At 37.8% G+C, this 139,803-nt stretch overlaps 1 protein-coding gene across 1 annotated transcript; it reads right to left on the bottom strand.

Moving 5' to 3' along the window:
• Window positions 1-49,459: 49,459 nt before the first annotated feature.
• Window positions 49,460-118,761, bottom strand: LOC127429220 (ephrin-A5-like). The gene is made up of 5 exons (XM_051678108.1): window positions 117,820-118,761; window positions 63,851-64,143; window positions 52,835-52,900; window positions 52,602-52,676; window positions 49,460-52,483 (listed from the first exon to the last, which is right to left on the bottom strand). Exons 1-5 carry the CDS (start codon window positions 117,942-117,944, stop codon window positions 52,359-52,361), a joined length of 684 nt encoding a protein of 227 aa, XP_051534068.1. The 5' UTR covers window positions 117,945-118,761; the 3' UTR covers window positions 49,460-52,358.
• Between the last annotated feature and the right edge of the window lie 21,042 nt (window positions 118,762-139,803).

Genomic DNA, 139,803 nt, shown 5'->3' with positions numbered 1-139,803 from the left:
CTCAGAAACTGGAGTCCTCCTGATTGGTCTGTCACAAGGACTGTTGGGTAGCAGACTGCCATGAGCCTGGAGCAGTGCGGGCTTCGATGAAGACCGCATCGAGGGTGCAAAGGGGGCGCTCGCGAGAACCCTCGCAAGCGCTGAAATCACAAATGGGACACACTGCGGACTTGTAGACTTCACAAGCACACGCAACTGAAGGCCACGAGACCGCAAGTCCACATGAAGTGTGCCATTTGGGACAGGGCCTAGGACAGTTCGAATGCAGCCTTCGAATGCGACCTTCTTTCACGGGAATTCAGAGGATGCATGAGGTGTATCCTTCGTAGGCACTCCAAAATGATGCCAATTTGCCCGTAAATATAATGTTCAAATGCAAGGAATGTTAATTCCCAAGCTGAAGTACCTCAGTATATGGGTGCAGAGTATATAATATGTATAATTATATTAATATATAATTAAAATAAAGTATTAGACTAAAATTACACCTGTAAAATCTATTTTCTTTTCTCTTTACATCATTTTAACTCTCCTAAAATTTACCTCATACATTCCCTTCTAAAGGGACTTTGTTACCTTCTCACTCAAAACACTTGCGCTTGTTAAAGAGTGGCGCGCTGTCATAGCAACAATGTTACGTTCCGTTTCTGTTTGTCCTATGAAGGCCATCTCGTTTAAACGAGATTTGTTTAAAGGAGGACACTTGGTGTACTGCAGCCTTCAAAGAACGCGTCCTACCTAGCACACAGCCTTCCAAACAAGACACAGCTGTTCGTGGTGTGTGCATCAGTAATAAATCCGGGCAGACACATCGCAAAGGTTCCGCCCTTCCAACCAGTGTTTATGCTGGTTTATGCTGTATTAATGGTAAATGTGTTAATTGCGATTAAGAAAAATTTACGTGTTAAACTTTCTTAATTAATCACATGCGTTAACGCTTTAATTTGGACAGCTCTAGTAAGTATATAACTAAAGTCAGCCCCTTGTTGCATTATTGCCAATGGTGTGAGTCCAAAAATAGGGGGAAAAAAACACTTTTATTGTGTTGTTTTTCAAAGGTGGAGTGTCTCTAAATCCAGACATATTGAAGACATCTTAATATTTGTTTAAATTCTACTTTAGAACAAACTTTGCTTTTGGTATTTTCATATATAAGGTACTATATGGTTAAATCCCAGAGATAAGGGGCTTCAGTGTGGCTCCATGCATAAATTGTTGTATTTACCAAATTTTCAGTGGTCGAAAACCAAATGTGGGTCAAATGGTATATTAAGCTATTTTTTTCTTGTCCAAATAATAAAAGTCTGAATGCATTTACAATGTAATCTGTTGTCCCAGCAGATACAAACTTTACAAAATGTACAAATACACAAGAAATGGAAAAAAAAAAAAAAAAACTTCTAAAAACAGATGAAGATATATGGAAAGCCATCCATTGGCCTGATGGGACTTGCTGCTAGCAATATGATGTTTGGTATCAAGGTTTTATGTTGAAGTACCTTTACTTCAGTAACTAAGGTTTGAACTCCTTCTTTGCAGACTTCCTCTTTTGCTCTGAGTTGGTGAGAACTCAAACTCAGAGAGAGGTGTATTGACTGAAATAAAAACAGTGTCAATCTCACGGTTGCACATATGGCTCCGTGAAGGCTGAAATAACAACAGCGATTTGTGTACACTAATAGATGAAGTGAGGCAGGCTCTCCCTTTAGGCAGCTTTTACTGGTTTGGCCTCTGTTTTTCTTTGCTCTCCCTTGGCTTTGTATGGCTCAGTACTGTAGGTGGAGAGCTGATGGACTGAGTGAAATAATTTATGTAAAGAGGGGGTGAGATCTATGAAACGTTCCACAATAAATAAAGGTGGAATTCTGGCATGTGTGGGTGAGAGGGTTAGTACAAAATACACGCATTAAAAGATTTAATCCAGGAGAGACGTGCGGTGTTCAGCTAACTGACAGACTGTTTGGAAGCTCCTAAAGCCTGCTAATCAGAGGGCTTTACCCTGTTACTACCTTACTGCATCAGAACCACACTGCCAAATGTACAAGAGCGAAAATGCAGAGTGCACATTCCACGGGTCAGTACTGAGAACCACATGCCTTCCAAAAAGCTTTGAATTGGGTTAACAGCAGGACCACATGGTATGTGGCCTGGTCTTCAGCCCTAAAATCCATCTATGTGTTTGGATAGGGTCTGATTCTGCTACATGTCAGTCAGTTTAGAAGGCAATAATACCTTCAGTCAAACTATGGCCAAAAACACTACCAGAGAGCTCAAGCTGTAATGCTGCCTGGCCTTTAGATTAATCCACAATATTCTCTAGTGGGTTTATTTAATTCTAGATGGACACATGTTTTTCTCATTCATACATTTGGTAATTTACATATACTGAATGCTGAGTACGATAGCTGTTATTCTATGCCATATGGTACAAAACAAATGAGGGCTAAGTCAGGCCAAGCATAAATCTCATAAACGTACAAAAACGTACCTCATTAAAGATGTTGTAGGTTCATAGTGCACACTGGATATAATACAAGCAGGTTACTGCAGCCTGACCAGTGTTTAGGGGAAAACCGATAGGATTTATGGGTAAGCCAATTTAGTTTTTCCAAACTACTACTGTGATATATGGTGTGTCAATAACAGTTTATTCAGACCTCTGATCTCCTGCACTGGGAGACATTAGCAGATGTTAATGGCTATATGGACTAAATTTTATCGCTTCAAAAGAGATTAATATATATATTTTTTTAATAAATCATCTTCTTACTATCTCTGGATTCGCAGATTCAAAGGAATAGTTCACCCCAAAATGAAAAATCTGTCATTATTTACTCACCCTCATATTGCCCCAATATCGCTGTATGACTTTCTTACTTTCAGGAAACACAAAAGGTACATTTAAATAAAGTCTTTACATGGTTTATTGCCATATTATCAGTGTTGGGTAAATTACTCAAATAAGTAATCCACTACAAATTACTAATTACTTCTCTAAAAATATTAATCAGATTACTGTACTGTATCTAAAAGGTAATCATATTACTAATTATTTTACATTTAAAGTTACTTTCTAAATCATTTGTACAGTATTTTTCAGCTCAAATTCAAAATGTCGATATTTTCTCCTCATTCATTGTCGCACTTCAGCTGTAACAGAAATGCTGACAGACTTACATATTTAATATGCAAATTCATATTTTAAATGTATTATACATATTTCTTTAGCACAGTAATGTACTTAAAAGCAATTACTTTAATTAAAAATAACTGTAATATGATTACAAGAATTTAAAATGTAATGTGTTTCACTACTTTTTGGACTAAAAAGTAATTCGATTACAGTAACTAATTAATTTGTAACCGGATACACCCAACACTGCATATAATGAAAGTGAATGGTGATTCCCGTCTGTCAAGCTTGAAAAAAGTAAAAACAAAGTACAAGTAATAGATACTAGTCAGAACAAAGGTTTGATGTAATCAATGTAGCCATCATATTTAAGCACGTTATTAATAATTTAATATAAGAGTGAATGGTCTGGAGCATTAGTAAATGATGGTATTTTCATTTTTGGGTGAACTATTCATTTAACTTTTGCTGTTTTTGTCATGAAATATAAACAAGAGTGTGGAAAAAATAACAATTGGAGACATTTTTCATTCTTGCAAAAGTCTGAAACAATTCTGTAACAATTCACATTTTGAACAGATTTCTGCATGTGAAAAATAAAATATTTGTTAGCATATTGCTCAGGGTTCACATCAGGTCATGAATAAATGTAGGCCCAAAATTAAAATCAAAACTCCATTATCCATTCAGAATTAGTGAGTGTGACTGAATCTAAAATACCCTCAAAGCTTTTCCAGCCTCCCCCTGGCTTTATCTTTTAAATAGCATTCTGGTAGTTCTCTCTCACATTCTCTGCAATTTAAAACCGCATGCTGAACAGTTTATCAGGTCTAGGCAATTGCTCCCAGCATAGTTATTGTGGAATGTAACATAAAAACATGGATAAGGTTCTGTCAAAGAAAAATATCAGATCAGACAAATAAACCGCAGTGATTCACCATCAAATGAGTGCCCACATACAAAATATGTATCATTGTTAGCAGCATACTGTTTGTTTAAAACAAGCAGATGAGAGGGACATTTTTGCCTTTGCTGTTACACCATTGCTGTTTTCTGTCCTTTGTGCTGCTTCACCGTGTTTAGAGAAAGGTAGCAGGGCTCATTAGTGTGTAAGTGGGCATCACTTGCAAGGGTTTTGCAGACAGATTTTTTTTACTTACTGTGGAAAGAGCAGACAGATCAAAGATAAAAAGAAATATTCTGAAATCAAATACTCAGAAAGATGTTAGACACAAGTCAGAGTAGGAAATATTTCTAAGTGGTACCATGAAAATATATAAGAGGTAACAAGCACACCAGAACAACAGGAATCAGATGTTACCTGTCATATGCATGGCAACAGTGTCTGAAAAGCTTCTGTGTTTCATTCTTTCAGTCTGATCTCCTGAAAATTATGTAACCACTTTGACATTTGTAAAATCACATTACATGGTTTATTACATGGTTTGTTACACCTATCGAGGCAGTTCCGAGGTGGAATGTCCACTGTGTGGCACTAAAAGCAAATTAAATGTTGCCCTAAACAGATGAGGTTTTTAAGGTTAATGCTCTATCAAATTTTAAATAAAAAAAACCTACCTACCTCCCTACCCTAAACCTTAAACCTAACTGGTAGTTTCATAAAAGCAGATAAAAAACAGATGAAGTTTTTAAGGTTAATGCTTTATCAAGTTATAATAAACAAAACTCTAAACCTATCGGTAGTGTTATAAAAGCAAATGTGAGATGAAAAAACAACAGCTGAAGCACCCACGTCATTTTGTGGTGCTTCTGTGACACTATTGGCTCACCTGTTGGCTTGCGTGCTCTTCAGGACTCATAACACGGTCCGTTGCATTGCAAGTGCAACGTTCTATCAGTTGAGCTACCATGCAATTTGATGGCAACTGAACAAGACTGCAAATGTAGTTGTTCATGTAATGCAAACGTTAAAATGCATCACCTTACAAATCAGTGTTTTGATGTCATAAGATAGCATTGTGTGAGAAACAGAGTGAAAAGTAAGTGTTTATGAACTGATAATCTGCCGTTTTACTTACAGTTTGTGTGAAATTGAATAGTCACTGTTGATGTAGTGCCTCCAGTCTAGTGTTTATTTCACCTGGAAACTGCCGCGATATGTACAACAAGCCACGTACAATTTAGCAAAAATTTTGGTGTGGTAACGTGATTCTATGAGACCAGTTTGGAACAAAGAAAGTAAACCACAATTTATTCACAGCGAGTAAGTACAAGCATTCACAGGAATTTCTGAAAGTCACCTTTAAAAACCAAAACAGACCCTCACAGTAGACTGTGAAACCCCAAACTTTTCTAAATTTAGTTAATAACCAATAGAAGGCCAATCCTCACTTAACAGTGATATTTAAGGGCCACTCATAAACAGGGATGCAGGATACATTATCTAAGTAGCCCTCAAGTAACTGTGAATGTATACACAACCTATTTATCCATCAACTCACGATTAGGCTGCTTTAGTAAGGTCTGCCGGAACCAGAAACATCCATCATGATCTATAACTCTGCATAAAATTGAATGGCATCTGCGCTAATATTATTCTATTTGTTTCATATCCCGAGGTTACCAGAGCCGGCCAGATCCAGCTCCATTCCTGCTTGGGGTCGGACTCCACTGCTATGTGTCTCTGAGTGATGAGAACTAAATGCAGCCGGTACTAGCCAGACGTCATTTCAGTCTTTTACAATGGACTTCAGAGGATGAACTGATGCCAACTCCAACTGTAAGACATCGGGTAATTTATATGCCAGTGCATGAACCTTGGATTTAGGATGGACCTCACTGAACCTCACAGAAATGACCTGCCGGTTGAACTGCGATGCACCTCATTGATCTCTGGTGGACTACACTCTTGAAATGGAATACAAAGACAATCATTTAATTGCCAACAAAAGCCTTCATCAGCCAACTAACAAAGGACAGTTGCATTTATGGGAACATCTGCTGTTAATCCAGAATGGACTTCAAAGACATTAGTCATTAATCTTACAGTTCATTAAAAATCTGTTTTTAAACACTGGACCTTAACACTTACTTAGTTTACTAATTTTAAACCATGACTTGCACTGCACATAAATAACTAATATTGGCATTATATTCATATTATTTAGCCAGAGGGGATCTGGCCCAACAGTGAGCCTGGTTTCTCCCAGGGTTATTTTTCTCCATTAACCAACATCTTATGGAGTTTTGTGTTCCTTGCCACAGTCACCTTCAGCTTGCTTACAGGGGTTCTAAATACAGTTGTTTAATTATTTAATTTTTATACACAATTTACAATCATATTTAATCAAACTACACAATGATCATTCTAAGACTTCATAGATATTACAGTTAAATTTTTTTTAAAGCAAGATTTTCTGTAAAGCTGCTTTGAAACGATGTGTGTTGTGAAAAGCGCTATACAAATAAAAATGACTTGACCTTCTTTTCACAGTGAAAATCTCCCATCAATGACTGCTCACGGCCCTCAACTGTGGCTTTAGTTTCATTCAGACTCGTTGTTTACAATATCCGGTAAAAGGGAAAAGAAAACCTCTCTCTCTTCATGTTAGGATTTGTCCAGAGAAGTCAGCAGCCTAGAGTGTACCAGGCATTCACATATCAAATTTCTTTCATTTTCCTCTTTACTAGCATCTGCTGGGCTGTTTATAAGCACAATATAATTCTTAACTCAAAATGGGTCTTTGAGGCAGCAGCTGTGTCGAACAAAATGCATTTCAGACAGTATTATTAATCTATTTCACACTTCTCCACTCTGTACCTGGCGTTTTTCAGATCTGCTGTGGCAAAAGGAAGCATTACTTTATCCATCTCCATATGGGCCATTATCTTTCTGGCCAAGAGAGAAATAGAGCCTTATTGAAATCCCACAGGCAGATCCGCCCGGTGCCATCACACAAAACATGTTTTGGGTTAATCCCCCTGTAGGAAGCCGGGGTTACAGATCCTGCGAGAGGAACATGATGAGGGCGAAAAAAGTGTTTTGAGGTCCGGCTTTAAAAAAAAAAATGATCCTGAGACAAAATTAATCATTTTAATAATACATTTCTTAACAATCAGTGGTGGTAGGGAAATTTATCTTGTGTGCAAATATTGAGATTCTAGCAAGGTAAGTACATGCAAAGGTTAAAAGGACTGAATGCATGAGGGCTTAAAAGAATAGTTCACCCAAAAATGAAATTTCTGTCATTATTTAATCACCCTCATGTTGTACCAAACCCGTATGAATTTTTTCTTCTGTGGAATACAAAAGGATACAATGAAAGTGAATAGTGATCGAGGCTGTAAGTCCCTTACATTCTGCTTTTTGTGTTCCACAAAAGAAAGTTAATCATAGAGGTTTGGAACAACATGATTTTTGGATGAACTATCCTTTTAAGCACAAAATTGAAACTGAAAATAGACAGCTAGCAGAAGCACAATATTATATTAGATTCACTACAAGATCACATACAGTATTTATGCTGTTACTGATATATTATCAGTGACCATCACTGCTTCTTCCTTCAAGCAGACCTCAGTTACTTAAAATAATAATTAAATGGCTCTCCCGTCAAAGTTATTCTATTTTTGTACTATTTTTTATGAAAAAAACAAAATTTGACATTTGGAGATATACATTTGAAATACATTTAATAAATTAAAGTTAATTCTTGCAAGAGACTGAAACAATTCCAGAAATTATGTTTTGAACAGATTTCTCCACATGAAAAGAACCAAAAAGGTAACATTGTTAGTAAGGGCTGAGTAAAAATATTCAGTTTTTTGATGCATTGCAATTTTTATTGGAACAATCTTAATATCGATTCTTAAATCCCAAGATTGATCTACGTGCAATACTGTGCAATGCAAGTAAATCACACATACACACTATGCGACTAAAAATATCTGTTCATTTCCACTTGCTGGCAAATGTTCAGATTTCACTCCCCTGTGATTTGAGTAGTATAGTGGCAAAGACGTTCAGCAACCTTTCACTGGGTCTTGAGAGTAAAAGTTTGGTTTTGACTGTATAGTGTGTGTCCAAATACAAGATCCACACAACCTATTTGGCATTGAATAATATCTATTTTAATATCCTTTTCTGTTCTTTACAGCCAGCTGTGGATAATCACACATAGCTTGGGTGCAGTAAAAACATTCATTTCAGGATGGATAATCTAACAAAATCAATGTAAATACTTGTCAATAGTACAGTTATGCATGCAAACAATAAACATATAACAATGTATATGTATGCAATATAATATATGCAATTTCAAGACATTATATTGATGGAATGCATTGATTTGTACATTTTTTAAAAGCTAAAATGTGACCAATATATATATATATATATATATATATATATATATATATATATATATATATATATATATATATATATATATACTAATGATAATATGCAATTTGCAAATATTTATGTTTTTGTAATGCACCTAGTTACAGGGTCCCTTTATAATTAACAGCAGTGGCCAAGAAAGAATTTCTTTCATATCTAAGCAAAATGAACATTATCCCTGAAATATAACCATATGAATTGTAATCTAATTGAATTGAGAGCTTGTGAATCAGAATCGAATAGAATCTTGAAATCTGAATCAATACAGCCCTATTGTCAGTCCTTTTGTGCAACAAAGAATGTTTATAGAATTTAAAGCAGCCATGCCTCCATGCAGCTTTCCAGTATTTGTTAGTATATTGCTCAAGGTTCATCTCAGCTCAAGTATCATTATGGGTCCAAAATGATAATCAAAACTCCATTATTCATTGAGAGTGTGTGTCGCTGAATAAAAATGGACTCAAAGCTTTTATGGTCTTCCTCTTCACCCTTCAAAACCTGAATGCATTGCTTAAAGGGGAAGCCAAAATGAAAATTCTGTCATAATATCATGCTGTTCCAAACTGTATGACTTTTTTTCAACGCCTTGGAACACAAAAGGCAGAATGTTAGCCTCAGTTCCCATTCATTTTCACTATGAAAAAAAAAAAAAATATGCAAAGGTGAATGGTGACTGAGACTGTAAATTCTGCTTAACATCTTTTGTGTTCCAAGGAAAGAAAGTAACCTATGATAATAATTCAATGACTCTTCTGTCGGACAAGTTGATGCAAAAATCAAATGTCTGGCATGAAATCTTGTACATCTAACAAGAATACCTCAATATCCATGTCTGAAATGTAATAGGTGATTTGGGAAATGGGGCCTGCAATGACATCTAAAGTAATCTACAGTAATACTTGCTGAGCCCTACAGTCTGGGGCTCTGGAGTTGTTCCTCTGGAGAAAGCTGTCATTCTGCTTAACATCTAAATCTTATCAAAGCAAACAGGCGCATCGGGAATACTTGTAGCGATTTTCTGTTTTCGTACATGCTTGAGGTCACTGGAAATGCTATAATCAAGCAACTGTGGCTCTATCTGGGACCGTTGTATTGTGGTTGGCATGGGAAACTCAGCTTCACCAGACCTAAGATTATACTTAGAGAACAGCACAGTGGCAATGGAATGAAAAATGGGCTGAGTGAAGTGTAATTTTATTGGTCTGAATATCACAGAGAGCAAGGCTAAAGCATACTCTATAATTATTCTTGAGGCAAGATCAATCACAAATCCAGCCAGATAGAGTAAATGAGATGTAAACATAGATCTTACCACTCCAACACCCTCCTACCCATATTTCACAGCCAATGTCATCAACAAAATGCACTCTGAACAAGAAAACCACAATTATCTTTTATGAAAACTCCTATTAGCTTTTTACATAAACATATTTAAACATACAGCCTCGACACATTTTCACATTGCTCACTTGCACTATTACGTTCCTATACTTTATAGATTTATTTATTTAATACATTGTCATTTGACAGGCAGGAATGTCTTTGGCCTAGTGCCTAACTTTTGTTTGTAATCAAGCTCTAAATCAAGTCTCCATTTATTGAAAAAAATCTTAATTGCTATTTAGTAGACAATTCCTATAGGCTTCCAAATGAAAAGGAGATAATTTCCAAGTAATGCTCATTTATGTGCTTAATGGGCAGCATACTAAGCACTTTGTGTGGCAGAATGAGAGCCACAGGCATGTTGTTCCATTTGTGAGCCACCAGAGGGGGCCACAATCAAAAAAGGCTGGTTTATTTTCTTTTCCTCCCACATTTGGTAAACAATAGAAAATTGTAAATTGTGGCAATTTGAAACTGAAAATAAACCAGCACTAATATGGAAACAAACCTCTAACTGGTAAATAAAAAAATAAAAATAAAAAAGATAATTTACTAAAGGTAATGAAGCTTAATGTATAGCTCCATTTTTGTGGTTAGCCAATCCTCTAGGGAAAGGAAAGAATTTATGAATTTACACAAGTTATTCAAACTTATTATTGTAATAGGATATATTGCATCTTCATAAATCAAAGCATGTACGTTAAGTTTGTTAACATTACTTTGTCAATAAATAAATAAATAAATAAATTAATACAAATAAATAAATACATGATTCCCTTCATTTAGAACTCAACCCTGAATTCTAGTCTGAACATCTCATAATATCTCCTAATATCACATATAGCTTAATATTCACATTTAACAGCCATTCTAAAATCTTGAGTCAGTAGCTACCTCACCCCCTCCATCTTCTTGACAAACCCATAAAACCGAGAGGACAGTCCCATAAATCCCAAATATGGCTTGTAATTTACAGAATTCTTCGCCGTTCTCTTGACCCATGATTCATTCTGTGCTTGTGTGAGATTCTGACTAATAATGGAATCCCAGCCCTGCGCTTTCAATCTGTTTCCCCACAGACATGATGAATACAAACAATATTCATTACAAGCCATTAATGTGTGTCTTTGGTACTAATAGAGGCCAATAACCTGTGCTTTTTCTCACCCCTGACATGCCCTGCATGTGCCAGTAGATGAAGTATGTTTCAATATGCCTATTAAACCAATCAAAAAGCAATCAGGGCTATTTTCTTTGTAATTATGATTGGTTTGTGTGGAACGGTAGTTCTGGGGGTGAGCCGGTATTTGGCCTTCACCACTCTGGAGTAAATATGAAAATAAACAACCTCTCAGGAAAGACCTAATTAGTCTGTCGCTCTTGGTATTCTATTCGTTTTGGGGCCCTGACAGTTACGGTCACGAGTGTCAGATTTAATCTGGAGTTGGGGTCGCGTGAGCCCTGGAGCGGTGGCGCGAGATCCATCACTCTGAGGGAGAGCAGCACATGAACATTCAATAACCATCCCTCTCTTGTTTGCTCCTATCTGCACTGATAGATGTTTTTTATATAGCTCATTACAATGTCTTCTTTGTTTATTGACATCACCAAGTGACAAAGATAGTTTCACAGGCATCTGCATTTATTTGGCTGGAATTTGCCATCGCTGGGTCTTGCCCTGACTTGAGAAATAATGTGGAATTGCAATCACTGATGTTTTGTTTGTGATGTGTGTGCATGCATTGATTCTGCATTATGACAGAGGACGAAAGATGAGTATTCATAGACCTACAGCTTAATTTGTGAACTCTCAAACAAGTTCATTGTTGATTGTGATCTCCATGACATTTTAGAGTAAAACTAAGCAAATGAAATTAAGGCTTGTTTTTAGATAAATCTTACAAAATGTAGTTAGTTTATACTAAAACAATATTTTGGCAAGTATTTGCCAATGGGGTAAGAATAATAACAGATTTCCTCTTCAAATTAGGTTTATTTTTCTTAGCCAACTGGCAAATATTTTTTTTCTTACTTTAAGCGTAAACCTCACTTAATTTTGTTAGATTTCTCTGAAAACAAGACTTGATATCTAATGCCATTTCCCTTTCTTGCTTTGCAAGTAAATGCATCTAGTTTTAACATCGTGCGACCTCACGTACACATTCATGAATGTTGTGTTTTGGCTTCCCTATATGCAACACATAATTTAAATTCATTTTATTTAAATGATTCAGTTCAGGAGACTCTGAGCTGTCAGTAAAGGGTTAAACTTTTGACACACTGAGTCATGTGACCAAACAAGTTTGTCTTTGGGGGAAATGCCAACAAAACTACATCTGGTAAGAAACCTAATTACGTTTTTACATTGAAACCTGTCTGAGTCAAAATATTAGAGTAGTTTCATCCGATAAGCCATTTTTTTCTTCCCTTTTTCTCCCCTATTTGGAATGCCCAATTCTCAATGCACTCTAAGTCCTCATGGTGGCGTAGTGACTCTCCTCAATCCGAGTGGCAGAGGACGAATCTCAGTTGCCTTCACGTCAATCCTTGCATCTTATCACATGGCTTGTTGAACATGTTACCACAGAGACATAGCGTGTGTGGAGGCCCATGCTATTCTCCACGGCATCCACGTACAGCTCACAACGCGCCCCACAAAGAGCGAGCCCGCAACCAGACCAATTTGGTTGCTTAGGAGACCTGGTTGGAGTCACTCATTCGTCTCGCAACTCCAGGTGTGGTAGTCAGCATCAATACTCGCTGAGCTACCCAGGCACCCCCTATATCCCATTTTTTTATTTTAGCGATTTATTGAGTACATGTACACAATGTACACTTATGTGTACAATAGCACAAGGTTTCATTAGAAATGTTATATTTACTGTGCATTATCACATTGAGAATCAATGGGTTCATCCAAAATCTGACAAATTTAGCTTTCAGAGGCATTTATATGGAGTTAGGATGAAATAAGGTTAATATTGAACTGTTCTGAGACCAGTGCAGACAGACAGCAAACTGGAGGTTTAGTCATTCACTAAATAGGGAGCAAGGGAGCATCCTATAGCTCTCTATGCAGCTAAGTGCATTCAATCCAAACTTCCTATCAAAAGCTCAGTTTCAGGCTGCAGATGATGTTTGGATCACTCAACATGTTTAGCAGACATGAGACAATGGTAATCAGCACATAGATTCAGAATTTATAATGTATAATTTTATTTTGTACATTGTTGGCAGTTATTGGATGATGCTGGCCATTACTTTGAATCAGAATTATTTCACATGAAATGTCTGTAACGTCTCAAAAACTTAACATAACAAACAATTTGACAAAAAAATAAAAAATAAAAAATAAATATATGACTTTCTATAGCTTTGTATTATTTAAAATTTCATAACTTAGTCCCACTGTCCACATACACCGATGAGCCACAACATTAAAACCAACATTAATTTCCGTCCACAGAACTGCCGTTGACTGGATGTTTTTTGTTTCTGGCACCATTCTGAGTAAATTCTAGAGACTTGTGTGTGAAACTCACAGGAGATCAGCAGTTACAGAAATACTCAAACCAGCCAATCTGGCACAATCATCGATGCAACGGAATGGAAATGGCTTGCTGATGAGCGAGATCAACAGAAAATGGCCAGACTGGTGCAAACTGACAAAGTGTATGATAACTCAGATAACCGCTCTGTACAATAGTAGTGAGAAGAATATCATCTCAGAATGCGATTTTGAGATGTGGGTTGGTGCTGTTTTGGCGGTACAAGGGGGACCTACACAGTATTAGGCAGGTGGTTTTAATGTTGCAGCTGATCGGTGTATGTTGCCATCAATTTTTAGGGAAACTACTTGTTCCAGATGTTTTTTTTTTTTTGGTTTTTTTTTTTTTTTTGCATGTTTATTAGGTGCTACTAGTTACAAATCAAAAAGGGAAATGGAAAATGCACACAGAAGTTACACTCGGGTCTCAGGAGGTTAAAGATGCTTAGATATTTTTACTGGAAAACAAGACAAAAATGCTTAAAACATTTAGTGAACTCATCCCACAGCAATAACTTCATTTGTGGCCCTGTTGAGAACTTCATATCTGATGACATCAGCATACGACCTCACCAGTGACCTCCTTGATTGACACATTGGTAAACAGTTTCTTCAACTGCATTTACCCACATAAACATGTATTATGCAGATGGTTGACTCAAGTTTTAACTGTTAAAAAGTTAGTCTTCTCTAAGTTTTTAGGTTACATGCACCTGTAAGAAGCATTATTGCCCACGTGTGCCAACACCTGTACAATCGTTGTGAAGGATTCTGAACAGTGGGTCTCCACACTCATTAGGTTTCATTAGTGAGGTCTGTGAGAAATCCCTGAAAGATGCACACAGATGTCTTGAGAGGAAACACATGTTAGTCCACCACTTATTAAGTTGTTGTGGGGTTTTGCCCTCATAAAAACGTACTAATGTATGTTTAATTGTCTTTTCATAAACTGGCAGAATAAAGGAGTGAATGTGCATGAATATGTTGACTTTAAAAACACTTTGCTGACAGATGGCCCTTAAAACGGCAAATTGATTTATTCCCTCTTTTCTTTGCCTTGCCAAATCTAGATATAATGGAGTGTATTCTACTCACAGCAGGTGAACATAATTATTTACTGCATGCAGCATTTATTATAAATTTTCAGATAATTATTGTACCTATTTGTTTATGAGTTTGAATATTTCGCTTCAAAAAAAGTATAATTTTGTCCAAACTGTGGACAAATTTTTTCAAAATGCGTGTTATAAGTTCTGACTAAATTTTGATCTGATAAGCCTTGTAGTCAGTGCAAAATGACTCTATATTATACGTCTGTGGCTGTGCCTTCTATATTAATGCGGCAAGTTGCTATGTTGCTTTGCAACCACAAACAGCCTACAGTTCGGATAATAAACTACACTGCGTAAAATGGTTGATTCCCGATAATTATAGATAGCCTACATCATCATCATAATTTTTTTTTTTTATTAAAATGTTATTATACATTTTTATAAAGAGAGGTGACCAGTTGCATGGGCAATACAAGTATTGCTAAACATTAAGGCCCATATGGTTAAAGCTGAGACACTGTAAGTCGGTCAGGATAAACTATAGTAAGTCAAAATCCCTTAAAGATTCCACTGGTTGGAATATGTTGGACCTGTTTTTTGGCAAATGGCCTTAAATAAAGCATATGTGAGTGACTGACTCATTATTTGAGGTTCAAATGGGTCTTGCTCCCTGCCCAATAGTGACAGGAGGTTAACCAGAGAGTGTGGGAGACTACTGCCTCCCTGCCCTCTTAGGGCGAATCAGTAGTTTAGTCTAGGGCATATGCAGGCATACGCCATATGCCCACCTATCTTTCTTAGGATTTTGCGTATGCCCACCTGAAATAAGTGATGATAGGTATGGCCACCAGAACAACGAGTAGGCTTTTGACCCGAAACTTTTTCAATCTACTAACACGATGCCGCAGCACCATTGAGTGAATTGTGTATATATGTATACACTGGCGGTCAAAAATTTGGAATAATGTACAGATTTTGCTCTTATGGAAAGAAATTAGTACTTTAATTCACCAAATTACAATTAGATTTTTTTTCTTTTTTTTTCAAGTTTTGAAATCTTTGAAGTGTACACCTTAGTATGAAATCTTCATTTTTTTGGAAATTTCAAGCATTGTATAGCCTTCATTCCTCAAAACAATGATTGTCTGATAAGTTTCTGTAGAAAGCTGTTTCTTTTTTTGCCGTTTTTGACCTAATATTGACCTTAAGACATGCCAGTCTATTGCATACTGTGGCAACTCAAAAACAAACACAAAGACAATGTTAAACTTCATTTAACAAACCACTCAGCTTTCAACTGTGTTTGATATAATAGCAAGTGATTTTCTAGTACCAAATTAGCAATTTAGCATGATTACTCAAGGATAAGGTGTTGAGGTGATGGCTGCTGGAAATGGGGCCTGTCTAGATTTGATCAAAAATTACTTTTTTCAAATAGTGATGGTGCTATTTTTACATCAGTAATGTTCTGACTATACTTTGTGATCAGTTGAATGCCACTTTGGTGAATTAAAGTACCAATTTCCTTCAGAAACAGCTAAATCTGTACATTATTCCAAACTTTTGGCCATCAGAGTATATATATATATATATATATATATATATATATATATATATATATATATATATATATATATATATATACATGTTTTTTAAAAGTGTACACGCACTGAGCTGTGGAAGGCAGGAGCACAACTGATGGCACTGGCAAGACAGACAGTCCGACTAAGCTGATCCACCAATCAGAACGTTCATTTTAGACACAATTTGATATTTTTAGGTCTTTCATAAATTCACAGTATGCCCACCTCTTAAGACACTACTACATCACATGTCAAACAGTGCCAAGAGATGTCTGCCCCCATACCCCACAGGTCACTTCCAGGTATTGGTATTCAAAAACCAGTCTGTCAGCCTATTTAATCATCATAAGCTACAGGAATTCCTCAGCGATTCTTTTTACACTTTCCTCTCTAATCAATTTACACATGCTGTGAGCACTTAAGCTATCTAAAGGGGTCTGCAATTTTCTGGAATACTTTAAATTAATGGACCAGATGGTTTTTTTCACAACAGCACCTGTGATGTTTTGGCATCTCATATCCCAAAATAAATTTGAACATTGTAAATAACACTGGCAGTGACAGAGAGGTCTTAAAAGGATCTAGAATGATCTAGAAGCCTCTGTCTAACCTCTAACCTGTTAATTGCTCTGTAACATCTCAACTGACTCTAATGGAAGTGATTTTTTATTAATTTTTTTTGGTTGCAGTTCAGTGTAATCTTTCAAAAATACACGTCTGTCTGGGATAAGTTCCAAAGGAGCAGAGGGGCAGAAAATGTAAAAGCCAATTTCCATGTGTCAGGTGCTTATAAGTTAATGTGCGGTGAGAGCTTTGCAAGGGGAAACCTACCATCAATGTCTCGCTGCTTGGGGTAAATTTATTAGATGGACAGATACGACTGCATGACACACTGGGTTAGGAACGCTGTAAGTGTCCGAATGAATAAGTGTACCATTTACATTTGTTTTCATTATTTTGTCTTCTGTAAAATAGCCAATTACTATTAATCTGTCTCAATTTATATACCCCCCAGCATGCGTTGTTCAGAATAAACATGGTATATTATGGTAAAGCATATGCATGTCAGGATATTTAAGCCACCTGGTTGGAGATTGAATACAGAGAGACCCTAAATGTGCCGTAATGCGTCTCCTGACTTTTCCTAGGCGTATGCCGATTACATCTACAGGCAGATTGAAATTAACGTCAGAGTTAAAGGAATATTTCACCTAAAAATGAAAATTCTGTCATTTGATCACCCTCATCTGTATAATTTTATTTCTTATTTAGAACTGGTAAATTATTTTTAAAGAATACCGGAACCAAATGATTTTCATGACATTCGGTTCTATTAATGGTTATGATACTTGTGAGCCGGTTTATTTGAATCTACAGCGTAAAACACACAGCCAGACCAGGGTAGTCCGATTCCCAAAAGAATGACTCATTATGAGTTAGTTCATTTAAATCTACAGTGCAAAACATACAACATGACCAGTGTGGTCCAATTCCCGAATGAACTGCTCTTATGCATAGCCGCAGGAAGCAGGGGTGCTGAGGGTGCTGCAGCACCCCCTGTTGGCGTTCCAGCCCACCCTGTGAAGTGCTGTAAAACAGATGACAGTTCATTAATGTTATTTGAAAACCCTTGTATTCTGTGGTAATCTCGTTAACGAAAGTAATGATGAAAATGTATAGGGCTGGGTGATATTGTAACAATATAATCGAGACAATTTTGCTGATGATGTAAAATTGACCGATATTGTGAATAACGCGATGACTAATTAGACTAATTTTACAATCCTTCAGGGCTGCACAATTAATAACATAAAAATGGCAAGTTGGTAATTTTTGATTATTTATCCACAAAAGGCTGTGATTTAAAGACAGATAAACATGGTCTGTGTGTGATTCAGAACAAACCGGTGACGTGCTGATCTGTGTGCACGTGCATGGCGGAGCTCTCAGATCAGTTCACTTGCATTGTGAAACCAAAGTCTTGCAGGTTCAAGCAATCGCGCAATTCCAAACATTAGTAACAGTTACAAGTTTTATACAAATCTATAAACGTGGCACAGAATAACAGAAAAGGAGGAGATTACAGCGTTTCAGGAAATGCAGAACTTTGTAAACTGTCAAATACACATTGCTTTTTCTGTTTCGAAATAAAAGCTCCTTGTGAAGTTGAAGTAAATACGACAGCACTTTCGGTGTCATAATAAAAGATTAAGAAAAAGAAGATTATGACAAAAATGTTATTATTTTAATTGAAACTTTTTACTCTTTACGAAAATGTGAGGAGAAAAAAATAATACTGTAAGACATTAACGGTGCACTAACAATGTTTTCAAAAAGAAAAATCAAGAAAGAATGCATTAAATAATCCAGGCATAGTGTTGAGCATGTCCCCGCTTGAGCTGATCACCAATCACCTGTCTAAAACACAAAAAATAACAGTCCCTAAAACGATTTACAACACCATAACTTCTAAAAAGTTAATACTAATACTAGCTAATACTTTATAATCTTTAAATGCTGTTATTTCAGGAGCGCAGGTTTTCACAAGGACAGTTTTCATAGCCTATGTTATATATTTTATGATCATTAATCTAAATATGTTTGTAGAAATATTTTAATAAATGTTTAGACATTTTTCGAAATGTATAAATAATTGGTTAAAGTTTTTTATATTTGACTGACACGTTTTTATAGCGGTTTTATAGCGTTATAGGGTATTATTGCGCAAGTTTGATTTTATGTTGTCTCCAACACAATATCAAACCCCCGACTCATCATGAGTCTGTTTTTTTTTTTTTTTTTTAGCTACAATGTGAAACATCGAGCGTGACCAGTGTAGTCCGATTCCTGAAAGACTGACTCATTATGACTCGGTTCATTTAAATCTGCAGCATGAAATTTAAAGTGCGACCAGTGTAGTCTGATTACTGAAAAAATTACTCATTATGATTTGGTTCATTTGAATCTCAGCGCAAAACATACAGTGTGACTACTGTAGTTTCTATTACCAGAAAATTGCTCATTATGAGTCGGTTAATTTGAATACAGCGCAAAACATACAGTGTGACCAGTGTAGTCCGATTACCGGAAAAAATTGCTCATTATGAGTCAGTTCATTTGATTCTACAGCGCGAAACATACAGTTCGTCCAGTGTAGTCTGATTACCGAAAGAATGACTCATTATGAGTTGGTTCATTTGAATCTACAGCACGAAACATACAACCAGACCAGTGTAGTTCGATTCCTGAATGAATTACTTTTATGAATCTGTTTATTGGAATCTACAAAATGAAACATACAGTACGGCCAGTGTAATCAGATTCCCAAATGAATGACTCATTATGAGTCTGTTCTTTTAAAGGAGTCATGAATTGGAAATCAAACTTACCATGATATCTTGACATATAAGTGTTCATAGCACTATAAAAATATACTGTAAATTTCAGATCCGAAAACTTCTTCGTTAGTCCAAAAAAAGGCTTTATTGTAACCAAGGTGCCAAAATGGCTTGTTCTCTACTTTCTCCTCACTATTACGTCATAGTGAGGTATTACATCAGCACAGGCCAGCCTCTGCGTAAACAGATCAACGCCTACTTTATCGTCAACAATGCTTAGGCCCGCCCACCAGTCTTACCATTAGAGGAGCAACAGGAGGTGTCAAAATGGCCACGAAGATGTCAAGACGTTGTGCAGTGCCAGGTTATGGGAAACTAGATTTCTTGCATTTGCTTCGCAAGGATCCCAACATTAAGAAAGAGTGGCTGTTTAGTTTTAATTAAGTCCCGGATCGTGTCGGTAAGAACGTGTTTGTTTGCTCGCTTCATTTTACCGATGATTCACACATACAAGACACAGCAGGCTTTGCAGAGAGACTTAAATTAAAAGTTGATGCAGTGCCAACTATACTGGACCCAACAGTGATGTCGCAACAAACAAGTGTGAGTATCCATGTTAATTGTTTTGCTTCGTATGTTACAGAATGTTAGATGTGTACTGAGTATTTGATTTGATCCTAGTGATTTTAGATGCTTGTGTATTAGTTTTAATGCACAGGGATCTCTAAGCAGCATATATTTTCTTGTTCTGTTGGCATGATGGCACAATTGCCACAGATGCACCTAAAGAGTATTGATATCAATATATTTAGACAATCTCTTTCCTTTTTAATGTAAACATGACTCATTGTAATGAACAAGGTATGCATTTGTCACTACACTGAATATATGATGAAAGATGATTATATGACAAACGACAGTGAGACAAACACCGGTGAATGTATCCTGTATACGTTTACATGTTGCACAGTAAGTATATCCTTTCACAGTTATAAATGTGATAGCACCATGTATTTACACTTTATTTGGTACTGTCATGCATTACTCAGCGTTTGTAAAACACAGAAATGTTTCACCGTTGGAAAATGCCCCATCTATGTAACAAGATACACACCGTTGTGTCGCGTCTTGGTTTAAACAACAATAAAAGTAATCCCTATTACACAAATAGACAAGTAAATTACAGCGATTACTTACCACGCTGTCACAGACTGTAGTATCCGTGGTGTTTGTGGAGGGGGTTAATTCGGGATCAGACTCTGGCTCAAACATGTATGAATTAATTCTTCCAGTTGTCATTTTTTAACTATCCGAAGATTTCAAAACAACCTCACATGCGCGTAATGGTGTGGGCGTTTACACTTATCCACATGCAAAGATGTTACCCAATCACAGCAGTGGGCATTTACACTGAAGTCTTCAAGAACACACGCCCCAAAAAAACGGAGCATTTGAAACAGAGGCACAAAAATATTCACTTTTAATGAAACAAATCACACTAACATTATAAGTGGACCTCAAGGAACATTATAAAATAAAATAAAAATCCAATTCATGACACATTTAAATCTACAATCTGAAACATCCAGCTTGACCAGTGTAGTCCGATTTTCAAATGAATGACTCATTTGAGAAAGTTAATTTGAATTTACAGCATGAAATATCCAGTGTGACCAGTGTAGTCCGATTCCTAAAAGAAAGGCTTATTATGAGTTGGTTCATTTTAATCTCAGCACGAAATATACAGTGCAACCGGTTAAGTCCGATTACCAAAAGAATAACTCATTATGAGTTGGTTCATTTGAACCTCAGTGTGAAATATACAGTGCAACCAGAGTAGTCCAATTACAAAAAGAATTCATCATTATGAGTCAGTTCATTTGAATCTACTGTGCTAAACATACACCGATGAGCTAAAACATTATGATCACTCACAGGTGAAGCGAAAAACGTTGATCGTCTCTTTACAAGACCACAAGTCAAGGTCTGGGTAGCAAACAATCAGTTCTCGTAGTCAACGTGTTGAATGCAGGAGAAATGGGCAGGAATAAAGACCTGAGCGACTTTGACAAGGGCCAAATTGTTATGGCCAGTGCATCTCTGAAACGGCAAGGCTTGTTGGGTGCTCCCGGTCAGCAGTGGTGAATACCTACTGACAGTGGTCCGAGGAGGGACAAACCACAAACTGGTAACAGGGTGTTAGGCGCCCAAGGCTCATCGATGTGCGAGGGCAATGAAGGCTATCCTGCCTGGTCCGAACCAATAAAAGGTCTACTGTGGCACAAGTCACAGAAAATTGTAATGTTGGTTATGGGAGGAATGTGTCACAACACACAGTGCATTGCACCCTGCTGCGTATGGGGCTGCGTAGCCGCAGACCAGTCAGAGTACCCATGATGACCCCTGTCCACCATCGAAAGTGCCTACAATGGGCACGCGACCACTGGAACTGGATCTTGGAGCAGTGGAAGATGGTTGTCTGGTCCGATGAGTCCCATTTTCTTTTACATCACGTGGACAGCTGTGTACGTGTGTGCTGTATTCCTGGGGAAATGATGGCACCAGGATGCACTGTGGGAAGACAACAAGCTGGTGGAGGGAGTGTGATTCTCTGGGCAATGTTCTGCTGGGAAACCCTAGGTCCGGCCATTCATGTGGATCTCAATTTGACATGTGCCACCTACCTAAACATCATTGCAGACCAGGTACACCCCTTCATGGCAATGGTATTCCTTGATGGCAGTGGACCCTTTCAGCAGGATAATGCACCCTGCCACACTGCACACATTGTTTGGGAATGGTTTGAGTTCAAGGTGTTACCCTGGCCTCCAAATTCCCCAGATCTCAATCCGATTGAGCATCTGTGAGGTGTGCTGGACCAACAAGTCCAATGTATGGCGGCTCCACCTCGCAACTTACAGGACTTGAAGGATCTACTGCTAATGTCTTGGTGTCATATACCACAGGACACCTTCTGGGTTCTTGTAGAGTCCATGCCTCGGCGGGTCAGCGCAGTTTTGGCAGCATGAGGAGGACCAACAGCATATTAGGCAGGTGGTCATAATGTTTTGGCTCACCAGTGTGCAATGTGACCAGTGTAATCAGATTCCCAATTGAATCACTCATTAGGAGTTGGTTCATTTTAATCTACAGCACAAATACAGCACCTCCTACTGAACAAATGACTTTTATCAGCTTGTTCTTTTTAGTAAATCAAAATCTTACTAAACCACAAGTCATTCATTTTGTCATGTCCGTCTTTAGATGAAACTAAATTTCAGAGTAATTACTGTATGATTGTGGATATGACAATGTAGTTAAAGATACAAATTATGAGTTTAGTTGTAAGTAGAAGTATTTTATAAAAATGTATTAATTATTTAAATTAAAAATCTGTGTAAACACACCATTTTCAAGAATCTGTTCTGTTAAAATATGAAATGATCTCATCATTTGGTAACAGACTGCTGAGGGCAGTAAATCCAATAAGAATTACATTTCTTATTTCCAAAAATTTCTTCTTCAAAAATACTTAAACAATTGATAATGGAACCTTTAAGGAACCCGAATCTTTAAGAGGAATCAAAATCGAGGCTAACATTCTGCCTAACATCTCCTCATGTGTTACACAGATGAAAGAAAGTAATACGGTTGGAACAACACAAAAGTGAGTAAATCATGACAGACTTAAAATTTTTGGGTGAACTATCCATTTTAAAGGTCTATATATTGAAATGCACTGACCATTCTTAAGCCATATACCTCTTAGGTTCTGGTGACAGTAATGAGAGATTACAAGTGATGGTATTGGATAATTCAACATGAAGGCACGAAGCCTCAGGGGTCACAGTGATGTTCCAATTAACTTTGTTGCCCTCTCCCCAGGTGGGTTAGCTCAAGACAAGAGTGCTAGTCTAACATCAGGTTAAAGGGTAAAAGGAGGAAGGAAACAAAATGATATGAGAAATTGCCTTAGCTTGCCAACTTTCCTTTTGATATAAATTCTGGCTTTTTTCAGTGTTTAACATTGCACATAAACTTTCAAGCTGGTGATAAAAAGCACTCGATGCACAGTAGGATGCAGGATGGATAAGTTATATGACGTTTTACAAATGAGGCAAAACTGGAAAGTCTTATAAACGGAAAAATATTAAAAGTCACTTTGAAAATTGGATTGTTTCCAGGTCTTCCTTTGAAACGAAAAACAACCTAATCAAATAAATCAAATTAATGTCTCAGGGTTTTAGTAATAAAGGCCACGGCAGCACTTACAGAGCAGTATTGTACAATGTCTAGTGATTTAATTAGAGCATAATGGATTTGGCTAATCAGTAATACAATGTGTTGTTTTACAGCTGTCCTTTGAGAATACTGCTCATTTCAGACTAGCAAAGAACAGGAGATTACACCACACCTCACTGGCAAATTGCATCCCAATTCATTAGCGGACCAGGATGTGTCTGTGTAAAGATCAAATAAATACTGGCAGTACTGGACTTAATTCTATAATTCATAGCTTTTGCTTTACATGAAATGTCGGGTTTCCCTCAGCTGAATCATCAGGATTAAGCAGTGTATGAGTCACTCCGATAGGACCACATGAGAAGCAGAACTGGCCTATTATGTCTCCATCAGCCTTGAGCTTTCTCCAGTAATCATGACTGTATGTAGCCCTCTCATAAATCTTGACTCTCCTCGGTCAGACTTCCATGACTGTGTTTTTAATCAAACAGATATCAACAGCTCTGTTTACCTAAGGGTCAAAACCATTTATCTTTGAGAATAACTCAAAAACACCTTGATACAAATAGAATGTTTATGCTTCTTAAACTATACCAGCATATGAGGATTTCTCGAGAATTTTAGTTCAGGTTTTTCCAAAATAGAAAAACACAAAAAGCTACATTGACACAGACAGTCCTTTTCTATCTACTAATCTTTCCACGGGTGCCAATATCCTGTCTGTGCTGGCACCATGCAGGGATTCACATGGAGAGCCTGAGGCATGGAGATGTGATTAATTAAACTGTGTCAAATAGTTTTACTACCGGGTTTCACTGTGTTTACTAGAAAGGAAGAAAATGGTACTTATACAGTTTTATCCGGCAGAAAGTGCACCCTCTGTGACCGACATGGATACAGTGTTTCTCCTCTCTGCAGTTCAGTATGCTGGTTTTCAATTAGAATGGCCATTCTGTAACTTACAAATTCTAATGTTTTTGGTACTATTTTTGTTCCATAAAATAAAAAAAAATTGGCTCATTGTAGATTGTGCTTCATTCACAAAAATTGCCATACACAACTTACATCGAATCGACCGCAAGATCAGAATTGCACATACAAATTGTGTTCAGCAGAGATTTTGTGGGCATGTTTGCACCATTGCCTGAACTGCATAATTCCTTTAGTGAAAAAACTGCACTTTTACTGCACTTTTAAACTGCACAATTCCTTCTTAGAGAATTCCCCTCAAAGTTTTTAAATTTAAACCAACATAGTCTCATGAGAATTCATCACAGTACTATGAGGTGGCGAATTCGTACGACTTGTTTATATGAAAACATATGACTTATACCTCAACCAATCACATACGCTTCACAAATACGTGCTTCAGAACCCGGAAGTGTCTCTTTCTTTCGTATTACACATCAGGGCTTTTAACATTAATATTATGGTTATGTTTATACTCTGGGTAGGGAAAGATGTTACACTTTATGGTTAGGTTTAGGGATAGAGTTTGGGTTAGGGATTAAAGTTACGAAAACACAGTTTTGGATTTACAAGGAACAAACGCCACTTCGGGAACCACAAGGACACGAGGGAAGCGTTTCTCATTGGTGGGTGTATAGCTCGTATGATTTCGTATGAATGACCTCTTACGAATTTGTAAGAATTCTTCACCTCGTACTATTGTGACAAATTCTCGTGAAATCAGGATTGATGTAAACATGTTGTGCTCTGGGTGCTGACCAGCTGCTACAAAAACTTCTTACATTATACAGAAGAAATATATTTTAGAAATATGGTTTATCAAGTGTTTTTTTTTTTTTATATATATATATATAAAAAAAGCATGTTTCTATTAATGGGAAATTTGAATATGGACTTGGATTTTGTTTGATTGCTCTGGCTTATACAACCTGTGTCAATGTGATACACATATTTAAGCAAACTATACAGTAGATACTGTCAGTGTATTGAGGCAGGGGTTGGTCAGGCGTTATCAGAGGTGTCTGCCACTGGCAGATGAATATATGTGGAGGTATATTGCTATTTACAGAGTTAATGTAGATCTTATGAATGACTGCTGGGAGAGCTGGCCTCAGTTTAAGGAGTCCAGGTTCAGCCCTAGACTCCTTAATTAGCAACATATGCTTTACAAAAAGAAACTCCAGATTTACACAGGCTTCTTGGATCAGACTGTTAAATTACATCCAGTTGGAGAGAGAAGCCTGGTACACAACCGAGTTAGACTGATGAATATTATGCAGAAAAGTCTTTTTTTATTAGTCTGCATGGGGTAACATTTGTATTAATTTTCTTTCTTAATCATATTTATATAATCTTGGATTTGATCTTTTACTTTAAACAAAATTTTCCATGTAGAAATTTTATTTAACTTGATATTGGAAAATATGTATATTGACTATGGATGGAAAACGTATGTAATAACGGAAAGTAGAGAACACATGATTCAGGTGTTTCCTCAATTTTATATCCAAGATTTACAGTTTATAAAGCTTCTCATCCTGCATTATGAGAAACATCTTGTTCAAGATCGATAGTAAAAATGTTATTTGTTGCTTAGCAACATGCCATTGTGACAGTATGCTGTTCCAAATGTCCTCCTCAAGAATAGTAAAACCTGAAATAACCTGCATAGTGGTGACCAGCCAACAGCTTAATTAAGGTAAGGAAAGGGGATGCACAATATCATTTGCCTTGTTTTCCCGGTAAAAGTATTTTAAAAAGCCTTAAAACAAGATACCTTGTCTTGAAAAAGCAGAATTGTGTAACATTTGTAACAAATTAATGTTTTAAATTTTGTTATGTTTATGCAATAATAATAATAATAATAATAATAATAATAATAATAATTTTGCCAACGAGGTAAGAAAAATAAACTTAATTTAAGATATATTTTCTAAAAACATGTCTTAAGTAATTCAACATGATCACTAGGTAAATTGACATCCAAAAGTTAATATTCCCTGAAATCAACCCCATTCAGCTGAATTACTGACAAGTGCCATCCACCATAATTTTTTCATCAATTCAAGTGTGAACACATTTCTCTGCAGTAAATCCTCTGAGACATGGGTTCTGGTCACAAGGAAGTAATCACATTCACATAAACAATGGTGAGCTGAATTAATCTGATGTTGCATTTTCCCTCTAAGATTACAAGTTAATTTAGGTTTAGGGTTGGGGTTTGGGTTAGGGAGTATTGTTTATAAAATATGCATTCCTGTTGACTGTTTTACATTGTGTACAACTAAAAATACAGCTCCCTTTTGGCGCCACTCTGTGGACATTTCCCTCCAAAGCAGGAGATCACACATGTCCATACGTTTTGCAACACTTCCAGCTTCGGCCACTGGAGGTCAGTTATTCGAATTTCAGTAGGCACAGATTTCAGCAGCAAAACTTTTGAACTACTGTTGCCGAATTCAAAGTGTGAGCAGTTCAAAGAAATTTGCACTGGAAAACAAGACAAAAATACTGATTATTATTTATTTTTTTTCAAAGTATAAAAAACAATAGAAAGTCAATGGAAAGTCCCCTTCATGATAGAAAAATCTAAATGTGTGTGTGTGTGTGTGTCTGTACGGAGGTGGGGCCAAACAAAGCCTTGTGCTATACCAAACTACATTTCACAATATACACAGGGGGTGCAGAAATCTTTCACCAACCCCTTCACGTGTCAACGCAATAACAGAGGCCATGTGTATTGACCGAAGAAATCAAAACACCATGCCTCATTTGCTGCACTAGGGGATGGACTTTGAATTCATTTTTGGCTGAAGAAGCATCAGACTACTCTTGATTAAGCTACTAACGATGTGTCAGTGACAACAAGCTGCCTCATGGCTCTAATTGATCTTCCAATCTTCCTCCGCATAGAGCTCTCCTACCTGCAGCGTGGGACAGACTATTTTAAGAGATGATATATTATTCCCCTAAAAGTCAGTGGCTGAGATGACGAAAAAAAAAAAAAAACGGAGAAATGACGGCTCCCCTTACAAGATGGCATAATGAGCTTTTCCTGCAACCGAGCTGTGAGATCCGCCCATTAAAAAGAAACCCCATGTTTGCCATCGTTAAAAAAGCAGCTGCATTCTCGCAGGTCATGACTGATAGAGCACTTTGTATGCACCGAGCACTCTGATATGGGCTAAGCTAATTGTTGAAATGCTCATTAAATCAGATAAAGTAGCACATAAATCAGACTGAAGGTTTGAACTATGGTCAGCCTGTGCCGTTTGGCTGGAGTAAATCTCTTAGGGACAGTTGTTCAGTGCCTTAGATCTCATTACATCTTTTTCTTGACAAAGTTCCAACATCTCTGATACTGTACAAAGCCTGGACTTAAACACAGCTGGTTTCTGTGGGCTTGGATGGAAGCGGAGCAAGATTCTGAGATAATGTTACAAATCTGAGCATGAAATTATAATTGTTTTATGTGTTGGGTTTGGGTTTAACAGCCTTGTTGGTAAACCCGAGACACGAACACAGCAATAATAAATTCTAGATTATGGGCTGTATTTCTTCACATTACCTGGCTCAAAATCCATCATAAATTCAACTGAACAAGCAATGATACTGACATAATACTGTATTTTATGTTCTTAAAAAAAAAAATAATAAAATAAATAAATAAATAAATAAATAAATATATATATATATATATATATATATATATATATATATATATATATATATATATATATACATTTCAACTCATAAATATTGAAGGGTTTGATCTAATATCTGGTTCCCAGAGTCCTGACATGTAGTAGGCACCCATGCGTCATAAATAAAGGTTAGCAATAATGAATGAAGCACAATGTTAGATATGAAGCATTGATTATATTTGCCCTCCTCTGACTCTTGTTCATGACCCATTGCCAATCTGAAGGCTGTACTCCATCAGAGCCTGCTGCTCTCATGGAATACAGGGAAACACATTAAAAGCCTCATTTGGAGCACATGTTTTGGGTGGGGGAATCCAAATGTTGACATGCAACACAATTTAAGCATGCCTCACAGAATCTGCAATGTGATTAATAACTCCCTCGCTTTTCCTAACCACATGCAAACGTATATGTCGTCTCTAATTACTGTGTTTTATTATTGACTAATACAGTGTTTCTTAACTGTTGGGTCGCAGGTCTGTTTGGATTGGGTCACATACAGCAGGGAAAGAACAATGACATTGTCATATCCTCTCGATCTGTTCCCACAAGATTTCCTTCCCCTGAGTACTAACCTCAACCCAGACTACACTTCCCAGAATCCTCCTTTTCCCACCATTGACACTCACACCTGATCTTCATTCACTAATCAACTCCATGTATATAAACTCTGCTCTCACCGCACTTCTCTGTGAAGTCTTGCCAATTCATCCTGTTGTCTTGCATTTCTGAGCGTTATCTACTGCCTGCCTGTCTGTTATTGATTACTGCCTGTCCCTTGGATTACCCCCTTGTTTACCATCTTTGTTTGGTTACTTTGCCTGGATTGCTTACCTGGTTTTGACCTCTGCCTGTTTGATTACGATCGTTATTATACTCTGAACATGGATCTTCACTCTGTGTCTGACTCTGACTCGTTACAGACATAGTTCTCCCTCCGAGGCAAATTTTATGATAAGCTTGCAATTGGCACTTTAAACGTGCTTAATATGCTGCTCATTTGCAATATTTTTGCGGTGCGATTAAAGCCTGGTTTTTGTGCTAGTGTGCGGCACAAACCATCACAGAACCACTCGCCCCAATGATCTGCCTGCTCTACTGTATCTCTGGAATGCTCCCATGTCTCGATATCGTGGCGCAGACCACAACACTTCAGGCCCGGGTATAATTTGTTGTTGCGCGTTCCGGATCACCTCACACCCGGTCAACCATGTTGCCTATCAGAGTATACTTTACTGATCACAAACAAATAGGAACGCGTTCGACGCAAGCACACTAAACTGCTTTGTGACACTCTTTTAGTACAGTCAGTGGCCAGTGCATGCGCAGACTACACGCACAGCCGAGGACCGCGTGCGCGAGTCAAGGAAAAAAAATCTAGGCACCGCGTAGTCTGTGGCTGTGCTGATGACGCAATTTGTGTCACACATACTGTGCACGGAGGGATCCGCAACGCACATACCCAAAGTATACTTTGACTTTAATGTGACCCAATTGAAATTCTAGAGAGAATTTTCTATTTGAAAGCACTATAGGGGAAGTCAAACCTCTCAAAAAGTGGATGGCCCCAACATGCTAAACAGCACTGAGCAGGAAAAGAGCAACATTGTGGATGTGCCAAAATAAAGGCTTTTCAAATTACACATCACCCTTACAAAAATGTTATATGACTTCATAGTAAAAGAAAATGTAATATATATATATAAAACATGTTATAGTTTCATATTATATAATCTTTTAATCTATTGGACCTCATTTTTATTACAACTGTGGCAGTTAAAGCTAAAACTTTTTAAATATGTTTAGGCTACTATTTTTCATAACAAATAATATAATTATTTTTAGAAAGACTCTCTACATTGACCTAATCACAGAAATGAGAAGGCTTCCATGGTCTTACCTGTGCTTATGGCATTGTACTGTTAATATAAGGGCAAGTACATAAAGGGGTTTAAAGTCTGGATCTCTAAGTATTGGCCTTGCCCTTACGATAATCGAGAGTTCATGGCAAATTTGCCACAAATTCGCCACTGATCATTTTCACATGCAAATGAGCTTTGCGGCAAACTTGAGGCAAATTGTGCATTGTTACCAACGTTTTGCCGGAGGTTCACCACTACCGGCGAAGAGCTGCAAACTTCTGGCAAACATTTGTGGCGAATCAAAAGCTCATTTGCATGTGAAAATAACAAGCAGCAAATTTGCAGCTAGTTTAGAGTTTTTGTAATGGTATTCTTGAAAACCATGAACAAAACTATGCAAGATAAAAGAAAATGTGACCCAAGCTACATTAAATATAGTTTACAGGTTTTACTTGGGTTGCAACTTGATGTTCAATGTAAAATCTGGGTCCCGAAGAAAAAACAGTTCAGAACCACTGGACTGACAGTGTTCAATTATACTATAAAAATAGTGACCGGGAGCATGCAAATTATGCATATTTAATAGCAGTCAACATCCACAAGTTATGTCTGATTGCTTTCATAATAATTGCGAAACATACCGGTGAACGCGTAAAAACCGCACCCCAGACCAGACGGAAGTTCACAAAAAAATCACTTCACGTCAACCAAATGAACTGAACTCTGACGTCAAACAAACTCGGTCCACACCAAAAGCTCTAGTGTGCAAGCACCCAAGGCTTACCAAATAGTATCATATATTCTTGAACAGGAATTCAGAAGGAACAGAGCTTGGGTATCTTGTTTGTGGATGTATGCAATGTTTCATCATGAGTGAGTGATCTACTTTCAGGGTTGGGCTTCTAAATGAAACACGGCAGGGTGACTCCCTCTTCTCACACCTCTTTCCTCTTGGCAGAAGGAAGATTCCCAAGACAATGTACAACTTTGACACCAGCTGTTATATTAGCCAATGCCTAATTTCATGCTGACAAGTCTGGAGCCAAGAGAAATATTCATTTCAGGCATCTCCAGAAGTTTAGATAATCTGGCACTCTGAGGCAGCATATGGAAAAACTGAAGCAGAGGAACTATGTGACCAGTTTGTTTAAATCGAGACCTCTGAGGAGGGGAGAAAATATCTCTAGCGGAATGTTTACATTCATAGTATTTCTTTACACTGTCTGCTTTTCAGAGGTTCACCTTCACTCAAAGTGGTAATAAGATTTATGTAAAATGACATGGTTTTAAAATTATTTGTGTGAAAAGCACCGACCACTTTGTATTTTCAGCAAATAGCTCCCCAAGCAGAGATGCACAGATCTCTTAAAATTGTACAAAGTGGAAGGCAAGAGGTCATTTCAGTTTATTTTTTCTGTATTTTTTAGTATATCCAAGAAGCAGTACTTACCAAACATATTCCTATGGGATGTAATTGGTCTCGCTACATCTGTAAGAAGGAAAATTTGGATGGCTGTAAATCAGGGTAGAAAAAGAGAAAACATTATGTTCTTTCCCATAATGATATGAAGTTCATATCCGAAAACCACATCCTTCACATTGCATCTGGCTGCTTGGTCAATGCTAAACCATAAACCACACCAGCGACTCAGCACTCATCAGTCCACCCATCTGCACATAATTACGTATGCATACAGTTTGGCAGAGAAAACTTGCTAACTACTTTAAATCATCATGAATTGGCAACAGTTACAAGCGTTGGTCTTGAGTAGATGCATGATCAGGTCATTATATGTCAAGCTCAAAATATATGATCAAATTCCTTCCTGTCATCATGTGTTACTATTTGGCAGAGCAAATACAATATGCAGAGCTCTGGCATTGCTATATTTTTAAACCGTCTCTTGTGCCAGTATAATCCCCAAGGTAACTCTAATAAAGATTTAGAATATTCATTAATCAGTTGCTAGTACAGGCAAAATGGGTTCAAAGGAACAAAACAAAATGTGTTTCTGCTCTTCAAAATGGCAATTTAACCTAAATTGATTCATCCCTTGCCTGTTTAAAAGAGAAGCTTAAGTCAATATGTTATATTTGTAATGCTGGGCAAGAGATTTAGTATTTTTGTTACAAACAAATTACCCTTGGTGAATTGGAAACTATGTATGCTAGCTAAATGATGCTGTGTTAAAGCACGACACCACATTAAAAATCTGGGATTGAAAATCTAATTTAAACCTGAAAATAAATAAAGTTTAAAACAGAAATGTAAAAAGAAAATTCTGAACTACTTGCAGGTCACTATTTAAATAAGCAAATTTGTGACATTGACCATGTGAACATCTTTGAACAAAAGGTCAGAGTTTGTTGCTTCCACTGAAGCACAAAATGCACTATGAAACATCCTCAAATCATTGACTGTCAGAACTTGGGCAGCTTGAGTGCATGCTGTCATTAAAGCAAAGAAGTGTATACCAAATAATACGAAATTTTGAAATGCATGAAAATTTTCCAATTCACTAAAACAATTATTCTGATGAGCCAAAACATTATGACCACCTGCCTAATATGCTGTTGGTCCTCTGCGTGCTGCAAAAAAAAAAAAAAAAAAAAAAACAGCACCGACCCGCCGAGGCATGGACTCTGGCACCAAGACATTAGCAGCAGATCCTTCAAGTCCTGTAAGTTGCGAGGTGGAGCCACCGTGGATCAGACTTGTTGGTCCAGCACATCCCACAGATTCTCAGTCGGACTGAGATCTGGGGAATATGGAGGCCAGGGCAATACCTTGAACTCTCATCACGTACCTCAAACCATTCCTGAACAATGTGTGCAGTGTGGCAGGGCGCATTATCCTGCTGAAAGAAGGCACTGCCATCAGGGAATACCATTACCATGAAGGGGTGTACCTGGTCTGCAACGATGTTTAGGTAGTTAGCACATGTCAAATTGACGTCCACATGAATGACCGGACCCAGGATTTCCCAGCAGAACATTGCTCAGAGAGCCTCCACTGGCTTGTGGTCTTCCCACAGTACATCCTGGTGCCATCACTTAAACGGCGCACACATACATGGCAATTCACGTGATGTAAAAGAAAATGGGACTCATCTATATTTATAAGTATAGAAACAATATATTAAAATTTTATTGCTAAATATTCATATATTTGCAAAAATAGAAGTAGTTTGAGAGTGTAGGGAGACCAACTCAAATGTGTTATTCACAGTGCGTTATGGGAGTGGATGGTAGCTGCAGAGCTTGTTTGGTGCTCTTTGTCAAAGTCTTTCTAGCAAGTCTGTCCACTGGTGGCCATCTTTGGAACGCTCTCAGGCAGCTATTTTACTATGTAAACAAGCGGCATTCAAATGCAACTTCTATGTACTTGAATGGGGAAAGACCGAAATCTCAAAATCGGTTGGTCAAGATTACGATCAATGAACATATTTCAAATTAGCAGTAAAATCTGACAACACTAGCATAATACATTTTGAAAATGTTTTTACCTAAAAAAATAATACAATAAAAAAATTCCAGGCTTGTCTAGCTAATGCACATGCGCATACTTGATTGGCTCTTTTACCTGTAAGGCGGGACCTCCTTTCTACATACCTTGACCGTTGGGCATTCCAATTTCTCCTATTCATTTAAATAAAATTGGCCCATCTCTGCTAAATAGTCTCTGGCTTTGTTTGCTACGATTCTCTGATTGGATTATGGGTAGTGTGGTTCTTCACCAGGAATTTCGCTATTAACATGATTTTGAAACAACAATGAAGTTGAAATTATGTGGACTGATTGGCTTCGACGAAGGCATATACTGCACCATCCATTAACAACCTCAGAGCTCATGGTAGGTCTGTCTTTAAAGGTTTCTGTTCCCTTATGGAGAAAATGAATGAGATTTTTACTTCTGGAACCCAACTGTTGCGCTCTTTTGGCTGCTGAAAAATGAAGTAACTTGATTCCATCCTATATACTGCAAAGGAAAGGGCACACCTGTAATCCTAACCTATGCAAAGCCTTTATAATGGAGATGTTAAGCAGACCCTTAGCTGACAACAATAGACCCATAAGTGCTTGAACCAGACATGATGATGTTCCTCTAAGGCTCTTGCAGCAATTAAAGTAATTAAACCGCCAATAGTGTTTGAAGAGATGGTCTGGTTCATTCAGTTTCAAACTAACATACCAGCACATGCATCTGTTCACAGGACCTCCCATAGCAGCTCTCTTCTGAGAGCAGCTACAAAATGAGAGTTTGACATCTTCCTAACCCCTGAACACACACAGGCACTCTCCTTCCTGTCCCACATATGACACAGTCCTGTTTATCAGCTATAATTTGCTAGAAAAAATGTTGTCTCTGCTTACCACTGTAATTGAGCTGTCCTGTTGGTGAACTGGCCCAGTGGGACCTGTATATAGTCAGTCAGGTGCTCCCATGGGCTGCTCTCTGTCTGTAGCAACTGTTAAAGATACCTGCGGCTCTTTCCCGCTCACCTGTTCCACGTGGCGCATTGTGTCCCACATCTAAAGGATTCATGTTTTGCAGTTAATAAAGTGTTTGTTTCAATTGTTAGTCAGGACTTTTAGTTGTTTATTGGGATTTTTAAAATGGCTTGGCATGCAATTTTTTCCCATGTATTGATATATTTCATTTTGAAAGTGGGAGCTGGGGCAGGACATATTGCTCCCCCTTTTTTAATAGCCAATAGGCTTTAGTTTATGTCGAATCTTGATTTGCTACTTGATCTAAAGTGCAACAGTCTTGCAGTAAAAGTCCCATTCATTTTCTCCATAGGTGAATTGAAATTTAATGTATAATTTATTTATAAATCTTTAAAGACAGACTTACCATGAGCTTCGAAGTTATTCATCAATGGCATATGCTTCTGATCAATGGTAAATTATTCTGATTGCATTCATTTAAAAAAAAAAAAAATTCTCCCCAATTTGGAATGCCCAATTCCCAATGCACTCCAAGTGCTTGTGGTGGCATAGTGACATGACTCAATCCGGGTGGCGGAAGATGAATCTCAGTTGCCTCTGCGTCTGAGACTGTCAACCTATGCATCTTATCATGTGGCTTGTTGAGTGCATTACTGCGGAGACATATCGAGTGTGGAGGCTTCACGCCATCAACCACAGCATCCACGCACAACTCACCAATTGCCCCACCGAGAACGAACCACATTATAGTGACCACGAGGAGGTTACCCCATGCGACTCTACCCTCCCTAGCAACCAGGCCAATTTGGCTGCTAAGGAGACTAAGGACTTGGAACCACATGACCTGAACAGGAACTAAACTTAAAAAAAAACAAAAAAAAAACATGAAAACAAGAACAAAACACATAAACGTGACACAGCCCTACTTCAAATCAAAGTTTGTAATGTTGTGATTCACCTCAGAGCTGGTTCTTTGCTTAACTCCTATATGAAGGATTTTATTAAATCCCTATAGAAAAAAAATAATGTGAAATATACTTCCGGAGCCAAGACAGCTGAAAAAGTGGGCGGACACTGTTGTGCTTTAATATCAGGTGGTCTTAGGTGGACGTTTTCCTTCTAGAGAGCATTTGATTGGACAAAATTTGTATATGCCCCTAAGTGCATGATGAGTCATCAATATTTTTGGTCCATTTTCCAAGAAGAGAAAGACAGTAAATGTATAAATGTGTATAGGCCTACCTTCTAAATGTTAATTCTGCCAACTTTTAAAGGTGTAATCAGTTATTTTTTCCTCATTATAAAGTCTAACTCCTAAAAATATGAATAGTAATTTTGCAATGTATGTAGGAAACCAAGAACACTCACATTAAAATGAAGACTCCAGTCATATCAGTAACATTATAAAAGCTGTTTTATTCTACATGGAGAGGGTCTGCACATGGGGGCTGCCATGTTAGAATCTCAAGATTTTTGTAAGGGAAAAGTACCTCAGTAGACAGGTGAAAAATATATAAAATTTAAAATTATTATAATATATAATGTAAAATAAATGATTAAAAAGTAAATATAAAAGTACAGCTTTTCTCACTACATTATTATAACTCATGATACAAAGTTTACCTAGAGATTCCCTTCTCACTCACAGTGATCATGCCGATTTAGAATGATGCATGCAGTTATAGCAACTATGATACTTTCTGTTTCCATCTGTCCGTTGAAGCCCATCTCGTTTAAACAAAGCTAATTCTAAGATGAATTCGCTTGGTATACTGCAGCCTGAAAAGGACGTGTCCTACCTAGCAACAGCCTTCGAAATGAAACACCTAATGACAGTTATCCTCTAAATTAACACTAAATCCAACAACCAACTTCAGAATGTTGTTGTTTGTTGTGGCAGTGTGAATTGGCCTTTGGGAGTACACTAGCATATCGATGACCTCAAAGCTAACAGACATGGATTAAAGCCACAAAGGTCCCATTTTGAATTCATTGAATCTTCAACTAATATCTTAATACTAAATATATATGATGGGGGAAAATGACACTTCAAGAACATTTTTATGTAAAATTTCAAGTAAAAGGAAATATTATAATATCTCAAACTGTTGTCTGAATATCTGCTGTTCAAGGAGGCCTGACTTCACATTAATACACTTGGAAGCAAACAGTCAGTCACTGGGCATTATTTTCTGCCTGGGAAATATAACATTGCCCCAGGCTTTTACTGTATGACAAGAGAAATGAATCCTCTCAGCTGTAGTGTGTGGTTATTTTTAGAATGTTGAATAGAGTTGCAGATAGACCATATAAAGCTGGATACTGTTTCATTTCAGAATTAAGTACTGAAAGTTGGTCACTAAAGCAATTTGCTGCCGTTTATCAGCACCTTGGGAAGACTGTTCACTAAGATTACACATGTGTATGTATTAAAACAGGATAATATTTCACACGGCCAAAAGAACATGGGTCAATCTGAAAATTAATATCTTTAATACATCAACTGGCCTCATTTCTCATAGCGAATTTCAGTTAGTTGAACAGAAAAGAGTTCAGAGATAAATCTCTTTTCTTTACAGTTTCCTTGGCAACCAGATAAAGAGCCTATTAGCATATAATTGTAAAAGGATGAATAAACATTATTTTATTTTTTTTTACAACAATCACTCACATAATGGCTAATGAGTGGGCACATGTTCCGTGAAGGTCAATGTAGTGCCAGCAAGCAGTGCCTGTGTGCTTTGCTTTTTTGTCACACACAATAACTTCTATACTTCCAAAATAAGCCTTTACAAATAATTATAATAAAATTAATTAATTACACTAGATAATAATCATTCAGTCAGTCTTGTTAGGCCACTTGTTAGGCCAAGCTGGATATTGCTATTAAGATGTATCATGTGACATTGACACTGAAAAATGGATTTTAATTGTTAATTTTTTACCACATTCTGTCTGGCTTTCCTAAGATCAAGGGACAGAAATAGAACATGCACAAGCAGATCAGCAAGAACACTAGACTTCATTCAGTACTATGTCACCAAGGAATCCCCCTCAAGCCTATTCTTGTTTTAACTGGGCAATGCCCAAGAGCTTGCACTTACTCTTCAGTATTAATTGAGCTTATTTTTGACCGCTGGGTGTGTATAATAACGATGGGCAAATGTTGTCATTTAAGAAAGTTCATCAATCCTCTCTGACACTTACAGAACAGCCCAGCAAACAGGGGACATCCCCCGGACTTTTGCTAACGTCTGCTTAGGTCGGCATTTGTTCATTTTTGTAATGTTCGCTGCAGGAGTTCCCAGGACATTTTGGACATTCGCAACAGGTCCCATTTTCATCCGGGCACAACGTTCTGAAAATGACGTTCAGGGGACTTCAGTGAACGTCCCCATTTCGTCCCAAAAACAACATCTTTGGGCCCACAATGGACGTTTTCACAACATTCAGTGATCTTGCAAGAATGGATTTAATTGTAAGAATACAATTTACAGATGGGTTACTTGCCTCCAAACATGTGCAAAACGCATCCATCCATCGTGTTGCCTTCTCCTATCAGACCTGCCTTGTTTCTTTTTTTTTTTTCTCCCCTTTTCTCCCCAATTTGGAATGCCCAATTCCCAATGCGCTCCAAGTCCTCGTGGTGGCGTAGTGACTCGCCTCAATCCAGGTGTCAGAGGACGAATCTCAGTTGCCTCCGTGTCTGAGACCGTCAGTCTGCGCATCTTATCACGTGGCTTATTGAGCGCGTTACCGTGGAGACATAGCGCATGTGGAGGCCCACGCTATTCTCTGTGGCATCCACGCACAACTCAACACGCACCCCACCGAGAGTGAGAACCACACATTATAGCGACCACGAGGAGGTTACCCCATGTGACTCTACCCTCCCTAGCAACCGGGCCATTTTGGTTGCTTAGGAGACCTGGCTGGAGTCACTCAGCACACCCTGGATTCGAATTCGCGACTCCAGGGGTGGTAATCAGCATCAGCGTCAATATTCGCTGAGCTACCCAGGCCCTCTCAGACCTGCCCTGTTAATTTTTCAGCAACTTGTTTTACAGATTACAGAAACAAAACTTAGTATTAGGTTTGAATTAAGCCTACGGGAGGAATCAGTGGTAAACAAGGAGCTTGAATCAGCTGGCAACTGGACACAAAGGGCATTTTCCAAACTGCATTTTTGCGCCCTAGACGGGCACTGCGGGAAGAAGACACCACTCATAAGGTCGTTCCCAACTAAAGTAAGATTTAAAAAAAATAATAAAATGCACTAATTCAGGGCCCTACCGCAAGACTGATAGCGAAGGGTACAATCACATACTCCATTCAAAGTCCCCACATCATGAGCTCTGTCCTTTGGAGTGCGTATAAGGCATAGGATGATCACTGTCTATTGGCATTCGCCCACAAACACAACCACTGCCAGACAGACATGCCTACACACCTGCGCGAGCAGCTTTAAAAATTGGAGTTCTGCGCATGCTCGACTTTTGAATCTCTGAGGCCAACTGAAAATATATTTTTATTCATCATTTTATACAGTGGTTTGTACATATATAATTGAGTATCATTTTATAGTTGACATCTTTTATAGTTCAGTGTTTTAAAAACTTTCCTGCATCATCATTTTGTAATTATAAATGGTCTTCTGTGAGGCAGCAGGTAACCAAGGTAAATTTATAATAGATGATTCACCATGTTGGACTCATTTCATATACTGGAAATTGGCAACATCAACATGATCAGTTTCACACTTAGAATTTTCATGTTTTCTAAACATTAACTTTAGTTCATAAATTTATCGGACTTCCGCTCGGGAATGTCCTATGATGCCATAGTGAGTCAAAAACACACAAGGTGAATAGATGTTAAAACTGTCATTACTTTCTCAAAAAGTCTGTGTTTTAATTTCAGGGACAAACCCTGTGGCATTTTCTGCACAAATGTTCACAGAGGTCAAAACGAGCATGGCAACGGTATAAGTCTAAAGTTATCTTTATTAAATAACAACTGTATATCACATAACAATATAACATACATTTAAATACATTGTTATCTGCTGTACCTATAAATTGTGCTGAGAAACAGTGTTTTGTGTTTTATTTAAAGGTGCACTAAAGGGTCGCCCCCTCATGGGCGCTGCCATGTTGTCAACACATGCCACTGTGTTATGCAATGGTCATCAGTGGTATCAATTATGGTACGGTATTGATAAACAGGAGTGTAATCCACCAGAGAGTCCAACCAGAATGAGAAAAAAATGGAAAGATAAAATGTCCAAACGAGAGGTCCCTGCTGGAGTGATTAAACGGCTGTGACCTGCAGCTCTCGCGGCGCGGATCACAGATAAGCAGCATCATATCAAATGCCAAGCGCGAGCACAAAGCGGTGTTCAGCCGGCCGAGATCTCGCAAGTCGCGGCTGTCCGGTCACAGTCCGGCGCGCAACAACGTGAAAATTCGTTTGGATTGGATAGAAGAATGTCCAATATGGGGATGCGTGTAATATGAGACAAATAAAAACACGGACTAAACGTAGATAAACACATTTGCTGTGAAGCGACAGCACTCCAACACGATAGGTGTCAGTATAGAGTCCAAAACCGCAAGTACTTCTAGGACCGATGGGACGAGTAAGAGCCAGCTTAATCATTGCTAAAATCTTACTTAGTGCACCTTTAAATGCTTAAATATTATCTTGATGATGATTAGTAATAGTAGTACCGTTTAATAATTCTGTTTAATAATGTAACTTTTATGTATTTCTTCATTTCAGAGAGTCATGCAGTGCCTTACTCCTGTTTCATTTGCTTCATGCTTCAGAAGGTAATAGTTTTTAGACAATAATTTATTTTGCATTAGAACTTTTCGGCTTCATTTTTGTTAGGGATTGTCTTTGTGGTAAATCCACCCCTAAGAGGCTCAAATACAGAACACAGTGGCATTCTTTTGAGTGTTGTATTGTGAAGGTAATTAAAGGAGATAATCTTTGATATATGGTGGAGTTAAATAGGATAACCTGTTATTTCTGTATAATTCTAGAGTTTACATTAATAAGACTTGACTTTATTATGAAATGACTCACTGTTGAAATACAGTTTCACTGTGATTAATGTCTTTTCTTTTTAGGGAGGAACTCCTCAACAGAGCACATCATCACTGAATGGTAAAGGCATTGATTTCAATTTTCCAACTTTGCAAGCTTTTGTATCTAACCAGAGAGGATTTGTAAATGCATGAATGAACCATACATGTTGCAGAATAAAACAACAGATGTCAATGGAAATAAATGTTGATTGTACACTTTCAATCATATAAATAACTTGAACATAAATTACTACTTTGTAGAAAAAATACTTATAAAATATTTTGTAAGCCTGCATATCATTAACCCTTAAAGGAATATTCTGGGTTCAATACAAGTTAAGCTGAATCAACAGCATTTGTGGCATAATGTTGATTACCACAAAAATTAATTTAGACTCGTTCCTCCTTTTCTTAAAAAAAAAAAAAAAAAAAAAAGCAAAAATTGAAGTTACAGTGTGGCACTTACAATGGAAGTCAATGGAGACAATGAAAGTGAACGTGGCCAATTTGTGGAGGGTTTAAACCTAAATGTGAAGCTAATAATTTTATAAAAGTAATTGCATTAATTCTTCTGTTAAAACTTGTGTATTATTCAAGCTGTTGAGTTGTTTAAATCATCACTTTTTCATTATAACGTTTTAGGGTTGGTTGACATTACTTCAACCAACTGTTGTAAAATTGGCTATAACTTTACACAGATTAATTAATTTTCTTTATTCATCACACATTTGCACATATACAGTGAAATTCTTCTTTTTCACATATCCCAGCTAGGCTGGGGTCAGAGTGCAGGGTCAGCCATGATAGAGCAGATAGGGTCAAGGGTCTTGCTCAAGGGCCCAACAGTGGCATCTTGGCAGTGCTGGGGCTTGAACCCCTGACCTTCTGATCAGTAACCCAGAGCCTTAACCGCTGAGCTACCACTGTCCCAGAGAAGGTTAGTAAGCGGTTTTATCAAACTAAAACCATGTTTACATGCTTATCCTTTCTGTCTTATGGCTATACTTTTGAAACAGTGAGTATTTTAATGTAAAGAAAATTGGCCCCCTTCACTTCCATTGTAAGTGCCTCATTGTAACTCAGATTTGTTTATTTTTTATTTATTTTTATTTTTATTTTTTTAAGAAAAGGAGGGACAAGTCAAAATAAATGTTTATGGTAATCAGTATTATGCCGCATATGCTGTCGATTGAGTTTAACTTGTAGTGAACCCGGAACATTTCTTTAAAAGGACAAGAACAAATTAATTTATAAAAACGCATGTTTTTTTCTTCAAATTACTGCTTTTATTGTCAATTTTACAGCATGTACCTTTCATGAAAAAACATATAAAAGGTAGAAACATTCACCACAATGTCAGTGGACTTCTAAAACCCAAAGTATACATCGATTTTGATGCAAATGATTATTATTAATTATTATTGTGGTTTCACTACAAACATGGTTACTATAGTAAAACCATGATAAATTTTTTGGTTACGGTTTCACTACAAATACCTTGGTTTAATAGTTGAAGAGGGAGCACAAAACTTATTGCAAGGGACTGCACATTTTTTATATAAAAATTCAGGGAAAGAAAAAAACCCTCCCTGTACACTCAGCAGGGTTCAGTATGTTCCAAACCTGTATGTCTTTAGTGGAATGTATTGAAATATTCAGTCTCCGTCACCATTCAGTTTTATGTAGAGAGAACAAATGATGCAATAAAATGTAATGTTGACTGAGATTCTCGGTCCCTTCTGCCTTTTGCATTCCACAGAATAACAAATATATATTTGATGACAATTTATGATTTTAACTTTTTAAATCTGTAACTTTGAGACTTGTTAAATTAGCCTGTAATTTGTTTATTATTATACATTCATCTGTGATTACACCAGTGTGATTTGGCTGTTTGCAGAAAAAAAGTTTACTCTAAATATTTTTATATATTTGTAAATGTATATTTTGCATAAATAAAATGAACTACACTTGCTGTGTGTTTGATAAATTATTACATAAATAGGCTGATTTATTCATTAAAGTATTTGGGATTTTAAAATGGAAAGTGAAAATGTGTTGATTGTATAGCATAGTTTTACCCAACTGAAATTAACATAGTTTCAACATAAGGTAAGCAAATCATTTGGATCGATTTTATGTGTTTTCAATGGTGTTAGCGACGTTGATTCAATGTGACGTTCAAAGAACGTCGTGAGGACGTACAAATGGTAGCGAACGTACCTTAAAGATCCCGAATGTCCGCTGGAATGCCTGCAAACGTCCCCCCGAACGTCCTAATGGACCCTACACAAAGACGTCCAGGGGACGTTTGCAGAGGCCATTCAGGGGATGTTCTGGGACCTTTTTTATTGGCTGAGAGTAGGGATGTGTCGATACAATCAGATATTGATATATCGTGATACTTTTTCTTATGATATTGTATCGATGGATCCATGTATGTATATTTAGTCAACTGTTTGTGTATTCATATCATGTAAACACACTACAAAGTTGACACACTGTCACTTCATAATCAATTTAATAAGCTAACCAAGAGACAAAAATGTCTCGGTTACTATCGTAACCTCCGTTCCCTGATGGAGGGAACGAGACGTTGTGTCGATGAAGTGACACTAGGGGTCGCTCCTGGGAGCCCCAGACATCTCTGATCTTTGAAAAAAGGCCAATGAGAATTGGCGAGTGGAATTTGCATGCCACTCCCCCGGACATACGGGTATAAAAGGAGCTGGAATGCAACCACTCATTCAGGTTTTGCACTGGGGAGCCGAGACGAGGTCCCCGGCCCGTTCCTTCATCAGGGAATGGAGGTTACAACAGTAACCAAGACGTTCCCCTTCTGTCACTCACTCGGCGGTGTCGATGAAGTGACACTAGGGGTCCCTATACAAAACGCCATGTCTACTGAACTGTGTTACGTGGACTAGTGGGGTGAGACGGGCAGACCTCTGTGTGCCTCGTAGCCAGTGCACCCGGCCATCACGTAACCTCCCCCAATGCTCTTGTGGGCATCAAACGGTCCCCTGCACCTCAGGGACAGTTCGACTGCACAAAAAAATGAGGACCGGCCGGCCCAGCCGTGGCCTTTTCTCTTTTTTTTCTCACCAAAAGGAACGAAATTGTTCAGCTGGGGGCCATATAAGGTCCATGTCGGAGGGTGTCCCTCCAAAGAGGAGGACACCATGGAGACCACACCCCACCCGGGGGGGGGGGGCTTTCAAGTGGAAATATGTCACATGGTCTTACCGAGTCTAGTCGGAAGCACGTCATGTGGAAGGGTCCTACAGACACGGTGACCCGGGGCAGAAGGGCGTCTGCCCAAGGAAGATGCGGTTTACCAACGGGGAAACCACTTTGCGGAAAATACATCACATGGGGTTACCAATGGAGTAACCAGCGCATGTGGAGCACCTACCCCAGTACAGGGCTTACTTAGCACACATACTGGGCCGGCGGCGAGTTTATCTGAAAACTTGGCAGCCACAGGGCTAAGGAGGAAGGACATCCAGGGTCCACACTTTTGTGAATGGGACTGGGAGAAAGAGCGCAAGTCTTCACCTCAAGGGAGGGGAAAAGTGCTATGCACAAGCGGTACACCCGGCCAGCTATCCCAAAACCAGCTCAACCCGGAGGTTGTAGAACCTCGCAAAGGTGTTAGGTGTTGCCCAGCCCGCTGCTCTACAAATGTCTGCTAGAGAGGCACCGTTGGTCAGAGCCCAGGAGGCCGCTACACCCCAGGTAGAGTGGGCGCGCAGACCCACGGGGGGGGGGGCACCTCCTGGGCGTGATATGCCATAGCGATGGCGTCAATGACCCAGTGGGAGATCTTCTGCTTGGAGACAGCACTTCCTTTCCGCTGTCCCCCAAAGCAGACAAAGGTCCGAGAACCAAGTCCAGGTGGGCCAATAAGGTGCCACTAGGATGACCTGCTCCTCGTCCTCCCTGACCTTGCACAACGTATGTGCAAGTAGGCTCACAGGGGGAAACGCATACTTGCGCAGCCCAGGGGCCAGCTGTGTGCCAACACGTCTGTGCCGAGGGGAGCCTCGGTCAGAGAATACCAGAGTGGGCTGTGGGAGGATTCCCGCAAAGCGAACAGGTCCACCTGTGCTTGACCGAATCGACTCCAGATCTTCCTCGGGTTCTTGGTGGCCGGCCGTGAGACGGGTGGCGTCTGTTTCCTGCGGGCGGCTCCACGCCGGGACCGAATTAGGCCGCAAACCCGCCCTGAGATGGGCCCGCGGTCTCATCCCAGAACCCGGCCGGGGCATATGAGCATGCAGGGGAATGGGAGGTCCGTGGGGGGTTACCCAGCGGAGAAGCTCCCATTGAAGTCCCCAAATCGCCCCCAGTGCTAACCGACTCAGCCTCATACCCATAGGTAGAAGGACCGAGATGGGGAGCCGCTGGGGTGGCTTTCTTTCTGATGAAAGAAAGCTGCGACCACATCATAGCCATGGTCATGTTCTCGCAATGAGGACATGAACCATCCACGAACGATATCTCTGCGTGGGAAGCACCCAAACACGAGATACAGCGCTCGTGGCTGTCAGAAGTGGAGAGATAGTGACCGCAACCAGGAAGGATACACAAACGAAAAGGCATCACTCATCAGCCTGCTCTGATAAAGTTTAGAACTAGTGAATCCACCTGTTACAGATAAAACAGTAACCATCTGTTCCAGGATGAGATGTACACAAAGTGCACCGCACAACAACACGAAGAGGGATGGCTCAGACAAAAACATGATTTACTCATGTTCATGTAATTCCAAACTCCTATAATGTTATCTTCCTTGGAACACAGAAGTAGTCTACATGACGTATGCGCTATATTCCAAGTTTTTAAAGTCAAAACTTTTTGTCAGAAACAGACTGAAATGGCAATCGTTCTCAGCCAAAACGTTTTTCCTATAAGACATAAAGTTTTATTCCTTAAGGGGGCGCTTAATGGCTAAATAAGCCGAATCATCCATGTAGTCCTTTTTTGTGTCTCTGGAGAAATACATGCACCTGAAAGTAATTTTAAAAATCTGATAATTAAAGGGATTCCTACCTGAGGCTGGAAATTTGCCCCAGCAATGGCTATAAAATTTTATATATATATATATATATATATATATTATCATCCAGTAATCTCAACTTTTTTTGACTGGTCATGATTTGAACATACGAAGGGAAATAATAATAATAATAATAATAATATATACACACACACACTTGCAATGTTGTAATCATCTGATCTGAAATTACTGTACATTTTCAAAAAACAATTCACAAGGAAAAACATTATATAATGTGTAGTTGTAGTGCTTTCAATATAGCAAAGGGTGAAAAGAATTTACAAATCACTCCTTTTTGTTTTTATTAGCATTTGTCGTACTGTCCCAACTTATTCAGAATTGGGGATATATATTTATTTATATATGTAACTACTCTATATGTCTGTGTGTGTATGTATATGTATTTATGTATAATATATATATATATATATATATATATATATATATATATATATATATATATATATATATAAACTGTGCAAATGCACCTGAAAGTAATTTAAAAAATCTCATAATTAAAGGGATTCATACATGAGGCTGGAAATTTGCCCCAGCAATAGCTATAAAATTATATATATATTATCATCCAGTAATCTAAAACAAATTTGATTGGTCATGATTTGAACATATGGAAGGAAATAATAATAAGAAGAATAATATACACACACAGCGTGTTGCAATCATCTGATCTGAAATTACTGTACATTTTCAAAAACAATTCACAAGGAAAAACATTATATAATGTGTAGATGTAGTGCTTTCAGTTTAGCAAAGGGTGAATAGAATTTACAAATCACTCCTTTTTGTTTTTATTAGCATTTGTTGTACTGTCCCAACTTATTCAGATTTGGGATATATATATATATATATATATGTACACTACCGATCAAAAGTTTCAAAACACTTGACTGAAATGTTTCTCATGATCTTAAAAATCTTTTGATCTAAAGGTGTATGCTTAAATGTTTGAAATTACTTTTGTAGACAAAAATATAATTGTGCCATCATATGAATTTATTTCATTATAAAAATAAAATTTAATTAAAAAATAAAAGTTTTTGAAATGGATGACTTGGACCAAATAATAAAGAAAAGCAGCCGATAAGTGCCCAACTTAGATGGGAACTCCTTCAAAAGCATCCCAGGGTGATACCTCAAGAAGTTGGTTGTGAAAATGTCAAGAGTACGTGTCTAGGCAAAGGGTGACTACTTTGAAGATGCTAAAATATAACACAGTTTTGATTTATTTTGGATTTTTGTAGTCACAACCTAATTCCCATAGTTCCATTTATGTTATTCCTTAGTTTTGATGACTTCACTATTATTTTAAAATATGAAAAAAAAAAAAAAAAAAGATTATAATAAAGAATGAGTGTTTCAAAACTTTTGACCAGTAGTGTGTGTGTGTGTGTGTGTGTATACAGGGTTGGGAGGGTTGGGAGGGTTACTTTTGAAATGTATTCCACTACAGATTACAGAATACATGCTGAAAAATGTAATTTGTAACGTATTCCGTTAGATTACTCAAGGTCAGTAACGCATTCTAAATACTTTGGATTACTTCTTCAGCACTGGTAGATTTTTTCACTTGTTTTGACTATAAAAACTCTGCCAGTACAGTAAGACAAAATACACATGTTAAAAATACATTCTCTGAAAAACCTAAATATCTTATGCAGTGTTGTTTCTAAAACAGGATAAATCAAATTGATCTTGTTTTAAGGATTTTTAGATATTTTTACAGGAAAACAATGAAAAAAATATTATCAGGAATATGGTTTTTGCCCTAATATCAAAGGTCTTACTAGAAAAAAAGAAATTATGATCCAATGTGAATTTTCTTGATAATAACATATGATCGTGCCTTGTAACATGTGAATGTAAAATGGCTAGAAATAGCATTTTAGCTTAGCATAAAGCTGACAATTTACACAAGGTTTATTTCTATTTCTTCTGCTCCAAACTTACTTCAAACTTACTTCTCTGTCTGCTCATATGAATGTAACACATCATAAGAAAGTGTTTCACTGCTGTTCAAATGCACTTTGGATCACATAATTTATATGTATAAATGTTTTCCATCTGAAAGGACTAAATATTAAATGAAACAAATGACAATAAAATGCAAATTAATTCTTTTTGAATGTAACTGTATTCTAAATACCAATGATTTAAACTGTAACTGTAGTGGAATACAGTTACTTATATTTTGTATTTTAAATACGTAATCCTGTTACATGTATTCCGTTACTCCCCAAGCCTGTATATATATATATATATATATATATATATATATATATATATATATATGTACACATTATATACATATATAAACAAATACCCACACACACACACATATATAAACAAATACCCACACACACACACACACACACATATATAAACAAATACCCACACACACACACACACACACACACACATATATATATATATATATATATATATATATATATATATATATATATATATATATATAATTGAGTAATGTGGTGCCCCTGGGCACGTGCCCAATTGATCGTATTGGAAATCTGGCATAATGCTGAGTTTTATAATGATTAAAGGAATAGTTCACCCAAAAATAAGCATTGGAAGGCCTTTTCAAATCATACAACTTTGAGATAAGATAAAGTGATAAAATTTGCAAGACTACTATATTTGCACACTGTCATGGGAAAACTGAGGAAATATCTATTTTAATCTAATATATCTTACGTTTATTTTCACTTAAAACACCTTTGAATTAATCAATTTTATCTTTTCACTAAAATTGTTAGGACAATTTTCATTAAAAAAAAAATCTACATTAAATTGAAAAATAAAGCTACCTTTTTTATCGACATAATTTTGAAATAATTTTAAAAATTAACAAGTACTGATAAAAAAACACATTCACTTAGCACTTTATTAGGAAGACCTGTACACCTACTTATTCATGAGATTATCTAATCAGCCAATCATGTGGCAGCAGTGTAATGCATAAAATCATGCAGATGTGGGCCAGGAGCTTCAGTTAATGTTCACATCAACCATCAGAATGGGGAAAAAAAATGTGATCTCAGTGATTTCGACCGTGGCATGATTGTTGGTGCCAGATGGGCTGGTTTGAGTATTTCTGTAACTGCTGATCTCCTGGGAATTTTACGCACAACAGTCTCTAGAGTTTACTCAGAATGGTGCCAAAAACAAAAAACATCCAGTGAGCGGCAGTTCTGCAGACAGAAACGCCTTGTTGATGAGAGAGTTCAATGGAGAATGGCCAGACTGGTTTGAGCTGACAGAAAGGCTACTGTAACTCTGTACAATTATGGTGAGAAGAATAGCATCTCAGAATGCTATTCTGAGATGCGGGTTGGCAATGTTTTGGTGACATGAGGGGGACCTACACAATATTAGGCAGGTGGTTTTAATGTTGTGGCTGATTGGTGTATATGTATGTGTGTGTGTGTGTGTGTATATGTGGTAACCACTCTGTACAATTGTAGTGAGCAGAATATCATCTCAGAATGCACAACACGTCGAACCTTGAGGTGGATGGGCTACAACAGCAGAAGACCACATTGGGCAAATTATTTGGACCATAGTGTTTGTAATAAAGTGCTCAGTGAGTGTCTGTTTGAAAAAAGAGAGAGAGAGAAAGTGCTTATAACAATGACAAATTTATTTACTCATTTTGTAATTTATTCAAGCTGCTCCAGCAAGTGTATTTACAAACAATGGTATTTGAAGATATAAAAATGTGTCATATTATAATGCAAGTCAGCACTGTACTGTCAGAGACGTCACAGCAAATATCTAATATTCAGGCAACACAGCCAATAAGCTAAAGAAAATTGTGATTTTGACATCACAGTCTTCACAACTGTATGACACAGCAGGTGTGCTATGAATTAACACTGATTCAATTTTTCTGGGACAAAAAGATTAGATGAGAAAATGTAGGAACACAATTGCCTTATGATGAAAAACCCAATAAGACAAGAGCTGAATGAAATATGTTGGCATTTCGTTGTCATTCCTTTGACTTAAAATTCTTCATACGAAAAAGAACCAATGGAAATTGTGGTACCACTTTGAAACGAACAGAATTTGGACAAGAAAATACATGGCAGTCATTTTACAAAAATACTGTTTCCTGAATGAAGTCGATTAATTTGTCCTCCAAGGTTTGTACCTGTGACAGTAAATGGACATCAACATTTCTTCTGGTTGCAACAACAGAGCATTTGGAGCTTTAAAATGCTTCATAGGAGGTAAAAACACACAAATGGGGTTTTAAAAATTGTATTTAAGTAATAATAGTACAGTGGTGCTTTTCAGGAAGTAACAGCACACCCTCCCTATAGTTTTAACAAACATTTAAACATTTGATTGTTACTCAAAAAAAAAAAAAAAAGAAAGAAAGAAAAAAAATGCTTGCAGAGTATTAACAGAGAAAAAACGTGTATTTGATTTCATGGTTCATTGACTACATTATTTCTTAATATCTCATTTATCTCTTCATTCTCTTAATCTCTACACAATATGGTTTGCTCGACAACTTATGGATACATAGCATCCTTAAGACCCATGTGCTCCTGTGTCACCGGTTTAAAAAGAATCCAAATAGCTAGTCTGTGTGAGCAAAATGCAGCCAAAGCCACATATTGTAACAAATGCTTTCGTTATGTGATTTATGACTTTTCCAGTGGAGACAGTTTTCATCAATATATAGATGTGAATGGAAAACCTACTGCAACCAATGACCCTTGCAGTGCATGAAAACCATTCAACCAAACAGTACAGTACAGGCAAATATTTACTGTTTTTGTGTCTGTAAAGCCCATTACTATTGATCCCAGCAGGAGATCTCATCTTTCCCCATCTCGAGCCAAGTTCAGGAGAGTAACGCTAGCCCGTGGCAGAATTGGACACCGCGCTCCTCCCGTGCTACAGTCGATTTTTTAATTCCAGAAATAACCTACATGAGGCCTCGCAGTATGTGGTCTGCGTGCCAAGCACTTTGGACAACATCAAAGAGCCTATTAAATCACATCAGGGTGTCAGCTGCCACCAGTGTGGATGCAACGTTCTGTCAGCGTTCTGCTACTGTTTTAGTAGTTCCCAGATCAGCTTTTAGTTTACACAATTCCGGATTAAAAAATAAATAAAAACAAAAACAAACAAAAAATGACATGGTTGAAATGCATTTTGCTCAAAGAAAGTCCACGTGAGAATTGTGTTTTCAGGATATGAGGAAATAATTTAATTACTTTTCATGCTTGCAAAAATTAAACATAATGTGTAAATTAACAATACTGCTGGCTCATTGTAGACACAATTAAAATGTTAATGCTAATTATTTTGATTACTCAAGGGTAAAAAGTCAGTAAACATTTACAATGCAAAACATTTCCCCCTCTTCCTCCCTACCCCCATGACAATGGACCCCTTTAGGGGGGCCCCTACCATCACTGTGAAGTGTGACAATGGCCCCTGATGGTAATGATATGGATAGCTAATGGTAACGGTCTAAGATTGTTTTTCCCTGATGTCATTTCAAAGATTGACTTGATTCACTAAAATATTAGCCCAAAATCAGAAGTTATACTGTAATGTTGCAATGTAAAATTAATCTTAAAGAGATAAGTTAACTGAAGTCCTGCTACAGGTAGGCATTTTGTGTTCCTTTTTTCATGAATCCCAGCAGATGACTAGCACAACAATGTGTCAAGAGCACAAAGACTGAACAATAAATAAGAAAAAGATGAGTCACCAAAAAAATTAGTATATTCACTCAAACGATTGATCAGTGAGACTCCATACTCTCAAACAAAACATCCATTTTGGCAGCTACACTTAAATTGAGCAGTTTACTTCAAGAACACAACATCCGCCTTTCAGTCCCATACCTGTACACAATGTACAAAACGAGTGCTTATCTTTTTTTTTTTTTTTTTTTTTTTTTTATCTACGAAAACTCTTCAAAAATTGTCACCGTTCACCTGAGCAAGAGTCCACACGGACCCCTCTGGTTTAGATATTAAAAAGCTCCCTGCTCCCCCGTTTTTAGTAGGGATGCTATCAGGCAACAATTGTAGTGTACTTGATTTCTAGAAGAGTCAGCAGTTGAGTCCATAGTGACAAAGTAGTTATATCCCTTAGATAAATTGAGTCCTCTTATTGACAAATCCCTTGGTTGCTCTGTTATAAGACTTCGCTTTTCTGGACGGTAACACTGAAAGCAGTCTTTGTGAAAAGTCATTTTTCTTTCTCTGCCCTCAATTTCAAGGCCCTCTCCGACATTACATAGGAGCATTCAGAGGACACAAACCTATTTTTGTGTGCGTGTGGGTTTTTTGTGTGTACAAGAGGGGGTTTTGGTGGGGTGGGGCCTCAAATTTTTCATTGAAATCCATCCAGTCGTATAGATGAGGAATGAGAAACATTTATAAAGACTTGTAGTGTCTTCTTGCGTGAGGAACTACTTTTCAGTCCAGAGAGAATCTCATATGTTTGTTAAAAGTGCTCGTTCATGAGTCCTTCTCTGTCATGCTTCATATGTGGTTACACATATAGGATGCTATAAAGATGAGAGGGAAGCCAAGAGAACCAGCGCTGAAGCCAACAAGGGCCCTACAGTCTCAACACGCCCAACAGAGTTGACATCACCTCGGGATGGCTCGGCAGATTCATGGCTCGTTCCATCTAAATGGAGGAGGAAAGAGGGATTAGTGAGGGATTATGGAGATGTGCGAAGGAATCTCATGAAACATCTAGACATTACTGATAGTTTTGAATAGGGATGAGCCCTTGACATACGAACCATTATTATTTTCTATCGAGTTAACGTCCCCATCATTGATCTTGATGACACGGTCGTGACTTTTTTCGCAGTTGTCTGTAGGAGAAACATAAAACAGGGTGTTGTCAGGGTGAGGGTTGTGACATCATCTTTAACTCATTGCACTTTCGCAGCAGTGATGTACGATGCAATTGCAGCCTACGTTTTGTCAGAAACCATGCCAGGAAAACTCCTGAGGGGCTTGTAAAACTTACTCGAAGGTCTGACGAAAACTTTCAGCCGCAGGCAGCTCCGTCTTCCATTTTCACTGACTGTAGATGCTGTGGAAACATTTTTAGATAGTCAGTAGTGGGCCCAACTGATCTGTGCAGCACATTGTTTAATAAATCAGAGTTATCTCATTTAGCCTTAGATTTATAAGGAACTAGGCGGTTCACCCCACCCAAAAAACACTCTCATGCTGTAAATTACAATTATAGCTTTCCAAAAAGGTGACAAAACAACATGAACAAAACGAGGCCCGAGGCCATCAGAATTAGAGATCGACACTATTGTTTTTATGAACAGTACAGATTATTATTTTTTGTCCGATTAATGATATGCAGATTTTTGACAATAACAATAATATTATACTACAATAATAAAAATTATAATACTTTTTGTAATAATTATATTCTAAATACTTATTACTAATTTGAATATATTACTATTATTATTATTATTATTATTAGCAATAATAATTGTTAGTATTATTATTAATAGTAATAATATCAATTCATAATTATTGTTATTTATTTGAATATTAATAATTATTATTATAATAATTATATTGTATTATAAATAATGATATTTAAATAATTTTATTATATTAATAATACTAACAATAACACCAATATTAATAATAATAATAGTTGTTATTATTATTCATGTAATTATATTACAAAATATGTATTATTTTCAACTGGGTTTTGGGCTCTCCCTATTATGCCTAAAATGTACACGTTTCTCAATTGAAAATGAATGTCTGTTATGTAGGTAGCTGAGTAATTTATGCAAACAATACATTCAATAATAAAATTCTGTAATAAGTAATTCTAAATTCTAAAATTCTGAATTCTAAACATCATTTCCTGTTGAACACACAGTAATGTAATGACATTGTTTGGTGCTGTTCTTTAGAATTTGTCGGTGTACTTGATATGAAAGAACCAATAACTGATAAGGTAGAAACCTATGAAAATCTGTAAAATAATAATATACAGTATATAATATATTATATATATATATATATATATATATATATATATATATATATATATATATATATATATATATATAACACATACATATACACCAATCAGCCACAACATTAAAAACACCTGCCTAATATTGTGTAGGTCCCCTTCATGCCACCAAAACATCACCAACCCGCATCTCAGAATAGCATTCTGAGATGCTATTCTTCTCACCATAATTGTACTGAGTTACCGTAAACTTTGTCAGTTCAAACCAGTTTGGCCATTCTCTGTTGACCTCTCTCATCAACAAGGTGTTTCCATCTGCAGAACTGCCGCTCCCTGGATGTTTTTTGTTTTTGGCATCATTCTGAGTAAATTCTAGAGACTGTTGTGTGTGAAATTCCCAGGAGATCAGCAGTTACACAAATTCTCAAACCAGCCCATCTGGCACCAACAATCATCCATGCGATTATCTAATCAGCAAATTGTGTGGCAGCAGTGCAGTGCATAAAATCACGCAGATGCGGGTCAGGAGCTTCAGTTAATGTTCACATCAACCATCAGAATGGGGGAAAATGTGATCTCAGTGACTTGGGCCATGGCATGATTGTTGGTGCCAGATGGGCTGGTTTGAGTATTTCTGTAACTGCTGATCTCCTGGGATTTTCACGCACAGCAATCTCTAGTGTATAAAGAATGGTGCCAACAACAAAAAACATCCAGTGAGCGGCAATTCTGTGGAGGAAAATGTCTTGTTGATGAAAGAGGTCAACGGAGAATGGCCAGACTGGTTTGAACTGACAAAGTTTATGGTAACTGCTATTCTGAGATGCGGGTTGGCGATGTTTTGGCAACACAGTATATCAATATATCCTCAAATGTTACCTGCTTTAGCAATTTGTGGCTGTCTACATACAGCACAAAAAGCCTAATTTAAATGATTCCAATGGCACACCAACCTTTTCGGGATGTACCATCAGCATTCATTTCGGTTCTCACTGAAAGGCGTGGGCAGCACTACACTGAATATGCTGTTTCCCCTGTCATCTTACCAATGAGCAATGTTTCTCAATTTGTCCTCTCCATAAAAAAAGCTTATTTTCTGATCGACAGCCTCTCTCTCCACTGTCCTGTCTTTGTGCAGTATGTAATGTAATCTGCCACTGTCAGGAGGCGATGCAAATGAGGACCGAGGGGTGAGGGGGAGGAAAAGGCTTGGTATTTTTCACACAGATCACTTTGGACGTAAAGGTGACTAAGTAATGTGCAATGCATTACACTTAAAAAAATCCCCTTCTTTAAAGCCTCGATGTAATGAGCACGGCTTGCACAAAATGCAATTTCCATATAGCCAATAAAATATGTTCTAAATAATTCAACTGATGAGGCGCCGCTTTCACTGATGTGCATATGTATTCTACAGTGAATTTTTTCCAAGTGGACAAAAAAAAAGAAAAAAAAAAAGGGGTAGGTTGGGAGGACAGTTGGAAAAAGGTAAAACTAATGTTTACATCAAATACTCGTGTCTTTAGCCATTAGTGGTAGGATGAGGAACTGGTCTTCGCCTTTAAATTTGTTTACTGGCAGCTAATATATATTGAACTCTCTGTTTTGGGCACAGAAACCATTAACAGGTTTTACATATTTTTCTGGACAGCAAATTTGTGCAAAATCATCCTGCTTTTCTAAGTCTACTGGTCGTGACCTTTCCATAAGCCTCTTAGACGTTGATTGGTCACTACACACATCAACACCTGCTACTTAAAGCTGTACTGGTGGCTAATAACATCAACAGCTGCAAATGACAGATCACAGGCCGAAAGCCACACCTGCCACTAAAAGCTCTGTAATCAGCTGTGATGATACAAATGACTTCTGTTCAGCCTATTGGCTATTTCACAATAGACCCTGAACTACTGAACTTTACAGTCTCCTCCACACACAAATCTGTGATACTGGCTTGCTGAAGGAATATACAGTGGCCCCAAAAAGTATTTGAACACTTACAAAACACAGACATTTTTTTTAAACATCTTTGCATTATATGATAAAATATTAAACCTAGTGGGGTTTGTTTTTAAAGAAAATAATTTTCAAAGAAATATAGCACAAGCACACTTTTCAAGCAAAACATTTAAAAGTGACATTTGATAGGTTTAAAATGATACAACAATAGATATATTGTTCAAACATATTTCAACACTTTCTGGTTGTCGAACTTGGTGGAAAATGTTCATAGATAATGTGATGAACTGCACCTGTGGTTATTCTGCTTGGACACCTGTGTGAACTAGATGGGAACTGACTTCATACATTTATTTAAAATGATGTACTGTATGAAGGGAGATGCTGACCACTTGGGTAAAAGTAATTGCTAAGTATAGTGAAGTTTTCTAAAAAAAAAAACTTCTAGCAGAAAAGATGACACTTGGTTTGATATTTAGAATTTAAGGCAATGACATTCACACATTTTTAAGTGTGACTTAAATGCCCAAAAGTCTCCAAATACTCTATGGTGCCACTGTATATCTATTGGCTTGAAGGAATATATATCTGTTTAAGACTTTAAACTGACATGCAAGTGTCAAGAAAAAGCTATAATAGGATTTTATCTGTTGCCAGTAAAAAAAATGAAAAAGAAACAAGAGACTTAAAGAATAATATAGGAAGAAAAGAATTATAACTCTTTTCCTCATTAACTGCTGGCTCATCCCTAAGCTAGCCGGCTTTATCATAATGCAGCATGGCCCTTCTAGCTTTGACCCCAATGATTCCTGCTGTGTGGGGTCTCCAGCTGCACTTAATCTGCCCACCGTCTCCCCTCTCATCCGTACAACCTCATGACTGCAAGAAGAGGTTGGGTTAAATCAATGTGCTTATACGCTGTCTACACTGACAAACATGGGGGTTTATGAACCCTTTTTCATGTCCTGCAAGCATATTTAATTTGATTTAGATGAAATTGCTTTTGTCTCATTTATCAAGTCTGGTCTAGTTTGGAGCAGAATCCCAGTGTTGACTGGAAACATCACTTCAGAAATCGGCTGCACATCAAAACCTTGCACTCGGCATTGAATACTAACAACAATATATAAAGGCTGAGAATGTGTTGGCAAAGGTTGCATTGTATGTACATTCACTGAGCACTTTACTAGAAACACTATGGTCCTAATAAAGTGCCAGATGTGGTCTTCTGCTGTTGTAGACCATCCGCCTCAAGGTTCGACGTGTTGTGCATTCTGAGATGCTATGCTGCTCACTACAATTGTACAGAGTGGTTATCTGAGTTACAGTAGCCTTTCTGTCAACTCAAACCAGTCTGGCCATTCTCCAGTGACCTCTGTCATCAACAAGGCATTTCCATCCACAGAACTGCCACTCACTGGATGTTTTTTGTTGTTGCCATCATTCTCTGTACACTCTAGAGACTGTTGTGCGTGAAAATCCCAGGAAATCAGCAGTTACAGAAATACTCAAACCAGCCTGTCTGGCACCAACAGTCAAAATCACTGAGATCAAATTTTTTCCCATTCTGATGGTTGCTGTGCACATTAACTGAAGCTCCTGACCCGTATCTGTGTGATTTTATGCACTGCACTGCTGCCACACGACTGGCTGATTAGATAACCGCATGAATAAGAAGGTGTACAGCTGTTCCTAATAAAGTGCTCAGTGAGTGTAAATGTATTAACTGTATACGGTATGTATGATGTCATGAAATCTTTCCAACAAGAAAAACTATGCTCTAATTTCAAATCTCTTAAAATAAAGATTTGTTAATATACATCACATAAATGTACTTTCTTCATCAGTATTTTTTGCCTTCATTTACAGTTATAATATCTAAACCTCCTTAAAACAAGATAAATTTACTTGAGAAGCAAAACTGCAAAAGATACTAAGACTTGTTTTAGGACAATATACTGTATCTTATGTGTACTTTTTTACTCTATGGAATATATACTGTATATAGGCAGAGGCCTGTATACCCTAACCCTAGCCTTACCTTACAAAATTAGCCATGGCTTTACTAGAGTAACCATAGTATTACCATGGTATTTTGTTGTAAAATCATAGTAACCACAAATTTAAACATGATTACTATATTACCATCATATTTATGTACCGATACCATGGTTAATTGCATTAAAACTATGGCTTCCATAAAAATACATGATTACTACAATATTACTATAGTTAAACCATGGCAAATTTAAAGGAAATATAGAGAGTGAAGACAGGAAACAGAATGGGAAAAAGTGGGACAAAGTGCAGAATTGAACCCAGGTCGTCCGCATGAAAAAAACACAACCATACTGTCCTTACACCCCACACCACTGCAGCGACACTGGGGACACAGTTTGTCTTCAATTTGTGTGTTTGTACTAGACTACTGTAGTGCAAATAGCCACACTGTGTGGCAGGTGCCATTTAAACGTAGTGCAAGTAGCCACTCCGACATATAAATACTGATATATATATATATATATATATATATATATATATATATATATACAGGTGCATCTCAATAAATTAGAATGTCGTGGAAAAGTTCATTTATTTCAGTAATTCAACTCAAATTGTGAAACTCGTGTATTAAATGAATTCAATGCACACAGACTGAAGTAGTTTAAGTCTTTGGTTCTTTTAATTGTGATGATTTTGGCTCACATTTAACAAAAACCCACCAATTCACTATCTCAAAAAATTAGAATACATCATAAGACCAATAAAAAAAACATTTTTAGTGAATTGTTGGCCTTCTGGAAAGTATGTTCATTTACTGTATATGTACTCAATACTTGGTAGGGGCTCCTTTTGCTTTAATTACTGCCTTAATTCAGCGTGGCATGGAGGTGATCAGTTTGTGGCACTGCTGAGGTGGTATGGAAGCCCAGGTTTCTTTGACAGTGGCCTTCAGCTCATCTGCATTTTTTGGTCTCTTGTTTCTCATTTTCCTCTTGACAATACCCCATAGATTCTCTATGGGGTTCAGGTCTGGTGAGTTTGCTGGCCAGTCAAGCACACCAACACCATGGTCATTTAACCAACTTTTGGTGCTTTTGGCAGTGTGGGCAGGTGCCAAATCCTGCTGGAAAATGAAATCAGCATCTTTAAAAAGCTGGTCAGCAGAAGGAAGCATGAAGTGCTCCAAAATTTCTTGGTAAACGGGTGCAGTGACTTTGGTTTTCAAAAAACACAATGGACCAACACCAGCAGATGACATTGCACCCCAAATCATCACAGACTGTGGAAACTTAACACTGGACTTCAAGCAACTTGGGCTATGAGCTTCTCCACCCTTCCTCCAGACTCTAGGACCTTGGTTTCCAAATGAAATACAAAACTTGCTCTCATCTGAAAAGAGGACTTTGGACCGCTGGTCAACAGTCCAGTTCTTCTTCTCCTTAGCCCAGGTAAGACGCCTCTGACGTTGTCTGTGGTTCAGGAGTGGCTTAACAAGAAGAATACGACAACTGTAGCCAAATTCCTTGACACGTCTGTGTGTGGTGGCTCTTGATGCCTTGACCCCAGCCTCAGTCCATTCCTTGTGAAGTTCACCCAAATTCTTGAATCGATTTTGCTTGACAATCATAAGGCTGCGGTTCTCATGGTTGGTTGTGCATCTTTTTCTTCCACACTTTTCCCTTCCACTCAACTTTCTGTTAACATGCTTGGATACAGCACTCTGTGAACAGCCAGCTTCTTTGGCAATGAATGTTTGTGGCTTACCCTCCTTGTGAAGGGTGTCAATGATTGTCTTCTGGACAACTGTCAGATCAGCAGATTGTGTAGCCTAGTGAACCAAACTGAGAGACCATTTTGAAGGCTCAGGAAACCTTTGCAGGTGTTTTGAGTTGATTAGCTGATTGGCATGTCACCATATTCTAATTTTTTGAGATAGTGAATTGGTGGGTTTTTGTTAAATGTGAGCCAAAATCATCACAATTAAAAGAACCAAAGACTTAAACTACTTCAGTCTGTGTGCATTGAATTTATTTAATACACGAGTTTCACAATTTGAGTTGAATTACTGAAATAAATGAACTTTTCCACGACATTCTAATTTATTGAGATGCACCTGTATATATATATATATATATATATATATATTAGTTAATCAAAAAATCAGTGAAAATTTAGTGAGTGTTATTCTTAAAACAAGAAAAATAATTTGCCAATGGGGTAAGAAAATAAACGTCAATCAAGAAATATTCTCTAAAAGCAATTCTTATTATCTCAAACAATTCTGAAGGACGTTTAGATGTTTTTACTTGAACATACTAATAAAGAAAATGATTTTCATTGTTAGAGACAATAATTAACAGTCTCAATCATATTATAATGATTTCATTGGCGACTTATGACAACTCTTGTTCTGTCAGTCATCACAATTCTATTGCTGTCAGCATGCGGTGCATAACTTACCTCTCATTGGCAGACATTAAGACTAGACTTCTACACCAACTATGCTCATTCAAAGACACTACACTGTCATGACCCGTGCTGCTCATCTATGTTTCCTTTCCCACACAGCTGACACCAGATCCCTGTGTAGCCATCCACCTGAGCTGCAGGCAGCCAGGGGCAATAAAGCTCCCAGACACCACTATTCCAGCTATGGGTCAAGAAATCAGATGTGTTGTAACTGAGAAGTCTAATAAATGAGGGAAATATAGATTGATGCTACCTCTTTGAGATAATACTCAAATCTATCTCTTTGCTCGCGCATTCTTGAATGCTTTGTGTGCGCTTTGTAATGCAGCGAATAATTTTGGCTAAGGTACCGACTAAGCCACTTATAAGAAAACTGCAAAGAATGGGATTCTTATCAAAGCAACACATTAGATCTGTGCTTTAAGCATAGTGGGAATGTTTTTGGTTTATCTTACAGTATTATGAAGATGGAGGGACTAGACTACAAATAGCAGTCCTGGTCTTTTGAAGTGGGCTCATATGAGACAGTCTGCACTGCCGTTAGCACCGCTCACACAGGAGGGAGAGGTGGACTAAAAACCCTCCCTTGAAATTGGATTTCTATCCTCTGAGATTAAGATCAGACTTCCACATCGGCCATATTGAAAAAACATGCTGCTTTGAGCCGTTCAGGATTCTGAATTCAACTACAGTCATCAGAACATGTTCACTTTTAACCTGTAGGGCCGGGCCCTCTGATCCCCCCGATCGCTTCCTGAGCGGGTCGACCTCGCTGACTGACAGCACTGGGACTGCGGGTGTCAAACCTCTGCTCTCTCTCAGTGCGACCCTTCACTCAAAATGATTAGCCACCGCACTAGTTAACAAAGACATTCTGTCTACCACATCCTGACTGCAAGACATCTTACTAATAAAGAGACTAATAAAGACTTGATTTAAAAAAAATACATAAAAATATATGTAGAGGCAATTATTTTTACATTTATAACATTTAAAATGCAATAATAAAATTTAAAATAAAATGTAATTGTACATAATATAATATGTATATATACATAATAAATGGAGAAACTTCCTCTTCTCTTGAAAGAGAGACCATAATGGATGAATCATGAAACTGATTCACACAGGAAAGAGACCTGTGTGCTATGTAAATCTCTCATAGTACCTGACAGCGCCATCACCTCAGTGAAGATTTTTCCCAACCTGTTATTCTTACTCACAGGACTTCGTAGAAAAAAGTCAATTTTACTATGTTGCAATGTCAATGATAGACACCCACATCATGCAAAACATTCTTATCACCCGCTGAGATCTAACCCCTAAATGCTATTTACTGTGCATTCCTATCTCTCTTTCGTTCTTTCTATGTACTTATATCTTCTTTTTACCACTTTCCCTCTTCCTCATTCTCCCCATCCCCCTTTTCACATCCCATTAAAAACATGCCCATTGTTTTATGCGCTCATGAGATCTGTCAGATCATCAGGTCAGATTCCGCTAAATCAAACGCTCCACATCTCCTTCGTGTGCCTGCATAAATGAACCCATCTCAGCCCTTAGCACTCCAAGCAGTTGGACCACTCCTGTGCCTTATTTTGTCTTCCAACTCCCACCCTGTAGGGATCTGACTCCAGTTGTAAAAACATGGGTTTAGATGCTTGTTTTTAAGAGCCCTCTCACGAGCAAACGAAAGCTGAGACTAGGAGTTTGTAACAAAGACTCTTTAGAGGAAGACCATGAGAGTCATGATGTTTTTCCCTGAGGTTCATGTTTTCCTTGTAGTCTGTTTGCCAAGACTCCTGAAAAACAAAGTTGTACTTGGCAATGACTTCCTTTCCTCCATGCTCGTAATCAGATATATGTCCTAAAAGTATACCGTTAAATTTAGTGTCTGGGTTGCATTACCCTCTGTGAGGACGCTAATACAACCTTTTCAAGGCAATGTGCATTTCTTTTCCACATACATACTAAAAACCAAACTTGCGTATCTATTTAACAAGCACAGTATTAGGTTTTAGATACAAAATGCAAAACATAATTACTGCTATCCAAATTACAGCTGGACAATTTTTTGTTTTTTTACCGATATTACCACTTTTCTCCTTTTATAGCAACTGGTTCCGTAATATCAGATCTAATGATAAATACAGTAGCTCCATTTGTTGGGTCTCTAAACAAATTGCATCCAGAAAAGCCATTACACCACTGTTCATTAATTTTCAATAATACGTGTAGCATTTAAATCACAACATTTACACACAGCAAAAAACTGATGAAAAATAAATAATTAAAATAAAGACCATTTAGATCGCAAAACAACTGCATTTACTGTCAATACTAATAGCTATATAATAATAGTTGACTCAACTTAAGCTTTATTTTTTACTATTCTTACTAGTTTGAATTAAGTTACCTTTACTCTCTAAACCCTAAAGTTGTCATTAATGAAAACAATCAAGTGTTCCTAATTAAACGGTTAACTCAAATATATACATTCTTTAAACTTCGAGATCTACTAACTCAAAATTATCAAGTACTAAATTGTGGCTGTGTGGAACACCTATAAGATATGGGTTTGTTTGGTCAAGACAAGTGAAATTATAGAGAAATGTAATAAATGACTATTGTTGTTGTTTTGTTGTAGCCGGTGGATATTTTTGATTTGTGTGAAGACATCATTAGGGTGATTAGCGTTTCCTTTGGTGAACTTGGAGCCTGTTAAATTTAAGTCATTCTTCTTTACTCAATTGTACTTTACAAAAGTGCAGATTTATGTGCAGTACTTAAGAACTGAGGAGAATCCAATGTGCCACATGGCTAACCAAGGGTCCATAATTTCCCTTATACTGTATAAAACGAGCTACAACTCAATTTTAAATAATTATATAAAAACAATACTTTAAATCACAGATTAGTTAAGTTTACTTGTAACTAGTAAACTGTACTTAAATAATTAAGTTCACTTTACTTGAGCCAAATAAGTATTTTTACTCATGCAAAACATGCAAACCGATAGCCTTAAAAAATCTAAGTTCAACTATTTTGATTTAACAGTGTAAATGTATTATCCAAAATACTAATATTAACTCTTGAAACATTTTCATAATGCAAATTATGTTTTTAATTATGTAGTTTAATGTTTATTTAATTTATGAGTCAAAATTAAGAAATAAAACAATAATTGCATTTACAGTATATGGTAATTGCAATAACTGCAACTGCATGCTAGTTATCAGACACTTAAAGGCATAATTCACCCAAAAATGAAAATTCTGTCATGATTTACTCACCTTTATGTTGTTCCAAACCATTTTTCACCCTTTATGAAACACAAAAGGAGATGTTAAGCAGAATAACAGCCTCAGTCACCATTCACTTCCATTGTATGGAAAAAAGATGCAATGGAAGTAAATGGTGACTGAGATCAACATTCTGCATAATATCTCCCCTTGTATTTCACAGAGGAAAGAAAGTCATATTAAGTTGAAACAAATGAGGGTGAGTTACAGAATATTCATTTTGGGGTGTACTACCCCTTATAAACAATAATATTTGTTGATCTCAAGTACAAATAGTCAACTTCATACTCACAGATATAGTAGTATTCCCTGCCTGGCCTAAATTCGAAACCCAATGAGAAAGGCGTGAAGAGTTGAAACTTCTCGGCGAACTTAAGGGGCCCGTTGGGCGAGTGGGGCCGGTTGCACTCCCAGCGTTTGAAACCCTTGGACGTGTGGTCGCAAGAGCTGTAACCATCATAGTTGACCATGTAGAGGACGTAGCGCTCTGTCCTCTCCTCAGGGACTGTGTCTATGTAGTGGGGACAGTATATGTCCAAATAATCATTAATGCATACGTCAATGTGGTAGTCTCCTCGGTAGAACCTACAATGAGATGGAAAGAGAGACAGAAAGAAAGAGGCTTTAGTGAATTCACCACAACAAACCACTAGAGCAATTAGAATATATATGATATGAAATATTAGCATGGCAGTTATTCTCATTCATATGTTTTACGAGCCATCGACAATCCTATTTCACAGTCAGGCCACTTCTGGAGGAAGCCACTTATTTAAGGATATTACCACAAATGTGAAAGAACTTAAATCATCCAATCTCGGCTCACTAAAGATCACAGGAGAAATTCATAATCATGTCGTTGACATCGATGCTTTAAATGCGACTGAAAGAATTAGTTTTCCATGAGCGAGATATGACAGCTTGAATTATGGCACACTGAGGAATTTTTTGGAGGGAAAAATGTGCATCTCTCATGCCAAACAGCCAACTATTCCAGACTTACATCTTGTTTATTGTGAATTGAGAGGACCTCAAGAGGATCTAACCAAACATGAATGTCAATGGAATGTGCACAAATTCATTTTGACAAGGAAGCAATTTAAAAACATATACTCCCATAGGCTCCATATAAGGTTGGATTTCTGAGGAGTTTAGCGGAGGTGGATACATTCAGGTCAGCCACTAACACACACACTCTTCCTGGCTGCTGAAAAGACCAGCATAGTTGCTCACCAGCATGTGTTGTGTTTTGGATGCTGGTCCCTTGCATGGCAGCCAGGTATGGAAGTGTCCCAACCAGGCTTCTAAACTAGCTGAACCAGCAGGATTTCCTTGGTCAACCAGCTTCATCAGAAAGATCATGCTTGTCTACCAGCTAGACCAGCCCAAAACCAGCATAAGTCAGTTAGGACCACCACAGAAGTTCATGCTGGTTTACTGTAAGCTGGTCTTTTCACCAGGTGAGCCACCATGAAAAAAATTTTCCACCAAGAATGTTCCAATGTCACTCCACAAGATTGAGTATGGTGACGCAAGTAAACGTGACTGCGGTCTAATTATTCGACTTGTAAACGTGAAGTATTTAATGGGAATTTTTGGGGTGTAGATCAGTAAGTGATGGAGAGGAGCTGGAGCCATTGGACACCCAGCAGGAACCCTGGGGAGAGCAAGATGAGCTTCCAGGGCTAATGTGAGGTTAGCGTTGCAATCCTGCTGTGGACAGAAGCACAGCTGGGCACGCTGACACAAAGATTTCCACTCATTATGGACAATAAAAGACTATTGAGAGCAGATGGAGCTCAAGACCTATCAGATTATCATTATGTGGATTTCAAATACACTGCTGGAATACGGAGCATCCCTGTAGGTTTGGAAGGCCTGACAGTGGTTTGGTGGCGTAAGTGTGTGGATGTGTATCTTCGCTGCTCAAAGTCTGCAAGCACTTTAGAGCTATTTTGAAATACTATTGTTTACTACTTTTGGGAGCTACATTCATCTGAATGGAATGCAAAATCTCAGCTGTGAAAAACAGATTTTTTTCCCAGTGTACTTCCTGAATGATTTGAATTTAATTGAAACACAGTTCAAAGTTTCCAGCTCAAAATTTGCCATTTGAAAGTTATTTGTGTAACATGCAAATCCGTCTTCTTAAAAGTGAGGTGTGTAATTTCTTCCCCACTTTCTGCCATTGGTTGAGTCAATGCTGTAATATTGTAAGTAGGGATGTGTTGATACAATCAAATATCTATATATCATAATACGTTTTCTCATGATATTCTATTGATACTTTAGATCCATGTATCGATATTTATATGAAACTATTTGTGTATTCATACCATGTACACACAAAGTTGGCACACTGTTACTTTCAATTCAATCGTATTGTGAGGTGCCAGGCGATACCAGCCCTAGTTGTAACAGGGTTGCTGCAGAGTTTTTAAAATCAAATTTAAGACTTTAAGACCTTTTTCAAGACCTGAACAAATCAAATAAATACTGTAACCCCATACCAAAACAAACCAACACAATCTCAAAATAAATCATGTATCACAGACTCTTACTTAAACAGGCAGGGGCACACATTCAACATGGCCTTAACATTGCTTATCAGTAAAACAGGGTAGGCTATATGCAAGTTTAAAATACTCAATACATGTTTTCCACATATACCACATTAAAACTGGTTTATGTGCCATTATATAAATAAATACAAATTAGAGGTCACCGATATTTGATTGTGCTGATTTGATAATGTGTTGAAAGCCAGTTAGTTTTTTTCTTTTTTTAATTGGTAGCTTATATTAAATGTTCTTAGTCTTTCTTTCCTGTGATGGGGAGGGCCAGACAGAGGCTACAAGAGTCCAAATTTAATTAAATTCCAGATGCAGTTTATGTATGGAACTTTGCATAAATTTGAACTTTAAAGGCACTTTAACTTTGAAATACACCGGGGACTCTTATTTTGAAATGTTTGCGCTTCACTGCTTCCAGTTGCTCATTCAAACAAATTAGGGATATAAAATGTGTACTCCTACAATAATCTACAACATATTAAAATATAAACAATTAAAAGTAAACATTGTCATATTTTATCAACACTATATCATCATCATCAACAGCTGATCTTTAGTGATCGCTTGTCATAAATTTCCGATATGGCTTAATGATTGTGAACTGCCCCGCAACAGCTAAAAACACTCACAAGCCCCCGCATGCTTGGAGAAAATATAACAATGCCACGTTTTCACTCTGAAGGACGCAGTGCATGCATTTATTTAATTAAATCATATTCTTTTGAAGTTTGATAATCACATTAGGTTATATCAGGATTCCTGTCTTTCTGCCCCCCAAAATTAAGACCTCTTTAAATAAAAATTAAGACTTTTGTTGTATCATTTAAGATATTTAAGACTTTTTATGAGCTTAAATTTCAGAAAACTGAATTTAAGACATTTTAAGGATCCACGGGAACCCTGTGTAAGGCTGGTTGGTATGCTCAAACAGAACAATGTTTTGAAAGAAAAATTACATAATTTTTAAATATTAATATCAGTGGGCACTGGCAAAAAAAAAAAAAAAAAAAAAAAAAATCAGATGAACATGATTTATTTTAGTTCACCTACATTTTTTCCATATGGTGTTCAGAACTTAGGATCAAGGGAAAATGGCTTTCATAATTCAATGTCTTAACCTAAGCTCTAAATTAGCCCCGTACTTGGTCCTATAGTCAAAGCAAATCAACTTTCACCTGTCCATCATGTTAAATATCTCGAGTATGCGCTACTAAATGGCTATTTTCCCAGGGCCACAGACAGAAAGTTTTAGGACCAAAATAACAACAATTTAGCCTGCTGTAGACAACAACACCTAAGGCAAATAGAGTGCAAATAGAGTCTATGTGTGTATCAGAAAAATCAATTAGTGTGAGGATTGAGTCCAGAGCAACATTGTGTCACATTATAATATTCTTACTCTGCACCTAAAATCAAATGTCACCTTAGCCATTCATTCCCAATGTCTATCTGATGAGCTTCAGTGAATTATAAAGAGATCTGACCCCATTAGAGCGAATAACAGACAAACAACTCATCAGTGTTGGTGTTCATTCACTCGTTCTTTCATGAGACTGAAGAGCGATGGGCCGGCTGGTCAATAAGCCACACAATGGTGTGCCAATTCATCATTAGGATTAAAAAAGAAGCTCATTAGCTGTATCTATCAGGGCTACTTACACAAACATAGCACATGGCTGCATCGGAACAAGTCCTGCAACAAAAAACTCCCAGAACGATTATCGTTATATTCAGTCTATTCTTTTTCCCTCTTTTTCTCTGTGTTTTTTCTCTCTGTATGTTCAAACAGAGGGTGATAGGTGATGACCGGGGCAGACCTGAGCCTAAAGAAAGGCAGGGCACCGTGAGGCAGTAGTCTCCTGGAGTTCATGATTAAAGTTGGTTCATCCCAAGGTCAGATTCCTCAGGCTCAACAATGGAATGAAAAATGAAGGAGGCTCTTCACTCAAGAATTTCCAGAGGAAGCCAATTAAATCAAAAGAACTCTCTGAAGTTGGCATTGATTTTCAAATGAAAGGAAGAAAATGGGCAACAATATTAAACAAGCAAAGTATAAAGGCCTCAGGACAAAGGAGCATTATTATCAGGGGTGTCAAGCACCTATTTTTTTGAGGGGGCACCAGAGGCAGGACTGGCTCACTTGGTGCCCTCAGCTTAGTTTTAAGTCTTAGAGGTTACCTAAATAAGAGTGAAAAGTGATAATCTAGTGATAATGCTTTTGTTAAGGCTGCAATGGGACCTGGGTTCAATTTCCAATCTAACATACTGTACATGTATACATATTTTTGCTCTTTGCATTTTGGTGCAAATCCTGTTGTGTTACATGCCCCCCATGAATCATGAGTTTCGAGCAACATGAGGATGACAGAATTTACAATTTAAAGGGATAGTTAACCCCAAAATTAAAATTTTCCTTATTTACTCATCCTCATGTTGTTCCAAACCTGCATGACTTTCTTTCCTCTGGTTTTAAAGAATGCTGGCCTCAGTCGCCATTCATTCTACTGTATGGAAGGAAAAAAAAAAGATGCGTTGAAAATAAATGGTGACTGAGGCTAACATCTGCCATCAAAGTAGTGATCTGTGAGAGGTGTGACTTAATTTGACTGACCAAATTTAAACATGTGAAAACTTGAAAAACTTTGCTTACCTACAATATTCGTTGTATTCAAAATCCACTTGTCTCAAAAACCTGAGAGGGCATGGCCCTTCATATTATTAATTACTGGTTAATGTGGCCACTCTGAGCGAAATCATCAGCACACCTGCTTACAACTTCCTGTAGGGGGTGCTCGAGGCAATGACTGACAAGGATCCCAAGGGAGTAGCTCAGCTAAGCCTCGAGTCCTCCAGGCCTTTCAGTGGCACAGATGGAGGATCTCCTCCTCATGTTACAACTCTCAGGGCAGCAGTGGAGCAGCCCTCGCACAGTTGTCCCATCATTCAGTGGGGAGGCAATGGTACATCATCCAGCACCTCAGATATCACTCATTCACCCCTTCCAAAGAATGTCTGCCCAGAAGCATTAACATCACACACACAAACAATGGCCTGCCAGGACTTCAAGCTGTGCTGGCTTGGCAAACGCCTCAAAAGACGGATGAAGGTAAAGAAGGGGGGAAAAGCATATAAGAGCCGCCTCTCTTTGTGAGATTCCCATGGAAAATGCTCCGTGTGAGATTTTCTTGAGGAGACTAGATATATGGCTTCTAACATTAAAAACATATTGGTATTGTGGGAGGCATATCTATATTTCAGAAACATTGGCAAAGCACTTTCAACAGTGGATTAAAGAAGAAAGGCTTCGGTTTAGGAAGATACAGTGGCCCCAAGAAGTATTTGGACACACTTAATGTATGAATGTATCTGTTTTATCTAACAAAATATCAAACCAATATGCATTTACACTCACTGAGCACTTTATTGGGAACATTATGGTCCTAATAAAGTGCCGACGTGGTTTTCTGCTGTTGTAGCCCATCTGTCTCAAGGTTCATCTCTCTGTTGATAACTCTCATCAACAAGCCATTTCCATTTGCAGAACTGCCGCTCACTGGATGTTTTTTGTTTTTGGCACCATTCTGAACAGAATCTTGTGCATGAAAATCCCAGGAGATCAGCAGCTACATAAATACTCAAACCAGCCCATCTGGTACCAACAATCATGCCACGGTCGAAATCACTGAGATCACATTTTGTCCCGATTCTGATGGTTGATGTGAATATTAACTGAAGCTCTTGACCCATATCTGCCTGATTTTATATATTGCACTGCTGCCACACGATTGGCCAATTACATAATCACATGAATACGGTGTACAGGTGTTCCTAATGAAGTGCTCAGTTAGTATATTTTAAAGAAATATAGCACAAACACACTTTTCAAGCAAACATTTCACAAAAAATGTTTTTTTGGTCTAAAGTTATAAAATAATAGATATATTGCTCAGAATTATGTTTTGAGAAAAGCTCTAGCATCATTTGTTTGCCGATGCCATTTGGTTTGGATTTTGTTATCTAATGCAATAAAATCCATAAATTGTGAAGTGTGACTTAAGTGTCCAATAGTGTCCAAATACATTTGAGGGCCAAAAGGGATAAAGAGAGAGAGAGAGCAAAAAAAAAAAAGGGAACATGAGTGAGTGAGAATGGGTCTATCAGTCTGGGTGAGATTGCTGCTTGTCTAACATGTTTGATATGTGGAATGTATTCACAGTGCCACAGGTTAATCTTCCTACTCTCATGTCGCTGTTATTAGTGGAGTGCAGTGTGGTATATGTCACTCATCAGGCAACAGGGCTATCCTATGGTTAACCCCATGGGCTGACACACACACAAACACACATTGATCAGACAGCTGACCTTTGTCTGTGCTTCCACTGTGTTGTCTTATGTGTTCTTTCTATAAAAACATAAATTCGTTCACAGTCCATATATTTTCCTCTCTGGTAGGCTGCTTTTATAATAACACACTTCTTTAGATTGAAAAACTCATTACCTTGAGTGTATTATTGAGGCAACTGAATACTGTTGAGTAGATGCGATCTCAAATAACTTGACTGACTAGAGCGCTTGGCACTAAATATACTCTAGTGGCCCTAATGCAACATTGAGACCATGTGAGGTCAGAACCGAAGGTCAGAGGTCATGGATTGCCCATTATTAATGAAGACCTTCATATTCAGAAGAGACTGAATAGAATGACAGCTCTGACCCCGGGGTCATCCATCTTGTTGGGAGTGGAAGTGTTTTTAACACAGCAAACAGATAAATCTACCAGCCCAGCGAAGAAGAACAAATTATTTGTTGAGCAAAACAAACAAGCAACAGCCCAACAGCACAAGCGAGAACAAGCAGGGTAAGAGTCGGTGTCAAACATAACCCTGCCTCCCACAGCAGGCTAGTGATCTGACCTTTCCCAGAGGGGCCATTCTGCATCTTGGTCAGCCCGTGTTGGTTTACAGCGCCTTGGGCGAAGCCGTTCTTCACCCAATCAAGAAAATGGTGAATCAATTAAAGCCGAGTAGTGGTAGTTAGCAAGCAATAAAGTCTGGCTTCAATCAACAACCCATGCTAATTGTCCACAATGCTCACTCGCTGATTTACGGGTGACTTAAAATAGTCTAGAGCACAACACGTTTTGTTTATGTCCTATTAAAAGTGCTGTGTGGGAATATTACTAGGGTGTTTTCAAGAAGTAACACCTTTAATCTATCATCTGGGTGGCATAATGCTGTGAGACCATATGAAATGAGAGTAAAGAGTGGGGGAAGAAGGCATTAGGGGTAAGGGGCAAAACAATATATTTTCAAAATCAACAAGTCTGTAGGTTGCCTGAACGACTAGTTGACTAATCGGTCTAAAAGAAGCACTGTAAAATTAGGCTGGTTTTGGGATCACCGAACCCTAATTAGATACGTTTTTTTTATGGGCCACATAAGGCACATTCTTGTGTTAAAAACCAGCTAGTGAGTGCAATGGAATGGAATTGAGATGCAAAAATCTGGGTCTTAAAATCCCAACACTCATGGCTGAGACTCTCAAAAAACAACATGAGTCGAGGCACAACGGCTGAAGACATCTGTCTGAATTTGTATGGCTGGCGATGGATTAAAGGGGATGAATTTAAAGACGCAACTCCTCTGAGAAGGTTTTATTGTGCAAACTGTCTAATATCTATAGCACAGCAGGCTAATTAAAGCACAACTTCTAAAAATGTCAAAGCTGCACAAAAATATACAACTAAAATTGGACCTTGCTTGGAGGAGCACTGAGAAAGAAAGAGAGGGTGGTCCAGAGGATGGCATGGCAGCATTTTTTAACTTCAACAAATGCAGCAGCTCCAAAAAATACAGCACATGTACAGTAATGTAACATCTAAACATAGAGCCCCTTCAGAGTGCCAAGCATGCCGTGCTCAGGCCCCCCACACCTGGTGCTCTCAATATCCCCCATCCAGCCCAGTTCATCAAGACCCTCAGCGGCCCTGTCAGAGCCTCCTCCATCAACCAGCCAACCAACACACCCTGCAGGGCCGAGAGCCAGCACACTGCCACACACACACACACACACATACACACACACACACACATACTGAAAACTCTGTTGAGTAAAGCTGGAAAGCAAGCCGTCATAATTTAAGAGAACATTTAAAATTCCTGCACTTGACTTCAAGAGAACAAGTAAATCTGAGTTAATGTAAGCATATAAAATTGATGTATTTACTACAGTATGACTAATGAACATTTAAAGGTAAAAATATTCAGTGTCATTTCTGAATTAATATGAAGTCATAAAAGTTGCATTCACAATAATTCTTAAAACAAATTGCAAAATACGGAGTATAAAACATCTCAGGATATGTCTTTCCAAAAGTGTTTCATGTCATCTGCCCTAATACACATTCTCTGAGCATACCTGAACTGTATGCTTGTTCTACAGTATATCTTGCACTAGGCAATTCCTTCATGATATAGTCTCATGGCTTTGGAGGAGCAACATCTCCAGACCTCATTTGAATTTACCTCACACTGGCTTAGATGGATAAGCTCACTGATGCACGACATATTGCGCTGTATGGACAGCGTAGCCAAATAGATTTCTAAAAGAGAGTCTGTCTGGAAAGCTCATTTTCCCTGCATGAAGCTGTTTAAGTCTGGGCATGCGCAGCCCCTACCCATATAATCACCAGGATTTATAATCTCCATCTGATGACAGGTGATTAAAGTAGTAAAGAACACCTTCCCATAAATCAGATCCCGGTATTCCGGCCTCTGTTCCAGATGCTTGTATCACAGTAAGCTAAACAGTACAGTGTCTATACAGGAAAGATGAAGGGACAGAACGTTGATACAGATGTTTCTTATTTCTCGGATCAGGCTAATAAACAGTGAGTTGAGTATAGTATATAATGCAGGGCATTCCATGTCTGAATGAGCTGTGTTTTTAGTGGGAGGAGATCTTTCCTCTTATTCCGGAACCTTCCACTGCTATCTACGTTCAAGAACTGAAGCCTCCAAGTTCAACAAGCTCTTGTGAGAAAAATATTTATTATGGGCTGTGGTTGTGTGATTGACATCATAGCATAACATCCTGGAATATGAAGTGGAATATGATGGAATATGGAACTGCGGTATTCTTTGAAGTCATCTCAAGAATTTGAAGCTACCAAGGTAATGAATCTGTGGCGGAGATATTTTTTGTTGAAAAAAGACAAGAGCTATTTGGCAAAGGTGATACTGTCATGTTAAATTCTGGAATGTTCATCTGAGGAGTTTGATTGAGTGTTAAGCTGGATTTTAGTCAGGGTGGATGCTATATTGAGGCCATGAGGGAAAGAAGTTCAGTTTCTATAATGGGTTGTACTTTTGTGTACTTGGTGTTAATCGTTAAGCAGAAAAAAAAAAAAAAAAAAACATTTCCAGTGGATAACAAACAATGGAAAACAGGGATTGTGAAAATTAGACATGAATTATAATTAAGGAGCCTGATCTCACAAAAATGTAAAATGTTCACTGAGTGACAATAAAAGAGATTTTAATTTTCTCCCAAACAGATAACGTTTTTAAGGTTAATTCTCTATCGAGTTTTAAATCAACAAAACTCTAAACCAAACTGGTATTGTCATAAAGCAAATGTGGCATGAAAAACGCTGAAGCAACCATGTAATTTTGTGGTCCTTTCATGACACTTTTGGCTCAAAAGTGATATATTCTTCTATCTTCCAACACATCGACGACACACATCCACAGCACCCCCAGTGGACTCAATTGTAACTTCATGATTTGGTGAGAGATTTAGAGGGAAAATACAGTGTAATTGTCATGCTTGAGGATGATGAACACAGAGGCTGCAGGTGAACCCAAATGCTATTTTTAATGATAAAAATAGACAATTATAAACTTAGAGACTCCACAGATAAATAAACAAAAGAGATTAGCAACATTAGCAATAATAATACACAGCACTTCGCTTGGAGAAACAAACATAGATAGATCAGTGCTGCTTTAGACGAGACTAGACATGACTAAAGGAAAGTGTTGAGTATAAATAGAGTCCTTGATTAGTGTGTGACAGGTGATACCAGTGATGGGATTAGTGCTGACGAATGAGAGCGGGTGATAGTGTAGGACTTGGAGACCGATGGGGGCATGACAGTAATTCAGTGCTGCTCACAGCAAGAAAATGTGGAAAGGAAAACGAATTTGCGATATTCAAGTAGTGATTTCAATACTTTAGTAGCTGGTGCAGAATGAATACCTGATTATTTGATTACTTGTGCACATTCCTAATGCAAACGTTAAAATGTATTGCCTTACAAGTTATGCATTATAGTAAAAGTGTTATGTTGTCATATGATAGGACTGTGTGAGGAACAGTGCAAAAAGTACCTGTTTATAAATTTGCCATTTTACCTGTGTTTTGTCTGAAAGGGAATAAATGCCACGGTTGTTTTAGTGCCTCTAGGGATAATTTCACCTGGAAAATGATGCAATACACCAAAATGTAAGTATAGTAAAATGTTTCTATGAGACCAGGTTGGAATTAAGACTAATCTGTACAACCTATTTAACGGACTATACAGCTATCCCTCACAGCCTCGTTTTCATACACATCAAATTGAATATGGGGTCTACCCCTGACTAAAGTCTTGTCTATATGCTCCATGCAATAGTTGTGTCTTCAGTGGCCTGTCTGGACTTGAAAAGTGATTAGTATCACACTCTGCATAGCACTGCCACCAGATTTAAATCACAGCCTCATGTTCATGTCCATGGTATGTGGTAGTTATCTTTCTATTGTTAGACTGCTAAGGCCTCCACTGTTGTCACTTTAGCAGATTGATAGAGTGCCCTTACCCCTGAGACAGCATAAGGTGAACACAGATGGAGACTGGGAGGGAAGGTGGCAAGGCTAACAGTCAGTGTGGTGTATTAATACACAAACTCTGTGAATAACAGGCATGTCCATCTCCTCTTCTACCATGTGGAAATGGAAAGATGAGTGTATTACGACTCTTTCCTGTTAGCTAGTCCCCCTTAACCCCACTTAAAAGAGATATTCCACCACAATGAATAATGCCTGAAACATACTAAATGCAAGTATGTGAATGTAGATGCCATTAGCATATAGCGCAATTTTAACCCAACGCAACTGCATTCTCAGCATTAGTGATAACAACCCTTAACATAAACTGTCTGCTTCTCTGCTACCATGGCCAGTTTTCTACTGTCATGGTAGAGCAACAGTGTGAAAAGAATCTTGTTAGATCTTAATAACATGTTTATAGTTAGCTACCTGCATAATAACACATCCTGTTTAATGGCAAAGACATTTGAAGTTAACTTTATAGCCCCCTTGAGAACTAAGGTTTGTTACTGCCACAGTAACGCAAAAACGCCTTGGCCTTGCTTTGCAAACTGCAGCATCCAGAGTGCCGTAGGAAGCATGAAAAGGGTGTGAACAGGCATCAGTCAACAAGCATTACAGAGTGTTTTTTGTGTGCACTTAAAACACATACAGCAGTTCTCAACACGCTGCTCAGAAAGCTTCGATCAACACAGCTACTTAACTCGCAGATCACTGACATGCACAGAATGGGGGCATCAAGGGCGCAAGCCTTTCCCCTGCCCCTTTCGTTCACAAATCTAAAGTTGCCCTTATGGTTGTCCAGAAAAAGAGGAGAAATTTTAATAATTAAATTAAAATAGTTCAACAAAACAAAATTAAAATCTTGTCATAATCTCACAATAACAGTAACATGTTATTATGACATTTCTTTGTAAATCGCAGGCGTATTAAAGAAAATTAAGCGGAGGTGCCTTTAAGTGCGCACGCTATAGCAGATCGGGGGCGGAATCCAATCGCAAGTGATCCTCCCTATGCCCTATACTCATTCCAGACTGCAGAGCCCTTGAAGTGGGTACTCTGAAGGAAACATGGCATTACTGTATGAATGTACCCTTCACTAACAGTCTTGTGGAAGGACCCTCCGAGAAAAGATTCATTTTCTCACTTGTTTGGAACGAGCTTTCGTGTGGCATCCCCTCCCGCAGGAGTGCTCTTCAAGGAAGCAAAAAATGCAGTTTTGTACTTGATAATACTCGATTGCTACCGCGTTTCTGACATCAGTACCACTAGTGTAGACAGATTTATTAATTATAATGGGAGCGGTCGCGTCACTTTCAGTGATATAAATTAAACTGGTCTTTTATAGAATATTGACATAAACTGAAGGAGCTGTCAGGTTCAGCCAAAGCCAGTTTGGTTTTGTTGAAACTAATAAGCCATTAGACTAATCACTTTAAGAAAAATACCATTAGGCTACCACAGTACCGCAGCTCCCTATACACATATTACGCAGTCTGTGTAGGGCACCAACTCCCTAGGGGGGCACCATCATACACTAGGGGGGACCAGGCATTCAAGGATCCTTTAGCATTCTAGGAACACAGTCGATCACCTCAATCTCGCACTTTCTCATCGCGCCTTCGCACCATGCACCACGTTACCAGGGTAATGCCATGGTACTGAATGATCATTTTCATATTTCATGATACTGTCATGGTACTCCAAGGTACTTTAAAAAAATACCATGGTTTTACTATGACAAGTCATAAACATAGGGTTATCACAGACCATGTCTGAAAATAAATAAATAAACAAGTGTATTACCATGGTGATTTTTGTGAGAAATATAACAGAATAGGATATTTTTTGTGATAAAGGAAAAATTGAAAAAATGATGTACAGTATATACTGTATGTACAAGAAAAATACCCAAAAAGCAAAAAAATAAAATAAAATGAATAAGTTAAGTATTTATTTATAATTTTTAAAAAATTTAAAAAATCAGTGCCCTTTTTTTTCTTTCCGCCACTTTCCCTGCTAAGGTCTGTGCACGTCACTGACGCAGATCCTTGTTTAGTTGTGGAAAGACTCACTGACCATGTGTTGGCATGATCATACGTTGATTTTAAGATTTTTCAACATAGCAACATTTGCACGACCAACAGAGCAAGTTTGGGCCAGGACAATCTGTTTATCCATGGCAGATGGGGGGAATGTTTGGGAAACCTGTTTGAAAACAATCATTATTTGAGCAATTACTTTTAGTGTTCGTTCAGGTACAGAAATTAAATGGTTCAGCTTGAAACTAGTGTGTTAAGGCCTATTGAGAAATAGTTGATGAATTCATCATCGTCCTCAAGAATTTGTGATGGAAACATCCTCATTTGTTCCGCAGGCTTCAGGTTTCTGCTAAATTAAGGGTGACTTTTTCTTTCAACAGGTTTAGAGAACAGCCTGGTGGGCAATATCTGTGTTTGCTGGAGACCTTGAGTTAACTAGACAAAGGCTCTCCCAGTTTATTTATCCTATAGAGGAATTACTTTCAGCCCCATAAGGAGAAGCGATCACTCATAGTCAGCTCACTGAAGGGCGGGTGAAGATTACAGATGGGTGGTAAGTGGGATTACTTGTGTATGTGTGTGTGTGTTTGACTTGGAACATGGTAGGCACAAAGACAGGTACACGTTGCATTCTGAGTGAGTGTGAATGGGCACCGGGGCTTATTTGAGAAACAGGTCTTGGCAAGCCGCCTTGTGCAGTATTGATGGACTCAGTGAAAGATCTTAAGCAGTGCTGTCACAGGCAGGCCAATGATGTTGCTTTTTCCTGCACAAGGTAAAACAGAGCTAATCCTCTTTTCTCTCGAAACTAATCGAAAGCAGGTCAGAATTAATAAGAGTTTTACACTACCACACCTTAGGCTGGATGACAGATGCTAGGATTTATTTAAAAAAAGGGAAAGGCAAGAAAGGTCACATAAGGAAATAAAGCATGGACAAATCAATCTATAGACCTGTGGTTCATAACTAGTTTTGCTTCAGGACCAGTGATTTTACATTGGATACCAAGTCGTGACCCAACACATTACCAAAATTGTTTATCATACAAAAGTAGACAAGAATGTCATTGAAATGTATTATTTGTAGGGCTGTCAATCGATTAAAAATTTTCATTGAATTAATTACATGGTATGCCGATTAATTCATCGAATAATCATGTTATTTTTTATATAATTAATCACACTGAATTAACGTGTTAAATCTACAGCCCTAATTATTTTTTTAAAACTTTACAAAACGGTATATTTGTTAACATTAGATAACTACATTAATAAACATTAACTAACAATGAACAATACTTTTACAACACGTATTAAAGCTGAAGTGTGTCTTTTTAAATGTAAAAATACTTCTATCCCAGCTTAATATACGGAGAAAACTGCAAGTAAGCCATTCGTAAGCTGATTTCCTTGTAAACTGTAAGCAATGTGCACTATAAAAATTGCTCTGTTTGTTTAAACAGCCCATCAACAACGATGACTCAACCAATAGAAAGAGTTTGAGGCAGGACTATCTATTTGGGTGACCAGTGTCAGACGGAGGGTTTATTTGGAAAGATATTTGAAAACAACTTTTATTTTTACAATTCTATTAGGTGGCACAGAAATTACACACTTTAGCTCTTGGGTAATGTTAATTTCAACTATTCAAATGGGCTAATATAGGGGGGCCTGGGTAGCTCAGTGCTAAAATATGCTGGCTACCACCCCTGGAGTTCGCTAGTTTGCTAGTTCAAATCCCAGGGCATGCTGAGTGACTCCAGCCAGGTCTTGTAAGCAACCAAATTGGCCCGGTTGCTAGGGAGGGTAGAGTCACATGGGGCAACCTCCTTGTGGTTGCTATAATGTGGTTTGTTCTCGGTGTTGGGCGCATGGTGAATTGAGCGTGGTTGCTGTGGTGGATGGCGTGAAGCCTCCACACGCGCTATGTCTCCGTGGCAACGCGCTCAACAAGCCACGTGATAAGATGTGCGGGTTGACTGTCTCAGACGCGGAGGCAACTGGGATTCGTCCTCCGCCACCCGGACTGAGGCGAATCACTATGCAACCACGAGGACTTAGAGCACATTGGGAATTGGGCATTCCAAATTGGGAGAAAAAGTTTAATTAAAATAAAAAAAATAAAAAATGGGCTAATATAACCCCAAAGAACTTTGGAATGAGTATGAATCATATGTTCTTTCACCTTGCATTGTTTTGTTCAGGATGCATTGTTTTTCAAGGATTAAGGCACACAATCAGCCCATATTGACATCTGCTGAATTTGGCTAGCATCTACCATCAACAGATGAATTTAAACCCAAAACACTGGAGAGTTTGATGGGACACACAGCTTTTGATGTTAACAACAAAAGACATTTGAAACATTTTGATAAGCCTATTAATTTTGTTATCTTATGCATGATTATATGGTTAGTTGTATTTCCTATTTCCTATTTGCATTTAGCATTGTGGAATTGTAGAACAGTTCTGCGACACATTTTTACGTCGTGACCAACTAATTGCGAACCACTGCCTTACACAATACAATAAGGGACATGGAAAACATTCCAAAGTCTGTAGGAAGAACGTGAGCTCTAGCAAATAAAGAATGATATGCTAACATTCATTGATCTTTCAAGCCCACACAAAGGCTCAGGAGAGAGTGCACAAAAAAACACACATTCACACACTCACACAGTTTCTCTTGCATCAAGCACAGAGTCCCAGCATTCCACTGCGCCTGCTGGCTCTTGTCCCTCTACACTAGTCACACTGAAATTCAGCCACTCAAATGTTTTAGAGGCTTCTGAAGAGACTCTTGCAGTGCCTGTTAACACGGGGGAAGTGTCAGGTGACAAAGCTGGGCTTAAGGACTAACAGGGGGCCCTCTGGCCCTCTCCACTTCATTCTGTCCTCCACACAATAGCTAATTGGAGAGATCTATGGGGATCAAAGATCTTGGGTTTAATCAGTATTTAGCACCATCTGGCTGCACTAAGCTTTTCCTCCTCCTCTGCATCCCTGTATTTAAGACTTCCTGGACTTTCAGGTCATGCTTTAAAATGGGGCTTGGCAACCAGATGAAGACAACGGTCAGCTGTGAAACCTGAATGTTTTATTTAGTTCTTGAGTTGTATTTGGAGAAAAGTTACCGCCTTAAGTATAAAGTTTTAAATGCCATGTGAGGCACGTTTCCAGTAAGGGACACCAAAAGTGGGAGTTCTTTTTCAATTTTACTCCTATTTTTTTACTTCCTGGTACAGTAAATTCTCATACTGAAAGACCTTGTTATATACAGTGGCCCCAAAAAGTATATGGACACTTTTGGACACTTAAGACATATAAAATAAATTCTGAATGACATTGCATTAAATACAAAATATAAAACCAAATGGCATTTGTAAATAAATTATTTTGACTTTATCTGATAGACTCAGTCACCATTCACTTTCAATGCATCACCCATTGAAAGTTAAAGCTGTCTTTCTACCTCAAATCTTGTGTTCTATGGAAAGTCAAAATGGTTTGGAAGATCATGAGTATGGGGGTGAGTAAATGATGACAGAATTTTCATTTATGGAGGAACTATCCCTTTAGGTGTCCAAAAACTTTTTGGGGCCACTGTATGCCAGAGACCAATCCCATTTCGTGCTCAGTTTCATTTCAAGTCCCTTTCTGTTTCTTTTCTTTGCGACTCTAAGATCTCGCTCACTTTCTCTTTATGTCTCTCTGAAGATGCTGTCGCATTAGAAGGGGGCTGCAATCCCTAATGAGCTTTGTTGTGCTGTTGGTAGCATATTTGTGGGTTGCCAAGTCCTTCTTTCAACAGTCACCCCTGAGGGATTTAACACCATTTAATCTGGGAGACAAACACACCTCTTACTGAGGACAAACACTGTATGTTTAGTTATTTTCTCAACAAATCTTTGACATCTGTGGTGTCTCTGGGTTGCCAGGTCCTTTTTTGTAAGTCACTCCTGCTGAGGTATTTAAAACCATTTCAACCAAGCTTGTCAACTGGGAAACAAACATACATCTTACTGAGGACAAAGCTGTACTATTAGCTATTTTCTCACCAAGTCCGAACGTAAACAAAGCCAGAATGAAAAGAGGTTTAGTGAATTCCAGAGGCAAAGGAAAGTGCCAACTCTAGTATGCACAGACAGTGTTCTTTTATGCTGAATCTATACATGTCATTCAACAGGTAGAGCTAAATGTCTCCTTTTCAATGAAGAGCTAATGGCCTCAAAGATTGTTTATACTGTAAGTCGACCGAAAATGTAAAAGGGATAGTTCACCCAAAAATGAAAATTTGGTCATTATTTACTCACCCTCATATTACTCTAAATACTTCCTTTCTTCCGAGGAAAATAAAAGGAGATATTAGGCAGTTTCAGGATTAGGTAAGTCTCAGTCACCATTCACTTTTACTGTATGACAAAAAGATGCAATGGAAGTGAATGGTGACTGAGGACAAGTCCACACTAAGAAATTTTCGTTTGAAAATGCATTAATCTCACTACGTTTACACCTCTCATGACACTGAAAATTGAGATTTTTGAGAACACACACCATAAGTGCATACTTTGAAAAATGATTATGTTTAGTCGATAGGCGATTTAGGCGATTAGTGTGGATGTGGCCTGAGTTCTGTGTTTCACAAAGTCATTAAGGTTTGAAACAACACAAGGGTGAGAAAATGCTGACAGAATCTTAATTTTGGGTGAACTATCCCTTTAAACTATGTAATGCTCGGAAGAACAGCCCAAAACAGCACCTGTGAAATCTCGCCCCAAACCCCATTAAAACAGAAAAGCATTTCATTGACTCTTAAGCCCAATTCCATGTTATTAAAGGAATTTCCAGTGCATCAGACTGTTGTTAGACTTTGTTTAGAGTAAACATAATCATCTCCATTTCACAGACCTATCATCTTCTTCATCTAAGAGGATTTGAAACATGAGACAGGGAAGTGAGCTCAAGCACCTCTAGGCTGCCAATGTTTTTCACTGCCTCAAAAATGAGTTTCAGGCAGATTTCCAAACACAAACTTTTCCCCTACCCTGCCCCTGCCTCCATTCACACATAATAAGCTGTGTTTCACACACACACACACCAATGAGTTAACAGGAATCAATCCGACACTGCCATGAAAGTTTTAACCTGGCTGAGTATCAGACCAGGCCCAAGGGATGAGCTCAACTAGTGTGTGCTGAGAGTTTATAAAGACAGAGAGAAGGAAAGAGATGAGGCATGGCATTTTATCAATGGCCTCCGCTGTAGTCTCATGGGACCGCATACACCAGACAGAGTAGAGGAAGCCTATTTTGCTTGTGGGCGTGGCAGAACAATGGAGTACTGTTTCAGGTGTGAATATTTCCAAAACTGATCTGATGCCCCGTCGCTGCAGGCAAAACGACAGTGGGGAAGAGAAGTGTGCCAATGATGCCATTGTCGAAAATTTGGGTGATTCAGTTTGCACACTTATGACATCTCAAAATTCCCGATATATATATATATATATATATATATATATATATATATATATATATATATATATATGTATAGATAGATAGATAGATAGATAGATAGATAGATAGATAGATGTGGCTTTAAATAGACTTTAAAAGAAGAAAAAGTATGCAAGGGCTCAAGAGCTTAAAAGAATAAATAAGCACAATAGCATTCTTTTATCTGCATGAATCATAAACAGGACGTTTCACTATGACACACCATGAGAATCAGGTGCTTCAGAAGCATGTGTTAATCTATTGAAATCTTTAAACAAACAGTTTACCTTGTTCAAGCTCCAAAAATGGCAAAAAACCAAACATAAAAGTAGTCCAAACTATATTACAAGTCTTCTGAAGCCATATAATAACTTTGTGTGACGAACAGACTGAAATGTAATGTTTTGAATTGAATGCAAACACAAATGAGATTTGAAAGCTATGGCAGAGTGCAAGATTTCCTTTTAATAACAAATTAAATATCTGGCTTTTCCACCCAAATGCAATCACATGGCTTCAGAAGACTTGGAAAATAGTGCTCAAGTGATAAGGACTACTTTTGTGGTACTTTTATGTTTGTTTGTTTGTGTAATTTATTTATTTATTTATTCATATTCCAGGCTCAACAGTACCAATACCCATTTACTTTTATTCTATGTGAATGGAAAAACAGGTTTGGAACAACATGAAGGTGAGTAAATGATGACAGAATTTTCATTTCTAGGTGAACTATTCCTTCTAAGGCAAAGTGTGTAATTACACACTTCACCTTTAAAATCTGTGGGCCCCAATATGGTTCAAACACCTACTCCTCCTCCAGAAAACTTCAAGTTGTCCAGGTGGATACAAATAGATATTGCCTATGACACATGAACAAGAGATATCCTTATCTAAGCTTAGCTAGGCATTAGCTAGCACAAACTTGTTAGTAGACCTGCAAATGTAGCCTCTGCAATGTTGAGGTTTGAACCCCTGTTTATCTTTGGAATGTGGGAATTTAATCTGTGGAACACTCCAGGCCTAGGAGAGGACCCTCTGTGTTGACAGTTTGTCTCTTCAGATGGACACCTTGGGCTGGTGGGAATGCAGGAGGCACCGACGAGCCCTGATTAAGGCTTGGCTTAAAGTCTCGTCTCTCCACACCTCCCATCCTGACCTAAGCAGAGAAGAACTCTCTGTGGGACCGAGCTTGCTCTACACTGCCATGACCCTGACCCTTAGCGAGATTAGCCTACTTAAAATTCTGCTGCTTAATCCAATAATAAATTTACCAGACATTAAAAAACGTAGAAAAGTTTGGGTAAACATGGAAATCTGAGAAAAATACCTGCACAGAGCGGGTAAAGAGAGAGAGTTAGGCCTGTTTCACACCGCATGTAAGTGTATGCAGTGCTTAAAAGAAGAATTATTGCTTTAAGAACTTCAGTGATTTCTGGGTTACCAAATTTGAGTATTTCCTTTAATAATGGCCATAAATTATAATATTTATCGTGAGTGGGCAATTGAGAATACTAACTGATTATCATGAAACATGGGGGATCACATTTACATTGAAATGGTAATTAATCTACACAGAATAGAATCCAAACCACAAACTGCTGGCTATAAACTGCTTAAATCATCTGGACTTAGTTAGACTAACTAAAATAAGTGCTCTTTGTGTGTCTGTTACTGTGTGTAGAACTTAAATCCTCCGAAAGATATATTCTTTTAAAACAATGGTTGAGTAGTTTGTTCTATTGTTTTATTGCTGCATTTTTAACATATTTTCTGCTAAATTGAGCTTGCAAATGCGCTTCTGCTTACACAGGCAGCATGAATGCGGTAACCTGTTAATATGAGCACCGAAATAAATATGCACTGCTTACCCATACAGTGTGAAACAGGCCTAAAACAGCACAGCAAACAGTAGAGGGAAAGAATTCACAAGCCACAATATTGTAAATAAGGTCCAATTTCTAAAAGACACAATCCCAAATAAAAAGGACTACATTCTCATTAGGAACTTCGCAAAGCTATAAAAATATATTGAATAAAACAAGCAAAAACAACTTCAGAGGGTGGCGATAAAATGAGGAACTTTCAAAAGGACACGTTAGACCTTTGGTTTCTGACAGATGGACGAGACTGACTTTAGTGCCAACATATATAGGAGCTTCTTTCTTAAACCTCTATAATCCTAGAACAAAAGCTGTTCACTGACTATTGACACAAGGCCACACACCCTCTTTCAGGGATGTCTGTTTTAGATTTATCTGTCCAAAGCCAAGAGGAGAGGAAGGACTGGCAGTTTGTACACTGTACACCATTGTTTTTCAACAGGTGGGCCGTGTAGTGGATAGCAGGCAGGGCTGGACTGGAACAAAAAATAGGCCCTGGAACTATTCAGCCCAGCCGGCCCATGGGGGGGTGGGGGTATTAGTAAGAACATGGTGATCACAGGTAAAACCATGCTCCTTTTTACCAGATGTAATTATGGTTTAAAAAAAAAAAAAAAAAAACAACTATGAAATCGAAAATTATGAAAAACAATATCCACGTACAGACTATAAAAACAACTGCCATGAAAGTGACTTATATTCCCCTAATATACACTAATTATAATTATATTTTTATAGTGACATGTACAGTATATCAAATATATACAATATTTCTATCAAAACACCACATTTTCTACAGTTAACGTTACTAACTGCAATGCAATAATAATGGTGACGTGTGGATCGAAAAGAATGTAATTACCATTGAATGACACAATGTTTTCCTGTTTACCTCGTCACATGCTGTTTAGAATGTTGGGGCTGTTTAATCTAGTTACAAAGAACTTTGCACGGAGCCTTTAAGGTTTTCATATCTCGTGCTGTGTTTACCATGGGACTGCACGGTGCAAGTGCAGAGCAGTTTCGTCAGCACTGGGTCAGTCCAGTTCAGTTCTTGCGCTGCAGCCAGTGGATGTGTTGCGCGTGAGGGCCGGTTCGGTTCGGCTCTCACGCTGCGCGGTTTAATCAGGTAGCGGCGTTCCGTCATAATTTTTGTGTATTTGGTGTTTTCCGTACACAGCAGTAAATGGCAGTGCTTAAAAAATAAGAGTGGTGCGATTGACCGGCCCAATACTCGATCGGCCCACTGGAAAAGTCCTGTTAGGGATGGGCGGAACGATGCTAAAGTATCGATACTTCCGATACTGATGTGGTATCAAGAATATCGATCCTCACATAAAAATATCGATTCTGAAGTTTTTTTTTTAACAAGTGATCTTATTATTTAGATTACATGAATATTAATGAGTCTCATAAGCTTCGAAGCGGATTTTTTTTTTTAAATATATATATATTAGCGAATTGTTGCATGGCACTGGAACAATTTTTTCTTCCACTCATCTAAAAATGCTAAAATACACTAGCAGTCAGACAGCGCTCACCCTTTCAGTCATAGTGCTCGTTCAAAGAGGGTGCAGTGCTTTCCTGAGGTAATGACAGAAAAACAGCATCTGGAGTTATTCACACTAAGTAATGACAAACCTAGACGTGACATGTATTATAATGGGCTTGTTTGACAATTTTTACAGGTTTATTTAAATCCAGAGATGTTAAAACATTGATAATGATCTTTAATCCTTGTTAATAAATGATACCCTTATGAAAACTACCCATGGATGTACTGTAGTAATATTGTATTAACCATGACTAGTAACCATTACTGTAGTAACCATGTTTTATTTTTATTTATTTTTTTGGCAGTAACCAAAGTTTTGATAAAATTAACCATGGTTTAACTACAGCATTACTGTAGTATCCATATGGTAACTTGGTTTTAGTAATAGTAACCATATAATATTATATATGGTTAATTTTGAGGTTTTATATGTGGCTTATACTAGGTCATTTTTAAAGGGTAAACAAAGCAGCCTACTAATTTTCTGTTTAGGCCCATATATATATATATATATATATATATATATATATATATATATATATATATATATATATATATATATATATATATATAAAGTAATAATAAACTTACTCATTTTATCCAAAGAATTCATAAAAATCCAATTTAATAGAGGTATCGGTATTGGTATTGGTATCGATATCGGTGATATTGGCCTACTTGGTAACGGATCAAAAAGAAAATAAGTGGTATTGGCCATCTCTAGTCCCGGTACACCAGATGACCAGTTCATCACTGATAGCAGGGGAAAAAACAATGCTTAGTGCAAATAATTAAATGCAACTAGCAATTAGGGGCCGTTCAGATCGAATGCATTCGGTCTGAAAAAAGCTAGATGCTACACAACAAACAGAATGCAGGTGTCTCGAAGCATGTTTTTTTAACTGGACATGGTGTCTTAAAAACATTACGCTCCAGAGCAAGATGCTAAAAAACAGTGAGACACTGCACAATGTTCAAAGACGTCCGTCTAGCGCATGTTTAGCATGTTAAACAATAAAGAAACAGTCCAGATGGGTGCAAAATCACGTTTGGTGTGAACAGCCCCTTAGGATAGCAAAATAAAGCTTTATTAGAATGGCAAAATAGGCATAAAATCAACTTTTAAAAGGGAGGAAAAAACGCTTTACATATCTTGTGCTGTAGTTGTCAAATTGTTGTTGTGTATCCAATAAATTAATGTCACATTTTGTAATATGGACAATAATTTCAGTATTAATAATTAGTGTTTGTTCAATGTGTTATGCTGGTAAATCACACTTTTGCTTTAGTTTATTGTATTGTTGGGTGTAATCGGATTACAAAGTAATTAGTTACTGTAATCTAATTACTTTTAGGCACCAAATAGTAGTGTAACCCATTAAATTTTAAATTCTTGTAATCAGATTACAGTTAATGACTTTCAATAAAAGTAATTAATTTTAAGTACATTACTTAGTTTACAAATATTTCTAAAAACTATTATTTACGTGTAATGCAGTTAAAATGTGAATTCACATGTTCATGTGTATGTCTGTTTGCGTTTCTGTGACAGCTGAATGGTGTGCGACAATGAACAAGGAGAAAATATTGTTTTAAATTTGTTCAGCGGAAAAACAAAAAAATATATGTGACAAGTATTTCAGAAAGTAACTTAAAAGTAAAGTATTTATTAATGTGATTACTTTTTCAATAAATTAATCAGTAAAGTGATCTTATAATTTTAGAGAAGTAGTTAGTCATTTGTAGTGGATTACTTTTTTAGTAACTAAAAAACCAACACTGATTTATTGACAAAACTGTCTATGTCAGGTTAATCATTCTGCATATTTATGGCCCTATGCAGTTCATGGAAGTATTAATACTAAGGATGCACCGATATGAAAATATTTGGCCAATACCGATTTTAACAAATAAACTATAGGCTTATACCGATTCAGATATTTTGCCAGTTAACTTATTTTGTCTACAGATCATTGTTTTACTTAGGAATACTTAAAAAATGTATAAAGAGGTTTTTTCTGTTCTAACCATAAATAATTTCTAATACATATCATTTATGAAATATATAATTTCTGATATCTCACAAGTCCAAGTCTGCTGGTTTCAAAGCATTTTGGAAGGTTTCCCTCATCATGTAGATTATAGGTATGTGCTGCTTTCACAACGGTCACGTCCGTTTATGGCATTTTTTCTGCATTAACGTGAGAACAAGAAAGAATACAAATAAATGATTATTGTTTAATAAATGGAGTGCCAACCATTCTACATAGTGTGGCTATTATTATTTTGTAATAAATATATTGTACATTTGAATTCACAGAGTTTTTACAAAGTTTGTTACTAATTAATTATAAATAAACCATCTGTTTTTCATATCAGTGTTTTCATGCTTATTACCGATATGCTGATGGTTTTAATTTGGTCAATAATTGTCAGAGTGCATCCCTAAAAAACACATTTCAGTGTTTGATTTTTAGGACATTCTTTAGCATATTTGGTAATGTTTTGTTTTGCCACTTGATGACCAATTTAAAATCTGGGTCCTGAAGTTAAACAACCAGTTCAGAACCACTGCTGTACGCAATGTTTTACCCCATGATTCTTATTCACACTCTTTCTGTCAAACAATCATGTCCAGAGGTGAATTCAGAAGACATGTTTGATGAATGAGACCTGAAAGACTTGTTTTTTTCTCCCACAAACACCCACGTTTACCCTCCTGTTTCTCTCTCTCTGTGTCTTTCTTCCTCACTCACCAGTAACTTGCTAATGACCGTGCCGCTTGCCGGAACACGGTGGCTACCCATCAATAACTCCCACATCATGCAGGTTCAGAGAGAGGAGCCAGATGAGCCTCCTGCAGACACACATCTGCTTTCTGCATCTCTGTGGCCACTCAACGTTCCCAACACGCAGAATTTTTTCAGAGGGAGCGTGGCATCGCAAATGCATGTTGTTGGGCTTGGCCTTGTTAGCGTGTGGCAATGGGCTGCTTATTTATTACAGGGCTTCCACATGTTTTTACTGAATGGAGCTAACACGGTGCAGATGTTGTCTAGCGGCAAACATGTTTTAGTGCTATGTTAGGGGAAACTTCAACCTGTGAGGGGTACGGACAAGATGGACTAATTTGTTTTGAGTGACAGAGCTTAAAGCGATAGTTCACCCAAAAATTTAAATTCTGTCAGCATTTACTCACCATCATGTTTTGTTCGAAACCTCTATGACTTTCTTTCCACCGTTCAACACAAAAGGAGAAAAGTTAGCCTCAGTCACCCTTCACTTTCATTGGATGGGAAAAAAAGATGCAATGAAAAGAGGCAGTCAGTATCTAACATTCTGCCTTTTGTGGTCCAAGGGAGAAAGAAAGACATAGGGGTTTGAAACAACATGAGAGTGAGTAAATAATGACAATATTTTCATTTTAATGGTGCCGTAGTCTACATAAAACATGACCAAAAGAAAAAATATATACAGTATATTTAAAAAAGACTTAGTTGTTACATTTGCTTCTGTCTGAGCGTAGAATAGGTGAATATTATTCTCAAGCAATGATATAGTGGAATAGGTGCATTCACTTACCTGGGCAGGAAGAAATTCCACATGCCACCCAAAGCCAGAAAACAAAGAGAGACAGACACAGAGAAAAAGAAAAGCAAATAGTTAGTTTATCTGGATATTGTTTTCTATTGAATGGAAATGGCTGCTAAATAGCTCTGTTATTTAATTCACCTAAATAATACAGCGAGCTCACAGCTCATATCTGAATTCTATTGATATAAAAACCTGTTTTTAAAAAGCCTTTCACAAAATAACTAATAAAACACTGACCAGCAAATTAACAACACTACTGTGTATGCTCGCAATTGCTTCAACGGCCCATTAAAGTTGTAGCATCATTGAGAATGCCGTTAAATTATAGGGAGCAGCGAATTCATGCAGGAACTGACTTTTCACTCTACCTCAATGCGTGGGTGAAAATCCCATTCCTGTCTTACACAAAGGATCACCCTGTGACCGTATGGCACTTCATCCAGAGTGGATAGTTATGACTCTGTGTCCATTACCTAAATGGAGAGCACTTCAGCTGCATTGATCAGGGCCCCTGCACTCATCACAGTATCCTGAAATTGCACAGTTCTATGTAATAACCTGCCAGGTGAAAGGTTAATAAATTTGCATCATAAATGTCCTGTCTGTGTCAGAGATAACAAACAAGCCCTCTGACAATGGATGATGGACTTTTAGAGCCTCTCCTAAATAGTCCTAGCATACTTGACAATTAAATGCGTTCACCTACTATGATGTCACAATCGATGGTTGGCACAAGCTTTTGATGACCAAACATTACGTTTTTATACAGTGATTATGAGTGATTCATACAGACCCGCCAAGCAAAGTTTTTTAAGGCAAGCCCTTCAAATATGTAGATTGAGATGGTGACAGAGAGAAGAATTCCTGTAGCTCAACCGGTAGAGCATGGAAATAACAAATCCACGGTCATGGGTTATATTTGCAGGGAACAAAAAGCTGATAAAATGTATAACTTGAATGAACTGTAAGTAATTTTACCAGCCTGATCACATCACATTTTTGTAAAAATATATTACACGGTTCCTTACACATATCACGGCAGTTCTGAGGTGAAATGTCCACTCTGTGGTGCTAAAAGTGAGTTACATTTTCTCCCAAACAGATAAGGTTTTTAAGGTTAACAAAACCTACCTCCCTACCTTAAACCTAAACCTAACTGATAGTGTCATAAAAAGCAAACGTGACAAGAAAAACGCTATGGCTGATGCAACCTCATCATTTTGTGTTGCTTCTATGACACATTGGACTCACGCGTTGATTCGCGTGCTCGACCCCTGGTCGTTTGCATCACTCTATAGCATAACCGCATAATTTAATCACACTCGAACAAGCTTTTTTAATGTAGTTGATTATGCAATATAAACGTTAAAATATATCACCTTAACAGTCATGCACTATGGTAAAAGTGTTTTGATGTCATAAGATAGTATTGTGTGAGGAACAGGGTGAAAAGTAAGTTTTATGAATTGATAGTCTGACATTTTACTTGTGATTTGTGTGAGAAGGAATAAACATATTTGTTGTAGCGTCTCTAGTGTTCATTTCACCAGGAAACTGCCACAATATGTACAAAGAGTCACATAAAAAACATTTTGCAAAAATGTAGGTATCTTAACGCAATTCTAAAAGAGCAGATTGCAATTTGGATAAAAGCGTCTGCTGAATTCAGAAATATAAAGAACATGCTCATGCATCTATGATGTGGAAGTGTTACAAGTTACAGTGCTGTTAAACATGTAAGGCAATTTTCTATTCCAAGAGCAAGATCTACAGCATTAATAAATCTCAATCTGCACCCACATTGAGGTGCATGAATGAGGGCTGCTCTCAAATCAAAACGTTCGCTAAGCCCAGCCGTCTTGTAGTTGTAGCAGTGCCAACTCCTCATCATGTAGAACATATGTCATTCTTATTTCCCCTCATTCTGCTCAGATTTCATAATAAAAAGATGCTGGCCAAAAAAGGCAGAATTTGCTGTCAACAGTTTGGCAAAATCATTTAGCCTTTTTTTTCCAGTACAAATATCTAAACATCCTTAAAAGAAGCTAAATGTACTTCAGAGCAAACATTTTGTAAGATAAAATGCCTTGTTTTGAGAGAATATTCTTGAATTTAAAGGAATATTCTGGGTTCAATACAAGTTAAGCTCAATCGACAGCATTTGTGTCATAATGATGATTAACACAAAAATTAATTTTGACTTGCCCCTCCTTTTCTTAAAAAAAAAAAAAAGAAGCAAAAATCTGGGTTACAGTGTGGCACTTACAATGGAAGATTAATGGGGCCAATCTGTAAACATTAAAATACTCAGTGTTTTAAAAGTTTAGCCACATGACATAAACAATTTGTGTGTTACCATGATTTTAGTATGATAAAATCACTTACTAACCTTTTCTATGTAAAGTTATAGCCAATTTTACAACTTCGTTGCCATGACAATGTAATGTCAACAAACCCTATAACGACTGTAAACATTATGATTTAAACAACTTTACAGCTCAGATAATACATGAGTTTTAACAGAAGAATTAACGTAAGTGCTTTAATAAAATTATAAGCTTCACATTTCTGTCTTTAAACCCTTGAAAATTGGCCCCATTCACTTCTATTGTAAATGCCTCATTGTAACCTCAATTTCTGCTTTTTTTTTTTTCAAGAATAGGAAGGGCAAGTCAAAATGATTTTTTGTGGTAATCAACATTATGCCACAAATGCTGTCGATTAAGCTTAACTTGTATTGAACACAGAATATTCTTTTTTTTTATTATTGGTTTAAGAATAAACCTCACTCAGTTTTATTAGATGTGTGCTTAAAACAATTAAAAACAACTTGTAAATAAACTTAATTAGAGATACGTTCTCTTAAAAAAGTCTTAATATCTTATGCTTCTCAGGTCAAATTAATTTTTTTTAAGTATGTTTGGATATTTTTACTGAAAATCAAGATGTCATGCATGTGTCAGTGTTTTAAAAGCATATCTCTGTTTTATATTGATTTATATGTGAGTATTCTATAATAACAAGAAGGAATGTTATCCATTCGGGGAAAGAGCAAAACATATTCTCTGCCTTTATGAGCAGATAACAACACACCGCTTTTATCAAAAGCACATAGGGCATCATAGAATCCATGGGCCTTTGCATCAGCTCTTTTTTTACTCCAGACAACAATAGCTAAGCTGCACAATGCATTTAAATAATCTTTATGGGATTATTATGGTCTGAGTTGCAAAATGAGTGTGTGAATACACAACACATAGGCACAAAGACACACACAAACAGCAACAGCTACAGTACTGATCCTATCATGGCACGGCTACCGCAGGTCTTTGCTGAAACTCAAATGACACCACATGACTCAGAGAGGCGCGTTCTGGTTCATCCAGTTTCTGTGCATCCAACAGGCCTAGGAGGGTTGTGCAAACACGGCTAAGCTCCGCCCCTTACCTAAGGCAATGCTGGCAAAGGACTCTGCCATCTGATCCCAATGCCATCAAGCTGTAAGTTAGAACTATCAGGGCTTTCACAAGTTGATACAGCATGTAAATGAGGTCAGAAGACATAAACGGACAGGAATGTTGATAATATCTCCGATACCGCCGTTTGCCTGCTTATGTTCTCACACTGAAAACAATAAGGCCAAAAACAACTGGGTGCAAAATGAATTAAATGTGGTGACGTGTTGTACATACTAATTAACTCCTTATAAGGCTGGCATGAGAACCACTGTTTTCAAAAGGGATCAGGTGGAGAATAAGTAGTCAGAACCACAGCCAAGTACCTGATCTGTTTTTTTTTTCCATTGTGAGCAAAGGCTGCTCTGTCTTTTTTCCCTTGACAGAAGTGCGAGAGGAAAGACTGAGAGCGATTGGGTTTGTATGACATTCACACCGTTAGGCAAGGAAGACGGTACTCTCAATTGTCATGTTATGATGAGTGACATTTGAGACCCAGTAGATTTCAATGGAGGAAAGGTCAAAGTGTCAGACAGCATGGTTTCCTGTGACATCACTTCTCACCTACAAATCCCAGCGATAATGAGAGCCGGGCTGCTCATTTACACACTCTTCAGCAGTACGGTACTGCAGTGATTCCTAACCAAGGGTACATGTAGCACAGAGGATACTTGTTAAAGTTTTGCTTTGTTAAAATGACTTTGAAATAAAAATATTAAGGCTGTCAGCAAGTATGATTACAGATTATTATAAAAATGATTGCATGTAAATAAGAGCAGCATCAACATTCTCCAAAAATTCTCCTTTTGTGATCCACAGAAGAAAGAAAGTCATACAGCTTTTACGCTTTTTAAGGGATGGTTTTCATTTTTTTGTACATCCACAGGGTTCCAGTATCCAAAGGTGCAGGAGGGTGGAAAACAAGCAGAACGTTTTTGAGGGTTAGAAGCATCCTGGACTTCCTTTTAAAGGAATTTTTCATCCCAAAATGAAAATTCTGTCATAACTTACTGTTCCAAACCTTTATAACTTTCTTTCTTCCATGGAACACAAAAGGAGGAGATGTTAGGTAGAATGCTAGCCTCACTCACAATTCACTTTAACTGTAAGGCAATCTTTCTGCCTAACATCTCCTTTTGGGTGAACTATCCCTTTAAAACTGATTAGTTGACTAGTGATAATTGTAAGATATTTAGGATTGCACATCCCTAATTCAGAAGCTAATTCCATTTATTTCTTCACACACCAAAGAAAACGCATTACCACAACATAACTCAGCAAGCCACAGGCCCCAGCCACATTTCACTGGCTCTGAAAGAGCGCAGCTCTGAAGGCGAGATAGATGGCCCTTATTTCTGTGTGGGAGTGAGATGGGGTCTGATAGGGCTGAGGTTTGCAGTGAACTCCATCTGCGCCGATGATGAGGTGCGGGTAGAATTACCACGACCAGCTCATGCCGACTTCTTCTAAACGCTTTCGATTCTGACAGATTTAAAACAGAGGACTGACACACCTCATTCATCTGACTATACACAAACACAGACACGCCAAATCTATACATATAAAAGAATCAATGCTTATTTTATTTACAGCTTGTGGAAAAACAGGTCCGCATGAGCACGAGGTGCAGTAGGCTATCTGCAGGCCAGCGTTAAGAGAAAGCACATGTTTGGCCTCACTTTAGAGGGTAATGTCAATTGGATTGAAGAACTGGGAAAAGTCCAGACTGATTCCAGTGCCATCCAGCCAATGGCAGTGCAGCGAGACATTAATAACCAGGACTGCAATACTTTTAATGCCCCATCAAATTTTATTAAGCACGGTAGCCATCAAATGCAAAATAGATGCTTTTTTGGTGAGTTATATGTTGTATAAAATATTATGATAGCTTAAAATGTTTTCAAATCTATTTTCTCTGGTGCAGCTGCAGTTCTGAGGTCAGTTTGGTCATTTTTTTTCTCCAGAAACAGACAGGAGAGCACATCACCACGGAGACGTCTGCCCTGATGATCCCCACAGCTTCAAAGAGCTCAGTCCCACACATACAAACCACAGAGCCATGCAGACATATGAAAGGCGTTTGTGTGGATGTGAGTGTGTGTAGGTCAGTACTGCCACGTTTATATGTGTGTGAAATCCTATCAATGTCACAAAGGTCACGCTCGCTCAAGATAACCCGGGGAGATTGCTGTGAGATGCCTGGATTTTTTTTCCCTTCTCTTTATTTTGTGATTAGGTGTCACAAGGATTTCTTTGGTGTCACAATGAGGCCTTTTATGTTGTGGGCACCTCAAGGTTTAATAGGCGATTCACAACGTTCAGCATGAAATGTAAAGAAAGAAGCTGGACAGCTAACAATACTCATCGAGACCACAATTGCATACACACCAACCCCCTTTTTTTTAGAGCGGTAGGAATTCTATCCTTTTTGTAGTAGAATGTTTGTGTAATTCCCACAGGAAATCTGGGATCGAAAACTTGCACACAATGAACACTGAGACATCCATTTAGCATGTCACTCAGCTTGTGGTAAAGCTTATTTAAAGCTGAGTTATGTTTAAGGGGAACTTTAAAAGGTTAAGTCAGCAGCCAGGATCAGTAAAACGAATGGACCGGCATTAAAAAAAAAAAAAAAAGCCTGTCCAAATAGTGCCTCACCACAGTTAAAAATATGTTACCGTGTTTACTGTGACCATGACAACTGCTCTGTGAATAGCCATGTGTTTGGTGATCATACTTATACAGTGATTCATGCTCACCCTGTAGTCCCTTTTTCCACTGAACATTTAAGTATATTCCCTGTCCATTTTGAAACAAGCAGTTCATTTAAGAGGATCATCACTGACAGTATTGCTGTATATGAGTACGGTATACTACCTTATTCTTTTTTCAATACTTTATGAGTTTAACAGAACTCAAAATCACTGTCTACATGTTCCAATGATGTAAGCGTGATGAAAACCACTGAACTGATAAAGACATAAACAGATTAAGTCAATATTCCAGTTTCTAGGAAACAAATATGACTGCTGGCATATGGCTGTATTAATCAGAATTTGGGATCATGTTACCATCTTATTCCAAATATTCACCATAACAAAACATTCATGTATACCTGGTTATGTCCAAACAAAAGTAATTCTGAATAATATTAGATATAGAAAAATCAGGCTATTGAAGAAACACATTTTTGGAGCATTAATATGTATGGGAAAAAAAGATGCAAAGGTAGTATATGGTGACTGAGGCTAACATTGTGCGTAAAATCTTCTTCTGTGTTCCACAAAAGAAAGAAAGTCATACGGTTCTGGAACAAAATTAGGATGAGTAAATGATTACAGAATTTTCATATTTGTGTGAACTTTCTTTTTAAAGGGATAGTTCACCCAAAAATGTCTTTCTTTCTTCTGCTGAACACAAACAAAGATTTTTAGAAGAATATTTCAGCTCTTTAGACCCATACAACGCAAACAAATGGTAGCCAGAACTTTGAAGGTCCAAAAAGCACATAAAGGCAGCCTAAAAGTAATACATATGACTCCAGTGATTAAAACCATGTCTTCAGAAGTAATATGATAGGTGTGGGTGAGAAACCGATCAATATTTAAATCCTTTTTTACTATAAATTATCTTCACTGCCCAGTAGGTGGCATTATGCACAAAGAATGTGAATCTCCAAAAACAAAAGAAGAAAAATTGGATCTGTTTCTCACCCACACTTATCTTAAAAATTGTTTGTGTTCAGCAGAAGAAAGAAAGTCATACACATCTGAGATGGCATGAGATTGAGTAAATGATGAGAGAATTTTCCTTTTTGGGTGAACTATCCCTTTAAGGCCTAGAGTGATGTGGAATCTGATTGGCTGTTGACGCTAGTGTTGATACACATTTAATAGACAGCAATAAATTACGTCTTCTGATTCGGTGCTCCTATACATCTGTCCCTTAAACATGCTCATTTCAGTAGTGGAGGTTTTACCCAAAAACATCTGACCTCAAGAGACACAATAGGCTAAACATCTGCAGCCAAGAGGGCAACATAAAAGCAAATGTGCAAACCGATCTGAGAGCAAGGCTCTTTAGCAGAGACAGTTTTATAACCTGAGTCAGTCAGCAAAATGCAGCTCCATAAAAGAGGCTCTCTGTCCATGCAACGTCATGGCACCATGACAGACTGTGTTAATCACCGCTGTTATATGCACATCCAGCAGACATGTCTGCAGCCACAACTGAAGGCAGCCCGAAAAGCCTGGGATCAAAACTGCATAGCTTAATCAGTCTGAAGCCAGCAGACCAGAGCCTGTTAACCGCTCTTATTCCCAGAAAAATGCTGCTGGGGAAGGAGCTAATATCTTCTCTCGTCATTGCAGCATTGGTCTAGGTCTGGTTCTGATCAGAGATAAATGCCTTGGTGAGTGGACTCTGCTGCTCTAAACAGCTTATTGCGATTTTAGGGCCTGTATGGGGTCAATATGGATAATTTTGTTGAGAGAGGCCTGATGTGGGTAAATTACAGTGTCAAAAGTATACCTTGTAGTGGTCACACTGGGTGAACTTGGGGCATTCCCATGCCGCCCACTGATTTTATGGACAGGAAGTCACCAACAATAGTCTTTCTAGGCACATTCAATTAGTTTAGTATATGTGGCGGCACAAACACACACACAAAAACATCCTTGTGGTGCCAGTGTTGGGGAAGCTACTTTGAAACTGTACTTTGCCATGCTACAAGCTAGGCTACTCATAAAGTAGCTACAAGGTACTAAAAATTAGTTACCTACATTAAACCTACTTAAGAAGACAATATATTTCTATAACTATCAGATTATATAATTTATTCTTGCAATCAAAGCATTATTTACCTGACACAAAACAATGACAGCATTAAATGTGAGATATTTTAGATATACGTTAAATACAACTAATAAAATAAGAACACAAAATCACACAAATAATAAGTCGAAAAGATAGCAATGAACAGCAGTATTTTAACAAATAATTAGCATCCTAACAATGAAAACACTAAAATGAATCAGACTTCCCAGCGCTACTTACAAGAGAGAGGAGATTTTAGGACAGTACGTCCGCTGTAAAGCTGCACGAAATATGCTACACAGCTATTCGTTGGAAAAAGTAGCATGTTACTGGAAAGGCTAGTGTTTTGAAAACAACTAATGCTATGCTACTGAAAAATGTGGATAAGTGAGTAGCGTTGCTATTTTCAGTTATATTCAGTTGCAGATGCAGACCTTTGAGAGTGTTTGAGTGAAAAATCTCTGCTTTTTGGATAAATCTAAGGATTAGTAGATAATCTGAACGAATAGATAGGACAGCATGATTTAAGGTACTGAAGTTAAATATCAGAGACGTCTACACCACAAGATAACCTCCAACTCAGCTTTCACTGGCCGTTTGATTCATGGTGACACCCTCAGCGGCTTGAGTGAGGTGCACACCAGGAAGAGAGGAAAAGTCCCTGTGATGGTGCTGATAGTCACACTGCTGGTGTGCAGTTTCCTCCATCTGTGAGAAACAGCCTGTCCTGCTTGCTCAGCGGGGAAAGATACACACAAACACACACAAGGGCGGAGCCGCCATTCTAGCCTGAGATTCCAATCACTCCAACTTACATTCACGTTTATTTGTCCCCATCAGACAATGCAAACGCTGTGCTGCGAAATTTATTTACGCAACTAATGGAGCAAAGTCCTAAATTACCCAGCCAACTTAGGTGCTGACATCAATCAAAACTCCAATTTGTATCTTATGACATCATAGAGAATATAAAACAAACAATAGACTTCTGTGAGTCATGTGAGAGCTCTGCTCCTGCTTAGATTCCGCTAATGTGTTGAAGCCTGATACTTGGGCCAGTGAGAGAAGTGTCAGACACAATTAGACACCTTGCTCTGCACACCGCGTGGACCAACGCGCTACTTGTCTCTTCTCGTTTACGAAGATTTTGTTCAATTGTTCTTTCATCTGCTTCCTCAGGCCATCTATTTCAATTGGAAAAGAATGCACTCAGACATAACCAAACAGAATTAAGTGAGAAATAGTCTCACTAAAGAGCTTAACAAGGCAAGCACGATTATGGTCTCGGTCAATGAAGCAAATTTCTCTAGAGCAGCCCAGGGACATCCCACACAGATTCTCAGCCAACCCAATGTCCCCCAAAATAAAATAAAAAGTAAGATTTTCTCAGTAACAATTCTGAATACATTTAATTTATAACACTAAAGTCAACATGAAACCCTGTTCACCAGACATGAATGCATATTGGTTAACATTATCCAACAGCGGGAAAGTCATTTCAGAGGAAGAGATACTTTCAAAGTTGTGCCGTTCACATGAATTGTTCACAATAAGACCATAAACATGCATTGAGTTAATAGGTTCCATTTTAATTTCATGTTGACTTATATTATTACATTTACATGTTTGTAAAAATGCTACAGTAAAAAAATGCTAATTGGTTAAAAAAAAATATAAAATTATAAAAAAAAAGTTATTTACAGTATAATATTGTTACAATATAAAATTTTTAGAAGTAAAAAGTATGATTTACCTTATAGTTAACAAGACAATACTTGTACTTTTACATTGAACTGTTGTTAAAATTATGGTGGAAAAACAAAATAATTGGGTGCTAACAGAAGTTCCTGTGTCACATTTGATTATATTTAATTCATATATTTTTATCTTATTCTTTTTTTTTTATCAGTTATGTACATTGTGATACTTGATGTTATATTTTATGTTGTTTGGTTAATATTTATTGCATTGTTTTTGTGTCACGTGTGTTAAATATGACCACTGTATTTTTTACAGTGAATTTCTGGCAACCACAGCCACGTAATCTTTAGTTTATGTACATTTAAAAATTCGACAGAATGTTTCATATATTGTATCCTATCAAATATTTTTGCTGACCCCTGGTTGAAAACCTTGCCTCTTGAGAGATCGTTGCTTTTGTGGTAGCTACAAATTTCTATTACATTTAGCTCAAGTGTAAACAGTAACTGGTATTAACTACACTCACTGAGATCTTTATTAGGAACAGCTGTACACCTACTTATTCATGCAATTATCTAACCAGCCAATCATGTGGCAGCAGTGCAATGCATAAAATCATCCAGACATGGGACAGGAGCTTCAGTTAATGTTCATATCATCCATCAGAATGTGATCTCAGTGATTTGGACCATGGTATGATTGTTGGTGCCATACGGGCTGGTTTGAGTATTTCTGTAACTGCTGATCTCCTGAGATTTTCATGAACAACAGTCTCTAGAGTTTTCTCAGAATGGTGCCAAAAACAAAAAAACATCCAGTGAGCGGCAGTTCAGAGAGAGGTCAACAGAGAATGGCCAGAGTGGTTCGAGCTGACAGAAAGGCTACTGTAACTTAGATAACCACTCTGTATAATTGTAGTGAGCAGAATAGCATCTCAGAATGCACAACATAAAGAGGGGGATGGGCTACAACAGCAGAAGACCACGTCGGGCACTTTATTAAGACCATAGTGTTCCTAATAAAGTGCTCAGTGAGTGTACGTGAGTGAATCCAAGTTCTCATAAAAAAATAAAAAATAAAAAAATGTGGTTATGTTCAGTTTTAACCGTATGAAGCTATCTAATTTAATCAACACATAAAATGTACACCATTTACCAAAACATGTCCAGGTTTAACTGTTCAATATAATTTACTGATGCAGTATCCTTTCTCGTGTAAGTGCACAGTTATCAATGGAAATCAATAGCGCAAGACCGCACTCTCTTTAATCAAATCTCGTTTTCTTAAGTGCTATTTATAAGGAATGATTGTGGCAGGTCACAGGTTGCACATCTGACGAGCCCTGATAGAACACAACATATGATTCACATACCAGCACAGATACCAGAACTTTCACATATTTTCTCTACGAACACCATCCTCACGCCCTATAAAAACACCCCTGGGCTTAACGCAGGAATGTGCCCGAGCGGTTTCTCTCTCTCTCACCTCTAGACGGGGAGTCTTTTTTTGGCAAACACACCAATTCAGAAAGAAAGTGGGCTCCTTAGTTTAATTACATCATCTGTTCCTGGGGCTCTAATTGGAGAATTCTGGAAAGCCTTCTGTTGAACGCAGCTTTCTTCGGCTTCGGCTTGCTCTCCGTGCTTTAGCCCATTTTCACTCATTTGCTTTCGAGCAAAGACTAGGTGGTTTTTGCTGTGATTACACAATTGATTCAGAGTTAAAGATGACTCAAGTTGTTGGCTTGAACTTGATGAAACTCAGGCCCATTAATCTTGGTGTGGAGAACATTTGAAGGTATTATCCAGTTGGCTTTTCCCACCCTGGCATGGTCTCTTTTCATTACAAGTGTACAAGGCAACCTTGATCTCTATAGATCCCGTTTATATTTGCTACACATAATGTGTTAACAAATACTGCTCAACTAACTACAGCAATTTACTTCACTTGTGTTATCCATTTTTGCGATTACTTTTAACCAACTGGTCTCAAGGTAATTTTTGGTGAATGTACAATATGAACAGTTTCCCTCAAGTTTACACAGGTGCCCTTGCTGAGTAACCACAGGTGTAGTTCATCACATGACCAAATGCATTTTTATTTTATTTGAAACAATATATCTCTTGTTTTATCATTTGAAACCTATCAAATGTATTTTTGTGAAATGTTTGGTCACTTGGCACTTGTTTTGATATTATGTTATATAATGCAAAGACATTAATACATTTTTAAATCTGTCTTTTAAAACTTTTTTGCTCTTACCCCCCCAAAAAATAAATAAATACCACAATCATAGTTTTGGCCTACAATATTATTTAATAGCCATTTTAGCCACCATAGGAGATTTAAAGAAGATTCCATATTGATATATCATGACATATCAGTTGTAACAATAACTGTAACTGTGGTATTTTTGTGAAAGATTTTATTGTCCTGAGTAGGCTATATTTTGTTTTGCCCTCATTGAGTCCTAAACACTAAATGTATTTATCCTTGACACAGCAAATATCTGTGCCATCAAGGGTAATTTGAGTGCAGTCGCAAACCAACAGAGCAGAATAATGACCTAAATTGCCACACACAAACAAGATACACACTCATAAAACAAACACTCATTTACAACTCTGACCAAATCTGCAATTGCTAAATTTGGAGAGAACATACGGTATATGGGATCAAAATCTAAGAAAATACAAATTTCTCTTTTCCTCTGATTTTCGTGAATCATAATTTCGCAGACGTATAAGAAAGGAAAACTCAAGACGTTTAAAGTGACTTTGACCTTTACAGCAGGAATTACTTTTTAAGCGTGCATGTCTGTGAAACGGCCTGAGTGACTAACCTTGACTGTTTTAAACACTTCATCCTAGAGATAAAACATTCTAAATGCATCATAAACATCTCCAGTGTAGGATTGTGATTAGCTTGGGTTGGAACCCCACTGGCTGTAGGTGTTAATGGACGGAAGTGAGGAGAGAGTGGTTGTGGCCTTTCTCCATAAACCTCTGGCTTCGAAATCGCACTACGTGCCATAAGGTCAGTATCAACCTTTATCTTTTGCCTCACAATCATCATTTTCATTGTCTTGGAGAAAAAAAGGCAGAAATAATGACCCACCAGACTCCCACACTGGCTTTAATTCAGACTTAATTCAACATAATGCAGAAACACAACAAAAGAGCTGTGAATATTGAGCCAATGGACATAATATTCACATTTTCCCTTTCAATGCAATCCGATAACATTATAAACTGCTGTTTTGTTCGAATTATCATATTTCAGCATCATTAAATAACATTCACATCACAAGCGAAAAAGGTTGCATCCAGGATGTGTTTGCAAAAAGAAAGCTTATAAAAAGTGTGCAAATGGCAGGATGTAAAAGTCCAGATAAGCACGGCTGCAGCAGGGTCTGGAATCACTGGCTCACTCCAACAGCACGTCTTCATCCTGCTTTCATGCCATATGAAATTAGGGTGTCTGTCTGGGCGAGAGCTGGGATTCACATTAAAATCACACGATGCTTCAATTATCTGAAGAGCATCTGGACTAGTGATTTGCTCAATAGGCTCCACAGCAATGGCTCCATATGGCGAATTCAATGGCCACCACGCGATTTCACACCCAGGCAGGGAGTGGAGAGAAAATAGCAAAATAATCAAACACACAACAGAGAAAACACAAAGTCATTATAAGACATAAAAGATGAGACAGAGGCAGACAGGGATTCGTTCCCCCAGTGGGAAGGCTTAAATCGAGTGGTGGTGATGTGCTTGTATTATAACACCCATATAACACATATCCCTTGCTTTCAAAGTGCAACAGCACGACTGATATGCATATAGGGATTATTCCTACAAGGCACTTGCAGACAAAAGATATTATCAGGTCGACAGGGTCACCAGAGGGGATGGAAATGACATCAGAGTCAAGACGGACAATAAAAAAGGGGTGAGAACTGGGCTTCGTCCACACCGTATCTGATATCAGCCCTTAAGACAGAGTCAGCGGATGTGGAAGACAACTGCCGATGGAGACAGAGAGAAAGAGAAAGATCCGGGGGGCTAGCAACGGGAGACCCTTGCTTCACGTAAGCTTCTTACTTTCACTCCGGAATGTCTGAGAGCAAATGAGAGAACTTCAGGTGCATGTGTTTGTGAGCGCAAATGAATTATATCAATGCTAATATGAGAAGATAACTTATGAATCACACTACATTGGCAGGGACTAGTGCCAGACCAACAATTAAATGTCGTAAATTCAACGGAAGAGGCGGTTCCCTCACTTATGAAATACAGTGGTATGCTTTCAAACATGGATTGATCAGTCTTTAAGCAAACTTAAAGTAAATCACCATGCAAATCAACTGAAGTGTTTTTGACACTGATAAGAATGAACAGCTCCCCATGTTACTATACTATACTAATCTGCCTAAAAATATTCAACCCATCAAAATCTTATTGGTTTCCACCAGATCTGCAGAGCCCAACCCCCACTGAAGTTTCAATTGGTGGGTTCTGGTAACCACTCCCCTCGATTTATTTGTCCCGTGCCCCAGTTTTTCATAGTATATACTGGTGCATTATAACATAGTAACAAACCTGTAATGCACGGTTCAAATCATTCTGGATCAGAATGACAGAAATAAAGCAAAATATTTAAACACTGTCTTCATGATTTTGAAAACTACCAAAAACACAATGTCAAAAACAAAACGTCTTGCTTTTTATGATGAAACAGAATGTATAATAAAATGTGTAAATGCATATGTTTATGTATTTATGCAAATAAAAACTAAAAAAATAAAAATAAAAAAACAATTATGAGAAACTAATTATGATGACTGTATAATCAATGTTATTTAAAACCATATGGAAAATATGTGGCTGGCAATAGCAAAAGCACTTGAATATCCTGTGTGCACTGCATGTCTAGACCTGACCAACTGAACTTCCACATCCATCCACATCATATCCACAGAGATAGTCACAGGATACTGAGACTTTTTTTCACATCAAATTCTCCTCTGGTCATGTGTATGGCATGTCAAAGAATAAGCCTGATAATGTAAATCAAAAATCAACCCTTAAATTACAGTTTTCATCTTAAAAATGTACATTCAAAAGAACACACTGCAATCATTCTGGTTTAAATACAACAGACACTGCTTCTCTGTGTAACATAACACACATCTGCAACTACAACCACAATTCCAAAAAGTTGGTACAGTATGAAAAATGCTAATAAAAACAAAAAGTAGTGATTTGTAAATTATATTCACCCTTTGCTAAATTGAAAACACTACAACTAAACATTATATGATGTTTTACCTTGTGAATTTCTTTTTAATGTACAAATCAGATGATTGCAGCATGCTCCAAAAAAGATGAGACAGGGGCAATTTAAGACTAATAACAATTTGATGAGTTAAATTAACAAGGCGATGTGTAACAGGAGATGTTAAACAGGTGAGGCAATCATGTCATAGTATATAAGGAGCCTCCAAAAACAGCCTAGTCCTTCAAGAGCAACAATCATTCGAGACTTGTCAATTTGCCAATAGATGCTTCAGCAAATAATCCAGCACTTTGAGAACAATGTTCCCCAAAGACAAATTGGAAGGATTTTGTGCATTTCACCCTCTACAGTGCAAAATATAGTTAAAAGATTCAAGGAATATGGTCAAATCTTTGTGTGTAAAGGGCAAGACGAAAACCACTTCTGAATGCACATGATCTCTGATCCCTCAGACATCACTGTCTTAAAAAAGATCATTCATCTGTAATGGATATCATGAACATGGTCTTGGGATTACTTTAGTAAACCTTTGTTAGTCAATACCATTTGACACTGCATCCACAGATGCAAGTTAAGACTTTACTAGGGACGTCCTGGAATTTTCAGCAGGACAACTTCAAACCACATACTGGCCGAACAAGCAGAGAGTGCGGGTGCTAGATTGGTCTGCCTGCAGTCTTGACCATCTCCAATGGAGAATGTGTGGTGCATTATGAAGCGCACAATACGGCAACGAAGACCCCGTACAATTGTGCAGCTGAAGACCTGCATAATGGATGAATGGGGGAAAGTTCCACTTTTTAAACTGAACAAACTTGTGTCTTCAGTGCCCAAATGCTTAATAAGTGTTATTAGAAGAAATGGTGATGTTTCACAGCGGTAAACTCTCGACTGTCCCAACTTTTTTGGAGTGTGTTGCAATCATCGGATTTGAAATGACTGTACATAAAAAAAAATAAAAAATTTTTTTTTAATTAAATTCACAAGGTAAAACATCATATAATGTTTAGCTGTAGTGCTTTCAATTTAGCAAAGGGTGAATATAATTTACAAATCACTCCTTTTTGTTTTTATTAGCATTTTTCATACTGTCCCAACTTTTTCAGAATTAGGGTTGAAAGTTATTGATCCAATTATTTATGTAAAAAAAAATGCAAATGTCTATAATTTCAGAAAATAATATTTCCACAACTATCTGACACTAATTTTGACATTTTGGTGAAATAAAATAAGTATATAAAACCACGAGGAAAAGAAAAAGAAAAAGAAATTAAACTGAACATGGAAAAGAAGTTAAACACTTTTTCTCCTAAATCACATTAAGTACTTTTTTTTATTTTAATTCGCTCCTGAGAGGTTGGATTCAAGGTATCAAACATTTTATTATGGTTCCATAAAATTTGTATAGCTATGAAAAATAAATGACATATGACATATGATGTATGTTATGAAATCCACATGAAATCTACAATATGTACCATATGTATAAAAATACTAATATTATTTACTATCGATCTTATCACTTTTGTTATGGGTAATTAATTTAATTCAGTAATAATTAAAAGAATAAATTGCTGCAAATGACAGAGTGCTGGTTTGAGAACATTAGAAGGTGATGATTTGAAGGACTTTCTTTGTGTCATTTCATGGGAGCAGAAATGCCCAGAGGGCTGTAGGTACAGCCATAAAAAAAAATTATTTGTTTTCTGAGCACATTCAGTGCTTATGTTTCCATCGGACGCCTTTATGGCATCGCAATAATATTTATGTCCAAGACAGATGGTTTCTTTGAGTTACAGCGGGACCATATTTCTGTTCATGTCTTGTGGTTGCACAAAATTCTCCTTGAAAATTTGATCGTTTTTGGATATTTCTAATGGAGCCTGTGCATGGAATTAAGTTTTTAATTTATTGCATTAATGACTGTGGACCATACGGTTTAATTTATTGAATTTCATGAAGAAGAAAAAGAAAACAATATACATTATTTATTAATTTACTGTATGTTATCAACCATTAAAAAATTAAAGCCAGTTGACACATTTAGTAGGTTAAAATTTGTATGAACTTACGTTGTATAATGGAAAAATACACACTACCGGTCAAAAGTTTTGAAACACTTGACTAAAATGTTTCTCATGATCTTAAAAATCTTTTGATCTAAAGGTGTATGCTTAAATGTTTGAAATTAGTTTTGTAGACAAAAATATAATTGTGCCAACATATTAATTTATTTCTTTATAAAACTAAAATTTAATTAAAAAAAAAAGTTTTTGAAATTGATGACTTGGACCAAATAATAAAGAAAAGCAGCCAATAAGTGCCCAACTTAGGTGGGAACTCCTTCAGTACTGTTTTAAAAGCATCCCAGGATGATACCTCAAGAATTTGGTTGAGAAAATGTCAAGAGTACATGTCTGCAAATTCTAGGCAAAGGGTGACTACTTAGAAGATGCTAAAATATAACACAGTTTTGATTTATTTTGGATTTTGTTTAGTCACAACATAATTCCCATAGTTCCATTTATATTATTCCATAGTTTTGATGACTTCACTATTATTTTAAAATGTAAAACAAAATTAAAATAAAGAATGAGTCAGTGTTTCAAAACTTTTGACCGGTAGTGTGTGTGTGTGTATATATATATATATATATATATATATATATATATATATATATATATATATATATATATATATATATATATATATATATATATATCAAAATGCTTTAAAAGTAAAAGTAAAATAGATATAGTATGTCAACATTCCCAAAAGTTTTTTTATGTCAACTACCCAAAAACATTAGCAAACACCAAAGTAAGGTGATTTCTAATATAATAGAAATTAATATGCAGTAGTAATACTCTTTATAGGTCGACCGATATATCGGTTTTGCCAATTAATTTGCACTGATAACAGATTTCTGGAACTATCGGTTATCGAAAAAATCCACACCGATAGTTTTTCCCAGTTGCGTCCAGTGCTAGAGCGGCTGGGAAGGGTCCGCTGTTGTTATACAGTATGAGAGCGGATGTAGAGGCGCAATAAAAACTATCACTTCACTGATGCTTTGTGGTGTTTGTTTTGACACGTGAGACTACATTCTGCATGGAGCACAACCCTTCAGATGCGGATTTTAAACATCAACAACGAAAGGCATGTATACTGTACACTACAGTACACTTTCTCATATCATTATAAAGTAATTAATTTGTTGACTAGATGCTGCATTAGTAGAGAACAGCAGTTTGCCGACTTGGCTGATAGGATGTTAACATTAAAGCTAACCTCAAGCAGTTAGAACAATGTGACAAAAATACACACAAGTCCTACCCAAATGTTTAAATGTCACGATTGTTACCATCTGTTTGCATTAGGTAATATCCAGCTGGTCACGTTAATGCATTCATAAAATTCATAAAGCTATTGACGTGAGAAAGCAAATTAATATCTTCATGCAGCCGAGAGAAATGTATAAACAAATCAGAAACACATCTGATTTCAATTCAATTTTTTTATCCTCACTGTAATACGATGTCTTCAGATCGATAACATTCTTGTGCTAAAAAAGGCTAGACACAGTGCAACAAATACAGTTTAACAGAAAGCAATATGCTTTAGGGATTCAGACAACTAAAATGTGAAAATTCATGAAGTTTCCTCCTGTCCCAATGTTTTGCTTTACATCATTTCTTATAGTCAGAGTCATCAAACTGGAAGGACCAAGTTTGGTTTCAGTTAACTAGTGCTTCACGATCAGTGCTCCAATGATTCAGAGAGAGCCTGAGGGGAAGATACCTTAATTTCCTGCTCAATCTGTGAGTGGTCACTGGGCTTCTTTGAAACAGGGTGAAACTGGTTTGCAGCTCATTGTCTATTACAAAAAGGAGAGATGTTTGCCCATTAGCACCTCTTTGTAGTGACTGCTCAAGGTGTGACACGCAACTTGTCACAGGGGCTGCTGCCCTGTCTTAAGTTTCACTGAAACACACGACAGTTCCAAGAATTCCTGACAATGAAGCACACCCATGTGCATATTCAATATGGTATTTTGATTGCAATACATGTCAGAATATTAAGTAGAGCAGTATATGTACAGTAAAGCACTAAAAGTTTGAGACCATAAGGTGAAAATATTTCTTTCTTAATTTCTTTTATTAGCAATCTGAGTAAAAATTTCAATTGAAAAATTAACATGAATATCAAAATTTGGGGGTATTTCTAATGTCCCTCTTTTGCTTTAATTACAGCATGCATGCAAGGTGGCATAGACTGTACAAAACCTGATGATCCATGTTATTCCAGCATGATTTGAGAATGTTCCAAAGAGCATCTTGTGTGCTTCAGTGGAATCAAGGATATCAGAACTTTGTGCAAAGGAGTTAATATGGTCCATGTAAAAATATTGCTAACATAGTGACCTAGAAATACTGTCGAATCTCAAACATTTCTTCTTAATTTCACAGCATAATGGTTCTTTGCTTTCATAATGTTTCTTTGGTTTCTAAATTTTCCAAAAACCAACTTTGTTTATTTCCAGGTTTAAATTAGATTTTGAATCCCTGATTTTCAATGTAGCCTCAGACTTTTGGACCCAGCTGTTTCTCACTAAACAAAAATCACACAAGTTTTGTTTTTAGCAACTGGTCTTTGGCGAACAGCTCACTCTCAGTTTGACCAGTGCTTGATTGACTAGGGGCTGACACTTTGTCCTGCTTCTAAATGATGACCTGTTACTCCAGATGCCCTCTCATCCCCAGCAATGTTTGCTGCCCTTCGCACGCGATACCACTCCCGGCTGCCAGCACTGCGCTTGTCCGTCTTGATGCTTCACTGCACCCTCTCATCGCATTACTTCTGCTATTCTAACTTTTCCATCAATTATGCACAAGAATAACTGAGGCCTAGCCGCAGCAGATACATAAAAGAGGAGTGGAAGCTTCCATGATTCCACCGTCTGTTAGCATGTTCCCCCCTACCAGTGATACTAGTGCCAGGGCACCAGCGCACAGAGGATTGGCATGGTTGTACTGCCGCAGCACAAGTATAGTTTATGATGTCTCTTCTTGGCATATATCCAGTAAAATCCTTTGGTGTCATGTAATTTAAAAGGTTTTATGACTAGTTCATTTGCTTGGCTTGGAATTAGATGGATCAAGGTACCAGTGTGAAAATGCTAGAAATCAATCATCTTAAACTTAAATTTTGGGTGGAATTCGACTAATAGTTATTTTTCATTGATTGCTAGCAAGATTTGTCATTTTAAATTAAATACAGTCTGAAAGGAAAGCAGTTGCAACCCCTTGATGTGCTGACAAACCCTACTAAGTGTAGCTTACTCCCAAACCCACAGCTGTTTTGTTCAAAACACAAAATGGAAGGAGGTTTGAAAATGGCCTCGTACATACTCATACCGTCTCAAGACCAAATCTAATACTCATATGTCTCTAGACAAAGAAGGAAGAGCAACTAACTCACAGATAATGACAAATATAATAAAAACGTGTCATTTAATCAGTGAAGTGTATACTGAATGTAATTTGATAACTTGCTGTGACCATTACAATACCAAAAAAAAAAAAAAAAATTACTATAGTAATATCAGTCAATTATGCGTAATTACAAGCAACTAACCCTAAATCAAACCCTTACCCTAACCCTATAGTAAGTATATGTTGTTAATTAGTAATAATCAGAAATTACTTCCGAAATTACACTGTAACAAGGACACATTACAATAAAGTGTAACCAATGTCAGTCTATGAAAAGATGCCATCCACTGGGATGTAGCACAATGTTGCCCTCAGGATTGCAACAGTGGTCATCTTGACCTCATTTTCTCCACATTGCGTGTGAAGAAGGTTTGTTAGCCAGACTTGACTCTGAGATCGCAAACAGCAATTAATATTTTATGGGTCCCAATTCTCAAAGCATTTTCAAATTTGTTACAAGGAAATGCTCTACCTCTTATCGCAGACCGATAATCTACAATTAACTGTTCCTCAATCTCATACCAGGTACATGGAAAGAAAAGCTAGATTCCCAGCAATTTTTTTTTTTAGTTTCAGGCTGGAACTAGAAAAGTTATTTTGACATTCATTTGTTTTTCTCCTTGAAAAGAGTAAAAAAAATGTGAAAAAACTTTATCATCAAAAAACAAAACAAACATTACCCTTGTGTTTAAAATGCTGGAAATTTTTAAGCAATTACCAGCCTGATTAAAGTATCTCTGTTTTAATTTATTATTGGGTATACTGGGAATTAACTATTAAAAAATACTGTATTGCATTATTCCTGGATGTTTTGTTACTGTTTTATTTTTTGTTCAAAAATGTAAAATGAAAGTGTCACTTTGTATTTTTTTCTCTGCAAAATTTAATTAAGAATCAGCTTAAACTGCAATATGTTCACAACAATGCAGCTTGGTGGCAAAACTAAAAGATGTCCTTCAACACAGCACAAAATATATTCATCATCCAATATTTAAATTTTAATACCTTGAATGGATGAAATATTTCATGGAAGGCAGCAGCAAAGATTTTTTTCAGTATGAGAAATAATGATTAAAGTATACTTTGGCCCACAATTCCCACAGTTGTGCAAGTTAAAGTTGTTTTAAGGTTTCTGATCAAGTTCAAATATGCTAGACAATTTTTGCAAGCTTTGAAACTTTCTCTCAATTTCCATCTTTTTAATTTCATACTAACTCTTGCAATGTCAGTCCATTTTTATTAGCTTAGCCTGTCGAACAAGTGCTTCCTTCATTATTTCTCATTGCGATTAAATGTGACGTAATGAAGGGCACAAAGAGCAAACTGCTCTGCGCTTTCTCGGCAAAAGAATGTGCAAAGCAGTCATTACCGCATGCTACATTTTCCTCCAATTCTTATCAAGGGGGCTTAGTAAACTTTAGGGTCCTTTCAGGAGCTTAATCAGGTCATTAAGGTCTGAAGCTGATTAATATGAATAGTTGTTGAGGTCGTGGCTCTCTGAGGGAGACACAGAGGGGTGAAGGGTTTCAGAGGAAGTGTTTTGTATCTCTACACAATGGGCCGATGACCTCCTAAGCCCTTTAGTGCCTCACTGTTAATACCTTCAGTCAGGACTTCAAAGACCCCGGCCAAGATATTTCACCACTAAAAAAGCACACAAAGTATGAGCAGCTCAAACATTGAGACCCAAAATGCATCAGTTATCAGCTAAAAGTTCAGAAAGGATGAGAGATCACTGTGATGACTCAAGTGTAAAAACGTAAAATGTACAAAGGATGGGCAAACTTTCATTTAAAAGAACACACATGCCCAGAAATCTCTCTGTGTCCTGTGGGACACAATCATGACAATTTAGTAGCATATCGGTCAGGAATGGGTCACGAATGTCGACTAGTTGTTCAACAATTGGCTAGTTCTTCGTATAGTTTTAGTTTTTAGATTTTTAGTGGCTGTAATTTAATAAGCATGAGCATGCTGTGCATTAGCTGTTAGACAGTTAGCCAAGTAAAACCATCTTGGAAAAGTTTAAAATATCTTTAAGAAACGTGTCATGAGACCCCCGTTGCGCTCCATCCAGTTGTTTTTGAATGCAAGAAAACATCTTATGTTAACTCTCCCTACATGCATTCTTTTTGGACCAGTTGAACCCAAAACCAGTTTAATTATTCAGATCTTCCTAAAGACATCATTCAAGGCAACCCACCATCAAGTCTATTTGAAAATATGTAGCTTTGCACATCCCTAGTATCAGCAGTATGCTGAACGGGGTTAGAGGGACAGGGCCAGGCACCACTCTGTGTGCTAAGGGTCATCAAACAGCAGGATGTTCTAGTTTCCCAACAGGAGAACTTTCTTTCAGCTGGAATGTTTCTCTGATACCCCAAGTCTTTTGAGAGTGCCAGCAGACCGTCACACAGCCCTAGAGAGTTAATCAGGATGGGATATTATTGTGGGGGTCGAACCGAGAGGCCTGTGGTTCCCATCTGTAACTCTTTTTATTCTTTAGTCAAGAGTCTACCATATCCAAATATGGGTCTTGCCTCTCTGTTGCGCCTGTCCATATTTCTTTATAGAAGCCTTGCTGTATGCTCTTCCTCTGTGTAAAAGCCTAAATTTTTTAAATACTGGCAAGGGTCCACTAATAAAGGAACAATGGCACCCTTTCACGTGGGCTGGGTACTTGTTGGGAGAAGACCGAGGTCCTCAGACCAGTCAATATTTGGACATTATTTTTTCTTCCAGACATTTAAAATCCAAGCAGAACCGAGCAGTAGGAGGCCAGGAGTGCCAGTGAGGGAAAAGGAGGGTAAACACACAGAACAATACAAACTGAACACCACACAATACCACTGAACAGCTATCACAATATCAACTGGCCACAAACCGCAAACCATGGGCTTTGTTTTTAAAGTGGGGATTAAAATTGAGCCAGCACAAAAAAGAAACCATTTGAGGTCATATTGCCCGGTGCTCCCAAGCTGGAGGTGAAAAAGAGAAGGCTTTACAGAGGGTCCATGACATTTCCCATTTATGTAGGGAAGAGATGAGCCGAGAAGGACAACTGAGAAATTGTTTAACTGTGAAATATTAAAAAAATGGCTAAAGAAACAACATTTCAAATCTAAAGAAACCACGGTTACTATTCACTACAACACCTGACTGAGAAAGCTTCAAAAACTGTTGGAAAAAGTGCCATTTGATATTTGAAAGGCATTATCAGTGATTAAAACAGGACTCTGAAATGACTCCGTCAGAATGCTGAAATCCCTCTCCCCAGTTGTTAGGTCCATTCGACAGACCTCTTTAATGGACAGCAGTATCAGCTTCCATAGCACCACATACACAAACACCCATAAGATTATGGGAGGAATTCAATACTGATTCCTGGCTGATCCAACCTATCAACAACAAATAAACAGGTTTCATTTTCAACACAAGACTATTTTAGTTTAAAACAAATTCCAGTAACAATAGCTAAATAATAATGAAAAATGAGTACATTTGTAATTAATGTACATAGTATATCTGGATTACTTGAAATCTTCACTTGCACAGAAAAACACAGAGTAACAAACAACGAAAAAAGAAGGATATACGGAAAAGGAAAAAATAAGTTTTCTATCTCATGCCAATCCAGTATAATTCCTCAGAAAGAACACGTCTCAAACCAAGAAATGACTAATCTGAGACTGAGCTGGGAAACTTCAGAGAAAATGCGCCAACTTGAATTGAATTTGTAATTGCAAGTGGCGTAGTCCACATTTGAAAAAAAAAAAAAAGCCCCAAAACCCAGTGAAGCTTGTAAGACCACCATATGTAGAGCAAGACAGAGGCTTACATTTGAATGGGTGCACTGCAAATCTCAGGCCAAAAACTAAAGAACCATTCCCCCTAAATCCTCTAAAGAATCTCTATAGACACTGCCGTACTCGCTCATGTGAAAATACTCGCAATCACTCAGTATGCTCATCGCTGCTCTAAAGTGCAACTCCTATGCTTGCGAAAAACGATTAAGAGATAATTCTGCTGCACAATTAGAGAAAAAAATTAATAAACAATTGTTTCTTGTTATTAAAAATAGGCATTTGTCACTAAGCTATTTAGAACTTCAATTAAAGCTCTAATGTATGCAATCTTTCTGCCACTGAGTCATGAATATTTCTAAATCTTGAAGTTGAACTTTTGCACAGCTGTCTCTAATGTTCGTAATTTAGGCATGTTAATGAGCGATATTAAGAGAGGAAGATGCAGCTATTTAAAACAACAGAATGAACTGATCGAACCGATATTAGTACCGCCTATGTAAAATGCTAAACAACTAAACAATTGATTTTTCTAGTGCTCAAAAAATGCACAGTTCTAAATTAAGGTTTCAACTGAGTAAACACCCTGATCTCAACAGATCGATGCACAAAAACATCCTGATCTGCAGTAATGTAAGCTGCCAAGGAGGTAAGTTGTTTTGGGGTTTATGACTGACACATTGCTAGATTCAAGGCCCCAAGGTCCAGATAAAGAGTGCTGCTACATTATACAGCAATGCCCGATTTGAATTAGGCCATTGGGTGAGTGCATGAATGTGAATGAGAGATACTCATTTGGACTAACTCATTTATTTGCTAGAGGGGCCTCATTTTGCCCAGACAAAACCTAGGCAGGGAGCCTCTATCACACACATACACATATTCACGATTGCACAAACACACTCTCTGCCAAGCTATAGAGGCAGGGCTCGCCCTCAGATTCACCCTAACCAGGGCTCAATACTGTCCGATGATGGTTAACCACAGCCTTGGGCTGTTATCACTGAACGTGTGACCCCTGCATGCGTTTGTCTCTCATAAGCATGCACCCAACAGGGCATCAGCCACTCCTGAAATGCTTCTATGGGTTTGACCCATTGTGTAAACCCAGCATGGGGTTGGGGTGCAGGGCAGAGAGAAAGCCCCATGGCAACTGAAGAGGGACAACTGAGAATGGGGATGAGCTGACAGGCAACTCTGGAGTTCCAGCAAAGCGTGGGATACAGTGAGCCTGATATTAGGATACAAATCATCCGTCTAAATATGATGATGGTTCTTCTTATAAATGGGTTAACTGTTATGAAGTTGTTAGCGTATTATTCTTATATATACACCGATCAGCCACAACATTAAAACCACCTGCCTAATATTGTGTAGGTCCCCCTCGTGCTGCCAAAACAGCACCAACCTGCATCTCAGAATAGCATTCTGAGATTCTTCTCACCACAATTGTACAGAGCGGTTATCTGAGTTACCATAGACTTTGTCAGTTCGAACCAGTCTGGCCATTCTCTGTTGACCTCTCTCATCAACTAGGCATTTCTGTCCGCAGAACTGCCACTGACTGGATGTTTTTTGTTTTTGGCTCTATTCTGAGCAAATTCTAGAGACTGTTGTGTGTGAAAATCCCAGGAGATCAGCAGTTACAGAAATATTCAAACCAGCCCATCTGGCACCAACAATCATGCCACAGTCCAAATTACTGAGATCACATTTTTTCCCCATTCTGGTGGTTGATGCGAACATTAACTGAAGCTCCTGACCCGTACCAGCATGATTTTATGCACTGCACTGCTGCCACACGATTGGCTGATTAAATAATCGCATGGATGATTATTGGTGCCAGACTGGCTGGTTTGAGTATTTCTGTAACTACTGATCTCCTGGGATTTTCACGTTTCAGGTGGTTTTAATGTTGTGGCTGATCGGTGTATATATATTAAGAATAATAACTGTTTATCCGAAAATACTCCAGCTGTTACATTACACACCCTAAATATTTACAGACATTAAACCAACTTATTCTTTAGCTCAAATTCAGCCAGAATAGCACTATTCATTGCCCAGGAACATTGTATTAACTTAGTACAAAGTTTCTAAAAAACATAATTAAAATGGTCACTAGCTCTGAAACATTTTCAGCATCACATTTTATGAATGCCTCATAATGAATATGCGCAGACAAAGTTCTTTAGTTTCTAATTGTTTTTAGTAATTGTCTTCCATAATTTTAAAGGAGTACAATTCTATGTCAATTCCCTATTCCTTCTGAGGCATTTATAAAATGCGTGGATTTATAAAATGCCTCAGCGCTAAAAACAATTATATTTACTGTATTTCTAATGTTGTTTCTGAAGGGCAATGTCTAGGACAAGCTGGTGGGGTCTGAATTGCACAGATAATGACTTTTTACTTTTAAGAGCTTGTCTAACTCCCAAAAAAGAAAATCTTCTCAGCTAAATCATGCCTAAATTAATCTTTATTTACACACATACAAATATATATATATATATATATATATATATATATATATATATACACACACACACACACACTACCGGTCAAAAGATTTGAAACACTTACTCATTCTTTATTATATATTTTTTTTCTTCACATTTTAGAATAATAATAAAGTCATCAAAACTATGGAATATCATAAATGGAACTATGGGAATTATGTTGTGACTAAAAAAATCCAAAATAAATCAAAACTGTGTTATATTTTAGCATCTTCAAAGTAGTCACCTTTTGCCTAGACACGTACTCTTGACATTTTCACAACCAACTTCTTGAGGTATCACCCTGGGATGCTTTTTAAACAGTATTGAAGGAGTTCCCATCTATACTGGGCACTTATTGGCTGCTTTTCTTTATTATTATTATTATTATTATTTTATTATAAAATATAATTTTTTAAAATAAATTAATATGGTGGCACAATTATATTTTTGTCTACAAAACTAATTTCAAACATTTAAGCATACACCTTCAGATCAAAAGATTTTTAAGATCATGAGAAACATTTCAGTCAAGTGTTTCAAAACTTTTGACCGGTAGTGTGAATACATACATATATACATACATATATACATACATACATACATATATATATATATATATATATATATATATATATATATATATATATATATATATATACACATATATACATACATACATACATACACATACAGTATATATATATATATTCGTTAACAGTCAGATACACCAGAAAGCACATTTTTAGCTTTGTGCTAAATAACTCTATGATAGCAAATGCAGAGAGATAATTTGATAACTATTTGCGCCTCATTTCTTTTTAAAGTTCCGAGCGCTGTTTCTTGCCACTGTGGTAATTTCTTTATCACAAGCATTGAGTTTTGCGAATACACTGTGAAATAACGCTGTCAAGTGTGTCCATCGCACTATAGATGTGCGCGGCGTGCATTCTATAAGAAGTTTCGTGCTTACAATACGTGTTTGTTGAGGCTGATGATACAGCAATGAAACTTATTCAAAGGATTCGGAAGGCTTGAGGAGCCTGTTCGGTTCGGAACCGTTCGGTTCGCTCGCTCGGTATTCTACGCACAATTGCGCTTTCCTGATCGTAAAAGAGGGCTGCTTAATGACAGACTAGGAACAAGTAAAACCACTGGTGTAACCATGTTCACTGCTAAAGTAAACTCACCTTGGGTTTGTTCGGTTCCAGTAGACAGCATAGCGATCCGCCACAACCTTAGATGCCGGATCCAGGCCCAACACAGACATCCACAGGCTGATAAACACCAAATAAAACATTTCCACCTGCGGCATTTCTGAAAGTTTCAGTTCTGAGTGATTGAGAACTGCGACTGATCAGGCCGAAAGGTTCTTCACGTCAGTTTTTGTTGAATATCCCCACGTGTGAAATGTATTCTCTTTAAACAGCTACTTAAATTATGCGTCTTTTACTCTACAAAAAGGTGACGACAGTTCTATTCAGCCGCAAAGCAAGGATTGATAAAGTCCTTCAGAGTGTCACAGTTACTTGTAAATGATAAGAAACAGACTAAGATAAAAATCTAAGAATGACAGGGGCAGGTTAATATGTTCACTGTCTGTCAATAGTCCATTCCGAGAATGCATTCATCTCAAGCGCATCCTCTCTCGCGATTTATCGCACAGCCAGAAAGAGTTATTTTACAGCAGAAAATAATAAATATAATATGTAGACAATTTCAGGTCCTTGAATGTTTTTTCACTTCCCATTCCACAACCCGACAGATTCTCAGCGCAGAACAGCAAGGTTTAAGAGCCGGTAACTGTAGTTAGTTTGAGTTAATCAAAACAACAGCGAATGTCCATTGGCACATCATTCTCCAACATGTGAACGAAGACGTGCGCTCTGTTCGAATAGTCAGACTTTGACGTTTATAAACAGAATATAGACGCTGTCCTGTTGCGTAGTCTCCAGAATGTCAGGGTTGAGTGAGCCGACTATTACCAAACTACCTTTGAGAACGAACTGCGATGAATACAAACAAACAAACAAACGCCTCAAGTCTAAATTAGTATGTTCTGTTGTATTCACGATTAAATGGTGAGACAGTCCACAACAGTAACGTTCCGGGCAGTAGAGTTGGTTAGAGTGAATGAGCCATGCTCTCTCTCTCTCTCTCTCTCTCTCTCTCTCTCTCTCTCTCTCTCTCTCTCTCTCTCTCTCTCTCTCTCTCTCTCTCTCTCTCTCATTGGATTGCATTTTGAACGATGGGCGTCTTGGTTACTAAAACCACAACCCGCCTCCAAAGGTCCAGCTTTTTTTTTTTTTTTTTTTGTACGGTGGGTTAATTCTCAAGACAGAATAAATTCCCAGGGCCAAGGTCCCTTGAATGATTTCTGCGTCCTTAAAATACCTACGAGTATTTATAACATTTCTAGAAATATTGCGAGCCAACTGATATTGTATCAAGTGCGTTTGTACTTCTAGGGGCAGTTCACACCGAGCGCGTCCTTGAGCTAAACGACGCAACGCCACGAACGCAACAGTTGCATTTCTTTTCAGCTTGAAGCAGCGCTGCAAAAAATTGCGAGGAACGTCGTTAAAAACAGGTGTGAACGGCCCCTGATTATGAACATTTAATTTATATATATATACTGTATAGCCTATTAGTTAACGTGTGTCATTATCGTCCGCGTAGACAGATTAACTAAAGCGAGAACTAAAGGGGACTTTCGTATTTATTGCTAAATTACGTTATAAGAAGGGCTCAAATGAAAGGAAAACTTGCTGTGATATTGGGTGGTTCGTCTGTTTTGCTTTTTGAGATATAGATGCACATTTCCTCAAAATTAAAACGGTTCCCAGTCATTCTCATCTCAAGCAAATATAGAGTTCTGATGAACAGTTGACTTTGCTCTATTTGCAGACCTTAAAAGCCCTAATACGCCCCGTAGTGGAGCGACTGAAAACAGATCGAGAGAACACGTGGGCACAAAAGTGTTCAGTATGTCAAGGCTGGAGGATGCTTGCATTGATTCACTTTAACACCTAGCTTTCTTGTCCTCTCATATGTGTGCAACTACCTAGAATAACATGCTTTGACATGTAGTTTCTAATGTAAGAGGTCTAATGCAGGCTGTGTTTTTGGACTTCACTGTCTCTGGCTTTGAGAATGTGCCCTGTAATATGCTACACCAACAATCCTAATGGTATATTGTGCCACTGTTAATCGCCTCATCTCAGACAAAAGAGCTTTTTTAAACTAGGGTCAGAGTGCATCAACATGCAGCTACAATCTCATCGTCGCATGATCGCATCCTCCTGCCTCATCTCATTTTCCTGCATCTGCGTCAGAACTACACACACAGACATCAAATTGCAAAGTGTTTTAGTTTAAGAAAGTCTCTTTTCAAATTATTATTACAATAATTGCAACATAATTATTACACACACACAAATACCCTCCTGAGACCCGAGCGTGACTGCTGTGTGCATTTTCCATTTCCCTTTTTGATTTGTAACTAGTAGCACCTAATAAAAATGCAAAGCAAAAAAAAAAAAAAAAATCTAGAGCAAATCATTTTCCTTAAAATTGATGGCAACATATGTGGACAGCGGGACTAAGTTGTGAAATTTTAAATAATTCCAAGCTATAGAAAGTCAGATTTTTAAAATCAAATGTCAATTATGTTTCCATGATTGTTGGTCATGGAAAAACATGATTCCGGTTTTTGAGACGTTACAGACATTACATCAGAAATTAGCATAATTAATTCTGATTCAAAGTAATTGCCAGCATCATCCAATCACTGCCAACAATTTTAAAATAAGTGTATTTAAATAAATTTAAACATCAACCATGTTGAGTGGTTGAAACATCATTTGCAGCGTGAGTGAATGCACTTAGCTGCATAGGAAAGTTATAGGATGCTCCCTTGCTTACTATTTAGTGAATGACTTAACCTCCAGTGTGCTGTCTGTCTGCACTGGTCTCAGAACAGTTTGAAATGCACCTTATTTTTATCCTAACTCCATATAAAGCCTCAGTGTGATAACTGATAATGCACAATAAATATAAGATTTCTAAGGAAAAAATGCATTAATATACACATTAGTGCATATTGTGTTTCACTGACGTGCACAGAACGGGGGCAGCAGGGGCGCAAGCCCTTTTTTTTGGTCGTCCAGAAAAAAGGGAGAAATTTAAATAATTAAATTAAATTAGTTAAATAAATAAAAAATTATTTAAAAACTGATTTCTTTGTAAGCAAAAAATGCAGTTTTGAATTCGCCCCGGAACATCCAAGTGCCGTTACCTCAGATGAGTAACAGGTCAGATATAAAGTCCACTCCATGTATTGTGTTGAAAGTTCATCAAAAGAATAATACTCGATTGCTACCGCATTTCCGGCATCGCGTACCACTAGTATAGACAGATTTATTCATTATAATTTGAGCGATTATAATGGGAGCGTTGCGTTGCTTTCAGTGATACAAATTAAATTAGTCTTTTATAGAATATTGACATAAACTGAAGGAGCTGTCAGGTTCAGCCAAAGAAGTTTGGTTTTGTTGAAACTAATAAGCCATTAGACTAATCACTTTAAGAAAAATAACATTAGGCTACCACAGTACCGCAGCTCCCTATACGCATATTACGCAGTCTGCATAGGGCACCAACTCCCTAGTGGGGCACTAGAAGCTCCACTGGCTGCCCTTACTCGCATGTTATACGTTATTCAAGGACTCTGTAGCATTTGCAGAACATGTTTGATCATGTTCATATTTCATGATACTGTCATGGTACTCCAAGGTACTTTAAAAAAATACCATGGTTTTACTATGACACATGTCATAAACATGGGGTTATCACAGACCATGTCTGAAAATAAATAAATAAATGTATTACCAGGGTGCTTTTTGTGAGAAATATAACAGAATAGGATATTATTTGTGATAAAGGAAAAATTGAAAAAAATGATGTACAGTATATACTCTATATACAAGAAAATGGTTAAATACACAAAAAGCAAAGAAATTAGTTAAATATTTATAATTACTACTCATTCAAAAAAAAATATATATATATATATATAAAAAAAAAAAAAAAAATCAGTGCCCTTTTTATCCTTCCTCCCCTGTCCCTGCTAAGGTCTGTGCACATCACTGTTGTGTTTAGCAGCTTGGCTTTTTGCGATAAATAACTCAAATTTTAAAAATGGCATATTAGATGAAACTAGCGACTCTAATCTTTTGACTCAAAATGGTTTCAGTATAAACACTTAATTAGGTTTCTTACTAGATGTAGCTTTGTTGGCATTTCTCCCAAACACAAACTCCGCTGTGATCGGTGTCATGTTGTTTTGTCACATGACTCCATCCGTCGAAAATGTAACCCTTTTCTGACAGCCCACAGTCTTCTGAACTCAGATCAGTCGGTTTAAAGTTATTTAAATGATGCATTGCGTATAGCGAAGCCAAAATACAATGTCCACGCATGTGTATGTGGGGTCGCATGAAGATATACAATATATATAAAATAACAAATGTTAATTTCCTAGTTTTTCCTTTGCAGTCTAAAGTATCCTTTCCTGCTCTCATCCCTTCCTTCATTCCCATTATTCCGGAGGCCTCAATATCTCTCTCTCCATCATATAGCCCACTAAACAAATTCTTGGAAGAACAAATGTTTATCTCCCACGGTCAATCTATTTATTTCTCTGTATTTAAGAGCCTGGTCTTGAGCAGTTAGGCCTGAAACCCAAATATAACCGCCTCCAGCTGGACCATCTGATCAATAGTCTTTCATGTGGAACAGCAACATATATACATGTGCATTTAATCAGCGACAGCAGAGAAGAGCTTTTCATAAACAAAGAGAAAAATATTGAAGAAAATGAAGATATTTATATGGAAAGTGAGAAAGCAAGAAGTTCTCACCAATATCGTGGACCAAATATTTAATTACTGATTAGCAATAGATATAATCACTAATGATGTCTGTGATGATATCCCTGTCATAATAAGGAAAACTTAGTGGTTTCTGTAAGAGAAATAAAATGGTCTCTTTAATATGGCCATAGTTGTGATGAAGAGTGAAAGTGCAAACATTCATTTAATTAACCATGATAAATGTTTAATAGATTATCCATTAGCAGTTTATCACCACTCGTGTGGCATCTTGTAAATGGCTGCTTAAAATAAAACATGAACCGAATCATCCAATTACTTCAAAATGAGAGAGAAAAAAACTTTATTTCATCCACACAGTAAGTGTAATTAGATGATAAAGACCTAATAACGAGAGGTTATTTTCAGATTCATGGAGATAATTCTACCCTGTCTATACTGAGACCAAATTTCTGGCAAAGTAAGTCTGAAAGTTGTGCTTGTTTAAACGTGATTTATTTGAGTAGCGTGCAAATGTGGTGCACTACCTGACCTCTCTTATCTCTAGATGACCTGTAGTTCACACACATTGTGCTTCTAATACTCTTCAGCAGGATGGATGGAGCTAAACACATGTTCTTCAGTGACAGGCATATCCCTACAGCAGGGTACCAAATCCCCCAGACCCATAGAACCTTCTCTGTTCAAGCTCATTGTACAAAACAAGATCTGCTGACATTGGAATGCCAATGTATCAGGTTCCAGGAATGAGGAAGCGGGAGACAGTGAATCCAACTCAAAGGTAAATTTATTCACACTCAAACAACGCACTTTTCAGCGGAACAGTTCTGTAACACACACACACACACAGCTCTGAAGCTCGGCTTTCTCTCCCTCACTCTGAGGTCTGGCCCCTTTCATTTCCCCCATCTCTCACTGTGAACAAAGAAACAGCAATTACCAGCAATTCATCTCAGGTGAAAACCCTTACCGCTTCCTCCCTCCCCAGATGAACGTTCAACCACGCCCTCGCCTCCACATCCAACTATTCCAAAATGGTTTTAAGTTACTGTGGAGACTGACTGCATGTCTCTGTTCATATACGTGACAGTATAGGAGGAGAAAGGGAAGATCTTGCTGCTCCGGGACTCTCACCGGATAGAGCCGGATCAGAACAAGACCCAAACAAGATTCATTCACTCAGTTACAATCTTATCACTTATCAGTTTCAGCTAACTTCATTCATGTAATCTTCTTCCCTGAACAAATTTTCAGATAACAGTCTAACAGATAAAGAAGTGCACGTCAGGAGGTATTATAGACATTCCTTTCAGCATACTCTAAATACATCCTCGGGGACTTTCTGATGTAGATTAGACTAGACTAGGCAGCAAAAAGAAAATAAACCTTGATGTAACATTGGGCAACTAATGAGACATGTAAAAGCTTATTTATAAAAATACAGTTGGGATCAAAGGCCTGGGTGCATATTGAAAATGTAGGATTTATGATCTAATTTAAACCTGGAAATTAACAGAAAGTTGTAGGATTTTAAAACAAAGAAGTTGCAGTATGAACAAAATGAATGAGAAATGAAGATTCTGCACTGTTTCTTTGGTCACTAATGAAATATAGGTAAATGTTACATTGAGCATGTAAACTCCTTTTTACAATAGGTCAGATGCTCTGGCTTTTGGAACAGGAACTAAAAACGAAATGTTTTTCATTTTTACCGTTCTGAGCAGAAACCGGTTCCAGCATTCCCTAGCCTCCTTTCCAAATGGTAATCGGTTAGAACGAAATAAAAAAACCGTTAATAACGTTCTTTTTAAAATAACAGTACTCTGTGCTAAGGGTGGGTGATATACCAGTTGCAGTTTTTCCAGATCTCATAAGAGAAGCAAGGCACCTGTTTAAAAAAATAAATTAAAAAAATAAAAATAAAAATAAGGAACTCGCCTTCCCCAAAATAATCAAAGATTTTCACAATAGAAATCATACATTGTTATGCTGATAATATAATTTGTAATGAAAAAAAAAAGAAAAAAAAAACTATAAAATTTGAAAAATGCAAAAAAACAAAAAAACAAAAATTTTCCCAAGTGGACTCAGACTTTTGAACCCCACTGTATATCATTTACATACAAAACTATGTCTATAATCTTTCATCAGTCTTCAGAGATCTATATATTGATGAACCAATGGTCTGGGATTCCTTTCATCTTAACACAGTTTTGTACGAATGTTGGCCCATGAAAATGCATTTGACACACTCATTCAGCACTTTGATGGGAAAGTGTTTCTGTTTAAAAGGGAATTGTTGAGGACAAGTCTTCAGGGAGAGAGGAAGTCTAGTCTAAGGAGATGTGGAACCATTAGCAGATGTAGTGCTGATCTAAGACCTTATGTGTGAGAGAGTGTGACAACATGCTCCTTATCAAATCAAACTAGTTGGGATTTCCCTCATTCGTGTAGAGATCTGCACATAACAGGGACTGTTGTGGCAGAAGTGGGAATACACCGGAAAAAAAGGAATGTCTGGCTTCATTTCCGGAGATACCTGACCCTCTGGTGGGATCCGCAGAGCATGAATGAAACAGTCAGATGTATTTCAATAAAGACAGAGCCAGAGGTGGCCTTTTACTAACACTGAAAAGACTATCTGTTCAAGTCATTCTTTGCATGTTTCGCTAATGATGACTGACACATAGAAAGAGAAAGGGTCGCTTCTGAAAAGGATTTTGAAAAGATGGCAAGGTTGCTAAACTATGAGAAGACATTTCTTAACTGATAAAGCAATTTTGCCTTTTGACCTTTTCCTAGAAAATGACTCAGAATCAGGGAGATATTAACTCAGCTCCCGAATGAGTATAATGTATTAGGATTCAAAGTTATTAGGACATTTAAGTTGCACTTAAAAATATCAGATTGTCATTACAATGGATAACAAATGATCAAAACCAAGTGCATCTGCAGCAAATGATGAACTGATCCATTTGTGCAATAATTTTTAACAATCTGATCCCAATGTCATTTAAGTGGTTGTACAAGGTCAGTTCCCCTCAAGTTCACACAGGTTTCCTAGAAGATGAACCACAAGCGTAGTTTATCACTTTAACTGTTATGTTCACATTAACCAGTAGATCTACAGAAACACTCTAATGTAGAACTAAACTGTAACTAGTAGAGAGGTGCTAGCAACACCAAGGCCATGGCCTTGATTCCCAGGGAATGCACATACTGGTAAAATATACAGATGAGCCAAAACATTATGACTACTCACAGGTGAAGCGAATAAAGTTGATCATCTCCTAACAAGGCCACATGTCAAGGTCTGGGTAGATTAGATGGTAAGCGAACAATCAGTTGTCGTAGTCAACTTGTTGAATGCAGGAGAAATGGGCAGGAGTATAGACCTGAGCGACTTTGACAAGCGCATAATTGTTATGGCCAGAGCATCTCTGAAATGGCAAGGCTTGTGGTGTGCTCCCACTCAGCAGTGGTGAGTACCTACAGACAGTGGTCCGAGGAGGGACAAACCACAAACTGGTGACAAAGGCTATCCCGTCTGGTCCGAAACGACTGAAGGTCTACTTTGGCACAAGTCACAGAAAATTTTAATGATGGTTACGGGAGGAATGTGTCACAACACACAGTGCATCGCACCTTGCTGCGTATGGGGCTGAGTAGCCGCACCAGTCAGAGTGCCCATGATGACCCCTGTCCACCATCGAAAGCGCCTAAAATGGGCACGTGAGCGTCGGAACTGGACTTTGCAGCAGTGGAAGAAAGTCGTCTGGTCCGATGAGTCTCGTTTTCTTCTGCATCATGTGGATGGCTGTGTACGTGTGTGCTGTTTACCTGGGAAGTGATGGAACCAGGATGCACTATGGGAAGATGAAAAGCAGGTGAAGGGAGTGTGATGTTCTGGGCAATGTTCTGCTGGGAAACCCTGGGTCTGGCCATTCCTGAGGATGTCAGTTTGACACGTGCCACCCACCTAAACATCGCTGCAGACCAGGTACACCCCTTTATGGCAATGGTATTCCCTGATGGCAGTGGCCTCTTTCAGCAGGATAATGTGCCCTGCCACACTGCACACATTGTTCTGGAGTGGTTTGAAGAACACAATGAAGAATTCAAGGTGTTGCCTTGGCCTGAAAATTCCCCAGATCGCAATCCGATTGAGCATCTGTAGGATATTCTGGACCAAAATGTCAGATCCATGGCGGCTCCACCTAGCAACTTAAAGGACTTAAAGGATCTGCTGCTAATGTCTTGGTGCCAGATACCACATGTCACCTTCAGGGGTCTTGTTGAGTCTATGCCTCGGCGGGTCAGCGCTGTTTTGGTGGCACGCGGAGGACCAACAGCATATTAGGCAGGTGGTCATAATGTTTTTGGCCATTTTAGCTTGCAGTTCACATAAACAGTTAACCGATTCACTTGAGACCCAGTGCAGTCAATGCGACAAATGTATAAAATATTTTATGAATTTATGTTCTTTGTATTTAGTATAAATTTATGCTGAATTTGTTCAACTGAACATTGACACTCCAGTTGAGATCTTCATTGTTTTTGTCCCAGATTATTTTTGTTCTGATTGCTATTAAATATAATCTGATTACTTATTGTATTATTATTAAAATGCATTAAAAAGATTTTCTTTAATATCTTAAATGTTGTTAGCTACTTTTGTTAGTAGCTTGTAGTGTAGCTAAATAATAATAATAAAAAAAAAACTGAGTGTATTTTAGCTACTTTAAGTTATATGTTTCATACCATTTCAAAGCAGCTTCCCAAACACTGAAGTCACAGAAGTACATGTATAAATGTACTAAAATTTGACAACCAGAAAGTGTCCAGAATATTTGTCTTAATTTTGAACAGTATGTCTATTGATTTATCATTTAAAACACAGGCAAACTTCTTATTTGGAAATGTTTTGTTGAAACGTGCGCTTGTGCTATCTTTACATAAAATAAATGTGATTTGGTTTGATATTTTTTTATCTGATGCAATAGCGCTTGTTCTACAAATGAATGTAAACTCAATTTAAAAACCTGTAAGTAATATTGTGCATATAAACAACAAACATGTAACAAAATGTGCAATAAATGTGTGGGTAAAGTGTCCAAATACTTTTGTGGACCACTAAATTAACAAACAAACAAAAAACCTTCTTCTCCTATCCTGATTCAATTCCAAGCCTGAATTCTGCCTTTCTGGTTTCTCATTCCTATTAAAATAATTCACCATCCCTATCTGTACTCTGCACCATGGCACCCCATAACATTTGAGCAAAGATATTATGGGGTGCAGAACAGTAAGCAGCTGGTGTCTCTGTGTAGTCATGTCATAGGTGAGTAGCTATGACCTTTTTCTCCACTGTGGTAGAAAAGCACCACAAGGTGACCACGGCTCATCCAGCTCGCATCGAACATGACAGAGCCACAAATTACCAGTGGCACAAAACCAGCCCTTGCCACGCCATGAAAGCTGCTGTCATTTCTTTCTGACTTCTCTCATCCCATTACTAATCTAAGAGCTAAACATTGCTGACACAGAGAAATGATTTATTGGTTGCTTGATGCATTTAATAGCTTCCTTATTAAGATTTACGACATCTGTCAGGCCTATGATTCATTAGTTTGAACTGCTCTTCTAAGCACAACTTGGACTAACTAACAGATCTCAGAGTGGGGAGTGTCTGTGGAGCGTTTGAGTTGGTACTTCAGGTGTTAAAAGGTATGTTACATGGTCTGATATCATAGAGCACATTTCCCTCTCTTTGTTTCAGAGAGGTTTTGGCCAAATTGAGTGAGTGAATGTTAAGGCTCATGTTCCAGAGGGTCTTTATAGAGTCAGGGGTCAGTGCCAGACTCCTGATGCGTGGCATAATAATGAGCTGCCTCTTCACTCACCCTGTCAGGATGTATTAGCACTGGAGCACCTCACACTCTTTACTGCTCTCTCATTCTCACTCTCAGTGTAAAAAAAAAGGCCGCACTGCAAAAAAAAAAAAAAAAAAAAAATCAATCAGCTTCTTAATCAGTATTTTGGTCTAGTTCTCCAGTAAAAATATCTAAACATCCTCAAAACAAGATATTTTCACTTGAAAAAGCAACATTGTGTAAATAAGATTTGTTTTCGGAGTTAAAAGTGAGTCAATTGCAGATTCAACTATAAGTGAGCCATTTGAAGATTGATTTCACCTAAAAAAGTACTGTGATGCTTTCAAAAAATTGTTCTGTTCATTTGAGCAGCAAATCTAGCCCAACACAGCAACATTGACTCAACCAATGTTGTGAATTTGGGGCGGTGCAGGACTATCTGTTTGTACAACCATTGGAAGATGCTGAACAACTGAACAGGGCCAGTTTTTGGAGGGTTTAAAGGCAGAAATGTGAAGCTTATAATTTTATAAAAGCACTTAATTCTTCTGTCAAAACTCATGGATTATTTGAGCTGAAAGTTATGAAAATGGTAATTTTTACAGTCTTTTTAGGGTTCACGTCAACAAAGTTTTAAAATTGGCTATAACTTTACAGAAAAAAGGTTAGTAAGTGATTTTATCACACTAAAATTATGTTAACACATATATTGTTTATCTCTTGTGGCAATATTTTTTAAAATAGTGAGTATTTTAACATATTGACCCCATTCACTACCATTGTAGGTGCCTCACCGTAACCCAGATTTTTGCTTTTTTAAAGAAAAGGAGGGGCAAGTCAAAATGTATTTTTGTGGTAATCAACATTATGCCACAAATGCTGTAGATTGAGTTTAACCTGTATTGAACCCGGAATATACCTTTAATATCTTATGAACTTTTGCTTTGATCAGATATTTTTACAAAAGACAAAATAATGATTAAGAAGATTATTTTGCAGGGCTCCCTTTGTTTGATTACCTCTTTGCATTTACCCAGCCGAAAACCAGTCAGCTGGTTTGGTCCCATTTTGTTATGTATCAAAGTTTAACTGGCTGTTAAATCTGTGAATTATGACTAATCCATGATATGCAATTTATCAGCCATTTACCCCTACTCCAAGAATGTACCAGTAATTCACAGTGTGGTAAACATGGGTTGGTGGATTAATCGTCCAGGCCTGTATTTGAGGGTGGCCTGGAAGCCTGGACATTGTCAGGTTTCTACCATTCCTTGCATGGATTGTTTTACGGAATTTCACTCTCTCACGATCAGGTTATTTTTAAATGCAGCCCATTAGTCACAGGCAAAAACATGGTACTCACATGCAGGAAAGTGATGGACAGAGATGGTAAGTGAATGCTGGTCTAATACATCAAACAGCGGGGAGAGAAATCCCCAAGGTTGCACAGGTGACAGTTTAAGTCACCCAAACCAAACAAAGCCTCCCCACCATCACACGTGTACACCAAATATAGGAAACAACAGGGGTTAAAAATCCTTTCTTAAAGGGAAAGTTCACCCAAAATAAAATTAAGTCATCATCAACTTTTGTGTGAACTTTCCCATTAAGGAAATGTTTTTTTTTTTTTTTTTTTCTGGTCTATATATAGTATGAAGGTCGAAAATTGTATTTCTTTTTATTAATAACCGATAAACATAATTTGTAAAATAAGAAATAACTACAGTGTTTAATCAAATTAAGCTTATTTTGTGTTCATGTAATCACTCTTGACAATTCATAGCCTCTCAAGTATTTTATAAGAACTCCTGTATTATTTTCTTTTTAGTACAGTATGGTGAAAAACATCTTTGAGCTACAATGTTAGTTCAGGCATATTTCACTCTCACCTCAGAGCTTTACATATTGTATATTCTAAAGAAAACACTCACATGCACGCACCCCTTTAAACACAACTTGAGCGCTCTTTTATACTGTAGACCAGTTTATAAGCACCGGCCATGCAGCAGTGGAGTTTTATGGGTGGTGAAATGGTCAGTTCCCATCTGTGCTCCCACGAGACCTCCCCACAAAGCTGGAGAGAAGGTGTTTTTTGCAGAGTTTTTCCTTCAAACTGTAACTGCAGAAATGTGCTCAGTGGGATTACAAAGACATTCTAATGAGACCATGGGGTTGACACTGGATCACATCAAGGGCCCATGTCACTTTTCCTTTTTTTTTTTTTTTTTTTTGTGGGACCAGCCTTGGTCAGGAAAATGGCTCTGTTTTCCCTGTCGAAAAGACCAGCATTGCTAGTTGTTTCTTAAATCTACACAATGTAACTATGTATTAATGAGAGAGAGCAACAAAAATCCATCTTCCAAACCATGTCTTTACCCAAATACACTTTGATAAACCTATAATAATGATTTATATTTTAGAGCTGTCGGGGCGGATTTAGCGGAAAATTGCATACATACGTCATTCGCCCGTGCGTGTTCATGTCATATCCGTACACAGAGAAAATAAGCTCCGGCTATTGTATTGTATGATGTGTGAGAAGCATGAAGCTGAAAGTTTGTTGTCACAACGAATGAGAAAAATTGACCATGGATCATTCAAAACGACAAACCTCCGGGGAATCACCGGTTGTAAAAACAAAGAAACACATCTGTGTGTGTGTAGTAAAATACAATAATTATGCTGTAATCGGTGCAGAACGTTTCACTTGCTAGCACACGTGTGTATTTTTCTTTATAACGGCAATAATTTAAATAAATAAATTCTTTAGTCCTACACTTGCCAAGGACATTTGAGTCTTGAAATGATGTTGACCACTGGTTGGTAACAATGACAACCTATAAATGAGTTACTACCATGGTCTATTTGGCCAGAATATCCTGCAGTTATAAAACTTTACAACGTTTGACCTTATCAGACTAGCAATCATTATGTCTAATGTTAATGAATGTTGCCTAACTTTTGTAACGTCATTTATTTCAAAACATCAATGTTCAAAGTCAAAACACCAGCCTAAGATATGGCACTTACCTGCTCAGATGACATGTTTTCAGATATCTGTCTTTTTCTATCTTTCGTATTTATTTGTCCATTCGCTCTGATAAGATGTCCTGTAACCAATTCTAGTACACAATTTGTCAACTTTGGCAAATACTTTTGAGACAAGATGCTTTTTTTTGTAACAAATTAGGATTTACTTACTCAAAATAACCAGTTCAGAAAAGGATGCATAATTTCTTGTTCATTTCAATCACATTTCATTATTTCTTAAGTATTCTAATAACAAATTAATATACATTGTGATAGGATCAGTCAATGTGAGCCCGCTTTGAAAAATTTTCATAACAAATCTATTCGCCCCACTTAAGAAAAGCAATGTGTTTAATAGGGGCCTTTAGCCCCTGCAACAGGGAGGCTTTTTACTCCAAATGTTATCCTTTCACTTATTGGACAGTTATTACATTTTTTTATAATTACATTGAACAAAATTGAAAATGACAAATAAGTATTTTGTCTCAAAATAAATGTGATAATTTCCAGGATATTAATTATTGACATAAATTTACATAAAAAAAAAATATATTACATGCCTCAAAATCAACCTTTAGACAGTGCACGCAATGATCTCATGGAAGAGGAAAAATTTGCAGTTCATAGTGACAAACAGGTGTTTAGAAAGGTAGAGGTAGTTTTTGATGCTATTTAGTGTTTTGAGAGAAAATAAAATCAAAGGAGCCTTTTACCTCATGGAGCATTTTGCTCCATTGTACCTACAACCTTCAAAATGCATTCCTTCAAAGGCGACAGGAAGTTTACTCAGAACTGCTGACTGGTATTCATATGTTTCATCGTGGACAAGAAACTTTTGGAAAACACTTGTGTAACGGGGTAAGGGATGGGCAAGGAGGAGGCGGGAACCGGCTGAACAGTCAACGTAAATTGTAATGATATAAATTAACTTAAAACAACATAAAGACACACACAACGCGGCCGCGTGCGTCTCTCTCTCTCTCGAACTGGTGCCTCCGGCTCATCTTTATCCCCCTCCTGGCTGATAGCCCAATTCAGGGCCAGCCGTGTGTCCTCACGGCCCGGCCCTGCCCTCTTCCTCGTCACACTCCACCATCGCCCGTCTGAGGTCAGGGAAACCCCAGGCATGACGCATTCCCCTCCCTTCCTGGCCGTGCCTGCCGTAAGGTCTTCTCCGCCTTTCTGGAGCCCTGGGAGAGACACGGGGAGAGGGAAAGAGCGAGGCAGAGCGACAGAGAGAGAGAGAGAGAGAGGAGAGAGAGAGAAAAACTTGCTCGCCGGTTCCCGGACACGCTGTCGCCTGGCCCTCAACCGCTCCTCTGCCCTCTGGCGGACGACAGCTTACTCCTCCCCCCACTGACAGCAGGGAGCCCTCCGACCCCTGGCAGATAGAACTGCTCCTCCCCTTCTCGGCAGACGGCAGCGGTTCCTCCGGCTCTCGGCGACTCCGTCCCCAGGTAGACGGCCATGGCTCCGCGACAGCGCATCCCTCCTCCCTCCCAGGTTTCTGCACCAAGGTAACGGGGTAAGGGATCGGCAAAGAGGAGGCGGGAACTGGCTGAACAGTCAACGTAAAGTTAAATGATATAAATTAACTTAAAACAACATAAAACATAAAGACACACAGAATGTGGCCATGTGCGTCTCTCTCTCTCTCTCTCGAACTGGCACCTCCGGCTCATCTTTATCCCCCTCCCGGCTGATTAGCCCTCCTCCTCGTCACAGCTTGAAAACACCAGTGTGGACGGAGAGCATTTCAAAAACAAAAACGCAGTTTTCAAATGTATCCAGATTAATGTGAACGTAGCCTAGCATACTTCCTAACATCTCTTTTGTGTTCCATGGAAGGCAGAATACAGGTTTGGAAGAACATGAGGGTGATGACAGATTTTCATTATGGGTTGAACTATCCCTTTAGATTATCTTGGTCAACCAGCTTCACCTGAAAGACCATGTTGGTCCACCAGCTACAACAGGACCAGAGAAGCATTAACCAGCATGGAAATTCAAGGATGAAAGCAAAGCATGTTGTATGTGGTGGCTGAAAGGTAGAGGAAGGGAAGGGGTTAATGTGATTAGTGTGGGAGATGAGATTTATGGTCTCCAGAGACCTATCAATAATGATATGTGAGAGGAAGAGTGCTTCATTACAATGCTACACACCGTCAGCCTGGTCATGGGCCACCATCTTTCACAAATCCAATAACAGTCCAGAAGAGAAGGCAAGATATTTTACTGGGTGAGCACAAACATGAGTGAATTAGAAACAAAATTTGAAATTGGATCGCACAAAAAAGCGATTACAGAACTCTCGCAATCACAAATCTGAAGAAATCTCAGGCAAATGGAATCCTGGAACGATTAAAGAAAAATAAGCACACTAAACAAACAGATGTTATCAGTGATGCAGGAGCTGGTCTTTGAATAGCTCGAGTTTCTGAGCCAAACTGAACATTTGACTCCAATTTTAGCCTTAAACAGTAAGGGAGAAGGTAATCTAGAATGGATCAAATCTAATCAAACTAAAAAGATTTTTTTAACACAATGTGCTTCTGTTTACCTTTTAGAATATCCTTGTGCAAAGGAAGGAAATCTTTTAGAGAGAGCAGGATAAAGACACACATAGGTGGGGTCAAAATATTTGAAGAACCATTACTAAAGGGGGGAATCGCTGGAAATACACAGCCTGGACAAAAAAAAGAAAAAAAAAAGAAAATTTTGCCATTTGGATTTAAATAAGCAGACACTTAAGAGCCTATGACTGGATCATTATTGCAGTGATTAATATGTTTTAGCTGGCAGCAATTCTTTTAACCCTAACTGATGCAGTGTGTAGTTTCAAATTTCTTAAACAACCATGTCAGAAGATGTATCCTGTGGTTATGGAAAAGATGTTACTGTGTTTCAGAAGGGGCAAATTATTGGCCTGCATCAAGCAAAGAAAACAACTAAGGAGATTGCTGAAATCACTAGAATTGGGTTAAGAACTGTCCAACGCATTATTAAAACCTGGAAGGATAGTGGTGAACCGTCAGCTTCGTGGAAGAATTGTCGTCTGAAAAAATCTTGAATGATCATGATCGGAGATCACTAAAACGCTTGGTGAAGTCACATCGTAAAAAATCGACAGTAGAACTCACGGCTATGTTTAATAGTGAAAGAGAAAGCATTTCCACACGCACAATGCGACGAGAACTTACAGAATTGAGACTAAACAGCTGTGTGGCCACACTCACTTGTTAGTGAGGCTATTTGGAAAAAATTACTTCAATTTGCTAGGGAGCATAAATATTGGACTGTGGAGCAATGGAAAAGGTTCATGTTGTCTGATGAGTCCAGAATTACCCTATTCCAAAGCGATGGGCGCGTCAGGATAAGAAGGGAAGTGCATGAAGCAATGCACCAGTTATGCATAGTGCCCACTGTACAAGCCTCTAGAGGCAGTAATATGATCTGGGGTTGCTTCAATTGGTCAGGTCTAGGCTCAGCAACATTATGCGGCAATAAAATGAAGTCAGCTGACTACCTGAATGTACTGAATGACCAGGTTATCCCATCAATGGATTTTTTCTTCCTGACAGCACGGGCATATTCCAGGACGACAATGCCAAGATTCGTCGAGCTCAGATTGTGAAAGAGTGGTTCAGGGAGCATAAGGAATAATTTTCACACATGAATTGGATACCACAGAGTCCTGACCTTGTGTTGGAGAAGACTTTACGGAGTGGTTCGACTCTCCCGTCACCAGTACAAGATCTTGGCCAAAAATTAATGCTCTGGATGGAAATAAATGTTGTGACATTGCATATGGTTGTCGAAACAATGCCAAGATGAATGCGTGCCATAATCAAAGTTAAAGGCAGTCCAATGAAATATTAGAGTATGCAACTTTTTTTTATGGCCAGGCAGTGTATTTGCATAGTGTGTTCATCCTTAGACAAGAATCTACTTCACATGGCAGTAGACTCACTTAGCAGCCTTGCCTATGAATCACTGTATGAACAGAAGAACAGTTTATCGCTACACTCAATATGCCCCAATTACTTTCTATGAATATGCCATTCTTTTCCATTGCAAATGCACTCCAATGAATATGATTATAACAAATGATGTAGATTGTTTGACCCAAAAACCTGACAAGAAGTTTACAATTCCAATTCCTTCCCTTAAAAAAAAAAAAAAAAAAACAACAACATGAATTTGCCAAATATTAACAATGCAATTACAAATGTGTATTGCATAGTTCTCTGTTGCTACAAAATGCTAGCAAAAGGTGACAAGAGTTCATGATCAATTATGTAAATTATGGCTTTGTTGTGTCAGTTATTATTAACAGCAAAGGTTATCTCTTCTCTGCATTATCATCGAGTTAATAGTTCCAATGACATGCGGTGCAGAGAGGACAGACAGCAAACATGCAAAGCTGACGACCTTATAAAGAAGAAAATATTCTCCGAAGCCCCCTGATAATTGATCGTAACAGACAAGCAACCAGCCAGATAACTCAAAGCTACTTCTATTTCAGTGGTGAAACAGACTGAGACATCGTATGAAGCAATTTCACAGTTCAGGTGTCTTGCAGCCAGTCAGTTTAAAACGGAGGCCCTTGCCCTTTACCATGTGGCTGATCATTCAAAAGTGACCCAGTACTATTTGTCTGGTTGGCACACCAATGACCCCAGTGGCATTTACTCCCATCCCACTGAGAGAACAGTCTGCCATTTAGCACCATCATAATGATTGTGGTATTTACCCAGAGTTGTAGGATTTTATAATGGCTGCAAGCTGTTTATTGGGCAAGACGGATAAGAGACTGGCTGCAGCCCGTTTGTGATGTCACAGCCTCCCCTGAGAGCAGAGACAATTATTTGTTAAAGAGAAGTTGGCGTCGAGTTCAGAGTGTCAGCATGAAAATCGCTCCCCGGCACCCAGGCTTTGAGTGATGGACAGTTTCCACTGCCTCCCTGGAGGTCCCTGATGGATGTGAATTGGTTTAATGAGCCTTTACAGACGAAACCGATTCGAGGACGCATATTTTATTCACATATCCAGCGCTTTCACTGATTCATTCGTCACAAACCATAGCATACCTTTGTGCGTTTGCATGTGCCTTAAGATAAGTGGAGAGAGAGGTGGAGTAAAAGAGGGAGAGCGGGAAAAAGGAGAGAAATCCACACAAAATTGCATGAAAATACATTGAAGTTCATAGAATTTTCTCATCGTCCATTTGAGCTTCAGTATCAGGGGTGCTGTCCATTCACTGAGTTTGCCTGCTCCTCTGAAGTATTTCTACTATCACAGTGCAGATTGGCAGATGAAACATCTCAATGATTACAATAATACGCGTCTTAGTCGGCAACAACAAGATTGGGCCTTGAGTAAAGACGCTCTCGCCGATCAATATCAACCCTCTGTTAAAAATTAAATGTATTGATCCCTGCTAACTCAAGCTGTTTTACAGACTGAGCCTGAACAAATCTTCAAGTTGCGAGTATTGAAGACCCAGCCTGAATAAAATTTTTGCACTTATTTTTTTCTACACATGGCTCTCAAAATGAGGATTCTGATGCTATTCACTTCACTACATAAATGTGAAAAAACAAAGCAGATTTTTTTTTTAATCTGTTTGAAGTGTGGTGTACATGAGCTAAGTTTGTCAATATATCCAGCCTAGTCTTAGTCAAAGAATGAACCACATTTTTGCAAACTGAGTTTTACTTGCTGCTTTCTACATTTTGGTGCAGTTTCCTGGTGAAATGAACACTAGAGGCACTACAACAACTGTGCGTTTTATTCACTTTCACACAAATCACCGGTACTATCGCTGATTATGACTTTATAAAGACTTATTATATGCACTGTTTCTCACACCCTGCTAAGTTATCAGAACACTTTTTCTTAAACACATCATTTGAAAACCGATACATTTTAATGATTGTTTTACAGACCCACCTACATTCACATACTTATTCCAATGTGATTAACTTAATAATAATTTTAATTAATTATAATTATAATAATTATATTTATTTTTCACACATTATACATTTGCACATATACAGTGAAATTCTTTTTTTCATATATCCCAGCTAAGCTGGGGTCAGAGTGCAGGGTCAGCCATGATACAGCACCCCTGGAGCAGACAGGGTCAAGGGCCTTGCTCAAGGGCCCTGCTCAAGGGCCCAACAGTGGCATCTTGGCAGTACTGGGGCTTGAACCCCTGACCTTCTGATCAGTAACCCAGAGCCTTAACCGCTGAGCCACCACTGCCCCTCTGAGGTACTGTAGCTCACCTCATACTTTAGACTCTGAGACCCAGCTGTAAATGCTCAAAACAAAAGTGAAGCAAAAGTACCGCAAAAGCAACACGATATGGCATGGTTGCTTTAGTAAATATGCTTTTTATGTCAAATTTGCATTTAAGACACTATGGTTTAGGTGTAGGCATAGGTTAAGGGTTAGGATGTCTGTTTTGTTAACCTCTCATTTATCTTTTAAGACAACATTGGTTAGGTTTAGGTTAAAGTTATAGGTTTGGCTTATATTTGCCATTGTCACGTAAATTTTATGAGATCAGACTGGATATATCACAAGCAGACATAGAGCTATAAAGAAAAAGCCATCAATTAAGTGACATGCTTGTTAAACATCCATTACTCATCTCCTCAGGAGAATAACATGCAATTTACCAACAGCCCTAATGAGATAGAGTTATGGAAATTGAGTCATAAATAAGTCCAACACAGCAATCTTTGACAGCCAAGTCATGACAAATGTGTGTACGATGACATTTTAAAAGTGTGTAATTTCTCGGTTTCCCCTTATGCCATTGGTCAACCAAACAGATAGTCCAGTCCAAAACTCACACGAATGGTTGAGCCAATGTTGCTGCGTTTGGCTAATCGAGATGCTCAAACAAACAGAGCAATGTTGTGATAGCACCACAGAGTTTTCATTTTGGAGAAATCATCCTACAAATGGCTTACTTACAGTTGTCTATTCAAATTGAAAGTGCTGTAAGCGATTTCAGCCATTCTACTTCCACTAGACTGAGCCGTTGGATTAGCCACGCCCCCTCTTTCCAAAACCCCGAACTTCAAAGATACCAAAATGAGCTTTATTGAGAGTAGAAACGGTTGTTAAAAACAAAACAGCTGCAAAATAGAGCACTCAGCTGACAACTATGATGATCAACATGGCATAAAAATGCATTATTCCTCAATAATTCACAGCAAAAACAATACTATGAAAACACGCAAAATGATTGACAGGCAGAAAGCGTCATTGTCCGTGGACCGCGAACAAATTTTTGTTTGCTGTTTACAGAGTCTAGAGCGGTCACATAGGCCGGTTAGATATCTCAGGACACTTATTTCATTCATATCTTTCAGGGAGTAGGAACATTTTTTGCATACCTTTCCAATGTTAAAAATTACACACTTCACATTTAACAAGCTAAAGATGCATTAGTTAATTCAGTTAATTGGATATTAAGAAGGGCTTTAACACATTTTAGGATGTTCTAGTCACATAGTCACTTTGTGTGTGTGCGCATTTAAGTCTGTGGGTAGTCACTACTGTGACAGCCAATGAAGAGAGACCGTTCTCCAAACTGACACATGAAACAGGGTGCAAAACAAAGTGCCAGCTCTCTCTTTCTCCCATAATTAGAGTGTGAGAGTGAGCAGTGAGCAGAAACAACATGTCACAGGTATGCTTCATTTAGCAGGCTGTCCTCTTATTAACGAGGCATTGCAGCACTCCAGCCCGTGCTCAGCACAAGGCAATTAAACATTCCTTCTGATACTCTCCAGAGTTTAATCCCTGAGATCTGCTGTTACTTGTTGATTTCACACAGTGACCTGATCAATTAAGGACAGTTCAGGAATTTAAAATATGGCATGACAGTAATAAGACACCAATTGATTCTCTGTTTGTCTCTTTGTACAAACAAGTAAAATATCATTTGATTTAAAAAAAAACAAAAAAACAAACAATAGCTTAAAAATAAGGATTTTAATGAGTCTATGTATTGTATTGTATTATTTTGTAAATTTTTCTTTTATCGATTAAAAGGTAATACAATTTTCTCAAAGTTTAAATGCTTTTATGTATCGTAGTTTAGTATGCAGACCAGTGGCGATTGCTTTAAGACTACACAAGAAGCACGGCTTCAAAAGAAATGTGGCAATCACTAGTCCCTTTAAAGCCTGAGCCCAAAATTCCATTCTGTGCCATTCATATTCATATAACATCACACACCTGAACAGTATATACCATATTGAAGAGAAGAACTAGGGATTTCAAATGATATAAAAAATATGTATGATTATTTAATATATGTACAAATAATCTACACAAATTATACATTGTGCATTTC

Source organism: Myxocyprinus asiaticus, chromosome 38, assembly GCF_019703515.2.
Source record: "Myxocyprinus asiaticus isolate MX2 ecotype Aquarium Trade chromosome 38, UBuf_Myxa_2, whole genome shotgun sequence".
Classification (NCBI taxonomy): Eukaryota; Metazoa; Chordata; class Actinopteri; order Cypriniformes; family Catostomidae; genus Myxocyprinus; species Myxocyprinus asiaticus.
The sequence above is the reverse complement of the archived record's forward strand: the minus strand, read 5'-3'. Positions and strand labels throughout refer to the sequence as shown.

What these genes read in the sequence shown, in the direction of transcription:
- LOC127429220 (XM_051678108.1), bottom strand. Translation starts at nt 117,944, where the DNA reads ATGCCGCAGGTGGAAATGTTTTATTTGGTGTTTATCAGCCTGTGGATG. An exon ending in CAGGGAATACTACTATATCT is followed by an intron (nt 52,901 to 63,850) that starts GTGAGTATGAAG and finishes ATGTTTCCACAG; the next exon opens with CATCTACAGTCAGTGAAAAT. An exon ending in AGTTTTCGTCAGACCTTCGA is followed by an intron (nt 52,677 to 52,834) that starts GTAAGTTTTACA and finishes TTTCTCCTACAG; the next exon opens with ACAACTGCGAAAAAAGTCAC.